At 36.1% G+C, this 144,179-nt stretch overlaps 5 protein-coding genes and 1 long non-coding RNA gene across 7 annotated transcripts in view; 2 read left to right on the forward strand and 4 right to left on the reverse strand.

Moving 5' to 3' along the window:
• Positions 1-7,173: 7,173 nt before the first annotated feature.
• LOC105380504 lies at positions 7,174-8,151 on the forward strand. The gene is made up of 3 exons (XR_960435.3): positions 7,174-7,340; positions 7,724-7,866; positions 8,032-8,151. It is a non-coding gene; the product is annotated as an uncharacterized LOC105380504 (long non-coding RNA).
• Positions 8,152-8,286: 135 nt separating this feature from the next.
• On the reverse strand, positions 8,287-9,666 carry LOC105380503 (NADH dehydrogenase [ubiquinone] iron-sulfur protein 8, mitochondrial). Its single transcript, XM_011550079.3, has 2 exons — positions 9,345-9,666; positions 8,287-8,833 (listed from the first exon to the last, which is right to left on the reverse strand). Exons 1-2 carry the CDS (start codon positions 9,601-9,603, stop codon positions 8,400-8,402), a joined length of 693 nt encoding a protein of 230 aa, XP_011548381.3. The 5' UTR covers positions 9,604-9,666; the 3' UTR covers positions 8,287-8,399.
• A 9,917-nt stretch (positions 9,667-19,583) lies between these two features.
• LOC105380543 (insulin-like growth factor-binding protein complex acid labile subunit) lies at positions 19,584-81,762 on the reverse strand. Its single transcript, XM_038121946.2, has 2 exons — positions 81,638-81,762; positions 19,584-25,370 (listed from the first exon to the last, which is right to left on the reverse strand). The coding sequence occupies exons 1-2, from the start codon at positions 81,676-81,678 to the stop codon at positions 23,660-23,662; spliced, it is 1,752 nt and encodes a 583-aa protein (XP_037977874.1). The 5' UTR covers positions 81,679-81,762; the 3' UTR covers positions 19,584-23,659.
• Positions 81,763-101,509: 19,747 nt separating this feature from the next.
• LOC105380502 lies at positions 101,510-113,818 on the reverse strand. Its single transcript, XM_011550077.3, has 2 exons — positions 113,664-113,818; positions 101,510-101,937 (listed from the first exon to the last, which is right to left on the reverse strand). The coding sequence occupies exons 1-2, from the start codon at positions 113,697-113,699 to the stop codon at positions 101,647-101,649; spliced, it is 327 nt and encodes a 108-aa protein (XP_011548379.3). The 5' UTR covers positions 113,700-113,818; the 3' UTR covers positions 101,510-101,646.
• Positions 113,819-128,295: 14,477 nt separating this feature from the next.
• LOC105380501 (triosephosphate isomerase) lies at positions 128,296-135,590 on the forward strand. 2 transcript variants are annotated; one of them, XM_011550075.3, is made up of 6 exons: positions 128,296-128,358; positions 128,942-129,056; positions 129,458-129,569; positions 129,888-129,997; positions 134,373-134,579; positions 134,938-135,590. In XM_011550075.3, exons 2-6 carry the CDS (start codon positions 128,946-128,948, stop codon positions 135,142-135,144), a joined length of 747 nt encoding a protein of 248 aa, XP_011548377.1. In that variant the 5' UTR covers positions 128,296-128,358; positions 128,942-128,945; the 3' UTR covers positions 135,145-135,590. The 2 variants fall into 2 exon arrangements, with proteins under 2 accessions (XP_011548377.1, XP_011548378.1); XM_011550076.3 differs by lacking the exon at positions 128,296-128,358 and adding an exon at positions 128,463-128,577.
• A 152-nt stretch (positions 135,591-135,742) lies between these two features.
• LOC105380500 (putative fatty acyl-CoA reductase CG5065) overlaps positions 135,743-144,179 on the reverse strand; it is a 17,457-nt gene continuing 9,020 nt past the window's right edge. The window contains exons 2-8 of the mRNA XM_011550074.3: positions 139,995-140,191; positions 139,556-139,864; positions 139,184-139,385; positions 138,389-138,587; positions 137,714-137,953; positions 137,238-137,495; positions 135,743-137,005 (exon numbers count right to left, since the gene is read on the reverse strand). Of these exons, the coding sequence (XP_011548376.2) occupies positions 136,849-137,005; positions 137,238-137,495; positions 137,714-137,953; positions 138,389-138,587; positions 139,184-139,385; positions 139,556-139,864; positions 139,995-140,191 (1,562 nt within the window). The 3' untranslated portion in view covers positions 135,743-136,848. The remainder of the gene's footprint in view (positions 137,006-137,237; positions 137,496-137,713; positions 137,954-138,388; positions 138,588-139,183; positions 139,386-139,555; positions 139,865-139,994; positions 140,192-144,179) is intronic.

Below are 144,179 nucleotides of genomic sequence, written 5' to 3' on the forward strand. Positions count from 1 at the left end.
AACAATTAGCTAGAATCCATTTCCGTTTTCAGGACTTTATAGTTTTACTGTATGTAAGTATTCTAAACAACTTTGCTAAAAACTTGTAAAACATGTTACTTATAAGAATTTTACGTTTTAGTTATATCCTATTTAGGTAGCTATTAGAAGAGCGGAGTCACCCTGTAGAGGCATTGCATGTCCCAACAACTTTTCTAGGGTAACCTTTGTTACACCAATAAAGATTTTTAATATGAAAAGAAAAAACGGTTTGATTATACCAAAATTAATACGTTTATTCCTTATACGCCAGGCAGGCCCAACTGTTAAGGGTGATTCTTCGAAATTCCATTCTTCGTCTGATTTATATGGCCATTTTTTAATTTCATTTTTAGCTCTATAACATATGTTTATATGAAAATGGATATAGCAAATAACATATAATTGGAAAAGGCACTCGTTTTTATCAAGTAGTTTTTGAGTTATTGACGTTACAATTTTTTGTGGCCATATGAATCAGAAACAGAAAAAAGAACACCAAGGAAAACCATCTTTTTTTTTAACATACAACATTTCTGGTAATCTTCTTGGACTGTCATCAATAGAAGAACTATAGAAGGTTACGCAAAATAAAATTCAAACTAAAAATATTGAATTTTGTACCAGTGACATGCAAAAAACTGGTCTAGGGCGACAATTTTCAGAAAATTTATAAAAGTGTCAATATCTCAAAAACTATCGACATTTTACTGAGGTCATATAGCAATATTCTGGTCACTCCTAAGGTGTTCTATCAGCCTTCCAAAGCATGACGTAAACTTTTGGAACATCCTGTATAGGATGAGGTTTTTTACCGTATGAATCATATACATATGAATCAGGATTTTGCATAAAACCTTAGGTAGTTCGTAATTCATACACACTACAGTGCTGAATATTTTTTTCATAAATCTGTAACCCAAGAGTATTACATGAAACTCATATTGAAGAATCATACTCAGAAAATATATTTTTTACAGGAGACATATTAATCAGAAGGGTACCTGAACCAAGACCATATGAATCAGATTATGACCTTCTTTTCACCTGGATGTAGGCCTTCTAGGAGCACCTCCATCTACTGGCTGGTGCGTTGGAAAGCTGGCTTCCAGCGAGCGGACAACCAGGCTCCCATTGCCACTACAAGACCAAGTATGGTCATCAACATGTTACGACATATGAATCAGTACTACATGCCGGACACTCCTTAATTATTTATTCATAAAAAAACTTACGTATTTATAAGTACTAAATATTTTTTTTGTGAAAGGAAAACTCATTGACCTTTGATAAAAATTTAATTTATGTTAATAAATTAAAAGGGAAATGTGATACTAAACATTTTGTTTCTCAAGCTGGCAAACGGACGCCCTATATGAATCAGAATAACACACTTCAAATAATTTTTTTCAGTACTGAAACAACATTTACTGAAAAAATGAGATTGGTTACAAATAGAGATAGAGCTAGATTGTATTGAAAAAAAATTACATGGTATTATCTTAATTGGTTACAGAGATATCCTCAACGCCGTCGAAAATACGGTCCCCGAAGAATCACCCTTAACCGGACAGTACAGTAATAAACTACTAACCAATACTCCACGGTGGCAAACCCCATACATCATAGATAATCTATAGCTGGGTGACAAGTTTTGTGGCAAGAAGAAGAAGATACAAAATTTAAAATAATAATCCAGCGTTCCGCATGTGGTTGAATATAGCAAACCTACCTTCTTATATTTTAAAATTATCTCGCAGCGTTGATAGTCACGAAAATATTCCGTCTCATGCGAAATACTGAATCCCCGAAGCACTTTATTTCAAGATTTCGCTTGAGGCGCCGTGTCATGGTCATTGCAGATGCAGAAAGTTGTGTGTGTGTGTGTGTGTGATGTTTTTCTTTCAACTGAGTATCCTCAAGAGGGGGCAGTCAGCGGTTCTTGTTGGCAAACAACTCAGTTTTTATCCACCTAGCTAGTATGAACTGAATGCTTGGTTAAGTAAGCAAGAATAGAAGCCTTGATGAATGCATCTGTAGTAGAGATGAATGTCAAGCTAGGTATTCAGAAAAAAGTATTAGTAAGTAAACGCAAATTGAACTCCAGTAGCATGGATCAGACTAGGTAGGCAATAATTAGGTACGTAAGTATTTATTAGTTGAAATAGAACAGTTTTTGTAGCAGTTTCGTTACTGAGTGCTACAAAATGGAAGTAATAGTTCCGGCGAAGGATGAAGTTTGAACCTCCGCTGCAACTGGAAATGCGATTACATTGGAAAACTTTTCACACCATGGACATTTTAATTTTATTTTACTGTTGAAAAGTTTAATTAATTGTGCCCAATATGCTTTTTTTTTTTTAAACAAAAAGAGGTGTTAGGAAGTAGGTTTATTATTTTGTAAACCTACATTTATTGGACGCCAATTTTTTTTTTCATATTGTTACCATTTATTTAATCACATGAAAATTCTTCTTATAAATAATGTTTCATTATTATGTTTAAAGATAATTAGCAAAATAATCATTTATTTATTATTATCACGCAGGTAAGTAAGTATACAAACAAAAGTTTTAATGTAGAAGCACAATATAATTATACCTATTTAAAGCACCACCTAAGCCTCACCACCCGCCCTTTGGACCACAATATCCTTTCTGCGGCACCCTGTAGATCACGATAGATATCGCACCCTGTATATCACGATAGATATCGAGTTAAAAGTTATAACGAGTTTTGTGTTAGTTTGATTCTATAACTGGTACGATGAGTAAGTTGTACTTAGTTATGAAGATAAGTATTGATATTTGCAATTGATATTCCTGTAAATTGAAAAGGTTCATATAAAATCTTTTTGTAAAAAAATGCCCAAGTACACGTATGTCTTTAAAATATATGTAAATACCTGCCAACCTCTTAATTCACCTGGGATGGTTTATGCGGGTAAGCGCCCACTTCTCACGACAGAGATGTGGTTTCAAATCCCGACCCTAGCATGTAGCAATTGCCAGCCAGTGCCATTAAATTCTTTAGAATTTAAGTACAATATTTATTGCTCTGGTGAAGGAAAACATCGTGAGTAACCTACACATCTAGATCTACCAAATCTAGATGTGTGATCCCACCAATCCGCAGCGGATCGGCGTGTAGAACACAGTTAATAGAATAGAAGGAGAACCGTAGCACTAAACGGGTACCTATTAGTTTAAAGAGGAGTCCACACTGTGATTTGATTACATTGACAATTGGAGAATTACCTCAAGCGTAATATTGAGTTATCAAACTGAAACCATCTCTTGTTCTCCATTATGCTAACCCATGCACCGATTCCCCATTATACTTGCAAACGTGACGTTTTGCCCTCAAGCCAAGGAATACTTTACTTCCACTCAAATTATTATCTAATAACACCGCAGCAGATTCCCTTGGTAGGTTTTTAATCGACAGATTAGGAATTCGAACGAATTTTAAACGATGTATGATCCATGGTTAATGGTAAATAGATCATTAAATAATTAGGTAAGCATAGCATACAGCCCATCCCACGATGATGGAAGAAATACTACTTAGGTATTTTACAGAAAAGAATACAAACCACATTCAGAAAAAAAAGTATGATCACGGCGGCGTAACTGAAAATATAGTCATTAGAGGTATATACAATTATTTCAAATGAAACAAAGCAAAGATTTAAATACCATTTTAAAAACTGCAGTAAATTATATTTTTTTAACTAGACAGCAAGATTCCGTTTTTTTTAAAGCATTTTTACATTAAGTACATAGTTAAAAATGTTTTATAAAACATGTCTGTTCATTTCGTTACTATCCTCTTATAGACTCCTCACAAATAATCAGTTTAACCTACATAATATCCTGAAACTTTCATGATCGCGGTAATCTTGAAGATGGTTTTCTGGTATTGAAAATAGACGCAGGTCTTTGAATAAACATGAGCTTTTCATGAGATACGGAATCCAACGCACGTTATCTTCGTACTATACTACTCAAAGTTTGCATTCGTAAAAGGAGGTAAACGAATGGAAAGGTAAGTGGGGCTAGCGAGGTTGTAGGTATACAGAGTGTTGCAAAATTGGTATACTAAGCCGAAACCTACATGTGCAGCATGGTATATCTAAGCCTGAAACTGAAATCAGAATTTGGAAAACGCGAAAAAAAATTTCCATATTAAAAAGTCACGTGACCAACAAAGTTTCTATGGAAAATGAATATAACCATGCTGCACATGTAGGTTTCGGCTTGGTATACCAATTTTGCAACACCCTGTATAAAGGCAGTTTTACAGTTGGCGCCGAAAACTGACTCGTGCTATTGAGTCCTAGGATTTATTTTCAAACTATTCCATGTATTCCTGCACACACCATTACCTACATACGTCCTAATACGGGTACGGTAATGTTGGTATAAGTGTCTTATCTTCTATCTATAAATTTTAAACTCTATAAGTATTATTGAATGGTGTGTAATGTAATAATATTGAATGGTGGGTATTGAAGAATAATTACAGAGTGATCAAATTTAACGCTTAAACTTTACTAAAAAATAACAGACCCTACTTATGAATCTACCTTATTTGCTCAAAATAAACAAACATTTTCAATTTAAATGCATTGTCAGACGCAAAGTGGCATAATGTATATTAGAAATGAAACTAAAACAGTCGGTAGGTAATTCGTATTTACATTTCCGTTCGTTTTTCACCATCAATTATCAAAGGCTAGTTATTAAATAATAAATAAATGAAGGGAACTAATTTATGTGTACTAAATATTTATTTAGTGTACTAAAAAAAATCGTTTCCATAAATACATCAGAACAAACCTCAATAAAATGAAAACAATAATAGAATACCTACTCAAAAATGATAATTTATGTTTATAATAATGTATGTAGGAAAAGCTTATCATTAGAAGTGTTTTCATTTGACCTCTAGGCAAGTAAGTAAGTACTTTAAGTTTAAGGCGCTCTTCATGTTTTATAGGACCAAGCTTCTTTTAGTGCTTTCAATGAGACACTAACTATATAACTAATGAGTTAACGACCGCATAATTATAATTATGTAGGCTACATTTAACGATAGCATAATTATAATTATGTAGGCTACAGTTCACACATCACAGTCACGCTTGACATGAGGTGGACTTTGGTTTATCCGATTGATACAACCACACACTGCGTTCACTTTGCCAGCCGGAATTCACAAAGACCGGCTGACTAGCTGCCTCATACCTTCCTTTGTGAGTTTAACCGCATGACTTCTCTTCGGATTAACATAAAACATACACACCTAGCCTGGGTAGATATTCCGTCAGTAATTTGGAATACTGCACAGGTCACCTATTCTGCAATTCGTCTCCAGCTTTCATGGGCCCTTATTTTCCTTTAGGTCAAATTATTGATGGGATAAACTAGATCCAGGTTGATGCGATCCGAAAACCGTACACTCGATTGACTAAGCTAAAAAATCATCAGTTAAAATCTACATCTAAGAATACAGCAGATATAACTGAAAAGTTTCAAGGGAACAAAATACATTCGTGACACTCAATGTATGTATGAATTGGAGTAGTGCAATCTTCCGTCCTACACTGTATGTACCTAATGATAGGTAGTATAGGTCGGACAGAACCATGAATGCGGCCGACTCGTACCTGGCCAGGTTTTTTTTGTTTGATATATTATTATGTGTATGTGTGAGTGTGAGTGTGTGTGTGCGTTTTTCTTTCTTTCTTTACCTGTGCCTATATCTAAGGCCTATAACTGCCCTTTTTGCCAAAAAGAAATAAAGAAAAGAAATAATAAACGCATCGGAAACGCCAAATGTCACAGAGGCAGAGAAAAGAAACAGTAAAATATCTCGTAATTGACCGAACTGACCTTAGGATTTTTATTTTATGTAACATAAAAGAAGTAAGTACTTAGGTAACTTTTTGTCTGGCTTGGCTTACCTCTTACCCATGTCACGTCAATCATGTCTCTTTGGTCATTCGGTGCTAAAGTAATTTATTTTAAGTCAAGTACAGCTTGACTTTCCTCAATCACAATAAATGGATAATGGTAAAAAATACAAAATCTTAGAAGATGTACCTATTATACCGTGGAAAGGTAAAACGAAAATCCAATAAGTAAACTCGTTTGTGAATCACCACCAACTAACCCCTTCGGGAGTCATGATACTAATGAAAGTATAGTGCGACACAGGTAAAGGTTTCATCGGCTTTGCTTAATGTACTGTAGGGTTATTGTGAAATTATTTTGACAGCAAAATTCGAATTCGAAACAATTTACTTACTTACTTTATTCAGGATTAAGCGTCATCGTAAATTAATAAATCTTAATAAAATAAAGAGTCAGAGATCAACTTATTAATAAATATAATTAATAACTAACAAAATAATAAATGACTATAACTTGTACTATTTGTCACAATTAGCGCCAGGTGGAAGCATGTCGCCAGTATTTAATTTGGCCTTTGAATCGTGGTGCTGAGTTGAAGCGAAGGTAATTTGGATTTAATTCTGTTAATCGGGGTCATTAGCCGGGCCCATGAGCATCACGGCTCGACGTGAATGTAACTCTTAACGACCTTTTAAAGGCTCATTCAGAGAACGAATGTCCCTCCCACTCCCTTGTTCAACGGGGTTCAGGTGGGTCATAACATCATACTGTACCTAGTGAGTGTTTTGGGTTTCCTTAATACCTAATTAATTATTTTAAAAAACTTATGTACTTACCTGTCTTTGTCTTTAGTTGATTTTTTGGGCATTTGCTTGAGGTCGTTATCGACTACCTACCTATATGTATTTTTAGATTTTGAGGGTTTTCGACTTATTAGGGGTACACAGTACTGCTTGTTTTGTACTTACATTAAACTCAGTAACTACAGACTTACCGTATTTACGTATAGTGAGCCTTTGGGAACGTCTCAGACGTAAATATCACTCAGCTTAAGCCGGCCAGGCATCAAACTTGGGGTTTTCAGTGCACATTGCGCCATGTCAAGTGGAGCCACGCGGTTCACCAAGTGGAAACCAAAATGCAGTCATAAAAGTTAGATCTGAACAAGCTTGATTCATTGCTCTGTGAATGTGATTTAGTTTTGAATATTTTGAATGTTTCCTAAACTTGTTATTGGCAAAATGCCAATCCAATCTGTCATTGCTGCAAATGCAAAACCGTATAAAAATGTTGAACATTTTGATGCGTTTTTACTCATTTTACTAATATTTATTAGTATATATAAAAGACAGTGAACAAAGTTACTATTCGTTAATTTGACTGTGTCTTTTCCAAGCTTATGTGGTAGTATTTTTGTTCTTTTATATGTCCTCTACCGTAGAGGTTCTACGGCGTCGCTGTGGTGACGCAAAGTACCGCAACGCAGCAGTGAGGCCTCGCTCAGCCTCTTCTAAAGCTGCGTACAGACCGGTCCCAACGAACTCCAACGACCGGATTTTGTTGACCTTCGTTGCTGCAATCTGCCCTGTATTATGTATGATAAATATCTATCATTGGGCTTTCGTTGGCCGGTCTGTACGCAGCTTAACACAACGCGAATCTCAAGCGACGCAACCCATGGACGTAGGCAATCATGGACACCCCATTGGGTTGCATCCTGCATCGCAGTCGCTTCGCTTGAGATTCGCGTCAGGCACACCATTTTATTTTCCATAATTATATTTCAGCTTGTTTATCAAATGTATTTTGGTACTGGGACCGCTGTTCATCGTCTCAATATTGATGGGCATATACCTGCACGACTACTACTGTCCACATACATCAAGGTCTAACAGCGCCCTACCAGCAGAATTCACATATGAGCCAAGGAGTAAGTGGTTTCCTAGGTTTTATTATCATACCTGTCCTAACTTAAATCATACACATTACACATGCGATGAAGGAAGAACCAGACAGATTTTAGTATCGCGAAAGCGAGTTCTAATTAAGTTTTCCGTAATAATTTTAAACAATACTTATCTTTGATTATTTTCAGAGGGCTAAGGATTTCTTTTTTGTGGCTGCCACGACCACAATACGATTTTAGTTTAGATATTTATTTTTAGTATTAAGTATCTGTTTCATACATGATTAAATAAAATATTTTATCTGATTATATCGTATTTTAATGGACCCGTAACCGAATGGTATTAATAAGTAAGTATGCTTTTAGAGTTTTTTATGTGTTGTTCTTTTGTGTAAAAAAAATAGTATCATACTTATTCACATCCATAAAATAAAACGCCATTCCTCCAAAAGACATGATATACTAATAACAATATTATTCCGAATAAGACAATATTAAACTGAGCAAACAGCGCGCGCTACGCCCTGTTGCTCTCTATTGACTGAGCCAACATTTGCTCACCGGTAGAGATGGTTGTCGCGAATATTGCTAGCGATCTCCGGCTCCCAGCGATCGCCATTCGAGAGTAGCTTCTCTTTATTGTAGAGGAGTTCCTCGTGAGTTTCGACTGCGTATTCGAAGTTGGGTCCTTCGACGATGGCGTCGACGGGGCACGCGTCCTGGCAGTTGCCGCAGAAGATGCACTTGGTCATGTCGATGTCGTAGCGCACTGCTCTCCGGGAGCCGTCTTCTCGTTCCTCAGCCTCGATGGTGATGGCCTGCGCGGGGCAGATGGCCTCGCACAGCTTGCAGGCGATGCAACGCTCTTCACCGGAGGGGTAGCGCCGCAGCGCGTGCTCGCCCTTAAAGCGTGGCGATAGGGGCCCCTTCTCGAACGGGTAGTTTATAGTCGCTGGCTCCTTGAATATGTGCGCCATAGTCACGCCGAAGCCTGAGGAAGAAGGGTTTTGGTAATCTTTGAATTATTTCTAAAGCCAATTACTGTAACATTTTTAGAGATTAGTCACAGCTTGTGAGTTGGTCTGATGATGATGATGCCTTGATGTCGCATAAAAACATAAGTATTACCTATTATTATGTATTTGATTTTGCAATGGCTTATACCGCCCGCAGGCTATCCACCGCGCCGCAGGTGCATTACACACGAACTCGATCACATCTCCACACAGAAACAGATTGGATCGGAATCCGTCCGTTTCCGACGTACGTACGGTGCCATAGCCAACATCAGATATACACTTCCAACTTATAACTACCTTCTTCTTCTTATCATGACGGTGACCAATACAAGTGCTGGACGAGGTGAAAGGATTGGCCAGTTAGGATAGCATCAGTCGTTGCCTACATACTACGTACCTACATCACTCGAGAAAGCTCCTTTCGTGCACCTCACACAACAGAACGGTGTAAAAACAGGTTTGAAATAAATCCGTATTGTTTACCTCTAAATATTTCAGTCCAGAACCAAACGTTGGCCATGCGATCGAAGAACGCTCTTGCCGTTGTTGACGGTACTTTGTCGTTGATGTAGTAGAAGTGTACATCGTGGATGGTCCGAGGACAGTCAGCATGAGGAGGTTTCGGAGGTTTAGCTTCATTTACCGGAACAGGAGTAGCCAATTTACTCATACGCATGGAGTTACTGGAACCGTAGGATTTGATTAAGATATTGTAGGTGGGAGCGATATTGCGCATAAACATAATCAGCTGTTTATTTTTTAGTTATTAATGTTATTAACCGATTATAAAGTGATCAAACTTCAATATTAGCTGAGAATATTAGTGTTTTTTCTCTGTGTTCAATAAAATCTACAGATAATCTTTTATACAGTCAACATTAAGACATTATTATGAGGTTGGCTTAGCAAACGTCTCAGAAAAATAACGTAGGCTTCTGGAACTAGATTATATCGACGATTTTTTTTACAAGTATGAGACTGTAGGCCACTTTATTCTAAGATGATAAGAACGCAAAATGTAGCAAAGTATAGCAAAGTGGCTTCGAGAAGGTTTAATTTAATTTAGAGCATAAATTAAGCTATCTATAAATAGAGCAATTAGGAGAGTATTGAGTCCCTAAAGGAAATAAGCCTTTTAAGAAGCTAGTTATTATATAAATAAATTAATAATTAAGCTAAATGATAGGCTTCAGGTATATACGCCTATAAAGAACTTTAGAAAAAAAAATAATTATACTCAAAGAATTGATGTGAAAAAACATCGAAAATCATTAAAATATTTCTGAAAAGCATTGAAAGCTATTAACTATTAACAAAATATTACTTTCACAATAGAATTCTACATGAGTTTTTGTAACTTGTGCAGGGTTGACATCCTCAAATATCGTGTCGTGGTATATCTAAATATCGTATCGTGTCGTGTTATAATGTTATACTTACGTTTATTATTAACAGGTACCTAAAAGCATATCAATTTTGATAATTCCAATAGAGTGGTCGCAGGTTGTACCGCAATTCGAGGCAACACCGCCTGCTCGTGCTTTTTACTGAAAGACTTTCTACTTACCAGAACGTGTGTTACAACTTTAATGCATTCACTGTAATCCTTTACCGGCAGCTATCACTTTACATTTACACCATTGACAAAAAGAATAAAGAGAGGACATGCCATATCAACGAAAAAAATGCGCTTACCTAAACTTTGGTGTCAATTAAAATGGCGGCTTTTTTCTTGAAAAATGTAAACAAACAAATTGTTTGACAGCTGAAGTACCTTGTGTTTGGATGTCAAGTCAATCTTGGTCAATCAACATGGCGACCGATCGCATGGGATCGTTGTAATTTTAGGCAAAGACAAAACTACTGTTGTCCTTTTTTACGTACGATAACACCAATAAGTTAAAAAGAGACGACGATATATTTTTAAGTACCGATTTTTATGCCAAGTCCTCTTTATTCTTTTGTCAATGCTTTACACCTTCACGAGCTATGAAAAAGTTCCACTGACATAAAAAAAAACACACACACACGCACTCACGCCTTGTACTAATGTACTCCCTTGCGGGGTAGGCTGGAGGTGCATTGCTGCACCCACTTTTCGCCAGAGTGTTATGTTAGTCCCAATGTAATAGGGGGCGGGCCTATTGCCATTTTACGGGCACATCCAAGACCCGAGAACAAATATCTGTGTTTAAACAAATATCTGCCCCAGCCGGGAATCGAACCCGGGACCATCGGCTCAGTAGTCAGGTCACTAACCACTACGCCATTCGGTCGTCACTAACCACTACGCCATTCGGTCGTCAATGCTTTACACCTTCACGAGCTATGAAAAAGTTCCACTGACATATGCAACGACACTTGCAGGTGGCATGGCTGGTTTTTCATTGCTCGTGACTGTATTATTATAATCATAATTAAAAAGGTAAGGAGTAAAGAAAACAAGCACTTTGCCAATGTGAATTAAAAGTATTTATTTATTGATTTGAGTACAGTCATACAAGACATACAGTAGGTTACAAGTTACAAGTCTACGATTACAAAGAACATCGTTACAGATAGTAAATTCGGAATGTTTTGTCTGAAATGCACTAGGTACTAATGTCACACAGTGGTCTACAAAACATAATTTTAGTACATTTACCCATTTAGACATATAATCCTACCAAAAAATATGGAACATTATTATTTATACAGCACGAGATTCTTTTGTTTCGTAGAATTAATACATTTAGTTTCAGTTTGAACATGAAAAAAGTGATCACTTTATTGAATTAGAAATGCAATCTAAACACCTTATTTACCAATGTGATTTACTGAATTTAATTGATGGGTGCTTGATTATTATTATATAAGTGACCTCAGTTTTTAACATTTAAGACAAATTGGTATGCGCAAGAACTTATAAAATATAAGTACTTAGTAGATTACTAGGTTTTGCCGTAACTTTCCTATTAGGGACATTTAGGGGTACATCATCATTTGAAACCTATCTACGTATTAAAAACATGGAGTTTAAAAGTTTATGGTTCTTGCTCAAATTAATGGAAAACATTTAAGTAAAGTTCAAACATGCCATGTCCCTTCTAAAGGAATGGTTTAAGAATGTTATTTTTAAGATAAATCTTTTTTATCGCATCTCCACGATATGTAGGATGTATCACAACACTATTAAATAGGTACTTATTCATATCATAGAATTTATAGAGTAGGTAATAAGTTTAGATATAGACGCCAAAATTTCCACTTTACACCAATTTATATTTTGAATTTATAAAACTTCTCGTCAGTAATAAACTATTCCTATTGTTCCCTCCATCTTTGTAGGAATAGAATAGTTCGATTACTAAAGGAGTTTTAATTTAAAAATATATTTTCTTGGACATGCAATAAAGAGGAGCAAAAAACAATTACAGGTTTCATGAAAACGTGACCAACGTGAATCACGTATGCTCGAGACTAGAGGGTTACTCTATACTGACGAAAAACGAACGAACGAGAGCTGTCGTGCAATGCGCTTGAAACATCGTTTTTCGCACATAGAAGAGTGACCCTCCTGAAAGTGAGTTCAAGCACACTCATGAGAGGAAATTACCTCGATTGTTTCGTTACGCTAAGCTGCTCGATATACTAGATGTATATAATATACTTATGTAGCTATATACTAAAATACCTACCTATTACTTATGTACGAATCTTACGTTATACATAATGCATACAAAGTGAGTGCCTTTGGCAATTCTATAGGGGTTGTATTTGTTTCACGACTTTTCAAAGCTTACGGATTTTACTATGAAATGGAGTTACAAATAATGTATCCTTACCTTGTTATCTGTGATTGGAAATTGATACTTAAGAATGTACACAATACAAGTACGAATATACCTATTAGATTAATATTAAATACACATTTCACACTGTTTATACTAACTTACAACTAGTTACATATTTAAGTAAGTAAGTAGGTACTTATAATTAATGAATAAATAAATTAGCGACATATTTACACGATTTATCATTTCTTTGAATATATTTTACTTTCGTGGCATCTCCTTAATCTAAAATTCTCATATATACTATTAAGCTAGGTACTTATAATTATCAATAAAAAATTAGAATACATCATAAATTAAATTATCTGCAAAGTCATCAAACGGATAAATATCTTATTTTTCTTTGATTTTCTAATGGTGTGCACTGTACTCCTCAAATATCGTAAGTTACACAGGAACTTAGTCAAAAAGTTGTTCATGAAAAAAAAAATCAACTCTCCATAATAATAAGTTAACATTTTGACCAAAAATGTTTCTACAGAGTAGCACAAGTTGTAGCCGCGAATTAACATGATTTTGTCTTATTACAATAACTTAATATCCTTTTTTAACATCTAGTTTCTATTGTTAATCAAATTCATTAAATTCAAAATGATTAGATCAACAGCATAATATTGCTAGTATAAATTCTATGTGCAGTTCGGCCGGAGCACTAAATTAAATTTAAATGATGTACGGTGCCCAGGGGTCACCCTACAAAACATATTAAAGCCATGCATCAAGTAAAACAACAAAATATAGGTCAAACAATTTAGTAGGTAATTAAAACGCTGTCATTGTATTTTTTATGGCGAAGATATTATTAAAAAGGATTCTTTAATGTATGGTTAAAATTATGACTATCTACCATTGAATAAGGATTTAATACGCTGACACAGGCTGTTAAACTAGATAGATAGGTAGGTAATTACATATTTTTATTGCTGCGTTATTTGGCTTAATGTTTAATATATAAAACTTTAAATGTTCAAAGAATCCCACACAAAATACATAATTATAATCTATACGAGTGCTAAGTACTGTTAAAATTTCATTTGATTTCGTAAGTTATCGTAAAACGCTTCACGGCGAAGTTGAATGTTTTTATTAAACCAACTTTGACTTGAAACTCGTCGATAGTTCATTCTGGTTCAATGGCCGAGTTCTGAACTAAATAAGAAAGTTTTGTGTAACAAATAAGGCTTATTAAATTTTGATTCTTCTGCTATACTTAAAATAACGATTGCAAAAGTGCGACTTAATATGACAATTTTTTAATCGTCAAATCTAGGGCGTAGGACTCCCTCGGCCTATGTCCAGCAGTGAATGATGAATAATTATTGGCTGATGATGAAATATAGGGCCACTGCAGTGCTTTTTGACTAGTTCTGTTTTTGATGGGATAAAAGTTGACTGGTGAATAATTCGCTGTTAGTTACTGTCACATCTGAGCTGAATTTTGTTGTGTTGGTAAGTGACAGCAACATGTTTAAGTATCTAATCTAAAGGAGTCTACACACCAAACCCGCCGACCCGCCGACACAGCCCGGCGGCTTGGTGTCGGCGACCCAAACCCGCCAACCCGCCAACATGTGTCATGGGGCTGTGTCGGTGAGTGAGTCGGCGGCAAGAAATCAGTACAACTTTTTTAGTTAGTGATTGCAGTGTGTACGAACGTGGAGTGTCGGCGGGCAACTGAGCGTGCGCGTACGCAAGTCGCCGACATGATTCTTGAAACTAAGTCGCCGGCACCAAGCCGCCGGGCTGTGTCGGCGGGTCGGCGGGTTTGGTGTGTAGACTCCTTAACATAATCCTTAATTACCTCTTACCTCTAACATTTTTTTTATCTGACTCTAGAAAAATCACTCCTTAATTAAATACATAATTCATAAATTATAAATGTTAATAATACATCATTATAAATATGTTTTGGGTAATTATAGTACTTCTCTAATTCTTTGGTTAATAAAGCGCAAAGCATGATCATGGTCATAAATATACGAATTATTTACCTATGTACCTTAGTATATGAACATTATGATTATGTTCAGCTAACATCTAATTAAATGAGGCATGGCGGTGATTGCATTGGCGTAAACTGGTAATTAAATACAATATAATTAGGTATTTATTAAATTAAATTAGGTATTAATATGTAGGTATTTAAATATCGGAATTTTGGAATGTACAACAAGTGTGAAACAAAATATTTATTTATGAACAAAAAACCTTCGGAATAGCAGCAGTTTCTTATACCTAATTCTGGGTTACTACAACTACCTTGTAACTACAGATTGAAAGGAAAAGCTTCCTCAATGGTGAATTGAATCATTCTGTAGGTACTTCAATAATTATCTCTTTGTAGTACTACGAGTAAATCTATTGCTTAATTATGTGTTTGGTAGCTATTGGTGTTATAAATGTGATTGGTGTTAATTCTTACAGTTGAATAATGAAAATTTATGAACTGAAAATTAACCAGAAATTACAGATTTGCATATTTAGTATAATATTGTGTAGATATTATTTTATAAAATAATCAATTATTCTAGGTAACTTAATTTGGTATTATTCTTAACTTACAATCCTCTACATACAAGATTGACATCAATTATAATAGGTATAATTCTTGTATTTTATGATTATAACATTTTAGGTATCTCTTTTTGTACAAATGATTAGGTCTGTAATAATTTAATTAATTAAAATATTTTAATGAACTAACACACATATAAAATAATTATAACTATTTAAATCTAATTTGTACTCTGTATCGTTTATCCTACAACATCGCTGAACTGTAAAAAGCGCTACGAAAAATATATAACTTAAATAACACACCGATTTTACGTACAAAACAATAAATTTATAAAAAAAATATTTGTTAGTAATATAAAATATACATACATAGACATACTTACATATTTAGGCAATACAAATTATAATGTGTGCGTTTTCAAGTTAGGTATTGTGGGAAGTGTCAGAAAACCTCTCTGTGTATTCTAGTTCTGAGTCTGGAACTAAATGCACTAATGGATGGAGGTATACATATGTACCTACTCAAAACTTCATTAGGTAGTCTTCAATTTTATTATTATTCGATTTTGTGTTGTGTGAGTTGCTACTGAGCACATATTTTTTTAAGAAAAATAATTTCTAAATTTGGTAAAAACAGGATTAAGGGTTTACATTATAATTTAAATTAACATCATAATTCAAGTGTACCTACATGACAAAATAAACTTTAAACGAAACTCACAACAAAGGTCAGTGCTCAGCACAATACAGTCCACCGGATTAGGTGTCGTATATATATAATTACCTATATAAGTACATATAATTTTCGGTTTGATGTTGATTGCCGTAAAAAATTACAGCAATTTTATTGATAACCAGTGTATACTTTGTACTCATATGTCAGTGTAGTATTTTTCGAATAAATATAAGTTTAAAAGTCGTGAAGTCTGAATCCACAGACAAACCAGTAAAAAGTGGTGGGTCATTATTTAATTGTATTGTGTTTTTTATTATAAATAAATACATTGAAACTGAATCTGAACTGAATAACGTTATAATAACAAATACGATAAGTACGTTATATAATTGCCACTCAATGCGAAATTAATAGAATTTATAAGCATTTCTACTCACTACTTGTTTTGGTGTCGTCCCTTACAGTGTAGTTTGGTTGTATCTACAAATATTCATTAAAATTATTTTGAAATACATTACTTATACCTATTTATTGATTTAACAATAATCTTGTATGCTAGTTAAGTTTAATAAATCTAAGTGGTTGTCTTGTTCTAGGTCCTAATTATATGTGTAATGAATAAATAATGTTAATAATGAATACCTACGTACTATAATTTTCATTTCAAAACTATTATTATGTATTATGTAGGTACCTATAAATATGCTAGGTTAATGTTAAGTGTGATGTGAAGATAAACTACACAGAATTAACGAGGGGTTTTTGATAGGATCTGTAACATTATTTAGATTAACATAAGTCTAGCCACAGACTCGCGGATAAAAATGTAATTATGGAAATATTTCTTTTTATTAAAGTATAAAATTCACACAATTGCGGCACGGAATATTGTTAGCATTATTAAAAATATAAATTATAAAAAACATAATATAAAAACATCGCAGATAGTGAATAACCTCAACCAATTAGTACCAAATCAATAAAATATTAAGGAATATGAAAAGTGGCCTGCAAACAAATCTGACCCCCCTTAGAATGACATTGCCTCTGAGAGAGGGTCAGGTGTATTTGCTGCCCACCGTACATAATGATATTATATTATTTTATTTTCACCTAAGTACATAATAATAATGTACATTTACTTACAGAAATATGAATGTGGTTACTATCTATATATGTGTTTAATAATCTATTAATAGTTTTAGCATGATTACATTATTATGTATGATTACATATTAGTATGTTTATATGTAATATGTATGATTACATTATTAGGTACTATACATACATAAGTATTATGTTGATATATTTGATAATAGACACAAATAATACACGTATTAAGCACAATGGTATGTAGGTGTACATAGTGAAAGGTGTCAGTCTTTGTTTCTTTCTCAATTCACACTAACACAGGCTGTTTAAACTGTTGGATGTACATAGAGGTGCTTTGCACCAAATATTCGTGGCCGATTCACACATATATATTAATAATAAGTTTATATTATATAAGGTTTTTCTAATTATTTTTTTTTGTTTTTTGTTTGTTTTGTTTTACCTATTTGTTATCTTCCTTTCTTTTTTTGTTTTTGTGTATTTTCTTGTGTATTTTTGGTGAGTGGTGCTGGACACCGAATAAAGAATTTTTATCTATCTTATCTTATCTATATCAGTGATGACACCGTACCGACACAGGTATCAGTGATAATTTTACTTTCGTACATTCTTTATGAATGTATCCACACCTGTCAGTGACGACACGGTGCTCTCAGTGTCAGTGCCGGCACGGGCAATCACGGACGGGTTCGTTGTCAACGCAATTTTTTGCCGGATCACTGACGCCGACAAAATGTCAGACGAGCTATTGATAGAATTTGTTCGTAAATTTCTTGGATTAGAAATAACTTTAAAAAACAATTTATTATTTTAAAAAAACTTGACGATGTATATGTTTTACTGAAGCTCGGTAAATTAAGGACTTACTAAATTAGTGACTTGAATAACTAACGCAATATGGTTCTGTGCCGGTACTGGATCAGAACTGTAGCTTCACTACTATGTATGAATCGGCATTTAAACGAAATTAAAACAATTGATGTCATGCCCAGTCAGTATTCTGTCAAGCACGACAGCTAAATATTTAATTTCGTTTAAATTTTTGGTGCAAGTCGCCCTAAATAAATTATTATTGATAAAAAAAACTGAGTTATAAATAAAACATGTGAAAATAAAATTTAAGTTTGTCTCGTTCAATCTAAGATTAGCCGTGATGAGATACTTATAATGTTTGGTGCCAATAATTCATACTAAGTATTGCAGCACAAAATATTTTGTAACTAAATAATTAACATCGCACACTGTAAAACATAATTCAATTACCTAAACCAAAACCAAATGAAAAAATAATCAAGTAGGTTTTATGTGATATTTAGAGTAAGATTCGTTCATACGACACACATCGCCCGTCCCCTTACGGAAGTAACACATAACATTAACCACTCCACTGGTTAATGTTAGGTTTATACTCCTATTTATCTTTAGCTCTAACACATACTCGTAAACTTCGATGGTAAAGAAAAATTTAATGCTGATGAACATAGGAGTGATCTGCTACGAAATTGCAATAAATATAGGTATTATTATCCAATTCTATAAATATACACATACTTTTACGATTTTAATTTGAATATAAGTTTGAAATAATATAAGTTTGAATTAAGTGGGATAATTACCCAACCTTAATCCTAACTTCATTGTGTATTGTGTACTCTATTGATGTTTATCATGTAATTTTATTTATTTTATATATTATTTTAGCTATAACGGGTCATAGTCATATCGTAAACTCATTCATCTCATAATAGTTTTAAACATTATAATCATAATAATATAAGCCATAAGCTGAACTGTAGCTCTAATTAGCATATTACAGATACATTCGGATTAATTATTACTTGTACTAAGATGTTATGTTAATTTCTATGTACATCTAAGTAGATAGATTTAATATTTGGTACGAAATAATATATACGCGGAGATAACCATTCATTTACACTGTTAATATTCGTAGGTGCAAGTTTGGTGTTGTAGGTAAATTGATAGTTCCTCAAGTCGGCTGTGAGTACACTTTTATGCTTTGTAAGGCACCCCCTAGACGATCAATTATATTGCGCAATATTGAAAATTGTGCAATATAATTCGTTGTCTAGGGTTAATATTGAAGATAGCGCAAACGTCATTTGGATTCAAAACACAATTCAATCTTATTGCACAATAAATATATTGCACAATATTATTGTAGGTCTTGGGTCCGCCTTAAACAAACAACTGTCGATCTTTTCAAAGAATTATTAGGCGGTTTGTCAGTTTGACAAGGTACAAAAGTGTAATCGCAGATAAATTCAGGAGCTATCAAGTTGTCTGAACCGCACTGTAAGAAGCTTACTTACCCGTCACACTGAAGCAACTTTCACTTCTGTATCAACTCTGAAATTACGGAATAAATATAACTTTAATACATTTTTATCCACCCTGTATATCATTAACACTGTTTCTACTACAGGTATGTGTGATATTCAAATGGTATTCAAATGCTCGTATTAATATTAATTAAATAATACCTATACTTTAATAAATAGGTTAAACTAGTGAGATTATAAATATAATATGTTCTTCATTACAACACATAAATAATTTTGTATATATAACTATTACTTACTTACTTAGTTATTACATAATAATATATGTGGGTAATCCATAAGGTAAGTATTTATTAATTGAAAATATAGTACCTATAGTAGTATGATGATAAATATGATAATGACTATACATATAGTTGGTTTATGTCATATAACATTATATCGGTTATGTTTTATTACTCATATTAATAATTAAACCCCAAGTATGTACTTACTATTTACAAGTATAGTAATGTGTACTTGTATAATTGTGCCATGTACAAATAAAATATTAATTATTATGTTTGTTTACTCATAAAAAGTGTATTAAATAGATTTCATACTTATATTTTAAATATTGTGAGGGGTTAGATGTAATGTTAAATTATCATAATTACTGCGAAATCTATTTTATGAATCAAAGTTTCTACAATACCTACAACATTTTACGGGAACGATTTTACAGGTGTCACAAAAGCGTTTTTTTTTCACGAATTCTCAAAAGTTGTAGATCTTAAGTTGTTCTGAATGAGCCCTTGAGTGAGCACCTTTCGGCTTAGTATACGACTTTTGTAACACCCTGTAAGTATAGTTTTATGTCAGTGTCTAACTAAAAACCTTGTTATACCTCAATGCTTGCCTAGTTCTTCTGCAGTTTTTATGGATTCAAATATGTGATTTTAACACAATGGTACTTATAATAAAATATATATTCGACATTATAATATTATGCAATATTAATGTTATATGTATCTAATTTACAGGGAATATGATTTATCAAAGGGAAATTATTTTATATATTATGTTGTACATTATTTTATAATTCTGCACTGTACGATATCTAAGTTCCCTGAATCGTTGGGTAAAATTATATGAAATAAACAAGAACTTACAACATACTACTTTTTTGCAAGTTGGTAGTAGTTAGTACAATACGATAAACTAATAAATACCGAAAGTAAAATTGTAGTTTTTCTATGTGTAAAGTAATATTTACAATAGTTAGGTATAGGTACTTATTTATTTTTTATACAGTGTAAGTTTACGTGTGTTACGTACACAAATGTAAGTCAATAATAGATACTTGTTATACTTAAAAATAAATACACAGAGGCATTATGGTGAAAGCTACTTCCTTATTTTAAACCTATACACTATATCACAACTTAAATAATACATAGATATCGATAATATTCTACAAAGTCAGTGATTTCTTCCAATCAACCTACAAGGTAAGGATAAAGCGGTGCTGTTAATTATACAACATATAAAATATACTTGAAATACGATTAGTGAAAGTGTATTTACTCTCTAATAAGTTATACATAAATATAATGTCTCACTTACTTGTCTTCAACACAACATAATATCTATCCACGTAGGTATAGTTATACACACAGTAACACACAAGGAATCAAATAAAAAGAAAGCCTTCACAAAATGATACATTATTAACTGTACTTATCTGTTCTTATTTAACTGGACAATATACTATACTATACTGATGCCCGTTTTACAAAGTATGTATATCTGTCATCTAAGTAGACCAGGGAAAATCCATCCAAGTACCTACGTCTATCAGATTTTACTTTCAAATTATGACTCGTAAACTTATGTGGTGTACTAAACTTTATAGGTATATAGTTGATAAGTAGTATTTAATGTATCTAAGACAGTTTATTAACTAATATAAATTGAATTACACTGTGTAATATTTAGGTAACATGCAGTTGTTTTACCATTATTATTATGATACAAATACATAGTAAGTGTAGTATTTACTTGATCGAGCAGCTTGACGTACCTAATCGCTATATTGCATGTCCGCACAATACTATAACATATTTTTTTATTATTTTCGATTAGTTAGCTTTTGGCCCTTTGCACATCCAGATAAGCTCACATTATATTTATATTAGTTAAATCTACTGTGTTCTCTTACCAATGATATTCGTATGAACATTGATAATATTATTATTAAATGTGTTTAGACATATTATTGTAAATACTTAAGCACTAGGTTTTGGGTTTTGGCACAATGCCTCCCTAATTATGAACATTCAAAATGTTGTATGTACTTAATTATAGTGTAGGTATATACTTAGTCTACTTTTATTTTATGTGTTTATGCAAAAGAATCCCATGAACATGTATTTCTTAATTGTATTTGATTATTATCATAAAATGATAATTGTAAGTATAATCATAATCAGTATACATAATTATATACTTGTGCAGTTTATGATTAGAACCAGAATTACGGTGAAACTACTTAGTTCCATGTTTAGTACTATGTTATAAAATAAACACACAATTAGCCACTAACTTATTAATAAATAAAGTATAATGTACCTTTATATAAATCACAGCGTTATGGCTGCAAGAATATTATAAATTAATTAGGTATACAATAACTTAATAATATATTAGATTTAATGTACGTACCCATGCTAAAATATACGTACTTTACTCTAAGTGCAATAAAATAAGGTATTAAAAGCTATCAATATAAATAAATACCTTAATGTATACAAAAGTTATCCTAATCATGCTGATTAGGTATTACATTTTACATAACGCTAATGTCTTTTTAAATAAAACATTCTTATATCTTATTATTATTATTATTTAGATCATTGAAAATACATCAGGTAAGTAACTACTCGTAATTTTTTTCATATATTCATATCGTTTTTCGGTCGTAAGCTAAATATTGATATAGGTATTTAATAAAATTGTGGCTCAAATATTGTTTTCTGCATAATTAGGTGTATTACTAATGTTATTTTTTTTACTGATAATGAATGCAGAGAAGATAAGTTACGAAGTGCAAGTTTTTATAACGCTGGAATATCAATAGTGGCGATTGGCGACCATAGTAGTACCTAATGTTACGCTGACTTTGCTCATTACACATTAGCTGATTTTCACTGCTCGAATTGTTTAGAAAAGGCTACCCTAGGCTGTGCGTTTCATGGTCACGCGGCGCGGCCACTTATCACGGCAACACCTCATGCAAACAATAGAACTCGTTTTCATCGCATAAAGCTTTTTCTTACCCGCATCTAAATCACGCCTAGTTACGAGTTTCGGACAAGAGCTTTTTGTTAGCTTCTCATTTTATTACCGCCAGACTTTCATTTAAACTTTAACTTTTCCGGATGATAACACCTATCTTTTGTCTGTAGTCCGTAATGCCGAACACGAAGTGTTGAATCCGCAGATTGTTATTAGCTTATTTGATTGAAGACGAGAGAGCTCGGGTGTAGTCAATCATTCGAAGGCATCATTTTTCTTTCCGATTTGACAAGATGGGCGCAAACCGGAAATTACACAAAAAATAAAAGTTAATTCGAATTATATGGAAGTCCATTTTGATTAGCTTTGAGTCTTTCAGCTTGTGTGAACATTTTGGAGCCCGAAATTATAAAGTAGATAAATGTTGGCGCAACTGCGAAGTTTTCACAAAGTAAAAGAGAGTCATCAACTCATCACGTTTTGCCTCAGTGCCTAAATCATGTTACAATTTTTAACTTTACTCGTAGGTAATTACTTACATCTTACATTACATATATGTACCCATATATAATTATGACAGTTATACATATAAAGTAACCATACAAAAATACTTTTTTTTAAACTGAAAATAGAAAAGATTATAGTTTTTTTTTTACTTAAGTTTTACATCATCATTAGCATAGTACTCATTATATCTACCAACTTATAGTTACGTCAAGTACCTACCTACAATTTTGAAGCATTCATGGGAATAATATTGTGATTTTGATAAAATAAAAAAGTGGTTTTACTTTTACTTGTGTAGGTAGTTCAGATAAATCCGCCACGTGATAAATTTTCCAACACTTAACTATTTGAGCCCGTATCAAAGTAACTTTCTGTCTACAGAGCTATTCTATTTCTATAATTTAGAGCATCTAAACAATCACATTGAATTTGGACAGTGCCTTTCGTTTATAAAAAATATCACATGTCGGTGGTGATGACGATGGAGCCCCGCAGCGGCGAGGGCGGCGGCGGGCGGCGCGCGCGGTGCGGGGGGCAGCGCGGCGGCGGCGGCGGCGGCGGCAGCGCGCGGCGCTAGCTGGCCTTGCCCACCAGCGTGTAGGGCGCGTGGATGGTGGCCACGCTGCCCAGCTCGGCGCGCGCCAGCAGCTCCTCGGGGTGGTCGTGCGCGTGCGCGCGCCGCTTCTCCTCGTTGGTGTAGTAGTGCACGGCGCGGCGGCGCGTCACGCACAGCGCCACGCTGGCCGCCGCCAGCACGCCCACCGCCACCAGCATGAGCCCCGCCACCAGGCTGAGCTGCGCCTCGCGCGTGCTCGGGCACGCCTCCAGCCGCTCCAGCGTCATGTCGGCGAAGCGCGCGCCGCGCAGCCGCAGCGGCAGGTAGCACTTCAGCGGCCGGATGCTGTCGTTCAGCACGCTCGTCGACATGTACACCAGCATCGGCCCCGCGAAGCACTGATCGCAGCGCCACTGGTTCTTCACCAGGTTGATCTGAGCTATCGCCTCGAGCCTCTCCAGCGCTCTCTCGTCCAATGTTTGCAACTGGTTATGTGATATGTCCAGGCGTTGTAGGAAACGTGTTTTCGATAGTAATTTAAATGGAAATGCTTTTAGCTTATTCCAAGATAAATCTAAAGCTACTAAGTGCTCGCTGTAAGAAAAGAAATGGGGCGGCAGTTCCTCTATTGAGAGATTAGCGAGGCCGACGCCGTGGATTCCCGGTAAGATTTGTAGGACGATCGCTATTTCGTTAAGAGGTAAATTATTGCCGCTGAAATTGATCGTTTTCAGGGATTCGATGACGGGGGCGAAGGTTTGTAGATGGAAGCGATCGATCTTGTTGTAGCTGATGTCGAGGTGGGTGAGCGCGGTGAGGTTGGCGAGCGCGGCGGGCGCCAGCAGTGCCAGGCGGTTGCGCGCGAGCGACAGCACGCGCAGCTCGCGCTGGCGCCCGAACATGTGGTCCACGACCACCGGCAGGTCGTTGCCGTCCAGTCGCAGCCGCCGCAGCCGCGTCAGGCTGATGAACTGATCCGACAGCAGGTATTGAAACTGATTGTCCCCCAAGTCGAGCTCCTCCAAATGAGATACGAAGTGGAAAATTTGAGGATTAACACCTTTCAGTAGGCACCGTCTGCATTTGAATATTCTCAAATGCTGGATATCTTTGAAAACTTCCGGGTTCAAATCTCTCAGAGGGTTGTCACTCAGGTCTAAAAAAGAGAGGTTGGCCAGCATTCTGAACAGTCTCGGCATGAGGGTGGACACCTCGTTGTTGGAGAGAGTGAGCGTCTTGAGCGCGGGCAGGTGGTGGAAGGTCTCGCTCGGCATCAGCTCGATGTGGTTGTGGTCGAGGTGCAGCACGGTGAGGTTGATGAGGCCGCGGAAGTTGTCGGCGACGACGCCGGTCAGATTGTTGCGCGCTAGGTTGAGAAAGCGCAGGTTTTGTAGTCCCCAGAAGGAGTACTGTCCGATGGAGGGAACGTTGGAGTTGACGATGTGCAGCTCGCGGAGGTTGGAGAAGGGGACCGGCTGAGTGAAGATGGGCCCGATGGTGAGGAAGTTGGGGCGCTTGGGGGGCGCGGAGATGATGAGGACCTGTGCGCTGCGGTCGAGCTGGTCGATGGGCACGGCCCGCAGGCCGCCGGCCGCGCACTCCACGCGCAGAGCGGCGGCGCCCTCCGTGTCCACGATGCCGCTGCACGCGCACTCCGCCGGGCACGACGCACGCGCGCCCGACACCAGCGCACAGGTGATTCCCAACAGCAGCCACCCGATCCTCAATCTGAAACAAATGAACTCACATTAGCGCTGGTGCACGGAGATGAAATTGTATGTTGGACTGTTATACTGTTATGTAGACGTAAATTTTACAATACTTAAAATAAGTTTTATTCGTGATTTTTGTATTAAAATTTATCCTCATAAATATTCAGGAACATAATTAAATCATGACAAATTGAATGAAGACAGAATCCAACCGAGTCAACTGTTTGAAATGTCCATAGAGGCGGCTCGAGAGATCGTGATGGATGTCGTAATAGACGTGTAAATCAGGGGAGCTACTAACGAGATTAGGCCCAAGTAAAATATGCGGCACGCTTTGTCTGCGCTCAGCCGCCCTAAACCCGCTTTCAAAAAAAAACACAGATAACAAAGAGCTTTTTCGAACGAGTGCGCGAGATGTCGCGTCGGTACAAGCTATGGAACTGACGTGCGTAGGTCCGTGCAAAAATGTGCTCAAAACCTAATGAGGTAAGATTTATTCGTAAGCGTCACCCGTGGGATAAAGGCTTCACGCGTAGGTACCTAAGTGCGATGGTGGGCATTCAGCGTTTATGAAGAGTGAGGTGAAGTGTAGGGGCAGCGCTGGATCGCTAAGAATTTGTGAGTATGACGGTCTACCAGAGAAAATATGTATACCCGGTTCTAATTTTCAATCAAACATAAATATTTAAAAAAAAAAAAATTCATAGATTAATGCGAGCTAAGTCGTGTTTAATCGCTGAAGTATAAAATATTTTTTCCATATTTTATACGTGTTTAAAAATATTTTATAAACACTGTTAAACTAAGCTTAAGCAACAAGCACTTAGCAGTTCTAAAATCTCAATTCAAACTCACTTAACTTTTGCGAAACAGACAGGGCGGAATTAATTAATGTGAAACTTCATAAAATACCGGTAACTCTTTACTAAGTGCAAATGTGGAATTACCTGGTAATGCTAGAACTAAGTAGTTAGTAATACATAATTATGGATAGGTACCTATTTGTATATTCATAAAAAGTATGGTTTCATTAATAGCCTCATATCATAAAGCACATAAATTGTATTTAGTTCCACCTTGTGTGATCCATATTAACTAGGATGTGCACTTTATAAAGATTCATACTTACTGTTTATAAGCGTATTTTATATGATAAACGTTTCCTTGTAATTCATTCAGTATGCACTGCAACGCCAGGTACGGCGTTGTACATGTATTGACGTAAATTGCATTTAATTGTACACGAGATTGCAAATTTCCACTACAATTAAATTGCAATTAATTAATCAAATGAAGTGTTGTGTTAACGCCCGCTGACGTCGCCTCTGTGCCGTGCCAATACTCTGCTGAAGTCTACTCACATCCTAACTATATTATATTATTATAATATTATAAATGCGATAGTAACTGTGTCTGTCTGTCTGTTACTCTTTCACGCAAAAACTACTGAACGGATTGTAACGAAATTTGGTATACATATGGTCTAGACCCTGAGAAATAACATAGGCTACTTTTCATCCCGGAATTCCCACGGGAAAACTTTTTAAGGCGAAGCGAAGCGCGCGGGCACAGCTAGTTTTGTTATAAAACGTGTCGGAACCACGCAAAAAGTGTTGGAAAGAATACATGGGAGGTACGAGAGTTTTTTTTTGTTTCTTCTGTCTATTCAGGATGGATGCGCAAATCCACTCACTGCACATCCGGCTTGTCGATTTTTCCGAAACATAGCACAATCCTCTTTTGCTTACCATTTTAGTATAAAATGTTTTCAACATGGGAAACTACGTGTTCAAGAAAAATTTAGAAGAAGAGTGTTATTGTGACTTTCCCAACCAACACTTACCCAGAGGCAATTTACACTTAAGACTTGAGAGTACAGTACGTAACTAGCAATACACGTAAGTACGTAGGACTATCCAAAAGTTGACGGCCTAACCTATGTACAATGAGCTATGACATATACATATTTAAATCTATCTAGTTATATGTTTCATTAGATAAATTGTTGATTGTCTAAAAGCTTCATTGCGATACTGCACAATATACATTTTCTGTGATTATTTGTTCGAAGCATTTTGGCGCCTTTTTTAATAATGGAGAAAATGGAACACCGTGCGGTCATTAGGCCGACCGCGCACTAGGCTCTTCGCGCGCTTTTCTTTCATTTTCTTGGGCGGAATTAGAACTTTTGGATCCACCTACCTACTTTTTTTAATAGCCTATATTTTATCACTGTCATCTCTGCATCGTAACCTTTTATACCAACGGTACTTATTTGTCAGTCTCCGCTCCGGTTTCTGATATCACAGTTAGGGTTTAATTGTAATCATTGTCGACTCCGCTTTTTTCTTCCACACCCTTCAATCCTTATGCAGCCTAAGCCCAGTTATTATCAAATTTGATCTTAGGTAGATAAAGTTAATAAATTCACTGTCGCAGATGCTATTCAGTAATAAACTTTTTGCTATTCGACTCGCGTTACATAAAGATATTCCCAGACCTTTTTAATATCTGCACGATGTCTCGAACCATAGCTTATTTAAAACTATGGCTTGAATTTATTGAATGTTTTAGCTTTTCTACTGACAACCTTAAACGGTTATGGTTCCTACACACGACCGACAATCGCTGACCGATTTTTTGTATGAAGTAAATAGAATGTATAAATTGTACTGATTGCATTTATTAGGGCAATGCACAATTTCTACGAATAATATGTAAATCAGAAGAAACGAAAAATAGCCCTTATATTTAAAGTAGCTATGTTATTGAAAACTAGTGTACTATACTTTGTACAATATAGTATGAGACATTTGATTGACAAATGCAGCAAACTAAACAAATGACAATTAAAATGTATGGCTTTGACAGCTTGTTACCTGATAGACTCATGTCCTATGTCATAAATATACAAAGCTTGCCTAGCATAGTTACCATTGCCACTTCATCCGTTTGCTCGTTTGAAAAGCATTTGAAGGGAGCATTGTGTGTGTATGTAAAATTCCATGCTAATCGCATTGTGTGGGCCGCGGCGCTTGTTAGCTTCATCGTTAGTCAACAGTGTAGAGTGCTTCACTGAATCAATATGTTTTTTCATGGGTTTTCAGTTACGACCTGTAGTCAGATCAACGTATCGGGGTATTTAATGTAGCCTCCTCCCGGTCAATAAAAAGTTTAAGCAGGTACTCATTATAGCACATAACATTCCAAAGTTTATACATTTCGTCCCTTTGCAGTGTTCGCATAACAAGTACTTAGGCATTAGGTAGGTATAGGTTCTAGCAACATTTTTACATTTTGCACTACATCAGCATCGGCTTTATATCATGCGTAAATCTAGCTTTAACAAATTAAAACCGTTAATAGACATTCTCATAATGCCAGGGCCATGCTAACACAGCTAATTATTTTGCTGTCCCATGGGGCAGATGGCTCAATGTTATTAATATTAAATGCTGATGTAATAGGTAAATCTTCAAAAGGCTTTGTTTATTTGACTGTATAATTGTATACAGTTTGTTGCAAATGTGGTATACTACACCGGAAGGTAGTCAATCTGAACAACTTTTCTTCTGCGACTTTCGGAAATTGGCGAAAAACTTGTTTCCTTCTCAATAGAAACTTTAATAGTGACGTGACTTTTTATCATGCAGAAGCAAATTAGTAACTTTTACAATACCCTGTTTATTAAATAATGCGCTGAAGTTACTACTGCTACGCGGGTTCTGAGTGTGTCTTAAATATAGTAGAGGACCATAGACCATTAGAAGAAAACTTTAATAAGTAAATCAGATCTGTTACATCCCTACATTGTTTGTAGAAATGCCAAAGAAATGCTGACATCGCTGATCAGCATCCCCGGGCCTGGAGGGTATATTCAGAAGGACCAGTCAGTTGGTAGTAATCATCAGCTCGGGTCGGTCGGTTCAATTTCAATTCCATTACTATTTTCCAAATTGTGTGAATAATTACCAATTCAATAAAAATTCTATTTTAGATTAATAAAATATATTTTTTTTAAAAGCTAATTCAAGAATCCCGTCAATCCCGTATCATAGATCGCTTAAAGGTGTGTGCCGGACGGGGAAGTTTGGTTGTTTACATTTTCTCGATAAAATCCGCTAAATCAAGCATGATATCGGAGCCATATCTCTGCCATAACGCTGTCTATAGAACGTGGTCTGTGATTTGGATATGTGGTCTATTTCAATCTAACCCTAATAATATTATATACCTCTAAACACGCACACAGTCTGAATTTATGTAATTGACATGTTTTCAATTAAATATTAATGAGCCAGCACGATAATCCCAAGTTTCCACCACGATATACAATACCTACAAATATTGCAAGTTAAATTCAATTGTCTAATTAGCTGATCATTAGCCGATAATTCAAAGTCATAATATCATTAGTGATGACTCTGATGACCTATAGAATAGGTAAATTTTCATGCTTACTCAATCAATACCTGTCTGATTTCAAGTCAGTCTCTCGGAACGGATTTGACAAGGCTACATGATAATGTCAGATAGCCCAGTGCAGGGAAATTTATGTGCTGCCAGCTATGACCCGCTGGCTAGCTCGTAAGCTGAGTCTAGGTCATGTACATTCATATAATGATTGCACTTTTTACTCGTTAGTAGACAGAGTGTAGTTTTTAATTATTATGCCATCTTGAAAACATGAGATATCTGAGTCCGAGCGTGACTGTTTGTTACTCTAGAGAGCGTCATGCTAAGAATAACTTGAGTATGGAATAGATATGGAATATGGAACAACACTGGCTGAATTTTACTTAAGTGCTTCATAAGTAGATAGATTTCCTCAAGGGGGAAACTGGACCTATAACCAACAATATCGCACTCTAAAAAAATATTACAACACTTATTCCACCCATTCCCAATTTCCAGCTACTTAAAGACAATTCACGAGGTACGAGGTGCATTCCATACAAAAATTCTACCTAATATGACGTTCTCAGGTGTGATCAACTGAGAATGACAAGTCAAGCAGAACATAGTAAGTATGTAGGTAGGTATGAAACAGCATTGTGATTGGTTGAATTATCGTTCAGCATTATATGCAAAGATGCTTAGGTAAAACAATTCAAATTAGAAACTGGGCCGTATAATGTTTATCCTTACTTAAAGATTATGTAAATTGTGTAAGTGTTTAAATGATTACGCCATCGCCATTATATCATATGAAACTGTGGAAATTCAGTAAGAAAATACTACCTATAAGCCATTTGAAACCGAAAAAGCAAATTGATTTTCATTTTCATTATTGGCAATTTATTTATCGCTGTTCTTTATTTGAACGTACAAAGATGGCTGTCGGGTTTTATTTAATTAGTAGCGACATGTAAAATGATCCGAGATTCGTGAAAACTCAAGTGCCATTTATTTTATTTTTTATTTATTACCCGTCATGGCGACTACATTGGAAATGCACTGTTGTTCTTCCAATCAATTAAATAAATACAGAATTCAATCATATTTCCGTGTAGATGGACAACGTTGTATGAAATCTCTCAATAACGTGTATATATCTAGACGCAGTAGTATCTAGACCAGGCGAACGTGCCTCTGAGCTAAAAATGAGGCTCAATGGATAGACGGGTGCAATTTTCTATAATGCACAGTGTTTCTAGCAACTGGTACAGTTTTAAAAATAAAAATAACATGTTTGGGTAATATTAGTCCTCAAACAAGACTTACGATTAGGAAGGTAAAGATAGGAATACTAGGATGGGAAGAGATGGGATGGAAAGGAAGTGCAAAGTAGGAGAAGGGGTGGATATGGAAAAAAGAGAGAGGTTAGGGGATGGTCTGAAAGAGTTTATCGTAGAAGGGTAAGGCAATGGAAGGGTTGGAGTGGTTGGGGATATGAAGTAACGGGACCAATTCGGATAATTTTGGTATTAAGTTATTAGTTATTATTTTATTATAATCTAGGTGGGCACCTCGCTTTATGTGTGAAAAGCGTAATTGAGGCCAATTCATAAAAAACAAAGTAAAAATTTATGAAAGGCACAAGCCCCGGTCGTGAATTAAACATGATTCAATATTGAATGCCCAGCGCACATAACCGTACGTAAAGCTTAAAAATTTTCATCGTCAATATTCACGTGTGATTTGAAGCATTTTGGAAATAATTTCCCAATTCACGCTTTTTTATTTTAAGCCTTTTACTGCAGGTTTCACCACACTCGGTTGCTGTTGACGGGACTCTGACGCGGAATATCAAAATTGTTCAATATTAATTGAATATTTTTACTTTAATTAAATTTAACGCATGTGGAACTTTAAGCCAGGGTGAAGTTTTAGCAAAGACGTATTTTTGGATGTAAAGTGTGCCTTGCCACACTACGAGTACACTTCTAATCTCGCACGTTCGATCCCTTGAAGCCGCCCCACATCACTCCCCACGGGTCTGGGTGCACGGGCCAGACGTGGCCTACCCAGTTTAATTTCAGCATCAAGGTGTCATTGAAAAGACCGCTTCACATTCTTATTAATCATAAATTAACACATCATACATTAAACTGGGCCGGCCCCGTCTGGCAAATGCACTCAGACCCCTGGTCTAATATAGCTACCGAGTGGTTGCGAGGCGACACGGGCGCGGGACGCAGGCAAACCGAGATGGCATGGCGGGACGAACTTGTTATGTTCTCGGAGGATTGGTCTGTCAATGCACATGATAATAATATGTGCTATACATGTTAGTTGTATAAGCTGTGGGTGTAGCAGTTTAAATAAATAAATAATAAGTGCAAGGATGACAAAAGAGTTACATAAAGATACATAATAAAAGGATACTTACAGAAATAATAATATCAACTTATAAAGAGAAGTACAAAGATTTAACCCGCGCAGCCTCTTCTGTCCGTTTCGCGGATAAATTAATGGGCTTCGTAGCGGCGGACGTCCATGAAAAATGCACCGCGCCCATTACCGGCCTTACGACCGGAGTAGCAGCCGCTAACAAATGTAATTTGTCTAACCTTCCACTCGTGTCATAATAACAAGCACAAATAGTCACTCAATGAGACCGCAATTCTCGTTCTGCATTGCAGCATTAACAATTAACTCCTCAGGTCGTACTTTTAAAACAAATACGAAAAATTAAAATGCAATGCCTTTGAAGCGCTGCATTTCAAATAATTCCTGTGGCAAGCGTCTGGAAAGCGGGAAATATTTTGCAAACAGTTCTGAATCGCTTACAAATAAAATGAAGCATGAAATTTAATTTCTTGTTGACATTTTAATCTAACGGTGAGTTATAATTTGTATTTCTTATTTTCAAGGAAAAATATTTGGGTACAATGGACAGTGTTATTACAGATTTGATCAACAAATCAAACCCAATTTCTTTCTCATTCATAAAATAAGAAGTGTTTCCGCCCGAGTGTTGCCGGAGTTCACAATCCAAATAAGCTAGGTAGGTACTTAAGTTAAGTACGTAAAGCTATGAACAGAAGAATAAATTATCGTGATGACTTACACAATAATTGTGCCTATTGGCACTATAATTATAATTGCTACTTACATATTATTATATTTTTTTCGACTGTTCGATTCTGACGGTTATTCTAACGAATAAAATATTGCGTTTAAAGAAGCAAGTAGAGTGCATGCGCTGGATTCTACTCTATCATTATTCCATAACGATACATGCTTTCTTGTCGCAAATGAGCGAGTTATTTCGAATATATCATATTCGATATTCAAGTTTCGAATTCAAAGATAATATGAAGTTCTGACGCTGTGATATTCTTGGAGCGGAGTCTGCGAGACACTGAGCGCTTCAACCGACAACTTTCAGAATTAAAAGGACAGTGCAAAACAACCAAGTTGTCCAATAGTTCTTGTTTTGTTCATGAATGCCTCTCGGGTCAGCGGAAATCAATAACTATCGGTCATAACTTGAACTACGAATTCTAGGAAAACAATGTTGTATGTAAAATACAAGAATTATGTTACAAGATGTTGTAGCCAAAATAAAAAGGATGATTCAACCGAAACATTGCATGTAAAAATGTAAGCCAAGTATGGTCCGTAAAAAGGACGGATGCAGATGCAGTACATCAGTGGAAAATTCGTAGTCTTACGAGTACATTGCATGCGAAAATGTAAGCAGAGTCTTGCCCGAAAGAACGGTGATGTCGTCCATGTAAGTTCAGTTAAAAAGTTGCCAATAGTCAAGTTCTCGTGTTACTCCTCCAAAACTGGTACCTGGTCCACCTCATCACACATGCATCGGTATCGTACGTATCAGACCAAACGAATTGTCATAAATGGTGGTGTTATGGTGAAACGGCGTTGGTGATGCCGATAAAGAGAATGCACTTGTACAAACATTCATAATTTTATCTTATGAAGGAATAAAGATTGTGTTCTTGTTGTTGGATTAAACATTTTTTTCCTAGAATTAGAAAGGAAAACCTACGTGCGATAAATCCTTTTTAAATTCAGAGGAACTGTCGAGAAAAGCTGCTAATAAGATTATAAATAATACTATCTAAATGCAACACGTACTACCAGCATACTTAGTAGATAGTCGTGTAACTGGAGCGGCTGCCAGGGGTCATATTGCGAAGTAAAAACAAAGTATCTAACATTTACGAAGTGAATAGTATCAAATTCATTACAATTTGAATCCAAAAACCGTTGTCAAAACAAGTTCGGGATAGAGTACCAGCTGGCTTCATTCTACAAACCTCTGTATTGCCTCTCGCTAAAGATTTTGTGACATCTTAGCTGAGTAAACTGATTTCCGACGACACTGTTCGAGTGGTTGTTCGATCGCGGGAGTCTCGCCACATATTTACTAGTCATTGTTCCGGGGAGGATGCCCTCAATGGGATGCCTTTACAATGAACCGAAAAGGATGATACAATAAGTAAGAAGAGTCACATGAAATTATGTATAATAAGTACTCAATTATTCCTGTGGATTTTAATTATATTGATTGTTCTTTTGTATATGAGTATAAAATTAATACCGTGCTTAAAATAATATATAACGGCAATATATACTTTTGTATCGATATTAAGACGCAATAAGAGGATGTCTCTGTGGCAGAAAATATGTTCATGCGTTAGTTGTTATTATGTACTTATGTTTCTATCTTTCATATCATAACTACCCTAAGCAAAAAAGTAGCGTTCCCAAACTACTTTGTATCGAAAAGAAGGCAATAATAGTGATCCTACATAGTTTAAATGTTTTGCCGAGCCAGCAAACAAAAACTGCTGCCCCGCTGAAGCAGGGAGCTGCCCTGAGGTACTTTGTAAAACCCTAATCCGTACCCGTTTGTTTTTATCCTATTGGCAAACTCCCGCAGCTGCCTGCCGCAATACATTGTGCGTGATTTTATAAACGTGAGCACTAAAAATCGCTGACGGGCGGGCCATGCTATTTTGATCGCGATACAACTTTTTCGCTTGGAACAAAATATTTATTGTTAATTGGGAATATGGCACCCAGAGCCTGTAGGTTTTTGTGCTGAGTGTTGTTTTTTACGCTTTTTCTGGAGAATTTGTGCGGTTAATAAATTAGACGAAGCGAAAGTCTAAGGGGACAAGCTAAGTATTATTATTTTATAAATGCGTGACATCTAAACCATCTTAAATTACGGAAATTACGTGACTTGTATCACTTGTATGTCGCTTAATTTACGGTGGTTTTGAATTTGGTGGCGATATAACCCACAGTACGACGTACACATACGGACTGCCGAATAATTTCGTCTGAGTACATTCCCTATTCACATGTACTCTTATTGATCATTTACCGATGGCCGAAACGCTTTGAGTGCTTAGTGTCGGCTACGACAGGTAAGTAACTACAAAATATAGGCGCTCTAGTACCTACCAGTTGATATTTTTTTCGTTAGTTTACAAAAGTAGTAGAAGAAAGTTATACAGAATGACGTCACCCTCTTTCGGCTTACTAAGTACCTATACCTACCCATTTGCAACACCATGTATTCCCAATTTGTATAGATAGGCACTTTAGTCGACGACATGAAGCATTATTTCAGTGTTTTTAACTAAATCCATTACTTACATAAATCTATATCTGCTTTTATTCATCTTGCAAATCCACGACTATCGGATTTAAGTTATATGGTACTAGCTGTTCCCGCGAGCTTCGCTTCGCCTTAAAAAGTTTTCCCGTGGGAATTCCGGGATAAAAAGTAGCCTATGTTCTTTCTCAGGGTCTATACCATATGTATACCAAATTTCATTCAAATCCCTTCAGTAGTTTTGGCGTGAAAGAGTAACAGACAGACAGACACAGTTACTTTCGCATTTATAATATTAGTTAGGATGTATTATTATGTAATATAGCTGTTCCCGCGCGCTTCGCTTCGCCTTAAAAAGTTTTCCCGTGGGAATTCCGGGATAAAAAGTAGCCTATGTTCTTTCCCAGGGTCTAGACCGTATGTATACCAAATTTCATTCAAATCCGTTCAGTAGTTTTGGCTTGAAAGAGTAACAGACAGACAGACAGACAGACACAGTTACTTTCGCATTTATAATATTAGTTAGGATAGTATATAGGTACTTCTATGTAAGTATATTTGTAAAATTATAGTTAGTGTGTAGTATATTATATAAATCTACATTTCCTTTTAACATGTACACTACACCCAATCTCATGTCTTATTCCCTCCATCCAAAGGTTGTCTGGCAGAGATCACTTTTAGTGATAAGACCGCCTTTTGTACCCTAATTAAGTTGTAATTTGTTATTCATATGATTCTTTGTTGGTGTGCAAATAAAGCGTATTCTATCTATCTATCTATCTATCTAAGCCGAACGTCAGTGACTGTTCATTTTATATTAGCGGTCTTATTCATAAAAAAACCTTAAAGTAGGTTTACTGAGCTCAATAGCTACGGAACACTTTAAGCCTATTTGAGGTTTTCATAAAAATCTCTTTTCATAATCGTTCCGTAAACCTTCAATAACTATAGTGATGCTAATAGATTTCACAGACCAAACATTTTGACATTTACCCTATTAAGTTGCCGGTCTGACGAAACCATAAACAAAAATAGCGAAAACTTTCATTCATTTATCAATCTCTATTATCTATGTTAGCCACGGCGAGGCACTTAAAAAAGTTTACGTTGGCTTAAAGGCGCAGTGGCCAAGCCAAAACCCACAAAAAAAAAATATATTTTTTTACGTTACCATGGCAACTTATTTTCAGCAAATATTAACTCACAACAAATGTCAAATTGTCAATAAAGCAGAACAGCTGTTGACCGGCCGCCATGTTTTTGTACAATAGGAGGTTTACGGAAGGTGTATAGTAGGGTCCAGCCAACTTTAGCATATCAAGGTATTACGAATCAGTTGGAGAGTTCTTTAGCGCTATTGATCGTTTATGAATAAAGTTTTTTTGACATTTGCTTATAGCAGGCCTATAGGTCTCCCGTAACTTTTTATGAATAAGACCGTAGGTATTTAGCAGGCTGCAGGAGTCAACAGGGTATAGTGCCACAAACTTATCTGTTCCGGTGAGAGCGAACTAAATTGGTCCATACCTCATTACTTACTAATGAATTTCATATTGACATGACATAGATTATATGGACCAATTTAGTTCGCTCTCACCGGAACAGATAAGTTTGTGGCACTATACCTTTGGATTAATCCAGTGACACTTGGATGACGTCCATTTTGAGAATACGTCTATGACCACAACCCTGCCTGTTTCACCCATAAAATTACTAAATAAATAATTTATTTACTGCCATGGTTTTACCACTGCTCAAGTTAAGCACAACTAAAATATGACTGATAGACGGTCATATTAATACCTTAGAGCTTCAAATTAAGCAGAACTTGAGTATGGTTTACAGCTTTGCAATTGGTAAATTGTCATTGAGTACGACATAATAAATATAATCATGCTTAGGTATTCACTTTCCAATTAAAAAACTAAGCCTTTGTGATTAGTACGTAGTTTTTTTTATGTGTACAGCGTTTGTACGTTTTTATGTATGACGCCAACAACTGTAGGTTGTACTTGAATATTCTGAAATAACCTGTTATTGATTCAGTCTCTAAAGTTGGGAAAACCGGTCACGGAATGTTATGTTCCTAGTTCCTACCACCCTAATGTAGACAGCACTAGTGTTATTTTAAGACACAATACAAATGAAAAAATCGATATTTAGAACCGTTTGAGAAATTTAAAGAGACTATAAATGATATGTATCTACATAATTATTCCATTTATTAATTAAAGTGTTTATATTTTTGAAACATTTTGAGTCTAAAGTTTTTTATTAAAAAATCATGTAGGTATACCTAACTGAGTTTTAAATCATGAAATTTATAGTTAATTTATAAAAATAATAAATTTAAGCTAATCTGAAAATTCTGATTTTATCTTTATCAATAAAATGGGCCAAGTGCGAGTAGACTCACATAAAATATAATGGGTTTTATACCTGCAATTTTTAATGAATAATTAAAGTTATACCTATGGGCACCTACTTCATTGCTTGTTCTTGTTACGTGCGAACGTTTATTATAACCCTGTATTCCGGCACCCTTTATTGAAGGATGAGGCATAGCTATAGGGTTCCTCTGGGCACGGAACCCTAATAAAAATGACTAGGTTTATGAAAGCATAATCCAGCATGAAATTCAGGTCAACTAAGTCATAAACCTACTGCGCCAATATCTATCGTGAATCTATGCCGATTGCAGTGGATCGTATGCATTGGTGTTTAGATAGAGCAATACCGCTCTCGAGGTGGCACGGTAGGTAAACAAGAGTACGAACCTGTAGATAACATGGTTGTTTATAAAATGGTGAGTTAATGCTGCCTTTTCAGACCCCTTAGCATGAATTTTCATCGTGAACGTAAAGTAAAATTACTCGTGAATTTTATAGGAAAATTTTAGTTCTGCTGACGACCGCCAGGGGAGCTGTTTATATTTTCATACAAAATTACTCGATGAATTTTACTTCACGTTCACGATGAAAATTCATTCTAAGGGTTTAGTACTAAAAGGTGATTCTCCTAGCATAAACGCAGTACAAAGGAAAATAAAACTACAATATTTATATTGGTAAATTCACACTATAAGATAGTTACAAAAACGATTAATGAATTGACGTTCATTTGTTTAATTCGTTGGTGGTATAATGGTATTACACGTAAAATAGATAACGTAGAATTCCCCCATACGTATAAACCGACAAAAGCCTTTTTAACTTTTTTTTATATCTGTTTGTTGTTACAAATGTGCATTCTTAACAATATCCATGATCCCAGGTCCCACCGATAAAACATTAATAGAAATAATACGACTGCTGTAATGTTGAATAGAATATTAAGTAGGGCCTACTCTATCACAGCAATGGAACATGGTCAAAAACAGTGATAGATAAGTTTGGTGTTCATTTATCCCTGTAGAAAGGTCCCTTGGCACTTTATCAGAAATATTATTACTTTAATTTACTTATACTTGTTTGTCTGGTCAAAAGAGGAAGGTACCTACTTGTACTAAACTTCAGTGTGTGTCCATGTTATATTTCCATTTTGTTTTATTTAAATTTAGGTAGCTTTTACCTTTATCAAATTTGAAAACATAAGCTGATTTTGAGTTAATTCAGAACACGACCTAAATACGAATGTTGGTGCTTTGATTTCATTAACTGAAGTAATAGAGCGGGTTCTATACGTATAATAGTAATAATTAATTGAATGTTGATATGACCATTCTATCAATATTCACTTAATAAGTAGGAATTGGTAAACATGGAAAAGTTTTACCCAACTTAGCGAGGCTACAGCACTGGGCCCCAAGTCTGCTAAGGAATGGCGGCACAGTTGAGTGTCGGCAGCATGGGTTTCGCACCGTAGGTATTAATTATCTGCGTTTTAGGAAATATTTATTGCATCTTTTTTAAATAACTAATGTTAATAAACAGTAATAAGTGTTAAGTGTTTCATATTGCACTACTGGGACTCACTAACCAAGAGAAAACGGATACCTAAAGTCGGGGAACTATTCAGACGACACAGCATTGGGCCGCCATTCCTTAGCAGACTTGAGGCCCTGTTCATGTGATAACTAGATTCTGGCTTCTCTAGGGATTGGGGATTTTATTTTGTTTTCGCCCCGTCCTTTACTGTCCGGACAGTAAACATAAAGTGAGAAAATAATCTTTTGTTATTGTTATTATATTTTGTAGTTTCATGAACCTATATCTTCTGTAAGTCTTTCATTCACCCAAAGATTGCCTGAAAGATATCGCTTTTAGCAATAATACTGTGCTAACTTTTACTTTGTAATGTAAGTAATTTAAATTGTGTACTTTTCAATAAAGTTGTATTGTATTGTATCCATATACCAACTGTATAAGCTATGCAACTATATACAGTATGTAATACATATATATTTTACTTGTTATTAGTGTCACCACAACGTTTGGTCATGGATAACTATACTGAAAGGTCCCACTACGTCGAAATGACACCATCCAAATTACGTAATCAAAAGAATGCCATGCATACAGCCTTCTCCCATTGTTATTTCCAAATTAAAACGCAATTTGTTCAGAAACTTTATTGTTTTACGACCTGAATTCTTTTTATTTGCTTTAATTTTTACTGCACCTAGAAGTGCAGTTGTTACCAATTTTAATGACGGTTCCTCGAAGTATTTCGAACACTAGATATAGATATTAGATATTCAAAGGTAAGTAGGTATAAATAAGATGTTTTCTGTGCTACCACAAAAAAAATTAAACACTGTTTAACAAGTGTTCAAAACGATATTTGACAGATTTCGTTGGCGTTTGACAGCGCTAAACATCTGTTAAATACAGTCTAAGTTCTTGTGGTAACACCCTTTATGTTTATAAATATACTCTTATGTAATTATATATGTATATTCTATAACTCAGAGGTACTTAGTACGTACACATACTTATTGCATTATGTATAAATTATTATTACCTACATTTAAATTTTCCTGCCAAATAACTGGTGGGAAAGGGAGCAATGTGAAAGGAAATGGGGAAATCGAAGAGAAATTGGGCAAGGAAAGGGAATTGGGAATACACCTTTAAGGCAAAGCGAAGTTCGGAGCAACAGAAAGGCAGACAGGCTATTATTTTATTATTATTCATCATCATCCATCACTGAGAAGCCTATCAGACTTATTCTACTCACTATAAAAAAATATCAAATACTTATTATACAGTCATAATATATGTAAATAGGTACGAATATCTATTACTTACTGTATGGTTTAATTTAATTACGCACTGAAGTCCTATGATAACGAAGGCATTATTATCAATACCTTTACCTATTATTTTCACGAAACACCAGTCCTCACTGAAAATTTACGGCCAGAAATAGGAAGTAAGCTAAAATCACCCTACCGCTATTTGGCTGTTCAACCCTTGATACTTCGGTCTTTATTTCGAGCAATCGATTATGGACTGTAAAAGACTGTAAGTGCCAAATGTGCGGAAGGTTGCTTTTCGTTTGAACGCTACATATCATTAGGGTCGCCCTTCCCTTGATTTACATAAAATCATATTATCATAATTACAGTTTTTGTTAGAATTTAAGCGCTGAGGAAGGTTACCGCTTTTTTCGGTAATATTTATTCACTCTTTTGTCTTTTAGCTGCTGAAAATTAAGTTAAATGCTTTAAAAGTTTGAAAGAGATTGATACTTTCTGATTTGGTAAGAGTTAAAAAATGCCTAGAATATTTTATTTTTTCTTATTGAGTTGAGTTCCTCTAAAGTGTTTTTTACTGTAACTTAGTACCTAATATATTGCGGTTATTGTTATTCAAAAAAGAGAATCATAATTAAGTACAATATATGTATAAAATATTGACCCATAGCCTGAGTGATAAAGATAGATTATTAAATTTATCTTTATCACTCAGGCTAGGGCAATATACACACTATGTGAATAAAATTGTGTGGTGGTGGTGGATGGTGGTTTCCTGGTGGAAATAATCCTTATCTCCACACCGTGAAACATAATAAATTATACACTCACAGACAATAAAAAAGTTCAATTGAGAAAATCACCAAAAAACTGAAGAAGCTAACGTAATGACGCCTTCTGCAATTCTTACATTTTCCGGCGCATCAGAATATTACCAACTAAAAACATACCCAAATATTTTGAAAAAAAAGCATATTCAATGTTAAAAAAAAATTGGGGCCATTTGGTGTCTGCATTTTATAAGTGGAACTGTTTCTTTGCACGTGAGTGTATCAACATAATACTTAAATAACATAAATATACAAAATTAAATGTCTTATCGCTATAATTATGCGATCTCTTCTAGACAACTTTTGAATGCAAGAAGAGACATTGGATATACTATACCTAACTATACTTTCAGTAATAATATCAATGATTTATTAGTCAATGACTCCATAGTATGGATTTTGATTAAAATTCATACTTTGCTACTAAAGGCAAGACAAGATAAAGCGAAATGGCGATTTTTTTCGGCAAATATTCGAAAGTAACTGGAACGACTCCAGAATGTTGATTTTAATTAATGTTAATTAGGTATGTTATTATTATATAACACCCTGTGTATTATATTACTTACGTCACGATATCGACATCAAGTTTAGAATTATATTTCTCGACCACAACAGCAACCGCACAGCAAGAAAGAAACTCGATCACAAGTCAAGTTTACTAGTATTAAATATAAATACTATTTATTGTTAAATCATAGGTATTAAAGTAATAAGTAGTAGGTATGTACCTACTAAAGGTCCAAAACTTTGTGCCAATTAAACTTTTTCCAAAAATAAGCCCATCCAATGAGTGACCGACGCGACCGTGTCATGTATTGCTTAACTTCAATAATCGGTTCAATTCAGTGAATCTAGCTGCACTACAGGATCTTCAATAACGTGTTAAATTAAAAAAAAACTGGCAGCTTACAGCTTAACTAACTGTGTAAAAAAGGTCATAGAAATATAAGCGCCAATTTCTCCATAGTGGGTTATCTAACCGACAGGGATTAAATTAAACGTCATCTCCATATAAAATTCATGACAGATGTGTCAAAAGTCAACCACTACTCCCTGGTTATGCTCTAACCAAGTATGGAGAAATTGGCACTAATAATTGCAATAACAGTCACTTCTATTATGATCCATGTCTATGACATAAATAATGGAATTACGAATCTCTCGCATAGATAATGCGGGCCTTAGCATACCTACTCCTATATTGCATCGGATCAAGTCGTTTGAACTCCATATTATATCCAATAAAGACACTTGAATAGTTCAATAACACACCGTCTTCTAAATAGCATGCCGGCTTCCTTCTAATACGGGATCGAAGGGCTTACGATGCGTTATGCAGTGGATATGACTGTGACTCGTATGACGTGGGGAAAAAGTACGGAATTGCAATAAAACATTGACAGAGCGCTTCAGGTGAGAGGTTTTCAAGTGTTTCGATGCGCGGCCGCTCGGTGAATGAAAGTACCAGCTAAACAAAATTCTCATTCTAAACATGTTCCCCGTCCGTAGGTTTTGTATAAATAGTACTGTAGAAAATTATTCAAAACAAGAAAAATAGAATAGAAATGGGATTGGATGTATCGAACATCCTAACTAATACCTATTATAAATGCGAAAGTAACTGTGTCTGTCTGTCTGTTTTTTACTCTTTTACGCCAAAACTACTGAACGGATTTGAATGAAATTTGGTATACATATGGTCTAGACCCTCGGAAAGAACATAGGCTACTTTTATCCCGGAATTCCCACGGGAAAACTTTTAAAGGGGAAGCAAAACGCGGGGGAACAGTTATACTTTATATTAAAATCATAAAAATAGAAGACCGAATGGCGTAGTGGTTAGTGAACCTGACTACTGAGCCGAAGGTCCCGGGTTCGATTCCCGGCTGGGGCAGATATTTGTTTAAACACAGATATTTGTTCTCGGATCTTGGATGTGCCCGTTAAATGGCAATAGGCCCGCCCCCTATTACATTGGGACTAACATAACACTCTGGCGAAAAGTGGGTGCAGCAATGCACCTCTGCCTACCCCGCAAGAGAGTACATTAGTACAAGGCGTGAGTGTGTGTTTTGTTTTTATAATCATATTCTGCATTGTTTTTTCGTTAGCGTTTTTGTTATTATTTATTTTAATTTAATAAGCAATAGTTATAAATAATTTATACCTAACTACAATTAATATTTTTTGTGTAACATTATTAATCATAACGCTATATCAGATAATATAAATAGTTATTGAATACCTGCTATTAATAGATATTTTATGTTTCAAACTTAATAGATACGGTAAAATCTATCCATTATGCCATTTTATTTATGCATAATGCATAATCATCAAAGCAGCTTACAGATTAACTACACAAACACAAAACTAACCTGATAATGTTTAAAGGCGAATTTGCGATTACTAATCATAAAATATACAAAGTACATAAAATGTATTCATTAGGTACATAGAGTATTAACGTACAGTCTAAATTAAATTAAAATTAATACATATTGCTCGTACAGTTTACTTTGTACAGTTTTTTTTTAAGTTAATGTAATTTATATGCAGCAGACAAGCTACGCAGCTTTTTGTATCAACCGCCCACTTCAACTATGTTTCACATAGGTAATTTATACGACGTTCTCTTACATAATGTTCAAAATTTTAAATTTAAACATTGCACAAAATTTTAAGTTAGCTAGAGGAGCATAAAAGAAAATTATGTGATCGTTCTACATTGCACGTAAGATATTATGTTGCAAAAGTGGCCTATAGCAGACTTTTGTTTAGTGTTTTTTTTAATAAAACTGTATTGCATATTTGCACACAAAAACAGTATACAGTTTAAAATAAAACATAAGAACAACTATGTACAACAGATAAGTACTTACCCGATAGCTGAATAAGGAAGGCCGATAGACCTGAGTCCAGCAGTGGCCGGATATGAGTATGATAGGTATGGAAAGACAATTTCACAAACGTTTAGACCAGATGCTTTCAAATTTAAGCAATACAAAGATTTATTCTTCAAAATGCCGAAGTTCTGTACAGCACGCAACGTACAAACAGCCACCGCCTTACTTGAAGCAAACATTTCTATAAACACTATTTTCAAATTTGACCCTTACGATAAACAAGTTAGGTTGTAAGTACAAATGTTATGCTCAGCGCGTGGCCGACAGTACACTGGGTATTGGAGAATTCAGGACAAACTAATTTAAGGTAATACGTAGTATACGTACCATGTTCTAGGTATGTCTCCAGGGTTATCTAGAAAACATATCGAACAGATTTAAAAAGGTTGACGTAAAAATAACGAAGCTAGTGAAGCTACAGTAAACACGCTACGATGTTATTGCTTGCTTTTTATTTTGCATCTCCATTTTAAACGGGAGCACTTTTGGAGTATTTTTATTTTTCCACTTCTGACATCTAGCCACTATACCTTGCGGATAAGGATTTCTGAAGCAGGGGTTGGTTTATTTCCTCCTTTGACTTTTATTCTAAAATATTTATAGGTCTCTTTCATTTTTTATTTGTAGCATAGAGTTTCGAGTGAATTGAACTTTAAAGTCATATTTGAAAAGCAATGAACAAGATAAAAGTCCCAGTTTCCCACTTGACAAAATTAACATTGTCATGTGAACGCAAGTCCCACTCAACGACATTCAGCCAAATCACGAGCTGCATTCCATATTCAAGTTGGTGGTGCTAAACTTGACGTATTTACGTGTGAAACTAACCAAAATTATATTATACTAATTACTGAATTAATCTAAACTCATAGTAGTCGACTTATTATTTTCGTATTCATTCATAACGATTCGAATGCATGCCATCGTTTTATTTATATTTGGCCTTTTAGAAAATGTGACTTGAAGACAAAGAGTGAAGAATTATACTAAGTAAATCACTCCGTAAAGTACTTTTAACAAAATTTGTGAAGCACAAATACGTAATAAATGAATTTGTATTAATGGTTACTTGACATCAAATAAAACATCAAAGTTGACTTGTTCTTGTAACTAAATTATAACAATCTGAAAGTCCCATTAAAAGTTACACTCAAAAAGCTTAATCTGTGAATGAGTCTGTGACTGCCGGAATTTTCAAACGAGTTTAATTTGACTTGCGTCGAAAATGTACAACATGTTTGATAACTTTGCACAATGTATGACATTTATTTCAAAGTACATTCTTTATGATTTACTTTCAAAGAAAATACGTAGCGAATTAACTTGGTTTGACGTAGAACTACAGGCATTTTTCTACAAGTTTTTTTGCTAATGTAAAAATACTTTTTTGTTTTAAAGTTTTTTTTTTGTATTTTGGGCAAACACCTTTTATATTACAATTAATTACTTAAGTATTTAAATAAATTTATTATCTTGTTATAGTTTTATAGCAAGTTACTTAAAAATGATTTATTTTGAACGATGAAATATCTAGTGTACCCAGACATTAATTAATTATAATACCTATGTCTAATTAATTTAATAATACTGAGAGACTTTCAGACAGTTCATAAAAAGAATTAAATTATAGAGCGTGCATAGTAGTGCAGTCATACGACAACTTTCTAGTGCAATAAAAAAATGCAGTGCTGTGAAGACTTTACAGCCATGATCCATGATCTTTTATTTTTAATGAGCTGTCAGAAAGTAATCCATTGAAAGAAGGTTCTTATCGTTCTTCATCCCACGATAGATTAAGGACATGAGCTCACTGAAGCAAATCTTTGTAGAAGTGTGGGCTTGAACAATTTACATTCACTGTCCGATATTACGTCGAACTTCGCTGCGAGATCTTTCAAAGATATTGTGTTAGGTTTTAATAAAACTTTTTTATCTTTTCACACTTGAGTGCTTGAGCGCTCCGATAGTTGCACTTTAATAAATGCACGCTGCTGTTTTGTTTGTTTTCTTTTTTCTTTGTAATAAATAAAAAAGGCACAGCGTCCTGGGCCGGGCTCTGCCCCCCTGACTCCCTGACCCTCAAGCTGAGGCAGGCAGCGGGGAGTGGAGGGGGGAAGCCAAGGACGAGGTCTTGTGAAGGCGATCTGTAGGACAGACTGGGCTGTGCATCATGATGTAAACGCACTCTACTTCATTTCATGGTAACATAATTAGGGAAGAAGTAAAATAAATAATCATTTAAATAACGATAAGCTAGAATGGTAGACAGGTAGTGTAGTACCAGAAAAAAAGCAACACTTGATGCAAATGTGAAAATTATTTAAAAAGTGTTGGTTGTAGACTCTTCTTCTGGTATGTTTGTGCGTAATTGTTGGTGTTTTTTTGTATGTCAATAGTAATTTTTTTAAAGTGCAGTACACTGCAAGCAACAGCGTCGCGTCGCCGTACCTGCCATTAGTTACGACAGCGGGCGTAATACATTTACCCATTAACGAAAAGTGCATAATAAGCCCTTTAGTGTACCTACAGAGTAGTTAATGAGTGTTAATTTTTTTTTAGACGTCTATTACCTACAGTATTGTGCAAATTAATGTGAACACGAGTGAAAATTAAAAAAAAATACATTTATTGGCTCTAAAATAAAAAAACTGATTTATATTAATACAATTTAAGTTATTTTAATAGAAAATGTGTCCTCCCTGGCTTTTATAACTTCTTCAACACGTTTTGGCATAGAATCGATATGATTTTAACAGTTTTCTGATATTTACTGGTCAAAAAAACTTGTATGGATTACAGCCTCAATCATTTTAGTTTTTCTTGTGCAATCCGTTTTACGAAGTCTAACTTTGACGATGGCCCACTTATTTTCAATGGGATTAAGTGCCGGTGAGTTCTCTGGCCATCCAAAAGCATGATATCTTGTTGTCCTTGAAATATTTAAGCATAATCTTGGACACGCGGAATGGAGGCGAATTTTGTTGAAAAACTTATTGACCGTTATCATCAGATTTTCTTAGTTCAACTTCTAATCTCCGTTCTTGCAAGTCACTGTATTTTAGCGAGTCCATCATCCCTTCGACGGGCACAAGTCATCAGGTACCTATATAAGAAAATCAACCCCAAACTAAGAAAAGTTGATGCTAACGGTCAATAAGTTTTTCAACAAAATTCTCCTCCATTCCGCGTGTCCAAGATTATGCTTAAATATTTCAAGGACAACAAGATATCATGCCTTTGGATGGCCAGACAACTCACCGGCACTTAATCCCATTGAAAATAAGTGGGCCATCGTCAAAGTTAGACTTCGTAAAACGGATTGCACAAGAAAAACTAAAATGATTGAGGCTGTAATCCATACAAGTTTTTTAGACCAGTAAATATCAGAAAACTGTTAAAATCATGTCGATTCTATGCCAAAACGTGTTGAAGAAGTTATAAAAGCCAGGGAGGACACATTTTCTATTAAAATAACTTAAATTGTATTAATATAAATCAGTTTTTTTATTTTAGAGCCAATAAATGTATTTTTTTCAAATTTTCACTCGTGTTCACATTAATTTGCACAATACTGTATATATTATTTGCAAACTCTTTTTGCTTCGCATATAAGGTAGATATGCTTATGGATGTAATCCTCGACAAGATTGAACTTGAAGCGTTGTATTCGCAAGACAACGCTTTTGATACAATACTTACACATTTTTATTATAAATAAGCTTTTACTGTCTTGTAATTAGACAATCAGGCTTTAATGGTCATAAATAGCGTGAGCATCGCCTTTTATAAAATGTTTCTGATATCTTCCTGTAAATGACAAAATTAATGATGTCCATTTGTCTGTGTTTATGTCACGAGGATGATCGTTACGTTTACGACGCAAGATGTAAATAAAAAAATCATTATAATTATGTAAAAACTCTCAAACTCACCTTTCAAACATAAAATAAAAATATCTTGTCATTAGCACTTAATGTTATTGGCTCATGTACGTTAATAAAATTGCCTTGAAACCTGCGGAAAATTTGTCAAATTCCTCCAGCATCATAAAAGTTAGTCAAAAGCTTTAAAACCACTCTGTCAGTCGGCAATTTAAGTAGTTCCACGTACCGACGCCGTGGACCGACCGGAGCGACGGAATTAAGCTACCTTCTAAATATCGGATACAATTTAGACGCCACCACCCCGGTAATTCCAATGTTGTTATTGTACCTAGGCACTTCGGTGCTGATGAAGATTATTATTTAGGTGAATTACTTCCGACCTTGGTCGTCTAAGGCTTTGCCACAAAGCCTTAGACGACCAAGGTCGGAAGTAATTCACCTAAATAATAACATAGGCAGATTTGTCCGATGATTTTTATTGTGAAATGTTGAAACAGACTCTATCATTTGCAGGCGAAGTATTTCGTATGTAACTACTACCTGTGTATTCAAACATTTTAGACTATTAAAATACTAAAATCACAGGCAGAGGAATGTTGCGATATTGTCACAATACAGTATGTAGAAAATTTTATATTAAATAAATTTTGGTGCTGCTATACTTCATACGGTGAATTTCTGATCGAATATAATAAAATTAATAATAATTTTGTTGGGCATATAAATAGACATTGTAGTTAATAACTAAATACTATCAGTTTGCAAGTAAAAATGTCGGATGTTAGTCGGAATGGCGCACGGGGTTTCGTACGCGAAGGAGGAGGCTTTTAACTACATCTTTTGTCATATTTTTTATGAATCGAAACAATATTTCCAGGTTCCGTAAGACGGGTCATGATAGATGGGATAAATAGTGTACAGTGTCGCAAAAAAAGTACTTACAAATATCTATCATTTGAATCATTTCTCCTATTTCCATGAGCGGGCAGTTAATTCCAACTTATCGAAACATTATGCAGTTGGAACTCCATTCACTTACTTCATTTTAAACTGTAAGCTATCAAAGTTTTACGGCAACTGAATTTTCACCGTTCGCGTTTTATTAAGCATGAAATAGCTTAAATAATGTATGAGATTTACATTATTTGCATTTCCTCTAGAGCGTAAAGTTATTCGAAAGCTACTTTTGAAGGAATAGTTTTCAGAGTTTTAACAAGTACCTACTTAATTTTAACTTAACTTGTCCAATGCAGAACATAATTGACTTATACACAGATTATAGATTCTTAGCAGTTTAATGTAGAGCAACCACACGTTAACGGAAGAACGGATATTAACACTTGGTGGAAATAAAACGAGTCCTTTATACTCCTTTCGGTTACAAATGGGACGGCGCGGGGCGACCACATTACCACGGGAGCTGAGAAGCACCGCTTTATCTGTTACAGGAAATCCCGCCTCCTGCTAAAGTGTTAAGGGGAGAACAAGGTAATAGAAAATATTTTAAGAGTATCTAATTCAATGGCACTTTAAACTGGCTGACAAATAATAGCTATAATCGTTTAACTTTATTTACGTTTTTATTCATGGTTTAGTTTCGATTAGCGACCCCTTCTGCAAGATGTTACATAAGGATGTCATAGTTACCTTATTTAATTCAGTTAAATTACTTTTACCTCCATAAATTTAGAAACTAAAAAAGGAGTAAGTAAAGGTTTATAACGAAGCGTCAGCAGAGGCGGCGCCTGGTGGCATCCGCCGTAAAGTAGAAGATCAAAAAACACGAGCCGCGACTTTGGCCTTTATCCTACAGCGTAAGTGGGAACTTCCTGGGAAGTGAAAATCGTGACGCAATTTAGCCATGTTCTCCCCTTAAATCGCTTTTATTAAGCTCCTGTAAAGTGAAGTGTAATCGCTTGAGAAAAAATGATTTATTTGAATATTTGCTGTCTTATCCACGCGAATTATGTTCGCTTTTTTGCTATTCGATTTGAAAGTCCTTATAGGTTCTTTAGGGATTGAGTTATAAGGTACCTACTAATTACATAATATATTATTACTTTAATCCATGAATGGGTAGGTCTGAGAAATCTGTCTCAAGCCGTATCGTCTTTTTGGAAACTTTATTTTATATTTGTGTGCGAAATTCTAACCTGGTCAGTGTGCAATATCAGGGAAAATCCCGTCGCCATATCTATATTATGACTAACCCAACACACTCAGCAAAGTTCATCGTGGCACGAAGTCTGACTGTAAAAATATAGCTGTTCCAATGGTTCCATAGTATAAAGTTAACCTATCCAACCAAACTAATAGGTATAAAATTTATCTTTAACATAATTATAAGGTGTAGCATATTCGGTTTAATAACAAAATTAAGTTTTTAATCAACGGCAGTGAGTTATAAACATTAAACAACGTATTATTAAGGTTACCTTGTTGATCAAAGATTACTTATAGTAAAATTCATTCCGGGAAGTTTGTTTTCAGCTTTTTAATCCGGAAAACAAGCTTTATTGAACGAAGACTTATTTCTCTTATTATAATTATGTTGTATCTGAAGTAAGTAAATAATCTACCGGTGATGGTGCCCTCAAATCCGCTTATCGTCAGTATGATTTTACTCGTGCAATAAGCTTGTTTGCAGCTTCAAATGAACTTAAATAAATACATAAGTTACAAGCACAAAGTTTATTAGATATTTATACCATAATATTTACGTTTCCTTCCTCCGTGTTTATTTTCCTAATCATGGCTTTATTCAAATCACAGCAGCCGCTGCTATCTTAATTCCAAAGGCGTAATTATTCCATATTGAAAGTAGCAGCTTTAGGTACCTACATTATTCAAATAGGTACCCGCGGTTGTTAAGAAAGAGCAAAACTACAATCTCAACTACCTGTTAACCATAAAGGGAATCCCAACGACACTATGTGCATCCATGTGGGTCAGTTGTACAATTTATTCTAATAACATTTCCATTTTAATTTTTTCCTCTTTATGTACGAAACTGGAAAATTCTAGGTTTTCAAAGAGGCTCCTTGAAGACTTGCCAAAAGATTTCTGAACATGTCTTTAATTACATTTTGTGCTGGAAACTTTCTTATCTACAGCACTGTTTATGCCAACAGCTCAGTGAGTAACGAGGTTTGCTAGAGTCTAGCGGCTAGACTGTAGTGTTTGTACCTAACTAGTCTGTCAATGCCCCAGAATCGTGTTTTCAATTTGAGAAAACTGTTTCTATCTAAAGTCGAAACAATATTGGCCAGTGTAATATAAAGTTTCCTAGCTACAAATTCAATTGCAACAGTCTCAGAGCTGAATAAGAATCCATGTAATAGAGTTAGTTAGCTAGATTTTTATCTTTTTATTTGCTAGTATGAAAGGATATTAAATATACGATTTAGATAATATTTTTTTAATAACATAGACGCAAGGAACAAAGGTACTACTGCTTAGACGAGATTTCACTTCGTAGGCAACGTTCATCCCAGTATCTCATTGGCCTGATTAAATTTTTACAGAGAAAAATAAAATAATGAAAAATATTAATTACTTCGTTGGAGAACAGTTCGGAACGCCTACAACAACTTCGCTTCCCCGTTTCATGATAATTGAGCTTATTCAAATTCCTTTCTTTTTTTCTTAGTACAGTTTGCAAAATTAAGCTCAACGGTAAGCGTAACGTTTTTTGTTTATTTTTAAATAATTGCATAACTAAATAAATATTTTGCCTACTTTATGTTTTTGTGCTTAGATCTTTACTGTCCTATATTTATCAGAGAGGAAATTCTGTCAATTTAAATTCAATGATACGCACTTACACAACAACTAAAAATACCGCATACCTACCGGCATCACCTCATGATCTAAGATATTGGTAGATTGCCTTGATTTCCAGATCTAATTTACCTGAAACAAAAACAATTAACATCATCAGTCGTTTTTATGAGGTATTTACTTGTCGATTAATGCACTGTGACTGTGCCAGCTTGCAGAACAGATACCCGTCACTGAAGGAGTGAAAACGGGATGGTTGTTGTCACAGCTTATGTTCCTGATGGTTTTGGATGGCATATAATGTGCATAGCTACAAGCAAAGGGAACAGATTACTTTCATGGTCTGAAAATAAAGATTTAGAAGATGTGGACTTCGCTGATGACCTTGCTCTCCACCACACAAGAACATCTCCAGAGGCCTCCGTAGAAATTCTTGCTAAAGTAATTTTCAATAAAAGAATTGATAATTTTTCTGACCTTACACGAAATGGAATAAGTAATAATAGTCATTTTAGAACTCTTTAAGTAATGAAAGGTTGATACCAAACCAATTACACAAATTTTACGAGATGAGATACCTTCTCATTGTAATGTTTAATTGTTTAAGTAACTAGCCTCTCCCGCTCGTTTCGCTTTGTCTTGAAAGCTTTTCCCTAAAAACCAAAATTTTATTAAAATTGGTTTAGCCGTTTTATTTTCAAGTAAAAAACTCGAGAAACTAACATCCAGCTATCTAGCTAGGTTCAAACTTTCACGTCTTTAATATGAGTAGGATTAATATAACATCTTCATTATCATTACCGGCATAGTAAATAAAATAAATAAGTTAAATCTCATAAAAAAATACGTCTTTTCCTTTTGATGTTGTCGTGGAGATCAAGCCATTACACCAGAGTCCACTTTGACTATAATCGGTTCTCTTGGAAAACTCGGATTACCACATGAGTTATGGGAATGGGTACATTAGGTATATGAAAACAAGAGTTGAAATAAAATAGAACAAACGGCACGAGTGGTCGCCGTGAGAATCCGTTGTCCTCACATGAGCACACACCTTTATTCATGAACTGAGCAGTGTAATCATAATATGAATATACCTTTTGTCTGAAGCTAATTAACCTTGTATGGAATATTTAACGATCATAATATTGAAAATCCGCGATACCAAATTGCCCACTGTGTAAATTTTATATGAGTGTTTCTTTTATTCAATCACTTATTAAATATTACCAACTGGAAACGAATCACTTAAGCATTAGCCGTTCTAGAAAGAGGTTTAACAAGAAAGATCCCCACTAATCAGCTCAAAGGAAGACTAAGGGGGGATTGCCAGCGGAATGTTTAATCAGTTCACAAAGAATACTGAAGAACGTAAGAAAAACATCAAACGACTACTTATAGGTACAAGGCCCCTCTTACTATTTGACTAAAAAACGTCCCGCAACCCTGCCAAAATAGGTCAAGAAGTACAGTATGACTCGGCTAAATTAGTACTCTCAGTGCCTAAAGTAGAAAAGTGTACGAGGCATAATCTAAAGCTCACAAAACGTCACTGTTTGTCAGTTATGAGGTAGAAACTAGCGCCACCGCTGCCCAAATAGTTCTATCGGAAGTTGCAGTGATCTAGTGCTAAATCTCTGTGAGCCTTCCAGAGGGCTCAGAGAACTAGCTAAGTGTAGTTACTGAGATTGTCCTAAACAAACAAGATCCCACGCTATTAATCAAACTGATCACATTTACACTATTATAAATCAGTTTCATACGACGGGAAATTAGTTGCGAATCCGCGTATGTTATAAAAATAGTTGTGACATAAACAAACTTAGTAGGAAAGTTTTAATATTTTTTTAAACAATGAAATTTGAATATTTTTTTATGAATTTATTTCTACTTATGTCAAATTTAATACTAGATAATTATGATGAACATTGTCTAAGTAGGTATGTTAGTATAACTTTAACGCACAACTACCCCTATGGTAGCTATTCTCTATCATTTTAAGATTATTACTCACTCAGAATGTACCTAATCCAGAAAAGAAGAGGATAATAATAATAATATAGGTCCCAATATTACCCGTAGCGACGGCCGAAAGGTCAGATTTAGATACCTTCTTAATGAGATTCCATCAGAAATATATTTTAGAAAAGACTTTTTTCATCTTTGTAATAATGTTTTGTAAGTGACTTTGATTTAGGTTTAGTTTGTTACTAAGTACAACAAGTAGAATCGTTTGAAATAATAATATGCTGGACATTAGGTAGCTAGATAGGAACAAGGTAAAACAACTAAGTGTTGTTCATAAAAAAAACTATCTTTTCCCTGGAATTTCCGGAGCAAAATCTTTTGCAAGGAATTTAAGTTTCCAAATGTTATCTGTGGCTAAAGTTATGTTGGCCCGCTCTGAAATTACTTTATAACACATATAAAATTTATACAGAAAACTTGAAAACAAGCTCTTAGTATTAATATCACAAAAGTCTAAGATTTGTTGCTTTCTTCATGCCATACGTACAACATATCAAAATGTAGGTAGGTACATAAATCTAGGTACCTACTGTAGGTAAAGCGTAACTTTGTAAGTAAATTTATTCCCAACAAATTGATAGTCTGAGTAAATTCTGTTCTACACTTCAGTCCCGCCTCTGATTTCAGGAGGCGCTTTCAGAAATTGGGTTTCAAATGGTTTTCAATAAGGAAAAATATCCAGAAAGACTCCGAGGTAAAGGATTCAATTTGATGCTACTTCCCTTTGCTAGATGCAGGGGGTGGGAAATAGTTTCTATTAAAATATTTTAACAAGTTTTGATTTTAATCACGAGGAAAAGTTTACAGAAGCTATAAGAAAAAATATATACTAGTTTACTGCGAATTTACTGCGAGTTAACTTATTTATTTAATCCTTTATTGCACTAAAATAATTTAATGTACAATTATTATTAATAATAATTTATTACTGTCTAAATAAAACGTCTTACGTATTTTCCCCATACACACTTTATTTAGACCCTCGTTTCACCTTTTCAGAGGACGTTTTTTTTAAAAACTGTTTTACGCTGAACCACAAAGCAAATAAATTTTGCTTTGTGCGCTGAACTTTACAAGGCAATGTCTATGTCAAGGAGCGTGTGTTTTTTCCAGACAGCTTCTGCAGATGGTTTTGATTTTAAAATTCGCTAACAGAACCCTAACGAAAATTGATGCGTAGTTGCACGGTTCTGCATAAAGGAACGGGTTTCGTGCATAATAAATACTCCCCTCGAATTCGACAAAGAAAGGCATTTATTGAAACATTGAGTCCAAATACACGGCATTGAGAACGATTTTGCCTTGCCACAATGATAGTGCGCCATAGCTGTCTATTCACGGTGACCCTCCGTTTATAATAGGCATTAGGGTCCAAAATAGGGTAGGGTCGCCGGGTGCGGGGTTCGTTTCTGATGCCTCTTCATCTGCGGCCCTTGTATTAACACAAAATGACCGACGCTTGTGTCTTCATGAACACCTGGACTTACAATGGACAACTGGCACAAGAAAGGCCGAGCACAATCCCTGTTTAGCCATGTCCGACCTAATTATGAGCATCTCTTTGTGCAACTCTTTTATTGAGCACACAAACGCTAGGCAGTCAACTGTAACTGGACGATACTAGATTGATACTGCATCTGTGTTCTTTGTTTATTTCACCATTGTCCTCTGGATAAAAGTTCTCTTTATGGTAGCTAGATGGTAGCATGATTTTTATCCCATTGATAAAGTTTATCCCAGCATCGTGTAATATAACATAATGCAAAGGGGACTAAAGTGAGCTATATATAGGGCTCACATATTACATCACTCATTTGTGGCTTAAAAATAAAATTAAATCAATACAGCAAAATAAAAAGTTTTGCCGCAAACCAACCAGCAATTAGGCGGCAAATTTACGCGACCAAACGAAGTTGTACGGCAGACGTCGACCGAGTTACATACATCGACTAACGATCGGCCACAGCTCGGTGATCTGGTTTGAAATGTGTCGATAGCTCGACCCACCAGGAGTTGAGCGCGACCAAATCACCGGCCTATTGTATTTAAACGAAACTGTTGTAAAGATCGAGCTAGGTGTATTATTAAATGATTAGTCTATGGTAAAGGTAATAATATAATAAAAGCACCGATGGACAGTACCCGTATTCATCAGAACGACCATACATACCCATAATGAATCTTCGATCATTTATAAATGAATATGTTTACGTTACGCCATATTCATGAGTGTTTTCTATAAAAATAATTGATTCGTGAAGTAAAACCAAATGGTGAGTGAATTAGGCACTTGAAATTTAAAAATACTGGCCGATTTCTAATTATACTAGCCGAGACTTCAATTTCAAGTGCTCATACCAAACCAAACTTTCATTCCCCCCAATTACGCCCGCCGTTTAGTCTGAGCGATACAATCGTAGATTTTATTGAGCTTCTGTGTAAATAAACACGAAACGTGGCGGAACCTCGGAAAGGAACTGCAGACTTATTAGGCCCGGGCTGTAATAAACTTACCGTCGGTCTGCGAATGTCCGAGCCCCCCGTAAACTTCGAACCCGGGCCAACGTGCCTCGAACTAAATGCAGACCACGCTATCACTGCTGAACTTTTAATAACAAGCTGCAGACTACGTGTCTACACCAGCGTTTCACGATTACTTTTCCCTACGGAACTATTTTAAGTTCGCCGTTTTTTTGCCGAACCCTAGCAGAGGTATTTCACCTATTGCCATACACTTCTACCAATGTGATTTCAGTATTAAAGAAATATCTCGGAACCCTTTAGGATGACCTTGAACCCCAGGGTTCCGATGAACAATAATAGGGGACACTGCTATAAATATATAAATATATTGTCAGTTTACAATAGGTTTATAACGATGAACCGGCTACAACATAATTATGTAGCAACTGGCATAATCCCCAATTTATATCGATTACTCTTCCGTTGTTCCATAATAAGCACGGCTCATTCGGAAAATTAATTAGGCTCATCGTGTGCTGTTATTATATTTTAATAAACAACCCTCAAATATATCTAATACTTCTCCGTGTATCAGATTTCCCATAAAATATTTATGCTCAAGACTGTACACAAAACATGAACTTACTTATTAATATGAAGTAGGTATTTTATATTCATCTTAATTTTAAGTAGCAACAAAAGAAAGATAGAAACTCGGCGGGGAAAAGAAAGATTGGTGCTTAAGCTTTAGCTTCTAAAGGAGCACGCGTGTCCAAAAAATTGTTTGATGTGAAACTTTCAGTAGTGAAATTTGTACTGCCCCCCAACTTACCTAGACTTGGGAACAGGAGAGACGTTATCTACTGTGCGTATAGGTATTGGGTATATTATACCTATATGCAATGATATTCTACTGCATGTAGAAAGCTGGCTACCGGTCGGTGGCAGTGCCGATCTGTCAGTATCATACATTGAGCCGAAACAGCGATGACATGCCGAAATGCGCTGTCGGCCAACGTTTTACGTGTAGGTATACTGTATATGTCGAAGGATAATTTTGATAAATTGTATATATATTCGCGAATCAGAGTTGGCCAGTAAGCGAAAATCAAGTCAATCAGTGTTAAGAATGTTCAATGTTATTAAAGCTACTTGTGTCTTAGTTAAAACACTCATTTTTTCAGTATTATTTAAATATGATGTAATTGTTGTCTAATTATCCGTGTTTTCGCAATATCCCCCTCTTTATTTTTCCCAAGTATTTTCGCGAAAATACTATTGATAAAATAATCCCACGACATGGACACACTCTATTTCGTAGGCCAATAGATGAAATAGATTCCCTAGGTACCTTCCTGAATTCAGCTGATGATGTTCATTATGTCGGTAATATGCACATGTTTGTCATGTAAGTCAAAAAATTGGTTCGTAAACGGCGGAGTAATCAGTAACCATACATTTATAAAAATATACCGACGAATGGAGAACCTCCTCCTTTTTCTAAGTCGGTTATAAACAAACCGGGGCACTGAGACGACATGGTGTTTAGTTGCGTACAGTGTACACGGGGGTTTACGACAGTATTTTGCGGTTGTGATCGCGGTATTATTCGTCAAAGGTCAAACGCTCAGCTTCATAATTAAAAAGTTATGATAAAAGACTAAAATAATAAGATCCAGTCACCTAATAATTAATTATTTATATGGTAAGAGTACATAATATTATCTTACTTATCTTTTGTACCTTGAACAATCTGAGATATAATTATGAAATCTACGGGAGCTTAAAAGGCAACGAACGAACTGGCTCAATCGATGGTGGGGGATCATGATACTTTTCATTTTGATTTCAAGCACCCATTTGAAATTTTACATGGTCTTTCGTAAGGAAAAATCTTATTTTTGATAAACCATTTAGGACGGAGTGAAATATAATCAACTTAATCAATACTCATAATCAATACTAATAATCAATATAATCAACTTAATCAATACATTATTGTTTAAACTTTCCAATTCAACGAACTTTTCTAGGAAACGACATAAAAACACAAAACAGAGAAATAAAAACAGAAACCAATTACAAATTCAGATTTATGCGTAACCAAACAAATGCCAAATCAAAATATAACAAACACGAATACATCGACAAAAGTAAAAGTTTATTTGCAGCGTATTGTGTGACAATGACAATATACGACCAATGACGGGGGAGGTAAATAAGTCTGAAACCAACTTGTTATTAAAGTCATGCGTATCGAATTTGCAAGTGTGAATAGCTCGGCTGCGTGATTGGGGAAACTTGTTCGCACAATTGTGTTTTGTCATTTGTCCTGTTGTGCCAAAGTTGCCCGTAGGATGCCGCATCGGCTAACAGAGTAGCACGAGTTGGAGTGTACACTACATCTGCAGAACCACATCCTGTATAATGCTCGGTTTACACGGGCTTTGTAGCTAACTGCTTAGTTCACGTCACTAATACTAAGGCAGCAATTCACCAAATGCTAAACGTATAATATAGTTGCCTATCAAACGCCTATCAAACGTCTGTCAAATTCAATATTAAATTCGTTTAATATTAGGAGTACACTTGCACTAAACATTTAAACGAAATCAAATCTATTGCTCTCTTTGTTTGACAGTATACTGAATGAGCATTACAGTAATAGATTTAATTTCGTTTAAATGTTTGGTGATATCCACCTAAATTCCAATTTAATTATAAACTGTGAGATTAGTGCTTAGTATTAGTGTTTGGTGAATAGTGAAAGTGATTATAAATCGATCCTATTTACTAAGTGACAAGTGATACCCAACCAGGATTTACTAAGCACTTGTCACTTGCTGACCATGTGAAAACCTCAACAAGTTAGTTAGTGACAAGTTGAGGATGTCACTAATGCCTTCTACCAACGAGTAAGAGTAAACGGTTATTTGTAAAATTGACATATTGGCACTACTTGTGTAACAAGTACTAAGCCCGTGTAAACCAGCCATTACACATATTAGTGACGGCGGAGCGCGTATTCAAACATTAAATGCCGGATAACGGTGCTATCAAAGGCATCATCAGCTATTTGCAGAGCTCTGAAAGTATAGGAACATTTTAAATTCAAATTCAGGTTGTGAATAAAACCGGCAAACCTTCTTTTATTTTATTTACAATATTTTATAGAGGTAAATTTATATTTAGATATATTCAATTTCTGAATGCATAGCATATTCGTCTACATATTAGGTATTTAGGAACATGATGAAGCACACAATATTAAAACTTTATTATTTTAGATCTCGAAAGCACCTTGACATTAAAATTTGGTTCAGATGAATAATCAATTCGTATTTTCAGCTGAAATCTGCATATTTCCACTGGAACTGTTAAATGCTAATATGGAAAGCGGGTCAAGTGTCATGCTAATGTGGAGGTAAAATCATAGATCTTAATGGTCAAGCCAGCAAGGTCAGTTTTTAGTCGGATAATCGAATGATAGATACCTATAAATTGAAATAAAAGTCATGTCAACAGAAATACAGTGTTGCATACAGTCGCTAATCCTTCTTATGTGTGCTTGTATTCTATCCTTGAGTGAAATGAGACACCGTATAACTTTCGACCATTCGCTTATATTCGTACTTTTTGCACTTTTACATTTTTTAACAACAATCGCAAAATCCAAGAATCAATCCATCTCCAGTCCATAGACCAAAATCCCCAAACGTCACTTGTTTTTTTTTAAAACCTCCGTTACATTTTGTAGTTAAAATTCAATTCTTATTCCAACAATGTTAATGAACCTAACAATCGTCCATCCTGACAACGTGTGCGACCCCGCGCACGACGCCGGTGCGTAACCTAACAATCGGCTGGGAACATTGGTCCATGGCACAGAGCTTACAATCATCAAACCAGAAATAAACTATGTTTTATAAACTACAATTTAGAAACAGTTAACATCAACAATATGTTTTATAATCATTAAGTTTAACAATAATATAGCTAAGTTTACTAATATTATATTTAAACAAAATGTAATCACAATGCTTTTTTAAAGTAAATTTAAACATAATTAAATGAATTAAAGTTTATAAAAATTGAATGTTCAAGAGTAACCCAACTTGGAAGAAACAATAAATGCATTGAACAATAACAAATGAATGGGAATGTTCTTCGGTTAACACAAATTATACAAAACAATCCAACTTAATAATATATACCCAACATTTATCATTAACTAAGGAGTATAGGAAACGAACTTTCTCAGTAACCTAACTTACAACCATATTCATAATTTACCGAAACCTTATCAGTAATATAGAGTATAGGAATCTAACTTTATCAGTAACCTATCTTACAAACATTTTCATAATGTATTAAACTTTATCACTAATATAAATAGTATATGAATCTAATTTTATCAGTAATCTAACTTACAAACATATTCATAATGTACCGAACTTTATCAGTAATATAATTATAAAGTATAGGAACCGAACTTTATCAGTAACCTTACTTACAAACATATTCATAATGTATTGAACTTTATCACTAATATATAGTATGTAAATCTAACCTTATCAGTAACCAACTTACAAACATATTCATCATGTACCAAACATAATCAGTAACATAGATTTTAGGAACCGAACTTTATCAGTAACCTAACTAACAAACATATACATAATGTACCGAACTTTATCAGTAGCCTAACTCACAAACATATTCCTTATGTATCGAACTTTATCAGTACTATAAAGTATAGGAACCGAACTTTATCAGTAACCCAACTCACAATCATCTTCCTAATGTACCGAACTTTATCAGTACTGAGTATAGGAACCGAACTTTATCAGTAACCCAACTCACAATCATCTTCCTAACGTACCGAACTTTATCAGTACTGAGTATAGGAACCGAACTTTATCAGTAACCCAACTCACAATCATCTTCCTAATGTACCGAACTTTATCAGTACTGAGTATAGGAACCGAACTTTATCAGTAACCCAACTCACAATCATCTGCCTAATGTACCGAACTTTATCAGTACTGAGTATAGGAACCGAACTTTATCAGTAACCCAACTCACAATCATCTTCCTAATGTACCGAACTTTATCAGTACTGAGTATAGGAACCGAACTTTATCAGTAACCCAACTCACAATCATCTGCCTAATGTACCGAACTTTATCAGTACTGAGTATAGGAACCGAACTTTATCAGTAACCCAACTCACAATCATCTTCCTAATGTACCGAACTTTATCAGTACTGAGTATAGGAACCGAACTTTATCAGTAACCCAACTCACAATCATCTTATTAATGTACCGAACTTTATCAGTACTGAGTATAGGAACCGAACTTTATCAGTAACCCAACTCGTAATCATCTTCCTAATGTACCGAACTTTATCAGTACTGAGTATAGGTACCGAACTTTATCAGTAACCCAACTCACAAATATATAATCTGAAATAAATGGATTATTATCATTATTATCATAAACATTGTACTGAACTTTATCAGTAACCAATCTGAAATAAATGGATTATTATTATTATCATCATAAACAATGTACTGAACTTTATCAGTAACCAAACTCATAAACATATTATACAATCTTTAGCAAGCAGTCTTTCAATAATAATGCCAAAATTGTTTTTTACAAAATTACAATGTTTTGGGTGCTGAAAATGCCAGGCAAAGGAGCTACTTCTCTTCCTAAGACTCTTGCAACCCTAAATAGATCTATGTACGGCGATAAGAGCTTCTAGTTCTGTCCCTCATCGTCAGAACAAGTCCTTGTGCATAAGTTGCTGTTTTTCTGCCTTTGTCGCCCTATTAGTTTTGTGTTAATTAGGGTTTTCTTTTTATTTGTATGTGATGTAGTTTTAGTTTAGAACTAGACATTTTCCGCCAGCACACCGAATGATGGGATAGGTTGTGTATTACTCATGCCGAAATCGAGTGTACTACGAGAAATTTGTCCAAGAAGGGACCTGTGTATAGGTTATTATTGTTACCTTCCATTTATTTCTGAAACTGAATAATTTAAATGATAATTTGATATGGAGAGCGAGATCTCCTGGCACAGGTATTTTTATGCTTAATAGGAGGTCTTTACCTTGTATTAGTTATAAGTGAAGAGTTTTTGAAATAAACAATTTTTTTTTTTTTAATTAAAATTTTCTTATACAAGTTCTGCTCATACGTTCGGAGCATACTCGACTACGCCTCACAAGTGTGGAATCCTAGGTACCATGAATGTATAAACTGGGTTAACAAATACAAAAGATTTTTAGAATACCTGCCCTCCAGGACCGGTATAGCTGTTCCCAGCTAATGATGACAGCTGCAAGCGTCATCACCTCCTCCATTATCCAACCGTAATATAGCTGACATCATATTTTCATTATTATTATTCACGGCTTAGTAGACAGCCCTACGTGGCCCCTTTTTTTAAATTAACTTTGTCATTCCGATCACACATATTTTTATTTTATTTTTAATAATACTTATTTTACGTGACTCTGACTATAAAGCCATGGTCATTCCTATCACTAGCACTAGCTGTTGCCTATGATCATCGCTTTGCCTTAAATTTTTTCCCGTGGACGACTCCCAAACTACCCACCCAACAACTTGTCATGGTGGTATTAAACTACTTACATGAGAATTGACAAATACTTCACTAAAAATGATTTACCAGACTTCATACGGCAAAGACTTGTATGGCAAATGGCAATGGCAAAATACTCATTTCAATTAATAATCTATGTGTTTCGCATGTAGCCAACTAACGCAATACCAAATAACTTTGCATTCACTAAGGTTGGCATGTGAATTTTCAAGCGTCTAACTTAAACGGTGCTATGCGATATCCCATAATATGACCGGTACAATTCTGATCAATAACTTTGCTCTAAATCGCGTCACGCGGAAATTTTATATTTATGCATTGAATAAAACATTTGACTCTGACCTTGACACCCCCTATTCCCCCTTAGGGGTTGAATATCCCAAAAACCCGTCTTAGTGAGCACCTAAGTTACAAAATGGACCCCATGCAGCACCAGACTCCCAGCACTTGTAGCTTCTAAGTTTTCGTAAAGACTCAGTGTGCACGTCACATTATAGATTATCATTTATTTCCAATAGGCTGATTAGTGATCATTTTGCTTCTCATAAAACTGGTTACTTTAGTTCTTTTTCTTTTTAAGTTTTTATTTTATAATGTCGTTCTCTCCTTTTGTATGTAGGTATTGTTCATAAATAGCGGTTGTTCATAACTCTTACGATTAGATTTAGTTTATTATAGGTATAGTTAAACCTCCCTGTACCATTTAACTAGTCTACCTAGAGTAACAGTAGAGTGGAAACTTGAGTAACATAATTTACTTTTGCATCGTTACCTATATTAAAATTTAGTTAAGTTTTCTCAGTATTATAAAATAAAATATTAGATATAGATTTGGTATATAACTCTGTAATGTAGAAAATATGTAACTTTTTATGTTATTATTTGTTTATAATTATAATTAAATTCTAAAAATGTAAAAGTCTAATTCGGAATTTGTTAATTAAATTTACTGGTTTTGAGTGAACTATGCACCATGTATTTATTAAGTTATAAGTTAAGTTGCAATTGTTTCAGAATGTACATTTACCTACCTATGGTAAAAATATTACATACATAATGTAACTATTATCATATGTTTAAAACAATTGTATTTTTATTTTTATTTTCTTCAAGAATTTGCACATTTATTGTTTTAAACTAATTTAATGTTTTATTTGGTTACTAGAGTACCTAACTGTTTAAGTTTAGCTAATTTCATTCCATTTTACAATATTTGGAGAAGTTACTGCTATGTATATTATAGCACAATATGAATATCTTAGGTAAATAGCTACTAGCTAGCTAATTACACTTTTCCACATGTGGTTGTAAGTGTAAGGGTCGCATTCTAGAACCCATATAAAAGATCTGTAGACTCTCAAGGGTAAATGTAGCATCAGAAATTCGCTAGTGCTGAGACTGGTTCTAGAATTCGATTCTTAGTTATTATTCATAAGCGTTTCATGACCCCAGATGTGACACACACTAACACTATACACTATTAGCTGTACTTTAATAAATTCAATCAGATAATAAAACTAGTTGAAAAAATATACTGATTTAAGTTAAATTGTTCACCAAAGCAACCGTAAGGTATCTATTTGCATCACAATATTTTCCCTACTGAATGTAAAAAACTTTGAATAGTTTTTTTTTATGTTGTGTTTGAAATGTGATTAGTTAAGGTCAAGGTCAGGGAAAACTATAGATCGCATCCAGTGTTATGCTTTGGGAGAAAAGCCTACGTCCAGCAGTAAAGAGCTATGCTGATGATGAGATTCAACATTAGTATTTTGTAAGTATTTGAGTTTCATCAATATCTAATAATAGAGGTAGGATAAGGGAATACTAAACATCTAATTAATTGTAACTTCATTCACAATTTGACCTATCTAGTAGTTTACATTTACCCCATTACCCTTTATTTTTTTAATTTCATCTGTAACTGTAGTTTTACTATTATTGGCTTTACTAAGTCAATCATCAGTTGTGAACCCAACCCTGTTGCATTAAGTGCACTCATAACTGGCTTAGGATACGGTGAAAAAAACCGGTGCCCCCTTACTTTACAGTCATAACGAGTCTCTAAAAGATAAGTTAAAACAGATCCAAAGTTGAGCTTTGAATAACATCACAATAGTTTTGATTGTTGGCATGTCCATCTTGTAACATATAAAAATATAAAGTATGTCATAATTACAAAAGAGCAGGGCCGCCTGTCCTGTAGGGCTGGAATCCCCACTGCTCCTCAAGAATTGCAACAACAGGTCTAGATGAAAACAGCGCAAAACCAAATCATCCAATCTGAGTGCCTGTTTACCAAGTCAGTGTATGATACAGTTAGCAGCACTCTCTTTCTCTGAACACCACATTGATTGAGGAGAGACAACCTCTCACAAAAACAAACCTCAATTGACCAATCAAGTCTTCTTTTCTGCCAAGCACCTCTTCCAAGATCTGGCCATAATTTGTTCATACGGAACACACTTAAAAGTTTTCCTTGCCACTCTGGTCTAGTCAAGAGAATAGAGTTAAGACCTTCATACCAAATCTTAGCCAGACCTTGAAGCTTTTGCAGTGCAAAGTGAATGGTAGTGTTGTAAAGCTATCCCTTAAACATTCAAAAATATCTCTTTATCGAGACAAGACCAACCTCTTTACCTCAAACCAGTCCTTTGCTATCTCCAGCTTTCCTCTGCTCCAGCTGTCCTCTGCTACGGCTGTCCTCTCTCCGCTCCGGCTGTCCTCTCTCTGCTCTGGCTGTCCTCTCTCCGCTCCGGCTGTCCTCTCTCCGCTCCGGCTGTCCTCTCTCCGCTCCGGCTGTCCTCTCTCCGCTCCGGCTGTCCTCTCTCCGCTCCGGCTGTCCTCTCTCCGCTCCGGCTGTCCTCTCTTCGCTCCGGCTGTCCTCTCTCCGCTCCAGCCTCCAGCTGCCTTCTGCTCCTCTGCAGCCTCCGTCTGCTCCGCTTTAGCCTCCTGCTACTTTCTGCTCCTCTGCAGCCTCCGTCTGCTCCGCTCCAGCCTCCAGCTGCCTTCTGCAGCCACCGTCTGCTCCGTTCCAGTCTCCAGCTGCCTTCTGCTCCGCAGCAGCCACCGTCTGCTCTGCTCCAGCCTCCAGCTGCCTTCTGCTCTTCTGCAGCCTCCGTTTGCTCCGCTCCAGCCTCCAGCTGCCTTCTGCAGCCACCGTCTGCTCTGCTCCAGCCTCCAGCTGCCTTCTGCTCCTCTGCAGCCTCCGTTTGCTCCGCTCCAGCCTCCAGCTGCCTTCTGCTCCTCTGCAGCCTCCGTCTGCTCCGCTCCAGCCTCCAGCTGCCTCCTGCTCCTCTGCAGCCTCCGTCTGCTCCGCTCCGGCTGCCTTCTGTTCAAGCACAGACCCTGGCCCGGGCCTCATCCTCCATGGCACCCTGGACTCGGTGATCTCGGCCTTGGGCACCTTGGGCCCTTCTTCTTCTTTTCAAACCATGGTCCTGGGACCATCTTGGTCCCCAATGTGGTGTCTCTGAAACTCGCACACAAAAAAAACATGGTTTGAATCGGCACCAGACATGTACCACCTCTTAGGCAGTATTAACTGCTCTGTGTATAAGTTTTGGGACCAAATATCAATATGTCCCTTGTTTCCAAAGGGATGCTTTATGGGTCGCGTAACTAACTATATTCATATAGACTAACAGTCATGTCTAGAAAACTGATTGTACTTGCATTCATAATTAAACACAATTTTTCCTCATTTTCTAACTATTTGAGGTTATGAAAACTTTGGCATTTAAGTTTAACTTCACTCGTGGGTAAAATATCCATTGTTAATTGAAGCTATTAAGTATACTATTGTATTCCACATAAAATCGTAGTATTCACAAGATTAATAAAGTCATTATTAAGATTCTTACTACAAAAATGCACGCGGAAACTTACCACTCCTGAAATGTTGCATACAGTCGCTAATCCTTCTTATGTGTGCTTGTATTCTATCCTTGAGTGAAATGAGACACCGTATAACTTTCGACCATTCGCTTATATTCGTACTTTTTGCACTTTTACATTTTTTAACAACAATCGCAAAATCCAAGAATCAATCCATCTCCAGTCCATAGACCAAAATCCCCAAACGTCACTTGTTTTTTTTTAAAACCTCCGTTACATTTTGTAGTTAAAATTCAATTCTTATTCCAACAATGTTAATGAACCTAACAACAGGTAGACGGACAACAAAGTGTTCCTATAAGAGTTTCGTTTTTACATCACTTACTTACTCAAAAAAATCTCCTCATTTGGAACCCCTGTAAAATATTTTAAATGCGATGATTATCTTGGTTGCTACGGCATTAGAGAGTATACATAATAATGCCCAATTTGTTTTCAATTAAGCATACCTTACCGGCCTTGTTTAAATCGCATAGGGTGGGGAAGCAAAATAATAAGCCGTTGTAGTAATGAAAAAATAATAAATTCGGCGATGATATTCAGAAATTGCTTTTCGGATATTATTCAATTTTATTATAATTGTTTTCGAGCGAATGGCGTCGTTGATTGGATAATTTTTGGTCTGATGATGGCAGTATTCCGATTTTTCCGAAACAGTTTACTTCGTTGACGTGCACAACTTGGGCCATAACAATATTGATTGAAATTACTATAAAAGGTAAGGGTGGGCCCAAGTGGCCATAATGATAGCCGACCTACGATAGTAGATGGCACCTGAAGAAGAAGAAGGGCATAGGTATATATAGTACATTTTCACCTGAACACCTAAAATAGAAATTCCTGAAGATAAGTATATACCCCTCATTTCTATAGGCTTATACTTATTGGAATACCTTCACATCTTGAGCTTCACTCTTATACATAAACTCAGTAGTATATGGCTTAAGGTATAACGAAATTACAGCATTCATATATAGATTGTCGGACGAACGCTAAAGATAATTGAAGTTTCGAACCTAAGAACTTTTAAGTAAGTACCTATTTTTACCCGACTGCCGAAGAAGGAGGGTAATATTTTTTTCGATTGTAGGTATGTTTGTATGTATGTATCTATGTATGTATGTATGTTTGTCTGTTCCTTTGTTCCCTCCTGTAGCCTAAACGGCTTGATAGATTTTGATGTATGAGGTATCAGGTTATAGGTTATGTTACGTTACATTAAAATGTGCATAGCGCCCTCTAAAGGAAATAAAGTGATGATCGAAAAAATAATATTTTTCCAACTATGCCGTGTGGGGTATCAAATGAAAGGGCTTGATTAGCACATTACAAAAATATGCATATTGTAGGTACTTAAGTATTTAAATCACAACACCAAAATTATTGAAATAAAAAATGATCATAAACTAAAACTACTGACATAAAATTTCATAAAATAAGAACAACTAAAAAGTAATAATAAAAAAATAGAATTATAAACAAATAAAAAACCCGACTGCACGTTACAAAGATGAAAACAAGCCCCAATGTTAATGGAAAGTATCGCAGGCGGGGACCAACCTGACCGCCACACAATGTATGTACCTATCTAAGTAACATTCAGCTAAATGCTGGTGAACCCTCTGCTGGTCTCCGCCTGCGATACTTTCCATTAACATTGGGGCTTGTTTTCATATTTTTAACGTGCAGTCGGGTTTTTTGTTTGTTTATAATTATATATTTTTTTAATATAAAACATACAAAAAATCTATGGTAAGTATTATAAATAAGTACACTACACAGTAATCGTATAAAAGTAGTGACAATACTTATTTTACTGTTGCAGTTTCTTTATTAAAAACTTAATTGAATTATTTTAAAAGGGAGACAGAGAAAAATTGCGGCTAAGACTTTTAGTTAGGTGTAATCGATGAACTTATACGTGGCCAGGGCTCTATACATTGATGCAATTGTCCACCTGATTGAGATGTGCGAGGTATGTTGACCGGCCCCAGTCGCCTTTGTAGAGTTCCTCATTTCAGGTTAAGCCGAACTCAGGCCTACGTCTAGGAAATTCAATCCGAGATGTCGAGTTATTTGCGAAATCAATCCAGAGGCATAAAATGACGAGATCTCGGTGATGTATTTAATAATACTCTCTCGGTATTGACGAGATTGATATCCTTTTTTGCGTTTTTACGGCTATTTCTACGGCTATTAAATACAGGAGATGATGTCTTTATTTTCGCTATGGATCGTTTTCAGTTACATGCTATAAATGAGACGTGCAATGACGTGCATGGCTGGGCGTCTGGCGTGACCAGCTTTGACCTCAGTAAAGTATATTACTTTGGGTAGTGGTCAAAAGTAGCGATATTTGATTGCCACATAAAGTAATCTGTTTACACATACTTCACGTGGAAAGTAATGAAAATTTTATAAATTAAAATTCCAAGAATTTCGATACACTATATGACTATACTTACAACATGTACCTAAGTATAGTGTATGGAAAAACTGTAAATATTGATATGAAATATGATTTGCCTACCTTACTCGCTAGCTTCACTTAAGTAAAATGGGGGAAATGGCGATAAAAATTAGGTTGCTTATTAAATGTATTTAAGTATCTATTATAACTGTGGTCCACCTACAAAATGGTAGGCCTGAGTCCAACTCTGATTTTTTAAGATAAAAAATAATAATTTAAAAAAATAAAAAACCGACTTCAAAAAACCACTAAAATGTAAGTAATAATTTAAGGTTTACACAAATTATATGTGACAGTACAAATATACCTAAGCAGGAACTGTTCTTTTTTGATGTTGGTGCAGTGACAAAGTAATCTGAAGAAATATGGCACCAACTTCAAAAAAGAACAGTTCCTGCTTAGGTATATTTGTACTGTCACATATAATTTGTGTAAACCTTAAAATTATTACTTACATTTTAGTGGTTTTTTGAAGTCGGTTTTTTATTTTTTTTAATTATTATTTTATTTTATAGTTTTTAGTTTATTTGCAAAAATTTTTAATCAAAAGTAAGATGCAAATGATACCAAAAAGTCCTACTAATCAATACGAATCATTCAAGCCTAAACACGAGGTAGTTGCTATATACCGTTGAGGAGTTCCCTTGACTGCCTTCCGTTTCCATCATCAGATCAGCTCAAGGTCACCATCATATTTTATTGTTATAAGAACTATATTTACGTTCTTAATTTCATTAGAATCGGTTAATATGTGTCCAAAATGGAAATTCATACCCTGTTTTTACCCCTTTACCCACCCTTAGGGGTGAGATAAAATTCTGAAAAAAAAATGGGACCACCTGGAAGCTCAACCCAATACAACAAAAAAATAATTTTCAAAATCGGTTCATAAACGGCGGAGTTATCGGTGAACATACATAAAAAAATATATAAAAAAAAAAATATCCCGACGAATTGAGAACCTCCTCCTTTTTTTGAAGTCGGTTAAAAAGTACCTAACTAGGAAATTATTTGTTTTCGCAATGTTTAGATGTTCAATCCTGCTTGCTATACTAGATATTCCTTATTTATATTCAATTAAGTATTATCTAAATACTAGTGTTCGTATTTGATTTTTAAATGAAACAGATATTTTTATATATTTAATTCAAGTGAGAAAACTAAAATTGTTTACCAATAAAGTCCGTAAACATGTTAATATTCGAAGCATCGCATGCTTATACCATCTTCGTTACGAATTCAACGTGAGGCCCTGCTTCCTTGTATTTTTAGTACCCTATTTAGTTTTATTAGAACCTTAGTTATACATAAGGGCGCTTTTCGACTGCTCATACGTACATTCGATCTAGTAAGCAAGCTTTTGGGATGGACCCTGGTTCGTAAGTGTCGTAAATGTTACATTTTATTCGTGTTTCGTCTTCCCTGAGACGGCCGTGATTGAGAGTACGGTGAGACAATGTTTCTTGGACATCGCCGTATAACACTTACACATATTACTCCCTGATCAATCGGGACAGCATGGTTTCGAATTACCTAATCTTGATAATATTGTACAAACGTACCTACACCATATAAGGAGGATACTATTTAGTTCTTTCAGTGAAGTAGACTTATTCTTCTAGTAAACTATCGTTTATTTTAAAAAATATTAAGAGGAGAGTATACCACTTGCTTGTCCATACAAAAAGAGAAAACGTTTTTGTATCTACTTCTAAATATTATCCAATCTCCATGTTTTTTTAGTATGAGACATAAGGAATTACTAGCTTTGTAGCTTTTCCTTTTTTCTAAATCTTTTATAGATTCAAAGTTATAGGCACAACAAATAAGGTAATTTTTGTTATCAACTTTGTTGATTCATCACGCCGTTTGTAGAAAAAATGTTTTTTTTTGCGATATCAAATGTTTTCCTGTATACCTATTTCGCTAAAATCGCGAAGTTATATCTACTCTCCTCTTAATTGAAGCAGTTATTCATTTTGGTATAAGTAAGTAATGCTTAGGTACTTTCATGAAATATACTACTCTGTAGTCTGTTTTCCTGTAAGTTAATCCTCCTCCTATTTAGGCGTTTTTCACACTATACTAAGAAATCTTCGCAAACCTCAAAAAAAATTACCTGTGATTCTTGTTTAATGGTAATTATATCTAGATAGCTAGGTAGTTTAGCAATTAATTCACTTAGTCGGTTTGGTAACAGCTCAAGTAATTGCCGATGTTGTTTCTGAACAATAGACGAAATGAATAGTGAATAGTGCTTAATTGGCTTGTTACGGTTTAACCTTAATTTGTGATCGTAAAAATAAATCCTACGTTTAGGACATGCATGAACTCCATAATGCCTAATTGTTTATTGGAATGAGCATCGTATTTGGCATACGGTGGGGGATAATCAATTTTGGCTTTTTATGTGGCTTTTGTCTATGGCAAAATCCTCTCATTGATTTCAAACGAATATTAAATATTTAAATGTTTTGGGACGGTCCCAAAAATTATGTAAGTATTTCGTTTTAATTAATACTGTGTCCACATAACTGTTTGTTGTTTATGAGCTTACTAATCTGCACGGCCGCCCAGGGGGTTTATCGAGGTCCACTAATTAAAAGTCCGTTTGAGAAGAAAGGGTTACTCTTTATGTGGGGTGGACTGGCAAAGTGTAACAGTTATTAATATTTCTTAAATCAAGTGGTCAAATAAACTTATTCGTGATTCTAGTGACAGTTCATTTTCGCACGCACAAATACTATTGTGAAATCTGTGTCAATTAATTACATTTAATTGGATACGACTCATACAATAAATCGATAGACAAAATCTATAGAATTTCATTACAGGATATCTCTGAAACCGCAAAACTCAAAACGTCTCCATAAATCCCAGACTCCCAGGAATCATCTTAGCTGAAATGAGGTGTACTAAAGTTAGGTACAATGAATAATTTATACTATGTTTTTTCCGATAGTATTTCATGTTTTTTTTTAATTACTTTTTTTCCACCGTGTGAGCTCGTTAAATTACTGATCTAAGACGGGAGATTTACATAAATACACCCGGTTTCAGAATAGAGTATTCAAGAAAATCTCAATAGAGATTTGCTCAATGGTTGAGTAGATACTTAGGTTTTCTACGTTTCACAAGTCGAACATAGTTTTTATCAAACCGTACTTAGCTAAGTATTTAATCAAGGTGCCTCTAAGCACGACTTTACGTTTCATTATATGTACAAAAAACCGGTTTTAATCGATAAAACTATTGTATAGGATTTTTGTTAAAAAATATTGACGAATTTAATTTCAAACACGTGAAATTATTAAAAGAATTATCTATTTATAATATATTAGGCCATAATGTTATAAATTCAGATATTTCTTTTAATTTCGAATCACCAGGATAGACAACGGAACGCATTTCAAAATCCAATCTGTGAAATTCGAAATGTCATTGTCATTTCATTGTCAATCAATCAAATCTATTGTCATTTCATAAATATTCATCTTCAAAACCAAAATTAACCAAATATAATCTTGTGTATTTTACCATAGTTATCCATTAAATTAAAGGATTCTAACCAAATATTAAAATGGAAATGAAGATAATAATTAGTTAGTTCAGTGACTGGACCCAGTGAGCAACCAAGTAGAGCACTGACTTGGTAGCCCCGTGTGAATGCTGGAATAAATAACGAAAACTGCCTTCCCTCAACTCGGATCTGTGTGAGACTCCAACATGCTCAAGCGTTGCGTAAAAACCCCTCTTCAACTCCGTGGTCAAGTCGCTTCTGCTGTTCGATTGTGACTAAGGGATCGATGAACCAACTACATATCGAGTAAGAAGTCGCAATGCGAATTGGAGATTGATCGGCCACACTATCAGAAGGGACGCACAACCGCAGACGCGGTCGCCTCGTGCACACATGGCGGCGTACAGTCGACGGCGAGCTGCGAGCGCAAGGCCTGAGCTGGAAAGGGGCCAGAGCGGTTGCTGAGGACCGGACGGCGTGACGCACTCTCGTGAAGACCCTCTGTACCACCAGGGTACCTTAGAACAACAACAACAACAACAACAAATCAAACCCGGAGCATTATTTTGATTTCTAAGTAATTACTGTGATTTTTGTTGTTTCCTGATAAAAAAATATTATTAATTAAAGAATATAAAAGTTTAAACAAATATTTTTATTTATAGCCATGAACTCTAATATAAGTCCTTACATTCATAAATATTTAATATGTCTCCACCAGTGCTGTTCTTACATGGTTCTTACAGCATATTCTTCTTGTTTTCAAAACTTTGCAGTTCTTGAGGCAAAGGCTGCACAGCATATGGTTCCTCTTCTATTTCATTGTCCAGAACCACAAGTATAATCGTCTAGTTCTAAAGCCATGTTGTGCAACATCTCATAATGACCTTGTAAACCTTCTGCAATTTGAGTTGCATTCCATAATGTAGATATGGGAATCTTCTCTTTAGCACCACAAAGCATCACTCAATGGTGTTTCTTGTTGGGTTCTGGGCTCTATTAAATGCTTCTTGTGACGGTATGGTTGCATTTATGAATGGTGTTATAAGATTAGATTAACGAAGTATCGTCACTGGACATTGTACAGCAAACAAAACTCTTGTATAATACTTCATATTTCACAATAATCACGAGTAAAAATATTTGATTAAGGTTTAAGTAGCCGAAATTGGTTACTTAAATTTGACAGACTCAACTTTGAGCAAGTACGGTTTGAGCGCTGTCAAACGCGTTGTGAAACGCATTTTTGTCGCTAAGCATGAAGTTAAGCATGCCATCTGTCAAATTTGAGATTTCTCAAGCTCTGTTGCTCAAACCAAACTCAATCATAAGAAATCTCAATTCAGAAACAGAAATTTAATAAGTATGAACTTAAGTAGGCTTTGAGAACGACTCAACCTCAAATACTCAGTTGCGAAACCGAGGGATAGTGCCTCAACCTGTTAACACTGTTCTATGACGGTTGATTTGCCGAAAGAATCTTCTAACAATAGCCGATCATTTAACGATTCATAAGTAACACTTATGTATACTTCTACGGGGTGTTGCAAAATTGGTAAGTATACTAAGCCGAGACCTACATGTGCAGCATGGTATATCTAAGCCCGAAACTGAAATCAGAATTTGGAAATTCGCGAATAAAAAAAACATTTTCTATAGTAAAAAATCACGTGACCAACAAAATTTCTATGAAAAATAAATATTTTTTTCGCGAATTTTGAAATTGTGATTTCAGTTTCGGGCTTAGATATACCATTCTGCACATGCTGGTGTCGGCTTAGTATAGTTATAGTTATAGTTATATAAAAGGGGAGGGCAACCAGTGCCCATTCGCCACTGCGACCTAAAAGATCTATTGTGACTCCCCTTGCCGAGTCAAATCTCACTATCCAGGCCCAGGTCTTTTATAAACCTGATGATCTTACCTGGAGGGAGAGACCTGACATCTATAGGGCTAATTTGTAGCGTCGGCTTAGTATACCCTTTTTGGCTGTATATAAAATCTTGGACGTAAAACACAAAGACTCAATATTATTAACTGGACATGTACCTACATGATGTTGACAATGTGGTATAGCAAGCCAAAAGAGGGTAACTAAGCTCGTCAGCCTGAAAAACTTTTATTCTACGAGTATTGAAAATACGCGAATAAAGATTGAGCCCTTACCAGCTACGAAGAACTAACAACAATCAGTGATCAAATCAGCACTGACGGCCTACATCAGACAGTTGATTGGTGAAATGGCACTCGCATCTGCTGCGTGACTAGTCTAGTCACCGCTAATTGGCAGACACATGTCCAGACACGCTGTGATTGGGTAAAAATTTGGTTCGCAGGTCTATCACGCGACTTGATGTGACACTAGGCTGCTAGGATTACTTAGAACATCGAAATACCCTTCTACTACCTCATTAGCAGTACTAAACTTTAGTGACAGTTTAAAGTTGGTGCTATTCCAGCACCCGGCTCCCACATTAGGCTAGTTATTTTTTACATTCCCTAGTCAAGTTTGTATTTACAAAAGCCAGTATTTTATTCGCCAGTTTCATTGATTAACTTCAATAAATTAAACTGCATCAGTGTGAATAGCCAGCTAACATAATGGCATAATGGTAACGGCACTTCAATTTGATATCAATAATAACCTTAATACAGATATCCAATTTTATTGTAATTATCTGGGTTTATAATGTGGTATGAACTGTACGTAAAAGGTATATGCTGCATTTTTGACTTCTCATAAGCTGGAAAACAATCATAATATATGTGTCTTTTTAATTGAATTGATATAAACATTAGTCTTTAAAATAAAAAGTTACAACCAATGAAATATTTGCTAGCAAAAATGAAATTAGGTATATTTACTAAAGTAATGAACACATTTATTTGATTAAAAATACTACTAAGTTTATTTTCACCTTTTATTACAAGTAAAAAAAAAATATAATATTACACTGCACTAATCACTCTTAAAAAATGCAATCAGTCTTTTCTCAGGGGTTTTGAAACCCCTGTTATTGGGAGATGGTTATACCTATTAAATTTTATATAAGTACTGCGATCAAAACAAACCAACTACGTACATAACTGTATACAAGCCATAAGCAGTTTTGCAATATAGTAAACAAAGGTTCCATGTGTTTTTTGTACAGGCAGTAATTTAAGCGAGGGGAGTTTGACAAAGGGGCCCACCCTTGAACTTGGCTCGATCGATATTAAGTGTTTAACAAGCTCCAAAATAAGGGATGAAACATGGATATGTAACGATACCGAACAAAATAACATGTCTAATGCAGTTGATATGACACGCGAAATATGAAATTTTGCTTTTTTATAAGTTAGCTGCGTCGCCGCTGCCGTTCCGGTGTAGCAATGCTTTGCAAAAACTGGGATAAACAATTTAACATACCTCTGCTTATAAACAATGAACAACATGCTTTAAAAGTTTTTTTTTTCCAACTGAAAAATGTAGCCAATTTGTTCTTTAGATGCTTGTTATTAAATTGGTACTTATTAAGTACTTAAGATCTTAATCTTAATCTAAACAAACTAACTTCTCTACTGGTAATCAGGGCATTTGCACTACCTATCAGTCTCTGCACGCAACAACAACATAGTTAACTGGTAGAGAATGCTTATAGCATTAAGTTGGCCTTTTTATAATTTTCGATTATGTACAGTAAAGTCTTATAGGTACATACACAATTATAATGCTTAAAAATCTTCGCACTTATAAAGTAATACTAGCTAAATATATGCGCGAGCTTTCACCACGGAAATACTTTTATAGGTGTCTTCCATCTTCCATCCCGTGTTTTTTTTTTAAATAATATATTTTAAAAAACCGGCTGGAGTAAATAGTAAGAATAAAAAGTTTAGAAACGTCACATTAATTAAACCAATAAAAAACATAGGAACTTTTTAAAATCTAATATCGTAGGAATTAAGTCATAATAGGCTTATAAAAATTTCTTATAAAATTATGAGGAAGATAAGTACATTTACTATAGAATTTGAAGTAATTTGATTTATTTATTCCACGGTAACATCAATCGTATTTTCTCTGTACCGAATACCTAAAGTTCATTGGTACCATAGTATGAATAATTCATTATGGGCTCTACGAGCTAGAAGTAAAATAAAATGTTTCATCTCAGTAGCTACCTATCAGTATTTACTTTTACAGATTTATTCAGAAATATCCGATTATGATACGGTGAACATCGCTTTCATAAGATTTATGAGAGAGCTATTCTTTGCTGAACTGTTGAAAGACTTTTACACAATAACCATCTTATAGGCAGTTAGATATTAACTACATGGTATTATGGACATAATCATTTCCTTTGAGAACTACATAACTAACTATTTTATTATTTTCTCCATATTACTATTCATGAGGGCCTTAAACCGTCATATAAGAAGTGATAGATTTCCCAAGAAACTGCATATAAAAGGAAAGAATTGGAAACAGTTTGTCATCTTCGTTTAAAATGAAACTTCAATTTCAAGAAGCCACTTTTCAGTAGGAAAATATACTGAGTAAAAGAATCTAGACCAGAGGGAATAAAGAACCGTTGAGATAGCGAAATCGCTTTAAATATGATTATTTATGGATGTAAAGGTAGAAAACTGACTTTAAATTCTCACATCAAAATTGAGGAATAGTTGGAGTAAAATATAACTTAAAAGTAAGTAATACGGCTGTTTCTTCAATATTACATAAATTTGTAACAAAGTGTGTCATAATAAGATTTCAAAAGTTCAGTCATCAGTAGTTTCTGACCGGACGATAGACAACGCACAGCATTTTTGGTATGAATAGTTTTTTGATCTGTTCTTTACACAACTACCTATTTGTCCAAACATCTTGACTTCAAATCCTGACTTCAAACTTTTGACCGAATGGTGTAGTGGTTAGTGACCCTCACTGCTATGCCGAAGGTCCCGGTCCCGGTTTCGATCACGATCACGATCCCCGTCCGTGGCAGATAATTTTTTAAAGACAGATATATTAAATTTCTACTCGGGTGTTAATTATGTATCTATCTGTGTAAATATATCAGCTGTCTGATTATTATTATTATCATCTACTACTAGGCATTGTACAAGTCTATCGATTATATAGAGAACGGGTTTGTACAATAAGCGAGTCGTTTTTTAAGAAAAAAAAAATTACTTCCATGTATTATTATGTTGATCGGTATTTTTGCTAAATTAATCAGGTGTTCTAATATCAATATTCCAACTTAAATATTATTAATAATTATTAGAAAGGCACTCGGCAATTCGGCACAACTCAAGTCAATCCGAGATTCCCTCGAAATGAAAATGGAAAACTTTATTTGCCAGCCCCGTTTGTATTGAATATACTTACTCTTATTCAAATTGAATTTGTTTCAATGAATCATCCGAAATTTATATTAATAATAAAATACTTAAGTTATTTTATGAATTGAGTTTGAACAGACTTGCAGTAATATCCATGCATTGAGACAATATAAACCCCTTTACAATTTTCATTTAGATGAAAGCGTGAAATTTGCGTTTTGAGCAACATAGATGGCTATTTTTTTAGGTTTACATAAAGGGTTGATTTTTCACATACATATTGGACCATAAATTTGAAAATGTAGGGTTCTTTCATTTCGATATATACAATGTGTTGTTTTTCGAATCCGACAAACTTTAAGGGGGGGTTCTACGAGTGATTTCATCGAGAAAACTCCCCCACATGTGGGGTCATATCTCAATATTCTAGAAATGGCGGCCATTTTAAAGGTTTAGATACTTACCCCCTTATTCATAGAAAAGTTACAATACGTTTTAACTAATAAACTGTTTTGTCCCTCTCCGACAAAGAACAATTTGTTCTTTGACAGAGAGGGACAAAACAGTTTATTAGTTAAAACGTATTGTAACTTTTCTATGAATAAGGGGGTTAGTTTTCATAAAAAATCATATCTCGAGATTTAAACGCCTTACGGACATGACATAAAATGATTTTATCCGCAAAAAGTCATAATGGAATTACTTCAAAATTTTTATTATTTTTCTACTAATATTTAAAAAAATGACTTTAAGTTTAAACATGTTTGTTATACATAATTATAATATGGAAGATACTTGCTGGTTTTGGTTCTGGGTAGAATAAGTAAGATATATTTTTTAAAATATTTTTTAAGTGCCCGAGAAATGTTTGGTTAAAAAACAAAGTCGAAATACATACTATACCTACCGTATCTCTCCGTACCTTACCTACTGAGACTAGATGAGTCGCCAACTCGCCACACTATACTAGGGGTGTGAAAGTAATAATTATCCTTTTTTGAGTTACGGAGACTTAAGAGGGCGACATTATCACATCCAGTTACTATAGAAAGGTTAATATACCAAACTCTCTGTTAAAATAAAATATTTGAAATAAACAAAAGGAAAACTTACCTACTTACCTTAAAAAAGGAACCCTTATGGGATCACTTTGTTGTCCGCCTGTCTGTCAAGTCATGCTGGTTCAGTGCTGTAGTCAAGACGCTCTGTCTCAGGAAAGATATACAATTTGTTGTTTTTCGAACCCGACAAACTTTAAGGGTGTATTCTACGAGTGATTTCATCGAGAAAACACCTCCATATGTGAGGTCAAATCTCAATATTCTAGAAATGGCGGCCATTTTAAAGTTTTATATACTAACCCCCTTATTCATAGAAAAGTTACAAAACGTTTTAACTAATAAACTGTTTTGTCCCTCTCCGACAAAGAACAATTTGTTCTTTGACAGAGAGGGACAAAACAGTTTATTAGTTAAAACGTATTGTAACTTTTCTATGAATAAGGGGGTTAGTTTTCATAAAAAATCATATCTCGAGATTTAAACGCCTTACGGACATGACATAAAATGATTTTATCCGCAAAAAGTCATCTCTATCCAATAAAAATATGCGCAACTTCTAAAAGTTACATAAAATAAGTTACAAGAACCTAATCTAGTTTTTTTGACAAAAAAAAACAGCAAAAATTTACATTTCCTTGAATAACTTCGAAAATAGCCCCCTTTGATACTATTTTTATGTATTTATTAAAAAGTATTTAAAATAAGCTAAACAATGATACCATAACCGTATCACTACGTCGAGGTAGTCAAAAATTATTGAAATTCAAAACACACCTAACGGAGCTATGTAAGTTGATTTCATTTACAATGGAACAACAACTCTTTCACTCAATGGATTGCTACCTGGGTTGCGGTGCTCCGTTAGGTGTGTTTTGAACTTTCAATATTTTTTTAATAATAAACAAACAAAAATACCATCAAAGGGGGGCTATTTTCAAAGATATTCAAGTAAATATAAATTTTTGCTGTTTTTTTTTGTCAAAAAAACTAGATTAGGCGCTTGTATCTTATTTAATGTAACTTTTTAGAAGTTGTGCATATTTTTATTGGATAGAGATGACTTTTTGCGGATAAAATCATTTTATTTTATATCCGTAAGGCGTTTAAATGTATATGTTTTTTTTTATGAAAACTAACCCCCTTATTCATAGAGAAGTTACAAGACGTTTTAACTAATAAACTGTTTTGTCCCTCTCTGTCAAAGAACAAATTGTTCCCTGTCGGAGAGGGACAAAACAGTTTATTAGTTAAAACGTTTTGTAACTTTTCTATGAATAAGGGGGTTAGTATATAAAACTTTAAAATGGCCGCCATTTCTAGAATATTGAGATTTGACCTCACATATGGAGGTGTTTTCTCGATGAAATCACTCGTAGAATACACCCTTAAAGTTTGTCGGGTTCGAAAAACAACAAATTGTATATCTTTCCTGAGACAGAGCGTCTTGACTACAGCACTGAACCAGCATGACTTGACAGACAGGCGGACAACAAAGTGATCCCATAAGGGTTCCTTTTTTAAGGTAAGTAGGTAAGTTTTCCTTTTGTTTATTTCAAATATTTTATTTTAACAGAGAGTTTGGTATATTAACCTTTCTATAGTAACTGGATGTGATAATGTCGCCCTCTTAAGTCTCCGTAACTCAAAAAAGGATAATTATTACTTTCACACCCCTAGTATAGTGTGGCGAGTTGGCGACTCATCTAGTCTCAGTAGGTAAGGTACGGAGAGATACGGTAGGTATAGTATGTATTTCGACTTTGTTTTTTAACCAAACATTTCTCGGGCACTTAAAAAATATTTTAAAAAATATATCTTACTTATTCTACCCAGAACCAAAACCAGCAAGTATCTTCCATATTATAATTATGTATAACAAACATGTTTAAACTTAAAGTCATTTTTTTAAATATTAGTAGAAAAATAATAAAAATTTTGAAGTAATTCCATTATAACCTTATGCATATGTAAACAAACTTTAACAAACATACTTACCTATGTTTTTAAACTGAAGATCTGAAAGTGTTATATTCATCAAAATAACCCAGCCTACGCTCAGCAGAAAATATACAAAACAATGACGCAGAAACTTACAGATTACACGCCGGCCACAACAACAACAACATTACAGACACCCTGTAGTTTGGATTATATAAAATTTGCAGATAACTCAGCGAAGCCAAAGAAAGGTCTGACGACACGATAATAACAAAACAATCGCAATAAATCCTACCTTGTTCTCTGCCTCCCGCGTGGCCAAGCGACGCGAACCATTTTCACTTTTCCGCGCAACTTTTTACGAACATTTCAAATGCTCGCGATTCTGAGATGGGACCCGAGCACGCCCGGAGCGAGCGGCTGACACGTTGTGAATGCGCAACGGAGTAAGGAGTCGCGGAGGGTGCCCTGCCCCCCTGCCCCCCGCCCCCCGCCTGCCCCTCGGCACCCTGCCTGCCGCGTCTCGGGGTAGGCCTACCTAGCCGGATCAACTCCACTTCCACATCATGAGACACGCATATTAAAATTCGGACATGCCATTGTCACGCCTCGTGCTTGCACACTCGCCGCCGCCCGCTAGGGTTAAATGAAAAAGTTACTGCCATTACCATTAGTTGCTGCAAATTAAAACTTAATCTATCTAACTTTCCATCTTAGCACTTTGATAATAGTAATTGTTAAAGTTAACGGTGATTTTGGTTACATACCTAGGTTATAGTGTAGTTGTTGAAACATAAACAATTACTCAGACTCGGGTCGTCCGGCCGACATATAGGTTCAAAATCTTATTCAATCTCTAACTGTCAATTTCAGTAGCTCTATCTACCCATAATCGGTTGTTTATGTGTTGTATATAGCCCAGTTATCGAAAACTGGCCCGTTCTCACATTTAACATTGAAACTTTGCGCTCTTGTGTGGTGTTTGTGAATAATCGGACTTTTACTAGGGTTATTATAAAATGCACCGTGATATTTTTGTTATATCATCTGCTAGTGACGCGATACTCAACATAATAATATTGTTTTGTTTAGGAAAAGTACATGCACAAATAGCTACTTACAATAACGTGGATTCCTGGGCAAGGGATGAAATCAACCGTCACAACATTTGGATTTAGACACGCTGCTAAAAAGTGGTATCGAAAGCAGAGTCATCCCCTGACTCAGCTCGCCATTCTGATCTTGATCATCTGTAGTTTACCCTTTTTATAACTTTTTATAGGTATTGTATGTTATAAATATAAAACATTTTTGATGAATGCTTACCTGATATCTAATTACCGTCATGTAACTAATGCTTGGATTATTCTGATGCATCTAAAACGCCATCATGATCGCTATCAACTAGATCAACTCATCAATCAGTACCTACCTACCTATTCTCAACTAAGCTAACTGTAACTAACCCAACCAACCTCAATAATTTGATACTCAATAGCCGTGTGATGAGATGACACTCACACATAGGGTGATTTGGCACCTGAGTGCACGAGATCAAGAACGGATGCTTCGACGCTAAAACGGCCATCTATCGGCTACCACAAACTTAAAAAATATTATATTCTTTGATAAATAGATATATTTACTTACCAAATAAGTCCGGCGTCAATTTGCAAGGTTTTTAGGTACTTGTCCAGGTTCAACTTTTTCCGCACCTGCAGTATGAGACTACTGTGCGCTTAGAGTTATTTTGTCTATGTCTTTATCTTTTAGTAGCACTATTAACGATATTTGTTAACTTTTACATTGCGGTCATTGATCAGTTATTAAATTACTCTAATTAGCTACATAATTGGTTGCACAGCACCGTTGCAGTGCAACCAATGCTGCCGGTTTTGAGTTTGAATAGTTTGGACAGAACTTTATTCGGAATTGATTGTTAGATTGACAACGGTAAAAAATATTATAATACCAACGTATACATATGTAAGGTACATAACATACATAATATTTATACATTTTGTATATACAGGAGGTGTAGTGTAAACAAACATAAAGTGATCCGAATGTCCGATGACGATAACTGATTGATCGATGGACGCCGCCGCCGGTGCGCTGGTCCAGGCTCTTTCACGTTTCAGCGATCGCTGAAACCGACGCGAGGTGTGGAAATCCCATTTACGATTTATCTATTTAACTCCTGTACGAAAAATAGGGTTCTTATAGGGTGAATTTGTGTCTGTTTGTCTGTGTGTAGGATCTATAGTTACGTAAATGCGTTTTTTTCTGTTTAAAACATAATTTGACTTGTACTTCAGTTTTTACTTCTATGCAAGACTCGCGCGAAAAACATAAATAAAAGTAATAAATTAATTATTTTCATTTCAGTCTTACTTATGTGATTGTGATTACTTACTTAAAATCGTATCCATCATCATTTTAAAGTCATTGAACAACCACACCTACACTGCTGCATAATTTCAACTAAGTAAACGCGTCCGCATATAACTATACGTATTCGTATAAGGTATATATTTAGGGAAATACAGCTACATGGAAATTGAAATAAATTAATTTTAATCCCAGTGGGGACAAATGCGAAGACTCTCGGGTAGCTTGATTTTTGCCTCTTCTTTAGTCGTACAAGCCGAAGTTTATGCATGTTACATGTACCTATATTGTAAACATATTGTAAGAGAAATGGAGCGGAGAGAAACGAAGATATAACCCACATAAAGAGGTAAACTAAGGTGACTCGCCAGCGAGCCACCCGCCTCCCGCTGAACATTAATTGGACTCAAGTGAAAGTTCCCGAGCTTTAGAACAATGTACTTAGGTTTAGACACGCATCTAGCATCTAAATGTGCAGGTGCCTGTTCTATGTTTTCTATGCCGTTAGACCATGACTGTGATGTAATTTAACTTTTTTTTAAATCTTTTTTTATTTAGGGACTTTGTTTTCTATAGAAAACATGTCAGTCCCATCACAATTCACACCCTAATATGTAATTTAACTATTTATCTAAATTGATTGACTGAAAATAATTGATTTGACTGAAAAACCCACAAAATATAAGGGGGAGGTCTGAGTCCTTACACCGCGGCTCTAACCGGTTTATCAGTTGAATGTAAATTCGCTAGACCCGGTAAACCGGGAGGATGCTAGCCTCACACTTTATTTCATCCGTATCGGTACAGCAAAGCCTGCTGGCTACCGCTGCTGGAGGGTTACTCTATACTGACGAAAAACGAACGAACGAAAGCTGTCGTGCAATCGGCACGTTTAATACAACGAGGTAGAGTCGTGACTCGTATAGCAACGCCCCGAAACTTAGTTTTTCGTCATATAGAGTGACCCCGCAGTCTGTGAAGCCGCTACGAGATAGCGAGCTCACTAACATAGCCTCAGTTTGTAGGAAGATTTTACATATCCACTTGGGTTTAATGAATGTGTTCCTTTAATGCATTGTACTCATTCAAAAAACGGCGATACGGCGCGTGATCTATTACGTACGTATAAAATAATGTACAGTGAAAAGCGGGTGACTCGTTTACTATCGTTAGACCCGTGAGAAATTATGTAGGTATGTATGTACGGTCGCCTGCGCCTAAAAGTATACAGGCGGAGTTTTTAAAATAGCGATCTCAAGCTCACATGCTGCTCAATCACATCCACATAAACACCACTGCTACACACATCACACACAACACGTCCCCGGATTTATAACAGATGTAGCTGGTCCCTTCATCATCAGGGATCGCTATTTTAAAAACTCCGCCTGTATACTTTTAGGCGCAGGCCACCGTACATAGTACCTAGTATGTTGATGTTGTATGTTTGAAAGCATCTCGAGTCCGCGTTGTTCTATGTTTGAAAATGACCATTTTACGATCATTATCTACTGTCATCAGGTATTTCATCTGAAAAAATGGTGTTGCATTTTGTTGTAGATAAAACAGTCAGATTTGGCGAAAAATGTAGATTGCTAAGGTGGAATTTTACCAAAGGCTAAACGTATTTAGTAGCCTGTCAAACGTTTGTCAGTTAGTACAAAATGTATTTAAAATTTGATTTAAATACAATTTTAAATTCGTTTAGCGTTTGGTAAAACTGACCCTAAAAGGTCGTAAGTACATTAAGTGCCAATTTCACCATTCTCTGTTAGAGCATAACCAGGGAGTAATGGTTAACTTTTGACACATCCGTCATGAATTTTATATGGAGATGACGTTTAATTTATAAATCAATCCCTGTCGGTTAGATAACTGAGAATGGTGAAATTGGCACTAATGCTCTTGCACTTGACTCTGGCTAAGGGGCGGTTAGAGGTAGTATATTTATTCTCATCCCTTTTTCCTACTACTTAAGTGTTTGTATTTGGTTTCAAGGTTATATTATATACTTAACTACAGTGTGGAAAAATATGTCATGGTTTGGAGCACACTACTTTAAAGCTAGTTAACGTAGTAGCCTTAGTGCCAATTTCTCCATTGTCAGTTATCTAACCGACAGGGATTGATTTATAAATTAAACGTCATCTCCATATAAAATTCATGACAGATGTGTCAAAAGTCAACCACTAATACCTGGTTAGGCTCTAACCGACATTGGAGAAATTGGCACTTAAGTAACTTAAGTTGGCTAATTTGAAATTGTTTTTTTTATTATTTAATAAAGGTGACACGCTTACTAACATGATTTTCCTGCCATAACTAATCGACAATTCGACACCATAACCTGGTTTCGTCCCGAACGGGAAAATCTGCCCGCAACGTACCTAAATGTATCAAAGCCAATGCAAATATATCAAGAGAGCGTCATGACAGCAACCCAAGATGACCAGATACCTCGACGCATGTACGTTTTGCAGCACAGTGACTAATTCCCCACCATAATGATGAACCACGTATAGTTCGCAAAATAAATAACAGTATCTGTATGTGAATCCCATTCCAGTGCTTTATTTTATGATTAGTAGATGGTTTTATAAGAATTATGTAGAGCACAAAGATACCTGACCTCTCAGTAGTAATGCACGCCGAGAGGGCCTCTGTGCAGGCAACTGTACCTACCAAAATTATTATTTGATTCATCTATCTTCCACCCATGACTCTATTTAGATCAAACTATTCTTGCTGTGGCATACATATCTCTAGTGCTGACTGTACCACGGAGAGATCGTCCGTCACAGCAGTGTCCTTACTGGATATGGATACAAAGATTAATGGCCAGTTTCAATAACTTACCTTACCGATAACCGATGCCGTGGCCATTCCTGCGACTCAGCGGTTCCGCAGCGACAGTGGATTCTTAGCTAACGATCAGTCATCCGGACTGAAAGGAGAAACCAGTGTGCAGAACAGCAGTGCATCGCAGATTCACCGTCTTGGACACGCTGAGTAAGCAGGAAAACTGTTTCAGTGAGTTATATAGAAATATTAAAGGTTTAACCTTTTTATATATTTTTTTCTGATTTTCACAAATCTTAAAGTTGTACAACTGTCGGCTGTACAGACAGACCGGAAGCCGTGTATTATGTACAATGCTTAATTCGGTATTTAAACGGTGGTGGTCTAATAGCAGCTAAAGTCACCACTTACCACGGCACTATCCCTTCAAAGTATCTTCAAAAAGCCCTAAATAATCCCAAGCAGTATATAAAAAACGTAGATAAAAATGTAATTTTTCACCAATATTTCGGTCATGACATGATACGGCGATAAAAGTAGGCTCTTACAGGAAAACTTTCTTATTGATGAGTTTAGCTCCCCACGCAGGGCGTAGCGTATGTTACGACTCCAGCTAGTATAGGAAACTACTGGCAACTTGTATAAGTTTTCATTGATGGGACAAACAAGTAAAGTTTCAGGCCAATGTGATAATGATAACCTATCGGGAAGTTACGGAGAGAAATGAGTTGGCTCAGTAGCAGCATGCTACAGGCTTGCCAAGAGTGAGAAGCGGAATAATAAAACCTTTAGCGATAACACGATGTAAATCATTAGTTTACTGAGACAATTTAAGGCGTGAGAAACCAGCAATGCAAGTGGTGATTAGATTCATATGTTTGTTTAGTGCAGAGTCATTTAAGCAAGTGTAGCAAACACCTTATAACACCGCCCATATCGATAATTGAACTGGTAATCCGATTGTTCCAGCTACATACCCTCACACTACGGCGTAGGCGGGCGGAGAGCTATTACCGACATGATTTCATCGCAGCGGTAATGGATTCATCGGCTGTGCCTAGGAATTATACAAATGGACGAGAGTAGCTGCCATAATAATTATTATTATGAGCAAAGTTACGCCAACATGTACCTATGTGAAATTTAAATTTTAAATAGGTGTGTTTGACTCTTGTTTAAGTAACACTATAATGTACATTCGACATCTCACTGTAATTATCCATTTAGGATGACAATTTTTTACCTACAGTTTGTTCTATAAAATACAATATAATATATACGATTATACGTATCTACTAAAATTTACACAAAATTATAAATGTTCGTTAGCTGGCTTCACCACCGCAGACATTTAGGTAAGTAATGATTTAATTTACGTTTGAAGGCAGCTTACAGAAAAAAATATACCTATTATACCTATAAATCAGTTTGACGTACAAAAAAATGTTATAGTTATTTTTTAGAATAGTGGATGTAACATAGGCGAAACAAAACTAATTATTGCCGGGTCGATTACTTTAGTTACCTTGAATCTGCACTTTACAGCGTTCTCTCTCGATACAATACCAATTATCGGGAACACTATAACAATATGTATTATTTAGATTTCATTATCTAGCTAATGTAGTATAATATAAATGTACCTACTTAAGTTAAATGCCTAAATTACTTTTTTGTAATAAAAATAATTATAGCTATATAAGTAGCTAAGTAAGTACTTGTTTGTCACTTTTTATGTACAAAGATTAATATTATTGGTCTGTGGAAGTGGAATCCACGGACAGGAGTAATGGTGGATGCCATGAAGAAGGTTTAGCTAAAATAAATTACAAACAATGGATGCAACAAAATTCAGCTAGCTAAATCTGTATAAAAATTTAATTGGATTAAATTATAAAAATATGAACTAAAACAAAAGTCTATAAAGTTATGGGTTCCTCGAATTAATCTTCTAAAGTTGCCAGAACAAGTAGGTGAATTTCACAGGTTTCCAAACAAAATAATCAAAGCAAAACATTTAGGTAAACTTTTCGAAGGTTTTCTACTTTTTTCTTGAGAAATCGCATTTTCATGGGAACAAGTAAGTAGGTATTTATTTATTCAAAACCGGAAACTTTTTTTGTTTTTTTACAGATTGTCGATGTAAAAAGGCTCATTTGTTATCCGTTTGCCAATTTCGTGTACATGTAACATTAACGAGGCTAATCTCCTTGCTAGTTCTTCGGGTTTTTGCATTAGTTTGCGTTGCCGTCCTGGGGTTAATCTGGGGTTTAGCAGATAAGATTTATTAGGTCCGTTAGGCATCCTACTTCAGACGCTATCATCTTCGGATTAGTTGGAACAACTTTTGGATCACAGGATATTATGCTGGATATGCAGATTTCATATGATTCATATACGTACTGAACTTCTGATCAATCCAAGAAACTTATAAGAATTGGTAAAAAAAAATCATTTACATTTTCTTAATTAATTTGTTTCCGATGTAAGTATTAAAAATTATCGAGAATAATAAATATTGTACAGTCAGTAAAAAAAATATTAATGCCACTTCTTCCTCTTCTTCTTTCGTGTCAGTGAACATGCGAATTAAATTTGTCCGGACCAAAAAGAAGCAACTTTGATAGCATTCTGGTTGGCCTGGAGTAACTCTTCCCGAGTGCAGGTGGAAGGGTACAGGGGACAGGAGAGTATATGCTCCATAGTCTGGGGGGGCGGTACCACAGTCGCATAGGTTGGTACCAACGGTATAGCCCCACTTGCAGAGATTGTTCTTGCAGCAGCCTACCTCTGCTCGCAACCGATTTAGAGTCTTCCAAATGTGCCAGGGAAGACTGTTACCGCGAGCAAGTTTTTCCTCAAAAGGTAGGAATGGATCCTGGGACTGGCAGCTTTTCCAAATGCTATTCAGCGCAAACACGTTATACATACCTGACATACCTAACTTGTAGAGATTGATTTATTTAAAGTTTTGTTAAAATATAATAATATATAAATGACTCATTTACCCTCTATCATCCACCCTTAGGATAAAACTGTTTGCAAACACACATTACATCTTTAGCTGTCAGTACATATGATTACATGCCACCATCATTGATTAAGTATTCGAAGTTTAATTTCTGCACTGTGTCCGAAACAATAGCAGAAATCCACCAGGGCCTTACGGGTAGCCATTATAGCCACTCAAAGAGCACGTGATGTGGAAGTGTGCCCGACACTCGAGTCTCGACCCTGGTTGCACGTGAACACGGGCTATAATCGATAAATCGGAGATACCCATTCGTTTCTGGGGGGTCACACTATATGACGGAAAACTGAAAAAACGGAATTGTGTTTAATGCATCAAGAAGTAGGTAACGCTCCGAAACTTCGTTTTGGGTGTTGGAGTGACCCGCCCCTCTAGTAGGGGTTTCGCTATTTATGAAAACGAAAAAAGTTTACGTTTTCTCCTGTCATGTGCATACATTATCTGTCAAAAGTTTGATGATAGTTTCCATTCGAGGCGCCACTTAGTATGCGAGAAAACGTAAACTTATATAGTTTTCGTCAAACTATCAAACCTGTACATACTAGACCCCCCGGCCTTCCCGCCGTGCGAGCTGACGTAGAGTTAGAAACTTCATGAACTGATGCTGCTCAAATAGCTTTTGACATTTTGGCAATGCGGATATACGGTCACAATCACAGCTACTCACAATAGGCGCATTCAGAAAGATACAATGAACAAGATGAACTTCATAAACACAAAACACACAATTTCTTAGCTTATGTTTTTGCCTCCTTAAACTAAAGTACTTTACGTAGAAAGATTTAAGTACTAGTGTAAAACTCACTATACCTACATACATTATAAACACCTAACTTTACTACGCACCTAGGCTGTTTTTATCAGCATGTGGATTTCATCGCGCACGCGGGATGGCACGCCATTTTCCCGCGTCTCGCGTGCATATTCTACGCGTTACAATAAATATTTTAATGAACGCGTGCGGGGTCATCGGCCATCCCGCGTGCGTGATCAAATCCGCATGCTGTTAAAAACAGCCCTAGTATTTTCCGAAATAAAAGCGATATTTCAGCAGCGGCGGCCGTACTTTCCCAGGCGAAGATTCCTTCTAATTAGACTAAGTGTTAATTTCTGTTTCGATTCGATGAATGGAATCACGCTGCTTTATGTTTTCAGGGTTCCAAAACTAAAGTTTGTAAATGAACCTTATTTCTGTAATAGGCATCCGCTTTCTCTTCGGTATTCAGAGGGTTATTGCTTGCTTCAGAGTCATACAAGTTAAAATTTACAATGAATCACAAAATTCTAGATGTAGAAATTTGTGTCACTTCATCAATTTTTATCCGAAACAAAATTTAATATAACATTTGTGTGTCTTTCAGAAATTATTTAGACAAAGAAATATTTTTAAGGACCTAGCCCATCTATGTATAATAACTATCTACTATACATACATAGATAGGCTACTGTCTTTACTCCGGAAATCGCATTAAAAAACCAAATAATCAATTTAAATTATTCGAATTCTATCCTAATAACATACCTTTTATGCCAGAAATTTCATGAGACTACGGAGACAACCTACCTAACAAAAAAACTACTACGTATACCTATACAATACAATTTCAATGATATAGGAATCACAAAGTTAAGCAACAACTGACACGGTCAGCCATTGGATGGGTGACCAATTTCAAGTGGTGCTTTTCTGGACGCTTCCATGCTTCGGACGGCACGTTAAGCCGTGGGTCCCGGTTGCTGCTTCGGCAGCAGTCGTTAAGCCTAGTCAGAGAGTCTAGAGGCCTTCGGGCGGCTTGAAAACATCTGACAGTCGGGTTGCCCACTTACCCGACAACTCTCTCACCACAAGCTTGCTTGTGTTGGGGTCCACCAACCCGCACTTGGCCAGCGTGGTGGACTAGGCCTAAACCCTTCCTTCATTGGAAGGAGACCCGTGCCCCACCAGTGGGGACGTAATGGGTTGTGATGAAGAATCACTACGGACTACGGAACCCTTTATATTCGTGTCTGACTCGCAATTGTTTGTATTTTTTCTTATTACTTAGTGTAAGTACGTAACGTACCTGCTCAGGTAAGTGTGATGAAGAATAGAATATTATTTTATTGAAATGAAAAGCAAACAAAATATACAAGATAAAAACAATAACAAATCCTCCAGCTGAGGTTTATTGTATAAGAAGATTGTGTTGTTATTTTATAATACTCATAACTCATAAGTCATATCCACCAGACTATGTATGCAGGTAGTGACTATTTACTTAGTAATCTGCCCTATAATAATATTACAAGTTTATAAGCCATACACATCTGCCAAAAATAAGTCCCCTTAAATCATTTGAGATTCTCCAATAACTTTAATTTATAGTCATAAATAGATACGGTCTCCAATTGCGAAATGAAGATCAGAACAGAACACAAAATTAAACCACTACTGAAGCTTTCATTTAATTTATGGTTTCATTTTCGTCCAATTAGTATAATATTCTTGAAAATATCTAAGCAATCTTCGGGAATACCTACATAATTTATATTTTCCGATTCACGAAGATAAATAACCAATATATTATTATACTTTCTTATTCATACGGCATACCTAATTAATAATTATAAAACATATACATTATAGCTACTGTACATAACATTGAACGTCCGTTAATATGTATTAAAATGTATGTATCAGATCATAGCGTTCATCATCTTCTTAGAAAAAAAATGCTCTGAAACTTATATTTATCAATGTAGTGGGTAAGTACATATATATAATAGTAAGTATAGTTAGAATCTTTTTACAGCAATAATTTTATTGAATTTGGTGATATAGAAGACGCTATACATAAATATGTACATTAAATTGTATACGTAAGTAAATTTATATAAACTCGTTTATTTGTCTAGGAAGAGCCAAATTGAAGTGTCTAAGCGGCCAGCAAATCGCAATCTGTAGGATTTCCGAGTGTCATGTCCAGTTGGGAACTAGGTCACCAACACGGGCCCGCCTACCGCCGCCGCATCATACCCTAAAACTAGTATACACGCCGGAATTTATATATTACTTCCTTCCCATGCCGTTATATTATGAAGAGCGTATAATAAGATTTTTATCATTATTTAGATTTAAGGTAAGCGTCCACCTTTTGCCATCGTACACAGCAGACCTAGTGCATTAAATATTTTTTCTATTGAAATTCAAACACTTCATCGGCATTACTAACACGCCGTTTCTCCATAAATTTATGAAAATTCGTATGGAAAATGCTTATAGGTGGACTAAATTTTAATAATGATAAAAATCTTACTGCCTCTTCGTATAAAAGCATGAGAAGGAAAAGGAAGTAATATTAAAAGTACTAACATTTAAACGAAATTAAACATATTGCTAGGACTAGGCTAGATTGTGATCTGAGTTTGGAAATTCGATCATTGCAGCCCAGTACAGTATTGTGTATACAGTAAGGTCAAAACATACGATTCTGTAACAGCCTTGTTGGTCTGCAGGCATAGGTGTGAGATAGTCCCACATACATATTATTCAGTATTAGGGCCTGCTTCACAATGTCTGCTTAGTGGCTACCTGTCGGATAAAATACATGCTGTCACTGTCAAAAAAATAATAACAAAGAGTGGCAGCATGTATTTTATCGGTTTATCGCACAGGTTGCCACTAACCAGACAGTAATACAGGGCCGTAGCATTTTTATAAAATTTAAAAGTTTGGTATAGACTTTTTTTACGTCTAAAATACGAGTACCTACATAGTAAACATAATACTCTTAGATAATTCCATTTCTTTGTGTTTGGCCGATCGCCCATTACGCGGACACATGATTGGCGGGTGTGCTTACAGCCTTACACGTCTATTCCTATCTTCAATGTAATCGAAGCAAATTTATTGTTCTTAGCAAGTTTTATTAAAATCTGTTCGCATTTCACAGGTTTTGTAGGGGTTCTATTCTATTCTATTCTGAGAGGGGGCGGTGTTCCCTCTCAAGTGGAAACTTTCTACATATTATTATCCACTTGATTTCAGCTCAGCCAGCCTAGCTCCCTAGTAAACTATAGTAGCAAGCCTGGGTATTGCAATAGCTGAGATAGGCGCTCTGTTGGTCCAAGACAGGGGTTGCAGGGGTTCAAACTCCGGTAAGCGGCAAAATTGTCATAATACATTGGGAAACAACTGGAGACTGTGACAAAATTGTAGACTTTTTGGCTATTTTCGTGACAATTTTGTCGCTATAATAGCTGACACATTTCGACATAATTGTCACCTTTGCAGTTGCCTTATTTGTCAAGGGGACATAGGTAATTGTCGAGTTGTCAGCTTTATTAAACATGGCCCAGAACTTACGTACCTATCCACTGTGTACTTAGAACCTACACATAATGTAGAACACACCCCTTCCGTGTTTAGGAACCATAAATGCCTGTCGATTCGGTTTTCCCTGCAATTGCTTTGAAGCCGGACTGCCATACCATGTGTGCTGATTCATCAGTTATGATGTTTACTTTCACTGCTATTGAGTTTTATGGTTAAAAACATTATCCTCCTCCTTCGGCAGTCGGGTAAAAACTACAGGTGCATGACCACCACCGCCAATAAGCAATCATGGATTCAAGCAGCATATCGCTTATCTGACAAATCTGATGTATAGTGCCACAAACTTATCTGTTCCGGTGAGAGCGAACTAAATTGGTCCATACCTCATTACTTACTAAATGAATTTCATATTGACATAGATTATATGGACCAATTTAGTTCGCTCTCACCGGAACAGATAAGTTTGTGGCACTATAGGTAACTTGTATGAATCTGACAGAAGATGTTTGACATATATGCAGTTCTACTTGAATAGATTGCTAATGTTTTGTCGGTGATGGTACGGTAGCAGCAGATTTTTTGTACAAACAAAACTAATATATTTATTTATTAATTTATTCCTATCATAGCACTTATAAGTAAATTAATGATAAATAATCTTTGTACACAATAAAGTGTTAAATAAATAAAGAATCATGTAAATCGGTTGAGTAGTTTTAAAGTCACGATCAAGTCAATTACACATCTTGATAAATATTCACAAGTGAACAGTTCAAAACTATAAAAAAATGCTTATATAAATGTGCATGTAACACAGACTTTACTTTTATAGCGCAATACTTTACTACCAACTATGTACTTTACTTAATTATAACGATAAAATTTCAACCTGTTTACAAATGAATTCAATATTATTCTGCGGATGAATTCCAACACGTACTACCTTTATGATTATGTCATGTTTACAGTACTTATTGGTAGAGTTAAAATTATTAAGTATGTAAAGGGCCCCATCGCGAAATAAAAGAAAAAGAACATAATTATATTTACAAAGCAACTTATGTCAAATTCAAATTTGAATCCGAAAATCATTCTGAAAATAAGTTTGCGATAATGAACCAGATTCCTACAGTCGGACACCACTTTCACCACGCAAGAATAGGTGCCGTAAAAAAGCCAAAATGTTACTTTACAGCGACCCAACTGCACACATACTACACATCAGAATAGGTAATGGTTTGTGAAAATCTTTCCGAGGAAAATTGGCGTTGGCGATGCAAGCTTAAAAAACGATCGCTTCTACTATCCGCTACTACAGATTTCAAATATGCTTATGCACCATTCAACTTTGTATAAGGTTGTGTTTCATTCAAAAGATTTTAGAAAAATCTATATCTGCACCTTAACACTCGTATATTACAAGACGTATCATTACCGCTGTTATTAGTAGTAGTATTGAGTTAATCTTTTCTTAAATCACTAAACCTTATTGCGTATATTTTATAAGTATTGTTGAAAACCCAGATGACGACCGCTATCATTGTATGGTCTAGTGAAAAAGCTCTTCAAGTTATCTGATTAGTCGCAGATAAGTGTGGAAAATTGCCAAGATTGAGCATCATTTATCAAAGACAAGAATACTCGCCCCCGTTGGGCCTGGTTTTGTGTCGGCAAATAGAAAAGATCGGGCTTTGTCCCGTGACGTCTTAAAATTCTTTACTTGGAACACTCTTATGCTCGTGATGCGGCGGCTATGCCCTGGAAACGTGGACGTTTTGTAAATTTTCTATTTGACGACAACATTAAACCTCTTCGTAAAGAGATAACACTCTGGATTTCGGATTACAAAGTTAGTGTGTTTGTGATGTGGTCTATCAAAGAATATTAGATTGACTGTTTCCCACCACAATGACTGTTTTACACACATAGACATTATAGGTGATAATATTAGTGGTTAAATTTTGGTGTCACCGACATACTTTCGAAAGTGTTAAATGTATCTAATAGGTGCAGTTGGAACGAACAGCCGGAAAAGTTTATGTGATAAATACCCACTTTTGCGGATGCATTCACAAGGCATTCCGCGGTGCTTACAATCTATCTCCGCTTGTGCACTAGTTCTAGTTCGTAAGTCGCTGACTGTTACGAGCAAGATAAAAATGTGATGTATCGGGTTGAAACTACATACAAGGAATTTTCAGCTATTTCGTTACAACTACGGAAGTCCATGTTCTTTGTGTCTTGCAAGTGAAAATTCAGATAAATAAGACTTCATACGACTGAAGAAGATAAGATTCTTTATAAAAAAATACAGATAAGTACGTGGCACTTTAAATTTTTTATGGCTAGGAAATGTTTTTTCGTACTTCAAACAGTACCAAGAATAGTTAAGGCTCGGCATTTTATATTTTCTATCTAACACCATACAATCTCCATAGATAGGTATAATACATTATGAATGTGAAACGTAGCCGTCCTAGGCCATTTACTTTCTTTAGATAGTAACCCAATATATTCCAAGTATACGTACCTACGTACTACGTAGCTAAGAGTATCCTTTTGGCATGTCCTAGAGGTATGATTTCCCTGCGGTAAAATGCTCACAAAACGTGACATATTACGAGAAAGTTCCTCTGCCTTTAAGATTTTTTATTAAAAACACGAGATTTTGATTTATTTTTATAGAATCGCTACTTTTTTCTTAATAATATGGCTTGGAAATAGTTAAAAATATGGTAAGCAAAATCTATCTAGGGCATCTTATAGGCAACTGTTGGTAATTAGCGACCCTATAAACTAAATTGCCAGTGACAAGGCTTAGGCAATCTCTAATCGGGTTATTGGTTGGCAAGATTGAACACAGACGAGGACCATGATCTCCTTGTTCTTGCCTTCGTCACCGCCAGGGCGGAAATGCTTGACTTGACTTTTCCCAGCAGCATTTTCACAATTAAACATATAATTTAAATGGTGTGGAATACTTCTGTGAACTTCTGTGCATTTGCCCTCATGTGATATGCCGATCCAGACAACGCGTCAATATTACATGTATCTGGGGGTCACTCTCTAAATCGACGAACGAACGAACAAAAAAACGACACGCAACGAGATAAAGCCGTTGGTTAGCGCTACAGTTTGGTATTTCCGAAGCTTCGGAGCGCTTCGCGAACGCTGTTCTATCTCGTTGTTTTAAGCGTGTCGATTGCGTGACAATGGGGGCTAACGCGTGTGAATTTGCCGCTAGGGGCGCTGGTGTTGACTCAGGTCAAGTGACATTTTACTTTTCATATAATTTGTTTGGCGGGCTTCGTGATAAATTATATTTTCGTTCATTTCCCTGTTGAAAAGTGATCTCTTTTTGCCAAATTATCGCAAATATGGATTATTTGTCGTTGAAAGCTGAATAATTAAGGAAAAGGGGCGCAAAAATAAGCAGTCTCAAAGAGCAGCTAATTCCGAGGTTAGTTTGTTTACTGTTTACAAACTTATTTTTTACGAAGTGTATGCTTGTTTGCTTAGGTAACAGCTATGTTTTTTCTTTTTACAGACACCAAGACTATGACCGTAACAGTAACTTGGTTGGAAACGTAGAGGACAGCATCATACAACAAAATGATTCAGTGTATACTTACTGTTGAGTGGCCTTCAGAAACTTTGTATAGTGTGAACACTAATAATTAAACTCCAGATCTAGATATTGTCACCAATGAGTACTTTGGAATTTATGTACAATGTATACCATCGCTCTTACGGTTAATTAAAACATCGTGATAAAACCTGCACATCTAGATTTTCGAACCCACCAACCTGCAGAGGACCAGCGTGGTAGGAAATGGTCCAAGCTTTGGAGTGGAGTTTAGACCTTAAGGCGATATGCACAAAGGCTCCATTCGAGTGAGCCAGGTGCAGGTACTGACACCCCCACAAATAATAGAATACTTAGTATACTATACTACCATTATTTAGTTTCAACTAACAACTCAACCAGCATTCATTGTGTGGATTACTAATGTGTTATATTTTTTGTATAGCAGTGTGTTTAAACGGAAAGGATAAATAAAAGTTAAATCAGTGTGTAATTCTTTTATTTTTATTGTATTTATTAAATGCCTAATCCTTATTTACATTATGTTCTTTCTGAAATTGGTTATAATGATTTTCACAAACACGAGATTGTCGGATAATAATTATTTCACAAGCCACTGTTTTAGAACAGTTTTATCACTTGTTAAAATAAGTCCTCCTTTTCTTTCCGAACATAACGGATCTACACTACATTGCGGCATAGTAACTCGATGTGATGATAGTTATTTTATAATTAATAAGCTTATAAGATTCAAAATTTTAAAACTTTATTTCGCGCCAATTTGATACAGTCTCCTTTGATAAGTTTGACAGCTATGGTACCTCTTGACCTCGGTCGACAGTGGCGCCAACTGGTGAGCAAAAAAACGGTAGTCCCCATTCGTCGATGTAGTGTAGAGTGACCCCTCGGATGCTACCTGTCTGCAGCATGACGGATGGAGCGCCCCGCCCGCCCTGTTGACATTGTCACTCATCCCGTCCGAGACATGGCCACGTAATAGCTTTGGATGTAATCACATACACACGTTTTATATTGTACGTACCATTGTAGGGGAAGTTAATGGAGTTTTCTAACGATATCCCGTGTACTACTCGTCGGGACAAGTCTTTAAAAAAATATCTTCCCCGGCCGGGTTCAAACCTGATACCTTCGGCATAACAGTGAGTGAGGGTCACTAACAACTACACCATTCGGTCGAGACTCTTAATGTTAAAGATAAAAATAATTAGCCAGCTGAATTTTACAGATTTACCTATAGGTATACTTATATACTTACCTTATTATCTACTCAATTATAGATACGATATTATAATTTTAACACACCTGCATTTTAATTTTAAATGAATAACATCATTAAGTGGTTTTAAAAAGCTAACCAACAGAAATACTGAGCCAACACAACACACTAATAAGACAAACAACGGAGCTTCATAATATATGGAAAAGCAAATGAAAACTCCGGCACACAACATGAATACCAATCCGCATTCGCCGCAGCGAGACCGCAGCGATCAAAACAAAACACGCGCACAATCAATCTAATCATGTTCCAAGTTGCGGTGCAATCGCCACGTATGGTAATGAAGCCGCCGCATTGTCTCACTGACGCCCGACGGTCGGACGCAGGAGCCCTGCGGTCCCGCTACTCGCCGCACGGCCCTTCCGGTCCCCTCCTTGCTCTGCATCACTAATGAACCCACGGGCCGGCAACACACACCCACCAACTACCAACAAAAATACAGATAAAATACTGCAGCGCATTATTAAAGCAGCTTAAACAAAGCTACCGGCTACTTCGACAAAATGAAAACGACAGGCGAGTTTGCAGACAATCACGAAAGAGCTTTTTCAACTTTCGACGGTGATTTTTAATGTGACATCCAACTACTTAAACTAGCGTATGTAGCGTCTTGTAGAGGTAAGGTAACCGACCATAAGTATGTCACTTCCATGGACAGTGCATTTTAGGGAGCTTCACGATCGATGTCCAAATACAGAAGCCGTGAGACAAAAAGCTAGACGGGCAGCCATGACAAAGTAATAAAGGCTCCCGTTTGACCACGGAACCGTAAAAATGAGAAGGACGTCGGTAATGTAGGCGAAAAAAGAACGCAAATGAGCTCGTAAATCTATTGCTGAATAAATATGTTAAGCTTTTTTCTCATTTTCATCCCGAATGTGATGGATTTTATGCTTCGTCCGTCATAAACAGGAAACGTAGGTATAAGGAGTATATAGATTTGTACCTATATTTATGTGTAACTTGGCATAACCTGGCTGCCGTACGGTAAGGACATAAATGAAACTCTTACGATGTCGTCATATGCAGAGGCCCTTAACTTTCGGTGAGCTGTGTAAAGTATAGCCATTTTTGTTGTGCCTATGCATAGAAGCAACTAGATAAAGATACAGCTTACAGCGATAAAGTTTATTCCTCATAAAAAAAATATAACTGAAATACTTGCCACAAAATGAAAACGGTATTTGACAGAAATTGAAGTTATTTGAAAGCGCTAAAGCGCTCGTTAGAGAATTACTTATGTTTCTTGCGCTAAACTAAGTCTTTAAAATCTGTTTTTGTGGAAAAATAATAAGTAGGTATATCGTTTACCTCTGAAATAATCTCGGTATAGTAATAAATAATATTTATAATTTAAAGATATACTTACCTAAGTAGATTTAGAAAAATATACGAACTCCAACGTATACATATTTGGTATCTCGCATCTCTAAACAATCTCGAAAAGGTTCGTAAAATATGTGAATTATAATACGGAATGAATTATTAAGCAGCATTCGAAAACCTTTTGTCACGGCGATACGGTCTGGCACGCATCGTACATACTAACCAGAGATTAACGGAATACTTTGCATAACAATACGGTACCTACATAGTATTGGATTACATTCAATATTAATGTTAAATAGTATATCGTCACTACACCGCGAAAAGCAATTAAGTGTTCGAGCTATAGCTCTAAATTTTGTTCAAAAGGACGTAACAGTAACGATACTACTTCAGTTTTCACTATAAAGTTATGTAAGTAAAGTACATCGTTTAATTCTAAGTAGGTAGGTATAGCCGCAACCGTAGCCGTGAATTGTGAATGTTTAATAGTATCTGGAAGATCTTAAATTAACACATTGTATTAAAAAAATACTAACAGCTGAACTATTTTGTTTAATAATACAAAATGGGCAAGAACTGAAATATGAAACCAAGCCATGAAAAACCTATTATCAGATGGAAGTGTTAAAAAGGCCACACCTCGCTTAAAAATGGTTTATTGGAAAACCACCCATGATGGCCTATCTAGATAAAATTAGACTAGCAAGCTAGGTAATGAATGGTTAGGCGCCTTTTCACATACCCTATCCTATAATTTTTTGTTCAAATTGTTCCTATTTTTAGGGTTCCGTTACTGAAGAAAGTAAAAACAGAAAAACCTTATAGGATCAATTTGTTGTCCGTCTGTCATATATCTTTGAGACGCTTAAATTTTATCATTTTAACACATGACTATTTCCACGTATCAAATCCCTCCCCCATTACAATAATGATTCCTAATACTTAGTTCAGCAACATGACTTAGAATAGTTGAATACCAATAAGTCCAGGAGTTGTGAGGTTGTGAGTTGTAATATTAGTTCACAATATTACCTAAACCCACTAAACTTTACAAAAGCATATAGTCATCCATAGGAGTAATTACTTTCCGAGTAATATGTAATCGATGAATCGTAGGAATTATTTGTAGTTTTCCAGGTTCTCCGCTGAAGTCTAGACCGATTTCAGGTGATTCGTCGTGTCTCGAGGGACCGCCGTCGTTACATGTATCCGGTGATTTCAAGCCTAGATGGACGGTCGTCTCCTAGGAAAACCTAACTTAACTATATTTTCTGCAAGTACTTTTACTTATTTTTAGCATAGAATAACGAGTACTAGTACTACTGTACTTGTTATTCTATGGTTTTAGTTAGGTGTATATAGCATTGGTTATATCCTAAGAAAAATACGGTCCTAAGTAATTAAAAAGCTCACTCATAATTTTAAATCAAATTATATTTGAATTTTAACATCAACTCCAACAGGCCTGAATTTAAGATCATCAAAATATCACAACCAAGAAATGTTATACATACATAGTATTCAGAACCATGTATATTCCATTGGGTTTTTTCTTAGACAGCGGCAGCGGGGGCGGCAGCGGGGGCGGGGGCGCACTGGGCCGACGGAGTAGCTGAGCACTCTCCCATGTTGCAATGAGGGTAGGCGGGGTCGGCACACGGCTTCTCGATGCCTCCGATCTTGGTGCAGACGACCTTGGTGGTGCAGTCCAGGCAGTCAGCGCCGATGACGGGGCAGGGCGCCCATTTGGGCATCCAGGGGGCGGCGGCCACCCACGGCGGGATCCACGGGTTGGTGCCGGTGGCCGGGCCAGCGCCTGCTGGTAAAGCGGCCGCTACTGCTACCTGATGAAATGAAGTTAGTGTTAGTTATTTGCAGCGACTATGTGGTTTGGGACGGTCCTACCGAAAAAACGAGATAACCGAGGCCTAATATTAATCATAATTATACAAAGCTCACTTTAAACTTCTTGGTTAAAAAATCATTCATTTTGAGACCTGCGTGAAGTTAGCAGCCTAAAGTTAGCAGCCTATGAATATGCGACCAAATTAAAATGGTCACTTCACTCATCCTGTTCTTATTCAATTAAAACGTATGCAAAGGCTTACGTTGTGTAAAGTAGTAGTACTATATGCTAATAAAAATGTAATACAAACCAATATTGTCAAAATTACCATAATTCTAACTTATTTAAATTAAAGTCAGCAGCCTAAATGGTCCATTTGTATGGAGACACCTGGAAGTTGTCCAGATGCCAGCATCTCACCTAGTTTATTTTGTGTGTTGTTTCATAAGAAAAGGCTGACAGATGTTTCATCAACATTGAAAGAGGATAACAGGGGTAACGGGACGAAAGAATGAAATAAAAAGTTAGCAGCCTAAATGGTGAATTTGTATGGGGGCACCTGGAAGTCGTCCAGATGCCAGCATCTCACCTAGTTAATTTTGTGTATATTCCCATAAACAAAGGCTGACAGGAGTTTCATCAACATTAAAAGAGGATAGCAGGGGTAACGGGACGAAAGAATGAAATATAAAGTTAGCAGCCTAAATGGTGACTTTGTATGGGGGCACCTGGAAGTCGTCCAGATGCCAGCATCTCACCTAATTTATTTTGTGTGTTGTTTCATAAGAAAAGGCCGACAGAAGTTTCATCAACATTGAAAGAGGAAAGCAGGGGTAGCCGGGCCACTTTATAACTGATTTTGGTGGAAAATCGTCATTTTGTATGGAGACACCTGGAAGTTGTCCAGATGCCAGCATCTCACTAAGTTTATTTTGTGTGTTGTTTCATAAGAAAAGGCTGACAGAAGTTTCAACAACATTGAAAGAGGAGAACAGGGGCAACGGAAAGAAAGAATGAAATATAAAGTTAGCAGCCTAAATGGTGACTTTGTATGGGGGCACCTGGAAGTCGTCCAGATGCCAGCATCTCACCCAGTTTATTTTGTGTGTTGTTTCATAAGAAAAGGCCGACAGAAGTTTCATCAACATTGAAAGAGGATAGCAGGGGTAGCCGGGCCACTTTATAACTGATTTTGGTGAAAAATCGTCATTTAGTATGGAGACACCTGGAAGTTGTCCAGATGCCAGCATCTCACCTAGTTTATTTTGTGTGTTGTTTCATAAGGAAAGGCCGCCGACAGAAGTTTCATCAACATTGAAAGAGGATAGCAGGGGTAGCCGGGCCACTTTATAACTGATTTTGGTGAAAAATCGTCATTTTGTATGGAGACACCTGGAAGTTGTCCAGATGCCAGCATCTAACCTAAATTATTTTGTGTGTTGTTTCATAAGAAAAGGCCGACAAAAGTTTCATCAACATTGAAAGAGGATAACAGGGGTAACGGGACGAAAGAATGAAATAAAAAGTTAGCAGCCTAAATGGTGAATTTGTATGGGGGCACCTGGAAGTCGTCCAGATGCCAGCATCTCACCTGGTTTATTTTGTGTATATTCCCATAAACAAAGGCTGACAGAAGTTTCATCAACATTTAAAGAGGATAGCAGGGGTAGACGGGCCATTTTATAACTGATTTTGGTGGAAAATCGTCATTTTGTATGGAGACACCTGGAAGTTGTCCAGATGCCAGCATCTCACCTAGTTAATTTTGTGTGTTGTTTCAATAGAAAAGGCTGACAGAAGTTTCATCAACATTGAAAGAGGATAACAGGGGTAACGGGACGAAAGAATGAAATAAAAAGTTAGCAGTCTAAATGGTGAATTTGTATGGGGGCACCTGGAAGTCGTCCAGATGCCAGCATCTCACCTAGTTAATTTTGTGTATATTCCCATTAACAAAGGCTGACAGAAGTTTCATCAACATTGAAAGAGGATAGCAGGGGTAGCCAGGCCACTTTATAACAGATTTTGGTGGAAATACGTCATTTTGTATGGAGACACCTGGAAGTTGTCCAGATGCCAGCATCTTATCTAGTTTATTTTGTGTGTTGTTGCATAAGAAAAGGCTGACAGAAGTTTCAACAACATTGAAAGAGGAAAACAGGGGCAACGGGAAGAAAGAATGAAATATAAAGTTAGCAGCCTAAATGGTGACTTTGTATGGGGGCACCTGGAAGTCGTCCAGATGCCAGCATCTCACCTAGTTTATTTTGTGTATATTCCCAAAAACAAAGGCTGACAGAAGTTTCATCAACATTGAAAGAGGATAGCTGGGGTAGCCGGGCCATTTTATAACTGATTTTGGTGGAAAATCGTCATTTTGTATGGGGGCACCTGGAAGTCGTCCAGATGCCAGCATCTCACCTAGTTTATTTTGTGTATATTCCCAAAAACAAAGGCTGACAGAAGTTTCATCAACATTGAAAGAGGATAGCTGGGGTAGCCGGGCCATTTTATAACTGATTTTGGTGGAAAATCGTCGTTTTGTATGGAGACACCTGGAAGTTGTCCAGATGCCAGCATCTCACCTAGTTTATTTTGTGTGTTGTTTCATAAGAAAAGGCCTACAGAAGTTTCATCAACATTGAAAGAGGATAGCAGGGGTAGCCGGGCCACTTTATAACTGATTTTGGTGGAAAATCGTCATTTTGTATGGAGACACCTGGAATTTGTCCAGATGCCAGCATCTCACCTAGTTTATTTTGTGTGTTGTTTCATAAGAAAAGGCCGACAGAAGTTTCATCAACATTGAAAGAGGATAACAGGGGTAACGGGACGAAAGAATGAAATAAAAAGTTAGCAGCCTAAATGGTGAATTTGTATGGGGGCACCTGGAAGTCGTCCAGATGCCAGCATCTCACCTGGTTTATTTTGTGTATATTCCCATTAACAAAGGCTGACAGAAGTTTCATCAACATTGAAAGAGGATAGCAGGGGTAGCCGGGCCATTTTATAACTGATTTTGGTGGAAAATCGTCATTTTGTATGTAGACACCTGGAAGTTGTCCAGATGCCATTATCTCACCTAGTTTATTTTGTGTGTTGTTTCATAAGAAAAGGCTGACAGAAGTTTCAACAACATTGAAAAAGGACAACAGGGGCAACGGAAAGAAAGAATGAAATATAAAGTTAGCAGCCTAAATGGTGAATTTGTATGGGGGCACCTGGAAGTCGTCCAGATGCCAGCATCTCACCTAGTTTATTTTTTGTGTTGTTTCTTAAGAAAAGGCCGACAGAAGTTTCATCAACATTGAAAGAGGATAGCAGGGGTAGCCGGGCCACTTTATAACTGATTTTGGTGGAAAATCGTCATTTTGTATGGAGACACCTGGAAGTTGTCCAGATGCCAGCATTTCACCTAGTTTATTTTGTGTGTTGTTTCAAAAGAAAAGGCTGACAGAAGTTTCATCAACATTGAAAGAGGATAACAGGGGTAACGGGACGAAAGAATGAAATAAAAAGTTAGCAGCCTAAATGGTGAATTTGTATGGGGGCACCTGGAAGTCGTCCAGATGCCAGCATCTCACCTGGTTTATTTTGTGTATATTCCCATAAACAAAGGCTGACAGAAGTTTCATCAACATTGAAAGAGGATAGCAGGGGTAGCCGGGCCACTTTATAACAGATTTTGGTGGAAATACGTCATTTTGTATGGAGACACCTGGAAGTTGTCCAGATGCCAGCATCTCATCTAGTTTATTTTGTGTGTTGTTGCATAAGAAAAGGCTGACAGAAGTTTCAACAACATTGAAAGAGGAGAACAGGGGCAACGGGAAGAAAGAATGAAATATAAAGTTAGCAGCCTAAATGGTGGCTTTGTATGGGGGCACCTGGAAGTCGTCCAGATGCCAGCATCTCACCTAGTTTATTTTGTGTATATTCCCAAAAACAAAGGCTGACAGAAGTTTCATCAACATTGAAAGAGGATAGCAGGGGTAGCTGGGCCATTTTATAACTGATTTTGGTGGAAAATCGTCATTTTGTATGGAGACACCTGGAAGTTGTCCAGATGCCAGCATCTCACCTAGTTAATTTTGTGTGTTGTTTCATAAGAAAAGGCTGACAGAAGTTTTATCAACATTGAAAGAGGATAGTAGGGGTAGCCGGGCCACTTTATAACTGATTTTGGTGGAAAATGGACATTTTGTATGGAGACACCTGGAAGTTGTCCAGATGCCAGCATCTCACCTAGTTTATTTTGTGTGTTGACTTATGAACAAAGGCTGACAGAAGTTTCATAAACATTGAAAAAGGAAAACAGGGGTAACGGGAAGAAAGAATGAAGTAAAAAGTTAGCAGCCTAAATGGTGATTTTGTATGGGGGCACCTGGAAGTCGTCCAGATGCCAGCATCTCACCTAGTTTATTTTGTGTATATTCCCATATACAAAGGCTGACATAAGTTTCATCAACATTGAAAGAGGATAGCAGGGGTAGCCGGGCCACTTTTTAACAGATTTTGGTGGAAAATCGTCATTTTGTATGGAGACACCTGGAAGTTGTCCAGATGCCAGCATCTCACCTAGTTTATTTTGTGTGTTGACTTATAAACAAAGGCTGCCAGAAATTTCATCAACATTAAAAGAGGATAACAGGGGTAACGGGAAGAAAGAATGAAATAAAAAGTTAGCAGCCAAAATGGTTATTTTGTATGGGTGCACCTGGAAGTCGTCCAGATGCCAGCATCTCACCTATTTTATTTTATATATATACCCATAAACAAAGGTTGACAGAAGTTTCATCAACATTGAAAGAGGATAGCAGGGGTAGCCGGGCCACTTTATAACTGATTTTGGTGGAAAATCGTCATTTTGTACCTACCCCGGCTACCCCTGCTATCCTCTTTCAATGTTGATGAAACTTCTGTCAGCCTTTGTTTATGGGAATATACACAAAATAAACTAGGTGAGATGCTGGCATCTGGACGACTTCCAGGTGCCCCCATACAAATTCACTATTTAGGCTGCTAACTTTTTATTTCATTCTTTCGTCCCGTTACCCCTGTTATCCTCTTTCAATGTTGATGAAACTTCTGTCGGCCTTTTCTTATGAAACAACACACAAAATTAACTAGGTGAGATGTTGGCATCTGGTCAACTTCCAGGTGTCTCCATACAAAATGACGATTTTCCACAAAAATCAGTTATAAAATGGCCCGGCTACCCCGGCTATCCTCTTTCAATGTTGATGAAACTTCTGTCAGCCTTTGTTTATGGGAATATACACAAAATAAACTAGGTGAGATGCTGGCATCTGGACGACTTCCAGGTGCCCCCATACAAAGTCACCATTTAGGCTGCTAACTTTTTATTTCATTCTTTCGTCCCGTTACCCCTGTTATCCTCTTTCAATATTAATGAAACTTCATTCAGCTACTACTTATAAGTCAAAACATAAAATAAACTAGGTGAGATGCTGGCATCTGGACAACTTCCAGGTGTCTCCATACAAAATGACGATTTTCAACCAAAATCAGTTATAAAGTGGCCCGGCTACCCCTGCTATCCTCTTTCAATGTTGATGAAACTTCTGTCAGCCTTTGTTTATGGGAATATACACAAAATAAACTAGGTGAGATGCTGGCATCTGGACGACTTCCAGGTGCCCCCATACAAATTCACCATTTAGGCTGCTAACTTTTTATTTCATTCTTTCGTCCCGTTACCCCTGTTATCTTCTTTCAATGTTGATGAAACTTCTGTCGGCCTTTTCTTATGAAACAACACACAAAATAAACTAGGTGAGACGCTGGCATCTGGACAACTTCCAGGTGTCTCCATACAAAATGACGATTTTCCACCAAAATCAGTTATAAAATGGCCCGGCTACCCCTGCTATTAGGGCGTGCAAAACCGGAAGGTTTTCAAAACCGGTTTTGAATTTTCGGTTTTGAATTTTCGGTTTTCAGCCTCAAAACCGGTTAACCGGTTTTTCACCGGTTTTGATGTTACTTATATATTTTTTGTCATACAGTACTAAATAAACAAGGGACCCATATTCTTAGATAGAGATATCTACAAAACATACGAATAAAACATTTTTTATGATATACTTATCTGTTTTTAATCAACCATATGACAAATTAATAATTTAGTGAACAGGAAAAAAAGTTAAATAAGAATTATCATAGTACTTACTGTTATCACATCTACAAAAAGTGTGTGGCACCTTAATGGTGTTTTTATATCGTTCTGTTATCATCAATAATTGTATATTTTAAACATACAGGCAGATTTTGAAAAAAAAACATTTATCGTCTGATTCTTACGACCACTCTATAGTAGCAGTAAGATGATAAATGTTTTTTTGATGTATTACAGATTTGTTATCAACGCAACGAAAGAAAGCCTAACTCATTGATGGACACGACTGCATTTGATTTGAAGTCCTCAACACTTCATGAAAAAATTCCATAACGTCGAATGCAGTCCCCGCACTTGGCCTAATTATATTTTCAACAACGGTCAATGCAGTCCTGTTTTACCCAGAGTTTGTATGAAGACCACCTTGTTGTGCTTTATTGGGCAAGATTTCAACGTTATAATTATGTGCACCCAGAGTACCTTTTTTTTACACAGCAATAAGTTTTCATACAGCAAAAAGTGTGAACTCACACGTCGTTCAATTTCAATGTTGATGAAACTTCTGTCGGCCTTTTCTTATGAAACAACACACAAAATAAACTAGGTGAGATGTTGGCATCTGGTCAACTTCCAGGTGTCTCCATACAAAATGACGATTTTCCACAAAAATCAGTTATAAAATGGCCCGGCTACCCCGGCTATCCTCTTTCAATGTTGATGAAACTTCTGTCAGCCTTTGTTTATGGGAATATACACAAAATAAACTAGGTGAGATGCTGGCATCTGGACGACTTCCAGGTGCCCCCATACAAAGTCACCATTTAGGCTGCTAACTTTTTATTTCATTCTTTCGTCCCGTTACCCCTGTTATCCTCTTTCAATATTAATGAAACTTCATTCAGCTACTACTTATAAGTCAAAACATAAAATAAACTAGGTGAGATGCTGGCATCTGGACAACTTCCAGGTGTCTCCATACAAAATGACGATTTTCAACCAAAATCAGTTATAAAGTGGCCCGGCTACCCCTGCTATCCTCTTTCAATGTTGATGAAACTTCTGTCAGCCTTTGTTTATGGGAATATACACAAAATAAACTAGGTGAGATGCTGGCATCTGGACGACTTCCAGGTGCCCCCATACAAATTCACCATTTAGGCTGCTAACTTTTTATTTCATTCTTTCGTCCCGTTACCCCTGTTATCTTCTTTCAATGTTGATGAAACTTCTGTCGGCCTTTTCTTATGAAACAACACACAAAATAAACTAGGTGAGACGCTGGCATCTGGACAACTTCCAGGTGTCTCCATACAAAATGACGATTTTCCACCAAAATCAGTTATAAAATGGCCCGGCTACCCCTGCTATTAGGGCGTGCAAAACCGGAAGGTTTTCAAAACCGGTTTTGAATTTTCGGTTTTGAATTTTCGGTTTTCAGCCTCAAAACCGGTTAACCGGTTTTTCACCGGTTTTGATGTTACTTATATATTTTTTGTCATACAGTACTAAATAAACAAGGGACCCATATTCTTAGATAGAGATATCTACAAAACATACGAATAAAACATTTTTTATGATATACTTATCTGTTTTTAATCAACCATATGACAAATTAATAATTTAGTGAACAGGAAAAAAAGTTAAATAAGAATTATCATAGTACTTACTGTTATCACATCTACAAAAAGTGTGTGGCACCTTAATGGTGTTTTTATATCGTTCTGTTATCATCAATAATTGTATATTTTAAACATACAGGCAGATTTTGAAAAAAAAACATTTATCGTCTGATTCTTACGACCACTCTATAGTAGCAGTAAGATGATAAATGTTTTTTTGATGTATTACAGATTTGTTATCAACGCAACGAAAGAAAGCCTAACTCATTGATGGACACGACTGCATTTGATTTGAAGTCCTCAACACTTCATGAAAAAATTCCATAACGTCGAATGCAGTCCCCGTACTTGGCCTAATTATATTTTCAACAACGGTCAATGCAGTCCTGTTTTACCCAGAGTTTGTATGAAGACCACCTTGTTGTGCTTTATTGGGCAAGATTTCAACGTTATAATTATGTGCACCCAGAGTACCTTTTTTTTACACAGCAATAAGTTTTCATACAGCAAAAAGTGTGAACTCACACGTCGTGTTTGCTTTACTGCGCCTAGGCAGAGTGCCGGCATGTGCACCAGAAAATCGTCACTCAATTTCCATACAATATTTTAGTGCTTTTTTATGAGTTTCACCATTAATCTAGTGTCCATCAGTGTGCCAACCGATATACAAATTCTTTTATTTTTAGAGTTTATGGGTTCAGCTTCTAATGTATGTAAAAAAGTATATAAAAATACGATCAAAACCGGTGAAAACCCGGTTTTCGGTTTCCGGTTTTGAACTCTCAAAACCGGTTATGAAAAACCGTGAAATATTGTCCGGTTAACCGGTTTTCGGAAAAACCGGTTAACCGGTTTTGCACGCCCTACCTGCTATCCTCTTTCAATGTTGATGAAACTTCTGTCAGCCTTTGTTTTTGGGAATTTTACACAAAATAAACTAGGTGAGAGGCTGGCATCTGGACGACTTCCAGGTGCCCCCATACAAAGTCACCATTTAGGCTGCTAACTTTATATTTCATTCTTTCTTCCCATTGCCCCTGTTCTCCTCTTTCAATGTTGTTGAAACTTCTGTCAGCCTTTTCTTATGCAACAACACACAAAATAAACTAGATGAGATGCTGGCATCTGGACAACTTCCAGGTGTCTCCATACAAAATGACGTATTTCCACCAAAATCTGTTATAAAGTGGCCCGGCTACCCCTGCTATCCTCTTTCAATGTTGATGAAACTTCTGTCAGCCTTTGTTTATGGGAATATACACAAAATAAACCAGGTGAGATGCTGGCATCTGGACGACTTCCAGGTGCCCCCATACAAATTCACCATTTAGGCTGCTAACTTTTTATTTCATTCTTTCGTCCCGTTACCCCTGTTATCTTCTTTCAATGTTGATGAAACTTCTGTCAGCCTTTTCTTATAAAACAACACACAAAATAAACTAGGTGAGATGCTGGCATCTGGACAACTTCCAGGTGTCTCCATACAAAATGACGATTTTCCACCAAAATCAGTTATAAAATGGCCCGGCTACCCCTGCTATCCTCTTTCAATGTTGATGAAACTTCTGTCAGCCTTTGTGTTTGGGAATATACACAAAATAAACTAGGTAAGATGCTGGCATCTGGACGACTTCCAGGTGCCCCCATACAAAGTCACCATTTAGGCTGCTAACTTTATATTTCATTCTTTCTTCCCGTTACCCCTGTTATCCTCTTTCAATGTTGATGAAACTTCTGTCAGCCTTTTCTTATGAAACAACACACAAAATAAACTAGGTGAGATGCTGGCATCTGGACAACTTCCAGGTGTCTCCATACAAAATGACGATTTTCCACCAAAATCAGTTATAAAATGGCCCGGCTACCCCTGCTATCCTCTTTCAATGTTGATGAAACTTCTGTCAGCCTTTGTTTATAGGAATATACACAAAATAAACTAGGTGAGATGCTGGCATCAGGACGACTTCCAGGTGCCCCCATACAAAGTCACCATTTAGGCTGCTAACTTTATATTTCATTCTTTCTTCCGTTACCCCTGTTATCCTCTTTCAATGTTGTTGAAACTTCTGTCAGCCTTTTTTTATGCAACAACACACAAAATAAACTAGGTGAGATGCTGGCATCAGGACAACTTCCAGGTGTCTCCATACAAAATGACGTATTTCCACCAAAATCAATTATAAACTGGCCCGGCTACCCCTGCTATCCTCTTTTAATGTTGATGAAACTTCTGTCAGCCTTTGTATATGGGAATATAGACAAAATAAACTAGGTGAGATGCTGGCATCTGGACGTCTTCCAGGTGCCCCCATACAAATTCACCATTTAGGCTGCTAACTTTTTATTTCATTCTTTCGTCCCGTTACCCCTGTTATCCTCTTTCAATGTTGATGAAACTTCTGTCGGCCTTTTCTTATAAAATAACACACAAAATAAACTAGGTGAGATGCTGGCATCTGGACAACTTCCAGGTGTCTTCATACTAAATGACGATTTTTCACCTTTATCAGTTATAAAGTGGCCCGGCTACCCCTGCTATCCTCTTTCAATGTTGATGAAACTTCTGTCGGCCTTTTCTTATGAAACAACACACAAAATAAACTAGGTGAGATGCTGGCATCTGGACGACTTCCAGGTGCCCCCATACAAAGTCACCATTTAGGCTGCTAACTTTATATTTCATTCTTTCGTCCCGTTACCCCTGTTATCCTCTTTCAATGTTGATGAAACTTCTGTCAGCCTTTTCTTATAAAACAACACACAAAATAAACTAGGTGAGATGCTGGCATCTGGACAACTTCCAGGTGTCTCCATACAAAATGACGATTTTCCACCAAAATCAGTTATAAAATGGCCCGGCTACCCCTGCTATCCTCTTTCAATGTTGATGAAACTTCTGTCAGCCTTTGTTTTTGGGAATATACACAAAATAAACTAGGTAAGATGCTGGCATCTGGACGACTTCCAGGTGCCCCCATACAAAGTCACCATTTAGGCTGCTAACTTTATATTTCATTCTTTCTTCCCGTTGCCCCTGTTCTCCTCTTTCAATGTTGTTGAAACTTCTGTCAGCCTTTTCTTATGCAACAACACACAAAATAAACTAGATGAGATGCTGGCATCTGGACAACTTCCAGGTGTCTCCATACAAAATGACGTATTTCCACCAAAATCTGTTATAAAGTGGCCCGGCTACCCCTGCTATCCTCTTTCAATGTTGATGAAACTTCTGTCAGCCTTTGTTTATGGGAATATACACAAAATAATCTAGGTGAGATGCTGGCATCTGGACGACTTCCAGGTGCCCTCATACAAATTCACCATTTAGGCTGGTAACTTTTTATTTCATTCTTTCGTCCCGTTACCCCTGTTATCCTCTTTCAATGTTGATGAAACTTCTGTCAGCCTTTTCTTATGAAACAACACACAAAATAAACTAGGTGAGATGCTGGCATCTGGACAACTTCCAGGTGTCTCCATACAAAATGACGATTTTCCACCAAAATCAGTTATAAAATGGCCCGGCTACCCCTGCTATCCTCTTTCAATGTTGATGAAACTTCTGTCAGCCTTTTCTTATGAAACAACACACAAAATAAACTAGGTGAGATGCTGGCATCTGGACAACTTCCAGGTGTCTCCATACAAATGGACCATTTAGGCTGCTGACTTTAATTTAAATAAGTTAGAATTATGGTAATTTTGACAATATTGGTTTGTATTACATTTTTATTAGCATATAGTACTACTACTATACACAACGTAAGCCTTTGCATACGTTTTAATTGAATAAGAACAGGATGAGTGAAGTGACCATTTTAATTTGGTCGCATATTCATAGGCTGCTAACTTTAGGCTGCTAACTTCACGCAGGTCATTTTGAGTGGGTACGAGTTAGATCAGTGAGTATCTTACATGAGTATAAAATAATACAAGTTAAATAGTACAAAAATAGTAGAGACTTACCACAACGCAGAGTGCTAGAAAAACCTTAGACACCATATTTGAAATTAATTTTCGGATTTTGTCGTTCGTTAAGTAATTGAATTACTTGAGAAGATTCGAATCTGTAACAGTCTGGGCGCTTCCACCTCCTTTTATATGAAGAGAAATTGTTTATTCTAATGATGTACAAATAAGCTCTTGATAAGATAATAAACAGGTTTTCCCGAATCATGTTTTTGGTATCATGATTCTGTTGGCACAACATCTGATAACGAGATGGTAATTTGTGTGTTTATTGTTTTGGGTATTTTTCACTACTATTGTCTCTTTGATAAGGCGATAGTTAGATGCATCATATCCGCAGGGGGCATTGAGATGACACATTCATATACCTACCCATTGTGTATACGATTTTCTTTAGTATAAGTACTTACATTTATTTTTAGTGCAGTTAAACGGCTCAACAGCCTTTGAAATTTTGAGTGTTTTTTAGGACTTGTTATTTAGGTTAGATTAGATTAAATCTGCATGCTGTTAAAACACCCTAAGGAAGGACCTGCTATACCTACATATTAAGTAGTAAGATATATCTAGATAGGTAAACAAACGTTTTGTTTGCAGTAACCCGCTGGCTTTAAACTGAACAAGTTGATTAAAACAAATGTCTCCTACAGATTCTTCGTCCTCCATTTACAAACCTACTGAAGTATTATGAAATTTCACGACCGCGTTTTCAGGAAATATTTAAATTGTCAGTCTCTGTTGTTGATTCCGTCAGACTTTAATTAATTATTGTTGTTAAGTATATTTAAGTTTGACTCAATGCTAACTTTTGAGATTTGTGACTATGTTTACGGTGGCGGTGGCTAGCTCAAAGCTACTCCATCTGAGCATTTACTATGAAAGTAAGAAGAAAGATGCATGACTGTACTTTTGTTTTTTAAGTATTAAAATAGGTTCACGTCGAGTTTACATGCCAATCTATCCGAGTCTGTGATGTTCTATGATAAATCATTTATGTACCTAGAAGGGTATACCTAAATACTTTAATATTATGCAGTGTAGTGAACATATAAATCATACATAGTAGCTTACCTACCTACTCGTTTGTACCCACGATTCGTTGAAAATGTTACCTAGACACAGTTACCTACTCCACAACAAATCTGGACGCTGGCTGTGGTTACCTTGAAAGTTATTGAAGCCAACGTTATATCATAATTAACAGAGCTTTGCAGAACTTCCCTTTAGATGCAAGCAAGCAAGTTAGTGCCTAGTTAGACAGGTTCCCATCGAAGATGCCGCCTACTCTGCAGTAAGTATACACCTCAGGGTAAGTATACACCTACTTTAAAACTTCTCAGAACTCTACTCCAACCGATTTGGACAGCATCTGATTGGAACTGAATAATCTGAGTAGTCCAATGTATTTATCCGTCCGCCACTCAACTGGCTTAAGCTTTGATACCGGATGATTTGTTACGGTTAATCTTAGGTGTGGAGATGAAGTTTAGATAACCGGTTAAAGCTTAGTTTGAGAAGCTTTAGTTAATGTTCACGCCTAAAATGATAAGTTAAATAGCAGAAGTACGTAGGTAACCAATACAAAATAAAGATGGCATAGTGGTTAGTGGCCCTGACTGCTATGCCGAAGGTCTCGGGTTCGATTCCCGGCTGGGGCAAATATTTGTTTAAAGACAGATATTTGTACTCGGGTCTTGGTTGTTGATTATGACTGCCTCTGTGGTCTAGTGGTAGAAGCTTCGCTTCATGACCCAGAGGTCCCGGGTTCGATTCCCGGGTGGGACCATCAATTTGTGTCTCTAAATTGTGGTTCTAAGTTTGGTTAGGACATAGAAGGCTGATCACCTGATGTCCGAAACAGTGAAACGATCCATGCTGTCGGATGGGCATGTAAAGCAGTCGGTCCTGCGCCTAGCTCTCTCCAGTCGTGTCGGTCAATCCGTCCCATTGGGTTATGAGAGTGATGGAACAGAGAGTGCTCCTGTGTACTGCGCACACACTTGGGCACTATAATCTACTCCTGCGTGGATGGCTGATCTCAATTGAGATTGGCCGCCGTAGTCGAAATTCGGCTAGGAGGACATTATTTTTATTATGTTCATACCTATTTATATTTAGTACCTATCTATCTATCTATGTATTTGTGTCCGACATCCATAACACAGGTTCTGCCTAGCTTGGAGTCGGATGGCCGTGTGTGAGATGTCCCCACATATTTATTTATTCATATGTACATATTTTAACGATATTGACTATATACATAATATAAAGTTTTTGCGCAAACCGTCTTTGTTCTATGTACCCCTTGTTGCAAGTAATTATAGGCAAAAATCCTTTTTTCTGGCGTGTACCACAGGTAGTTAATGATATTATTATGTTGTGTGATTATAACGAAATTGACATTTTTTAAATAAGTTTTCTATAACTAATTTGTTAAATTACCGTTACGTACGTAAAATATGTTAATAATGTTTTGCCTAAAGGTGGAAACTTGTTAGACCTAAGTTATCTTTAGTTTCTTTTTTTTGATTATTATATTTAGTTAAGTTTTCCTAAAAAAATAAAATAAAATAAAAATACCTACCTACCCTTCCTTGACCCCATCACCCTAGTTAGATTTAAGTTTAGTATATGTATGTTTGTCAGTAGACTGTATACAGGGTGCCCAAAAGTCAACGATATGCCTTGGAGGGCTGATAGACCAGCTCATGAGTGGCCAGAATATCATAATTTCATAATATGACCTTAGTAAAAAATTGACAATTTTCGAAATATTGACACTTTTATAAATTTGCTGAAAATCGACACCTTGGATCAGTATTTTGCGTGCCGCCGCCGCCGGTACAAAAATCCATATTGTTAGTATTTGTTTGGTGTTGCATCACTCTGTATAGCCCTGCTATTGATCGCAGTCAAAAAAAATATCGACTAATGCTGAATGTTAAAAAAAAAACACGGTTTTAAAAATCATAAAAGGTAATCGTATTTTTTTACAAACAACTTTGACTCTACATACTGTAAAAAATATATACCACGCAAACATGGCACCTTATTTAAAAAATATAATTATAAACAAACAAAAAACTCGACTGCACGCTAAAAAGATGAAAACAAGCCCCAATGTTAATGGAAAGTATCGCAGACGGGGCCCAGCAGAGGGTTCACCATTTAGCTGAATGTTACTTAGATAGGTACTAGGATACATTGTGTGGCGGTCAAGTTGGTCCCCGCCTGCGATACCTTCCATTAACATTGGGGCTTGTTTTCATCTTTTTAGCGTGCAGTCGGGTTTTTTGTTTGTTTATAATTATATTTTTTTATTTATAACTTTTTAGTTGTTTTTATTTTATGAAATTTTATGTCACTAGTTTTAGTTTATATGAACATTTTTTATTTCTATAATTTTGGTGCTATGATTTAAATACTTACCTATAATATGCATATTTTTGTAATGTGCTAATCAAGCCTTTTCATTTGATACCCCACACGGCATAGTTGGAAAAATATTATTTTTTCGATCATCAGTTTATGTCCTCTAGAAGGCGCTATGTACATTTCAATGTAACGTCACATAGCCTATAACCATCGCGCAATCAATACGCTTCTAACGATACCTCATACATCAAAATCTATCAATACGTTTAGGCTACAGGAGGGAACAAAGAAACAGACAAACATACATACATACAAACATACAATCGAAAAACATTACCCTCCTCCTTCTGCAGTCGGGTAAAAAGATTTCTCATTTAATGCCGTTTCCAAAATGGTATGAACCGTTGCTATTGTTTTAATTAACAAAAAAGTAATTGCTATTTTAGTACAAAACGACCTCGATGTATAAAATTGTTTGAAGGAAATTTATCCGACTGAATTTATTAAGGGTTGTTGGAATGAGTTAAAGTAAAATAGGTGGTGTGGCTGGGAGTGGGAGAAAAGACAACGTGTTAATAAAAAACGCATTTTGAGTATCTTTCTCGAAAAAAGTGGACTATAGCAACTCCACATTCCCCATAAATGTAGTGCATGGTAACGTACATTCCTGAGTAGTGCAAATGTGTTATATTGTACAAGTAAAACGCTTACACATGTACATTGTACACCCACAGTATCCAAAAAAAAGTCAGATCACTTTGTCATTAACATTACCTCAAATTACTTATTATTTATTTAAAAGATGTTATAACAAAACCAAACTCTCAATATTATGATTATGACTATTATTTTTTGCTGATTATGTACTTAATATAATAATGCGATGTAATAATTTTGAAAAATAAAAATAAAAGTCAATAAATGTTTGTTTATTTAAATTAGGTGTAAAAAACTCAAAATATGTTTTATAAGAGTTTGGTAAGTTTTTTTCTTAGCTGTTTTTGCGTCATCTATTTTGCCACGGCTTACCCTACCACGCACTTTAACTCATTCCAACATGACCTACCCTTAATGAATTCAGTCAGATAAATTTCCTTCAAACAATTTTACATCGAGGTCGTTTTGTACTAAAATAGAAATAACTTTTTTGTTAATTAAAACAATAGCAACGGTTCATACCATTTTGGAAACTGCATTAAATGAGCAATCTTCTTAAATAAGGTGCCATGTTTGCGTGGTATATATTTTTTAAAGTATGTAGAGTCAAAGTGGTTTATTATAAAATACGATTACCTTTTATGACTTTCAAAACCGTGTTTTTTTTAAACATTCAGCATTTCTCGATATTTTTTTGACTGCGATCAATAGCAGGACTATACAGGGTGATGCAACACCAAACAAATACTAACAATATGGATTGTTGTACCGGCGGCACGCAAAAAACTGATCCAAGGTGTCGATTTTCAGCAAATTTATAAAAGTGTCTATATCTCGAAAATTGTAAATTTTTTACTAAGGTCATATTATGATATTCTGGCCACTCATGAGCTGGTCTATCAGCTCTCCAAGGCATATCGTTGACTTTTGGGACATCCTGTATATTTATGAGCTTATTTAGGTACTTAATTATTATACCTGGTGAAATCCATGAAATGAAAATGAACTACATACACTTTACATAGGCGCATGAAATACAGAAACACAGATAGTATTCGCGCAACCGGAAATTAAATTTCGTAGCTCATTCGAAATTATGTCCATGTTCATGCTTCAGTACGTCGGAGTTTCGCACATCCGCACTAATTTGCTGGCACCTTTATTAGCGGAAGTATGGCATTGTGGCCGGCACAGGACGACTCTGGACGGTTGCTCTATACTGATGAAAAACGAACGAGCAGGAGCTGTGAAGGTAAAGTAGAGCTCCGAAACTTCGTTTATGGTCATAGAGTGACCCCCTGAAGTTGCGAACCGTTCCATTCACATTGTATGTTCAATGGTGGAATCTGCAAAAACATACAGAAGAGAGATTAGAAATAGGAGGACAAAGACAATAATGTGCCTTGCTAATTATTATGTACCTAGTTAATCCTAGTTTGATAGTCCATTAGGTTTGTATCTATTAAAAATAATTTAATATTTTTAGACTTGAATAAGAGGTAAAATGTGTGTAAATCTTCTTTTAACTTGAGCAAAGATATTATTAATGTCTGTTTCTTTCTTGGCAAATGTTTTTCGCGGTTTTTATTATTTAAACATTGTATATTTCTAGACCTTTTATGACTTTATCTCAATTATGAATTTTCCTTTGTCTTCTTTCCGACTAGGAACCTACAACATACAAGTTTGGCAACAGCAATACCAATGAAAGTAAGTAAGATTTACGTATAAAAACTAGATAAATTGCTCATTTCACTTGCCCACTCCGGAATACTAATCTATAATGCGCTTGTGAAGTTGGTGATGTCCTGAAGTTTGTGCAAACAGCTCCGTATCACAAATTAAGCGGAGGTCGTCGGATGTTATCTTGCGGGCAGCTTAGGGTTCTCAACTAAATGAATTGACCTTAATAAAGTTAGTAAAGTAGAGCGTAACTCGCATAAGCAGATATGAATTGTAGGCGTGCTCGCGTTATTATGTTGTGTGTGCGCGGGTGATTGTCTCGCGATTTTTGGCAGCCCTGAGTCCTGTGGGTGCCAACCGAGGTGCAGAGTGCAGAGCCAGTTTGCTCAGTGAATATAAATCACAGATAAGCCCCCCCCCCCCCCCCCCCTCTACCCTTCCAAACACTACTCGCTCTCAGGACGATAACCGTGACGTGAACGCTGGTATGTCGCACGTAGAACAACCAGCTTCGTCATCCTTATTACTATAACGCCTAAAGCCGATTTTCACCCGCGCGCCGAGGACAAACGCTAAAGTTGCGCTTACACCCCTAAAATACGCTTTATTTAAACTTTGTTAAACACAAAAAGTGGAGCTTGGTACGGGGTACCTGGCTGAAATAATGTTTTTCATTTCTTGTCGTACTTTCAGTGCTTTTCTGAATAACTATACAGTATAAATGTTTGTTTCCGCGAAAAGTTCCTCTGAAAGTTAATAGAATAAACAAAGCTTGCAGTCACTCGTCTGTATCAGCTAACAGGATTCTCAACGAAACTGCAGTTTATAAAATAAAATCCCTACTTAGGTGTAAATATTTTATCTCTTTGTTCGGATACCTATGTGAGTAGGTAAGTACCTAACTATTATACAATGTGTTGTTTTTCGAACCCGACAAACTTTAAGGGTGCATTCTACGAGTGATTTCATCGAGAAAACTCCCCCACATGTGGGGTCAAATCTCAATATTCTAGAAATGCCGGCCATTTTAAAGTTTCAGATACTTAGTTTTCATAAAAAATCATATCTCGAGAATTAAACGCCTTACGGACATGAAATAAAATGATTTCATCCGCAAAAAGTCATTTCTATCCAATAAAAATAGGCACAACTGCTAAAAAGTTACATAAAATAAGTTACAAGCACCTAATCTAGTTTTTTTGACAAAAAAAACCAGCAAAAATTTACATTTACTTGAATAACTTTGAAAATAGCCCCCTTTTGATGGTATTTTTATGTATTATTTTAAAAGTATTTGAGTTAAACTAAACAATGATATCAAAACCGTATCTGTACGTCGAGGCAGTCAAGAATTATTGAAAGATCAAACACACCTAACGGAGCTCATGTAAGATGATTTCATAGAATACACCCTTAAAGTTACCAGCGGGACCAGTTAGAAACAAATGACAACATTTTATACAATTTAAGACTGATTTTTCAATAATAGTCAGATAAAAGTTATCTGAGGAATAATTCTGATGCTGTCGCGACTGAATGTATTATGACAGCTACAGCTTTTATTCCTCAGATAACACTTACGCTGAGTTGCAGAAAGGGACTTTAAGCTAATGTCGACATTAAATGTATAGCTGCCTTGCTTTGACAGTATACGGACAGAAAGAGATAGACATAGATTTAATGCCGACATTAGCTTAATGTTCCTTCCTGCAACTCAGCGTTATATGAATAAAAAATGGAGTAAAGTATTCCTATTTGATAGATAGATTGATATATAGACATTTTTTTATTGCACATGAACAGAAATAACAAAAGGATATGCACCACATAGACGGTACAGTTGTGGCCTTATTACTAAGAGTAATTTCTTCCAGACTGCCTGCTTTTTAGAGCAAAAAAATATAAGTACAAGAAAAGGGAAAAGTGCAAAATGTAAGTACATACGTGTAGGTCAAAATTTCTAGTACACAGTAGGTATATTATGTATACCGTAGAGTACATGGTATGTACACGGAACGTAAGCCAAACTTCCATTTCACGCAATATTTCAATAACGATCCGATTCTCCTGGGATTAGTGTGCAAACGGCCAAAGGCAGGAATATTGTATACACATATTGTCTGAAGTCTGAGCCCTAGTTCAAAGGAACACCTGTCTACAGACTTACAACACAATATATGGGATTTCCATATACAGGGTGTTGCAAAAAAGGGTATACTAAGCCGAAACCTACGTGTGTGTGCAGCATGTTATATCTAAGCCCGGAAACGAAGTCAAAACTCGCGAAAAAAAAACATTCTTAGTAAAGTCACGTGACCACCAATTAAGTTTCTATGGAAATTGGAAGATAGTTTTTTTTCGCAAATTTTGACATTCTGATTTCATTTCCGGACTTAGATATAACGTGCTGCACACGTAGGTTTCGATTTATAGTACCTTTTTGCAACACCCTGTTTAGGAGCCACAATGCATAGTTGACTAGTTGTTACGAGGAAGATATAATGTCACCAACCTTTGTCTTCTACGGTCTCCAACTCTCCACTCTTTTCTCAATGTTTTGCACCCTGTTTTCAGGGTTGTTTCTGGCCCCATTGCTATAAAGAGTCACCGCGGTGCGTTGTTTCCCATATAAAAATTTTGACTTGATCCTGAAAAATATATAAAAAATTTACCGTAGCACCGTACCAATGGGGCCTTGCCTTAAGTTGTTATGAAAAGTACGCTGGCTCCCGTTCACCTCATTATAATATTAGGTATAAAATAAATGTAAGTACTTATTATAAAGGTTATTGGCATAAGTAGCTAAGTATTTATTAAAAATGTAATTTTCATAATAGATTATAGAACATAAGGACTTAGATTGCTATAATACATACCTAATTACCTATACGGTGAAATGCAAGCTCAACGCTCAACTGAAGCCATTTGAAAAAGAATCAAAAAAGAGTTTGAAAGCGTTTTTTTTACCAATACCGCCACGTTTCACTCCCTCCTTATGCTACCTAATTATTATTTTTAGAATCTACCCTCCCAATACCCAGTAGGTACCTAGACTCTAGAAGTTAACGCTAAAAACTATGTACTTACCGTTTCTGGCGGAAACGACCTACTCCACATTCTACGTAAACTCCCAATGATTCTTGTGTGGGCTCAAAATATACTTGTACCTACCATAGAACTCTAAAACAAAATTCTAATAGTTAAATGCATAGACTACTATAATAGTTAATTATATTAAACGTTAAATGACCCACCATTTTCAAAAACAGGCGCAACCGTTGATATTCCGATATCCAGATAAAAGTAATCTGGGAAATAATCATTCTGCGTCGCATCTGAATTTTTGTATAAGACAGTGATAGCAACAAATTTTATTCGTCAGATAACATTGCATCTCACAGTGAGAATAGAGTAGTCCATGTAGTGAGATTCTCACTACTTATGGACTACTCTATAACGTAACGGCACCAGTAATGGACACCTTAAGGTAATCCTTAAGGATTTTTTACAAATGATTTGGCTGTTACTCGCTCAATTTTTGAGTTGGAATATTGAAAGTTGGTTTGAATCGTAGGAATATCTTACTGTTTAAGATGAATGTACACTAGCTCGATTTAAACTATTGGTTTTTCAGTAAATTGTATATTTGTAAAAAATACCTAAAACCACAGTGATGGACACCCAAACTCCAGTTATGGACACCCAATGTTGGACAGTGATTTTTTATTGAATAAAAGCATAAAATAATATTTTATGCTTATATTATTATAATTGTAACGATTATGAGTAATTATAACCGTAATTATGGGTAATCATAACTGTTTACACAAACAGGCTTGGTCGCCAGTTACACTATAGGATCCATCAAATACGGCTAATACAACTTTCTGAAAATAAAAACAGTTTTACAGAAACACAAAAAATTCTAATTCATAACATTATAAATCCTGTCCTCCTGCATTTTATTCTTCTTTTTAGTATCATTATGTTCCCCCAGTGGGGCAGAAGGTAAACACAACAGTTTTCTATCCAAGACTGTGGACAGCAGCCTTTGCATCGGACCACGTCATTCAAACTTCCCGCATCTCCGTCCGATCGAGCGCCGCCAGGTCTATTTAGGGCGGCTTTTCTTACGCTTGCCCTACGGATACGGGAGAACCTGTCTCAGGGTTTGGTTTTAGTCTCTACGCAGGCTATGGCTTTTCCAACTTCGTTTGAGGCGTTTTATCTGTGAACCAACAGGATCTTCATGGCAGCTTTTCCTTAGATCTTTGTTGGAAGGTTCCGCCGGAGACAGCGGTTAATGAAGACCTGCAGCTTCTGTGTACCTATGTGTCTTTGTGGTCTCGCAAGCGTATAACCGACTTTAGTACCGACTTTAGTAACGTTGGTGTTAAATATCTTTCACTCTAATGGAGAGGTGTTTTGACCGCCTCATGGATCGCAGACACGCAAATGCACGTTTGACCGTATCAATACGGGCGCCCACATCTAGGTCAATGCCACCTTCGCCTGCAACAACTAGGTAGCGTTAGTCGATGACGATCTCACTTCCCTTTTATCTAGCAAAATTTTGCTCTTAATCTATTCTCCTCCTAAAGCCTCTTCATTTCAAATCCTCTCTATTCATGGTATTATCAACTTTTCTGGTCTATTCGTCACATTATCACTGTTTATTTCTCTATTTCTATTCTCTGTGGGGCTGTAAGTACCTGCACCTGGCTCTCTCGAATGGAATCTTTGTGCATATCCCCTAGGTCTAAACTGCCTTCCTAAGTTTGGACCATTTCCCACCATGTTGGTCCACTGCGGGTTGATGGGTTCACATAGGTATCTAGATGTGCTAAACTACAACTGCTTATCATAAGTATTACTAATTTCAATTAAACTCCGCTCCTGTGAGCGTGCGTTGCTACAACCGCAACAGTCGCGTGAAGGCTTGGATTTTCATGTGCATCTTTGATCAATACTTGTTCTGGAACACTTGAAATAGATGTAGGTAGGGGGAACATGTTTGTGTCTCCGTAACGCATGGCTGCAGTGGCCATCTTCCATAATAGCATATCCCATTTGCTTGGGCGTATAAGTCTTTCTTGAACAAAATAAAAATTCCAGTTATGGACACCCAATTATGGACATATGTCCATAACTGGATTTACTGAAAATTTACAAACCAGTAATGAACACCCCCCTCTGAAATCATTTCCATAAACGTAAGCTCTCCTATTATTTTGAAAATATGTGCGTAATTCAGTATAGTTTCCACAAAATCACAGCATTTTAATATAACATAAAATAAAACGAAATCATCAACAAAAATCTACACCTAACCTCTTCCAAGATTTCCTTATTTCCTTAACAAATCTCGGTTGAATTGGTGAACCTCCGCCAAATGAACTTTTTTGCCTCACAATTTTTAATCTAAATGGATGACATAAGTCACTTGTCTATATAACAAAGGAGTGATGTATAGGCTTTGAAACCAAGGTGTTGTAATTTTCGTAAAACTATGCATACTCTTATTTTAGACACTATAAGTTTGTAGTTTGTAGTGTCCATTACTGGTTCCATGTCCATTACTGGTGCCGTTACGTTACTAACCCCCTTATTCATATATAGAAGTTACAGAACGTTTTAACTAATAAACTGTTTTGTCCCTCTACGACAAAGTACAATTTTTTCTTTGACAGAGAGGGACAAAACAGTTTATTAGTTAAAACGTATTGTAACTTTTCTATGAATAAGGGGGTAAGTCTATGTCAACTCTATGTAATCTTATCATTTTATGGACTCAACACACTGCTAACGCCATCTATGAGTTAGTTCTTCTGTCAACACAGACTGTAAAATATTGCAAGTAAATAACGACAGGTTCCCGCCAAAATGTATGATGAGTACGAACCCGTTTTGTGGCATAGTTTGTTTTGTGGAATGCACAATAATAACCATAGACAACCATTTCTCCGATAACTCAGAATAATGACAGTCGCACGTTTCAATCTTCGATCGGCTGAGGTTGAGGACGTTATTATTCTTCCCATTATATCTCAATCAATCTTGGGTCATGCTGCACATGTAGGTTACGGCTTAGTATACCCTTTTTGCAACACCCTGTATATTATACTAATGTGTACCCTATGACTACTTAACAGTATATCCTGCAGGGCGATCACAAAAAACAGAGCTAACGTATAGAATCGAATGCAAGTGCGACAACTGCCAATTTTATAGGTAAAAAGTGTTCGAAAGTGCTGTCAAGTTGACACTAGTCGCACTCGCATTCGATTCTATATTTTTCGTGATCGCCCTGCAGGTATAGACTTTATTATTAAAAACAGGCATAGTAAGGCCAATACACAAGAAAGGACAACTAACAGACTACGAAAAATACAGACCAATCACCTTATTACCTACAATAGATAAAATCATAGAAAAATTTATCAGTAATCAAATTCACAAATTCTTTCATAAAAACAGAATAATAACTGCAAAACAATTCGGATTTCAAGCAAATAAAAGTACATCATCTCTGTTATCCAAATTCACTGATCTAGTTAATGCACATCTTGATAATAAACGACACGTCTTAGTAGTATTTATTGATTACAGTAAGGCGTTTGACACACTCAAGCATGAAACTCTTATTGAAAAATTAGGTAACTCTGGTATACGTGGTCCCATGTTGAGTTGGTGTAAAGACTACCTTTCAAACCGCTCCTACCAAGTTAAAATAGGAAACAGCTACAGTGACAATATCCCCGTAACAGTAGGAACTGCTCAAGGTTCGGTTCTTGGACCTCTTCACTACTTAACATATGTAAACGATGCCCCCAATGTCATAAAAGAGTGTGATGTATTTCAATATGCAGACGATACTTGTATAATATCAGCACACAAAGATCTGGAAGCGGCCCTAAACGTACTACAATCTGATTTTACTAACATTTGTAAGTGGTCCCATGATGCAGGTTTAGTATTAAATGCCGATAAAACAGTACTGCTACACATTCAATCGAGCCATAACGTAGTACAGGGTTCTGGAACAGGTATTAAACTAATAGCCCATAACCACAACTGCTTACATCAAAATCTAAACGGCTGCAACTGCCCATTCATCAAGCAAGAAAAGAAACAGACTTACCTGGGCTTGGTTATTGATGAGAGGTTAAACTGGAGTGCTCACATTGATCACGTCTGCGAAAAACTCCGATGCATCATGGGAAGACTAGGTGTAATTAAGAGCAAGATACCGTACACAATTAGATTAAATATTTATAAATCGCTCGCAGAATCACTAATCTTCTATGGCTTAACTAGCTACGGAAGAACCTTTAATACTTATCTTGACAGAATTTACGCATTACAACTACGCATACTTAAAATGCTGGTACCCCCAAAAATAAAAGAACAATTCAAAGATGATACTGAAGGTTTATTTCAACATTGTAAAGTTTTACCAGTTCATAGAAATGTACACTATGCCCTGCTTAAAGAGAACTTCTTCAACTTGGATCTCCAACAAACAGTGTCCCATCCCATCTCAACTAGAAAAATAACAAATAAAAAACTTATTTTACCACCAATTACGAACTTCTACGGGAAACGCACAACAAAATATTTAATACCAAAATTAATTAATCAAATTCCAACTGATATAAGAAATGGCATTAACAACATGAACTTAAAAGAAACTTTAAAAAAACTTTTTTCTCATCAATAAAACATTAAACATACATATCATACAAGATTAAACATTGTTTTACATGCTAAAAATGTATCATCCTGTATCTTGGTTAACTTGTTGAGTTACTTTTATCATATCTCTTTGTGAGCCTTTATTGTATAATAAAAGATAGATAGCAACTGTACGCATACCAATGCTTTGCTCACCTCGCAATGACCAGAGAAATAAAGATTTTGCATGTACCCACGTAATAGTAATAAGCTTTTTATGTCTAGTAACTTTTGTTCGCAAGATAAAATTGAAATTAATTGTACCTACCTATTGATTGTAGCACTATATTTATGTATATATTTCAGTCGAGGAACCATAGTGCGCATATAAACCCTAACAGGTTTCTGACGCACTATTCATTTGTAACCTAAATGTATTTAATGTATTCTTAAATAAATAAATAAATAAATAAATATTACGAGGCATGGGAGAACGATGATATAGGTGCTGAAAGTCTTGCTTTGTACCTACTGTAATTACTAGATGTATCCCTCAAGCTAATGATTTTTTTAAGTGGTTTAGATTTTTTTAAATATTTTCCCTCATTTAAAACCTCTTTATCACTGGATAAAAATAGGTTTGGTTAGTGGCTGCAAATGCAAAGCAGGTCAGATTTTGCCATTCTATTTTACTTCTATTTTTATTTACCAGGATGCAAGGACTTTGTATATATACTATATAGCAGGACTGAGTACTCGGAACCCAAAAGCGAGTCGAGCAGGAGGTGTAGTAAAGAGGCCGTTTGTCCCTTTCTAATAAGGGTTTTTGTAATTAAAATTTTTTCAGTACTCAGTCCTGCTATATATACAAAGTCCTTGCCAGGATGTAGTTCATAGCATAGAATAAAGAGACTACTTGTGAGACTTGTTTGTACTTGTTATTCTATGGTTCATAGACTAATATTGTGTGTGTAGTGATCTATACTCTAATAGTGATGTAGTTTTTACTTTTCAAATGATAGCATTACATTTTTCAGGATTACAACACTCAAGGTCAATAAGGTCATTCTTAAATTTGTTCTCATTGCACCCAATTAAATTGTGACTTGTTAAGAGAAATTTCAACCAATGAAGTCACGATATTTTTTATAAACAACCAATCACAGAGCAACTTGATAAAAATAAATTATTTGCAAATTTCTATCAGACTTCAAAAAATTATTTCAGTATCCTTTGGTCGTTGCTAGAGGTTACTTTTGAGCTGCTGCTTATCTAAAACCGTGAATTTTTTATAGAAAACCAGGTAAGTTAAGCTTTATTTGAGTTTTTATTAGAACGGGGCATCTAATTTCTTATCTGTAAGTTTCTGTCTTAAATTTTCTACGCCAATTGTATTAATGTACAGTGTACTTGGTAGTTCTTGACCTATCTCACGTATAAGCGAGCTGAGCAATTTATTGATTTTTCAAAGTTCCCTTTGAAATTCTTGAAGCCGTTATCATACTGTTCATTAATCTATTATGTAAGTAGCTATCAGTTGCAATGCAATGATACCAGCATACCTTAATAATGTGAGGTGGAGCCGAATTTAAATTCTTACCCTCTTTTTTTATAGCCTATTTGGTTTCCCGCTGCTGTGCAAAGGCCTCCCCTTTTTCCTTCCACACCCTTCGATCCTGTGCACCCTCAGCCCAGTTACTATCAAATTTGTCCAGGTCGTCCTGCCATCTCCGTCTCGGCCTGCCTCTCCGCCGGCGCCCGTCCCTATCTTGGCCTACCGGCCCGGGTGTAATGTATTCTCTCCCAATGGGTTCTTACCCTCACAAAATTTTTTTGATAGTAAACTGTTTCAAGAATAATGTGTAACTTAGTCTTGTCTTTTTCAGAAACATGGGTCGCAAATTTGTTGTTGGAGGTAATTGGAAGATGAATGGAGACAAGAACACAATCCATGAAATCATCACAACTCTGTCGAATGGACCTCTGGACCCCAATGTTGAAGTAAGCTTCAATTTATTTACAATAACTGACATTGCTATGACCTCCAGCTATCGACAAGTCACCCTCAAAAACTATTGAAGGAGACCCTAGTTGAGAATGCAGATGATTTATGTTTGCGATGATGAAATAATCAGAGTAATCAACCAATAATATCTATTATACTACATACAATAATGTATATTGTACTCGCATTTCCCGCAATCTTTTCTTCCATTTGTAGTTTCTGAGATTTCGTGATGAGACGTGACCATTTGCTTTTATAAATATAGATTGTTGGCCTATTTAGACATAGAACACACATTGGACTACCTGCAAATATATAACTAAGATATTTTTCCTGTGCCTATACCTATAAATGAGCATTGTAACATAGATAACTAATTGCAATGAAATTCATGCAGGTTGTCATTGGTATACCGGCCATCTACCTAGCTTATGTGCAGAGCATTGTTCCGGACAACCTTAAGGTTGCCGCGCAAAACTGCTGGAAGGTGGAAAAGGGAGCTTTCACTGGTATGTATCTATATTCTCACTAAAAGATACTATTTTTTTGTAATTATGGTTTTTGGCGTATGACAAGCCAGTCAGATGATCAATGATTGGATGAATGGTGTTGTGTTTAGAGACCCTATGACTGATAATGCTGAAGGACTCTGCTTTGATCCCCAACCATATCTCTAATCTAAATGGTCTACATCTGCGTACAATGGAGATTTTTTATTTATTGGTCCATGTGCTGAACATCCTTTATAAAAAGAGCAGTTCATGCGTTCAGGAATTATTTTAATTTAAGTTTAAAAAAAAATTCATGACATTGTTGTAATTTTTCAGGTGAGATCTCCCCAGCAATGATAAAAGATGTTGGCTCTGAGTGGGTCATCCTCGGTCACTCGGAGAGGCGAACCATCTTCAAAGAAACTGATGAATTGGTGGCAGAAAAGGTAAACTTTTATGACTTTACTCTGTTCTGTGCAGTGCAGCATATTTTTAAAACAGGTTGATCGCATTTGCATATATGAGGAAAGTGAGGCTGAAGTGCTTGTTTAAAGAAACCTATGACCAGCAGGGGATGAATAATTACGCTGTGGATTAGTGATGTAACGAATATTCGCATTCGCATTCGCATTCGCGAATATTCGCATTTTTTTGGATATTCGCATTCGCATTCGCATTCGCAAAATTTTGTGCGAATGTTTGCGAATATCAGTACTTATTAAAAAACTATTTGAAAATAATGGTAGATAGGTTAACAAAATCTAAATCCATTCGTCTATAACCTTTTAATTACAAGTTACCCTGTTAATCACATTTCCAGTCTTACTTTATCATTTGGTATTATTTATTTACTTTGGGAAATGAAACTTTACATATTATAGTTAATAGTTTCATAAGACCTAAACATAATAAAAAAGCGTATTTTGACAGTATACAGGGTTATTTGCAAGTAGACCTGATCCTTTCAGGAGGTGATAGAGGAGGCCTTTTTCAGTCGATTGAACCCTATATTGCATTATCCAAAACTTAACCATTTCCAAAATAGTTAATATTTAGTTAAGTTTTTTTTATTTTTTTGTCAAATTGTTATGCTTAGCACCGAAAATAAAAAAAAAACTAGCCATATTTCAATATTTTTTAAGTTTTTTTGCATAAAAAAGTGTAAAATAATCAAATGTGCATTAATTGACTTTAATTAGACATAATATAAGTCAATTAATCAAAAGAGTTAAACATTTTTTTAAAATATTCACAACGTAAAAAAAAGTTTAATTTAAAAAGAATATCATATGACAATTTTTTACGCACTTCAGCTTTAAAACATTATCAGCTTATAAGCTTTCAAATAAGATATTTCAATATCAAATCGATTTAGGTATCACCAACATATGGCCAAAACAACCAGCACAGGCGGACAAAATTCAATAGGAAAACTAACAATATTAGCCCAATTTAAAGGTAAAAAGTGTGATTGTTTTCAGTCCTGTTGACTTTAGTATGGAAACCTCTATTGAGTTTTCTTCTATTTTTCTGGTTGTTTTGGCCATATCTTAGTGATACCTAAATCGTTTTGATATTGAAATATCTTATTTGAAAGCTTATAAGTTGACAATGTTTTTAAGCTGAAGTGCACAAAAAATTGTCATATGACATTCTTTTTTAATTTAACTTATTTGTTTTTACGTTTTGAATATTTTTTTAATGTTTGACTATTTTGAGGTATCTATTGTGTCTAATTTAAGTCAATTAATGCACATTTGATTTTTTTAATTAGTTAATTTTAGGTTTCACTTATTTATGCAAAACAACTAAAAAAGTTATTGAAATAGTTTTTTTTTATTTTCAGTTTTAAGCTTAAATTTTTTGAAAAACATAAAAAAACTTACATATTCAATATGTTAGAAATGGTTAAGTTTCGGACAATGCATTATAGGATTCAATCGACTGAAAATGTCTTCCTCTATCACCTCTTGGAAGGATCAGGTCTACTTTACCAATAACCCTGAAGTGTCAGAGCAAGACAGCCATAGATTTAAATATTTTAAATGTTTCGTGTAAGTCGTCCTCAGAAACCGCACACAGTCGCAATGTGTCGTAACAGTTACGGGGCTAACTAAAGTGTACTTTAAAAAAAAACTGCGACAATTATTGGCTAGTCTGATTCGGAATGCGTCTAGAACGGAATGTACCTCGTCCAGTACTAGATAGTCACCAAACCATGCAAATGGCCCCAAATTTTAACACAAACTGAATATTCGCATTCGCATTCGCGAATGTCGATATCATATATTCGCATTCGCATTCGCATTCGCGAATGTCCAAAAACACACATTCGTTACATCACTACTGTGGATGATGATATCATAATAAATATGATGAGTCACATAATCCATGTGACTCTAGCCCAGTTTCTCATTTCAGCATTGCCATTTCTCCATACATTTATAAAAATCTGTTTTGTGTGAAACATATGATGCTGATAGGTGCACGCTAAGTTTAAATTAGCGTCCAATCAAAGCATCATAAAGTATGCACTTTTACGGTTGAAAAGGCTTGGTAGCTTCTTGGTAGCCTTATGATCGGATCGCTGGTAGTAGAAGCAATGTTTATTGATATATTACAAGGGGTCATTGACATAGAAGAGAACTTAATATGCGATGTAGTTTGCGGGATAGTGACATCTATGTATAATACGACAAAGCTATTTGATAACTGAACAACGGTTTTAAATATTATAAAGACATATATAAATAATACATACATGCATATATATGTCGCAGGCATCTGGTTTAATCTCCTGTTTGATTGAACCGCTAGCCCGTTCATTGGATGACGCTACTCAGTTGAATGACTAAAGAACAACTCGTCAAGTGGTTGACTGTAACGTCCAACGTCTTGACTGAACGTTATTCAGCCGGGTTCCGCTCATCTCGCATAATCTTTATTGACCAAAACTCATTTCGCATAACTCGTATGGTCTAAACTTTTTTGGCCGAACCATCACTTTGCCAAGACTTATGTGGCATAAGGCTCGTTTCGTCTAAAACTCTTTAGGCACAATCTAACTACTCCTAAGTTTCGTTTGCTCAAATTTATGTTCGTCTATACCTATGTATAATCTTGTTTCTCCTAATGTTATCTTAATAAATAATATATATTAAGTATGTAGTAAATGTACAAATTGTGGTATTTTTCTCCTACATCCCGAAAATCACGATATTGTATGATCAAAAAATCGAAAGTTAAAGACCAATATAATTATTACAAACCCCATGAGATCGAAACCTAAAAATAGGTGCGACGACGAGCAAAGCGAGGAGGAGCGTGTTAGGTGCACATGTTCATCAAAACCAAAGCGGAGCGCAGCGAAGCGGAGCGGAGCGTTTTCCAAACAGCGGAAACAATACAAGGCACCAGTTTGCGCTATGTAGGGAGACGCTCCGTCAAAGTTAAAGCCAAACGAATATTATTACTTTGTATAAACCTATGCCATAGCATTATTAGGCTATTCAAGATTTGGCAATACCATTATTAGGCTAAACAATGTTATTCGAAATAACTTTTTACTAAATGAGATTTATGCCATACGATTTTCGGCGTAACGAGACTTTGACCAAACGTTACTATGCAATACGAGATTAGGCAAATAAATCTTATGCCAAAAAAGGTAGAACCTATTCAGCCAAGTCGTTAAATGGGATATAGTATAGCAACTTTGTAATGTCTGGTTAGGATGAACATGACCAGACAAGAGTCAACAAAAAGACTATGTTACAAAGCTCTCATCTCACAAATTAACTATACAATAACAATAAACGTATCTTCATATTGTTGTTCATAATTATCCAGTTTCAGCACATTTTTTTCTTTGAAACTATCCGCCGGCGGTGTAATAATAGGTAAATCCATGTTGTCACACTATTCCAACATAAATAACGCACATAAAACTAATTTATTTGCAAAATATAACAATACAAGTGCTTTTTGTGTCAGCTGTTCGCTGTTAGACGCCATATTTGTTTTATTCACCACCTGACTGATTTTAAGTCTGCTAACTAGTTGGACGTTTTGTGACGCTTGTACAATCAACGTTCGGCCTAGTCATACAACTGAATAGCGTCATCCAATGAACGGGCTAGTGGTTCAATCAAAAAGAAGATTAAACCAGATGCCTGCGACATATATATGTCGCAGGCATCTGGTTCGACGTCTTGACTGAACGTCATTTAGCGAAGTCGTTGAATGGGATATAGTATAGCAACTTTGTAATGTCTGGTTAGGGTGAACATGACCAGACAAGAGTCAACAAAAAGACTATGTTACAAAGCTCTTATCTCACAAATTAACTAAACAATAACAATAAACGTACCTTCATATTGTGGTTCATACTATCCAGTTTCGCCACAATTTTTTCTTTGAAACTATCCGCCCGCGGCGTAATAATAGGTAAATCCATGTTGTCACACTATTTTAACACAAATAACGCACTTTAAAGCTAATTTATTTGCAAAAAACTAACAATATAGGTGTTTTTTGTCTCAGCTGTTAGCTGTTAGACGCCATATTTGTTTTATTCACCACCTGACTGATTTTAAGTCAGCTAACTAGTTGGACGTTTTGTGACGCTTGTACAATCAACGTTCGGTCTAGTCATACAATTGGATAGTGCCATCCAATGAACGGGCTAGTGGTTCAATCAAACAGGAGATTAAACCAGATGCCTGCGACATATCTGGGGGCACGGCAGTGCACCTACCAAGTCTATACATATTACAAGACTACAAGTGTACTTTAACCTTACTCAATTGCTCTCTTTTCCAGGTTGCTCATGCTCTGGCCACCGGGCTAAAGGTGATTGCCTGCATCGGGGAGACTCTCGAGGAGAGAGAAGCGGGTAAAACCGAGGAGGTGGTGTTCAGACAGACGCTGCCGCTGATCGCTGCCATCGGCGACAACTGGGACCGAGTGGTGCTGGCCTACGAGCCCGTCTGGGCCATCGGCACTGGCAAGACCGCGTCTCCTGCTCAGGTAATGCTTACAGTATTTGGTCTGTTCATATGAACTATTTGTAAAAGATATCATCAAGATTAGATTACTTACACAGTTATAAATCCGCATCTGATATGCTTGACAGTTTATAAAATAATAAATTTAAGTACAAATCAGCTGTTATGGTTTTGAGTTGGCTATACTCATGAATAAACACGTGTAACTATTATTGTGGTTCGCGTTTATTAAAAAAAAACAAAAAACGTTTCCGCAATTATGTTTGTATACAATTATTTAAAATAAGTCAAAAGGACAACTTCTTTCACTAACCCAAAAAAGGCCAAACATAAGATTTCAACAAGAGTGTCCTACAACCGCTGCGCTGCCCCCTTCACAGGCGCAAGAAGTGCACGCCGCGCTCCGCAACTGGCTCGTGTCCAACGCGTCGCCCGCAGTGGCCGAGGCGGTCCGCATCCAGTACGGCGGCTCGGTGACCGCGGCCAACGCCAAGGAGCTGGCGGCCTGTCCCGACATCGACGGATTCCTCGTCGGAGGCGCCAGCCTCAAACCAGAGTTCGTTGACATCGTCAACGCCACCATGTAAACTCTCCGGCCAAAGCTCGCCAGTTCACTATGTTGAGGCATTCGTGGAAACGCTTAGCGTTTGGCTTTTGTCGTTTTCTCTTCTGTGACTTCTGTTTGACATAGTGTTATTGGTGGGTATGAGTTGCTTAAGATAATCCGTGTGCAATGTATCCAGCACAATCTTAATGTGTAGGTTGAACGATTGTTCTATGTGTCTATATTAAATGTTGTCTAAATGTATATAGGATCAAATTTTTATTTTGTTGATTTATAAATCAAGAGATTCTCGTGTAAAAATTTAACAGGTTTGCAACCTTTAAATCCATATTTATTAAACTTAAAGCGGCGATCAGACTAGTTTACTACTAGACTAGTTAAAACTTTATGGTGTCATCAAATCAGCCATGCAGTTTTTGTTATGATTGAAGATGAAAAAATATTATAAATAAATTTTAATCATAATTCTTTTTTTATTTTATTTTAGCAAGCCCTTTTAGATTGTAAAGGTGACTATGGATATTTTTGGTTAACTCTTTATAAATAATCCATAGGAAACGATGTCCCTTATAAATGTAATATGAATAGTATGAATAAAAATATTTAAAAGAAACACACAATTCTAAACATGTTAAAAAAATATATTTGATATAAAAATATTACAAACTTCATATTACAACTAAATTATTTAAAGTATGCTATGACGACAAAACACATTATTTACCAAAATACTTTTCCTTTAGGCCATATATATAATTAAATTCTACCTTAAATAACCTAATTATTGCAAGCCTATGTACCAATATTAATATGAATGTAAGTAAAGCCCTAAACCACCGATGTAATCTATGCTGTAAGCAATTCAATATTTTGTTTTACATATTAATGAAAAGAGTATTACAATCTTATATTTTTCATGTAGTCATAGGTAGGGATAGATTTTATGCACTCGCGAGCTATAAAAAAAATCCACTCACAAAATGCCTACTTATATACCCAATTTTGTAAAGCCTTTAATATAAACCCATTATTTGAGTTTGTTATAGAACAACGCGGACTCGGGTAAGTATGTTTGATTATTTTATATTTTATTATTTTTTGATGTTATGAGTAATTAATTGGGGGCTATGTCATCAGAACTTTTTCATTGCTCGTGAGTGTATCAGGTATATCTTCAAAAAGTACTTATATTATTGACCGCAGACAGGCTCCGAGTTACGCAGGTGGTTTCATAAGGCATACAATATTTTTCATTCTCATAGTAGGTATGTATTTACAATAATTATGATGGTCAGAGGTCGAGTGATAATGTTATGACATTACTCATAGGCAAAAATATGTGTCTACAATTTCAACATTATTTTGGTAAGTTTGTATGAAATTTATAATGTTTTGTTAATTTGTGAACACAAATTACCTTTAATACAATAAGGCGCCAGTAAAATTCGCGTCCATTCGGCAGAGACGGGTCCTACAATGAACAAAAAATCTCTTTTCCTTAACTATTTGAACGAGTTATTTGTAAATCTAGTTTGATAACATTATACACACTAAAATGACTAACTAAAACCCTTTGTACTTCCAATGTTTCTCATAACATCACTCGAGCATTATGCTTGGTGAGGCAGAAAAAACAGATGACCTTACTTAATGACGATGATGACTATTCGTTGTGACGTAAACAAGGCAAGAAGTTGTCGTGATAATTTGTGGCAAGAATGTTGTTTTATTCGTCAAACACTGTTGAACCGACGAGCGGCAGATGTTTCACCACCGGGCCGCCCAAAGACAGGACAGACTTGACGGGTTCGAACCAGGAGGCCATAAGAGAGACCACAAACAGCCAGAAGAATATCTTGACCACCCAGTCCAACACGTACAGGCTGAAAAGAGAAAAAAACCCGTTAACATAGTGATAATGGTAAAATAAAACACCATCGAAAGTGCTAAAAAATCGAAGCAGTTGCCACATAACTGTGAGTGTCGCTAATTTTGACCTTACGTTGTTACGGCACAATTGATTCGACAAATGAATGACTAGCTTAAGAGCGTACAGACAGATCTTGACAACTTAAGTAGGTACCTACTTAGGTGCAAAGTGCACAAATTACTTACAAGCTGTGATAGGTCCGGTTGACCTTCACGTTCCTTGGGTCTTCCTTCAAGCAGTAGACGCGGCCGCCCTCCACACACGAGTGCATGTACTTGTCCACATCGACTCCAGTCATGTTGGTACGGAAGATCTTCTGCTCCTCTTTCACGAGACTCGGCTCGATGCTGTCATAGTTGGGGCTCGGGAACGACCACTGGCGCATCGTGAAGAACTGCAGGACTTCAAGACCTTGACTAATGCGGTCTTGTATCCTCACCATGCTGGAAATATGAAAGGAAATAGGATCGTCACGATTTTTATTAAAGTGATATTGGAGTGATATTTGGTGTTTCATGGGCTGCAATCGTGTCGATTATCCGTCCCATTAGGTTATGATAATGATGGACAGAATAGTGCTCTTACGTAACATCGTAGAACAACTCGACAGACCATTCAAATTCAATTCATGTCACAGAACAAGTAAGACACGGATACTCACAATCGCTTCTGTCCCAAAATCAGCATCAGAAAGTCGATGAAATAAGCCGGCAACAGGTGGTAGAAGATTCGCTTGAGCTCATGCACGGTGTGGTTGGTGGTGATATCCCCGTTGGGGTACCACAGGGGCCATTGCAGCGGGTACTCTCGCCCATACTTCTTGGCCACGTTGAGCACGTCGTACCACGTCGTCGGCACTTGGTGGCCCACGTTCAAGTTGTACACCGGGATCAACTCGGTCCTGGAATTAAGATATAATAATATGATAGGGTTAAAACATGTGTACCTAAGTGTACGTGGTAAAAAATAAGGTCATTTAACTTAAATAATAGATTCCTGCTTTTTAAATAAAGTAAATAAAAATCCCTAGTTTCCTACATTTGCCAAAAAAAATCCACTCTGTATAGGTATTGCCACTACAGACAAGTTCTCAGAAAAATATACAGTAGAATCAGTTTAATAGGTACAAGATCACAGGTCAATGAGTTCAATACTGAGAGTACTGTTATGGGGGGAAGTGTATATCGCAAATAAGGTGATTACCGCTACGGTTACATTACGAATAAGATATATTTTAGATACTTATGAAGGATTGTGTAAAAAATCAACGTTTGTGTAAAAAAAATGTTTCAGTAGGTTAATATGAAGGTTTGTAATTCATGTAAGCAAGTCTTACTTCTCCTGTTTAGCGCCCTCGATAGCTCCAATACAAATGACTCCGTTGATGGCGGCATCGACGGGGATGACCTGCGCGTTGAAGGTTCCGTCGCAGAGCATGGTCCGGATGACGCCCTTGCCCGCGCCCAGCATCACGCCCACCGGCCCGTTGAGGCTGTCCACCCACCCCGCCACCGGCTCCTCGAACGCTGGGCACACTGTAAGCAGAATCACGGAAAAGTTAGAAAGAAAGAGAGATTGTACCCATTGACAACAACAACAAAAAATATAGGAAACTAGCTGATTCGGCGCGCTTCGCTTCGCCTTAAAATATCCCGTGGGAATTCCGGGATAAAAAGTAGCCTATGTTCTTTCCCAGGATCTAGACCGTATATCAAATTTCATTCAAATCCGTTCAGTAGTTTTGGCGTGAAAGAGTAACAGACAGACAGACACAGTTACTTTCGCATTTATAATATTAGTTAGGATTAGGATGATACAAAACACACCGAGTCCGCGTTGTTCTATGGGTACCTACAAAACAACAATACAATTCAAAATAAAACAAAAACAAAGGTTGCAGTCCAGAGCATCAAAAAGGCACCAGCTCAAATGTTGTGTGAAGTTAGTTGATGTCAATGTTATTGTGTTTACAGATTCGGAACTAAACGTGGGAATTTATGGTAAGAATTATTTTTGTACACCTTTCTACGTATCGTGTTAATTACACGGTCACTGCCGTCAAGGCTATCAGTTACCAAGGTAAACAAATGCATCAATTAGAATATTGGCAATATAAAGATTGCATAATCACCGATACTGGGACGCGCGATGACCGCGCGCACGCCGTCCCGAGTGTACGCCTCTTGCACGAGATTCTCCGCCAATCTCTTGGAGTAGGTGTAGCAGTTCGGATGTGGACCCAATAGCGAAGGCGTTAGCTGCAAAAGTTGCTTGTCGTCCAGCCACTCGACCAGACGCATCACGTCAGCGGGCTTCGCCGGAGGGGCATACAGCTGGAACACGCAAACATAGTATACATTGTACCTGTTACACAGTCGCACCTTTAAAGTCGCAAACTCGCAACCGGTCAGGCATCTTATCTATTATATACGGTAAAGCTACAAACGACGGTGGGAAGACATTACTTTATGGCCGTAAAATCAAACGACGGTTTGCATCGTACCTTTTCTCCTAAAACTTCGTAATCGGGGTAGCAGAAGGCGGTGGAGAGGTGCACAAAGACTGCGAGATTCTTCATCTTCTGCGCGACGGTGAGCGCCCGCAGCGTGCCCGCCGTGTTCATGTCCACGTTGGCCTTCAGCGGAGCCTCCAGCTTGAGCGTGGCCGCGAAGTGGAAGATCACCGTGACCTCCTTGGACAGCTCCGCGATGTCGTACTCGGACAGCCCGAGGTTCACAAACAGCACGTCCCCTTGCAGAGCTTTAATTTTTTTGAAAGCGCTCGGCCGCTCGTTTCTTATTCTGTCGAATACCTGGAAATTAGTAAATACGCATAACGTTACGGCACACGATACACACCAAACAGATTGTTATTAACATATTAAGTAGGTACGATTGTGAAGTGAAAGGATCCTCAGGTCAGGTCGATCCTAGTTGACTAACCGGTAATCGTTGCAAGTCCTCCAGCCGTTGGGCCACTGACTTGCCCCTCTTGGGCCGCATGAGGACGTAGATGTTCCCGATGTCGGGCACGGAGTACAGCAGCTTCTCGATGAGCACCTTGCCCATGAAGCCCGTGCCGCCCGTCACCAGCACGCTGCGGCCCTTGTAGAACTCGCACACAGACACATTCGACATTTCTGTAACAAATATACGTATGTTTAGGTCTTGATACAGTAGGAAGAATATAATGTTTGAACTTACTACACCCAAGTAGGAGGCACTAATATAATATCTATAATTACACCATCACCGAGCCCTAACTACTGCTAACAATAAAAAAATGTCTAGGTAGATAGGTAGGTACAACCACAAGGTACAACTCTTTAATAAAGCCATGTTATTTTATGATCAATGTAATGGCGTGTACGAGAGGACAGAAGTATCGATAATATCACCGTGGCTACGACTACCGTGAACAATGTTACGGGTGAAATAAAATTTGTCGTGCCTTTCCACATGTTTTTGATAACGACTATATGATTGGCGAGGGGCTGATGGCTTCCAAAGATCATAATCTTGAGCTTTATTGTTACAACCATAGGGCCCAATTTTGATAGAAGATAATTTTGGATTGGAAAGCTCTTGTTTTTGCTGAGAAAATAATATGTGTATCCGTATATACTATCTTGCCTTAGGTACCTATTACAAAAGTGAATGGTATAGTTAGTCATTTCGCTAGGGTTGGTCCAGTATTGAAAGATGTTCAGCCAGATAAAATTCCATCCTGTGGGTAAATCTACTACTACTACTACTCAGATATAAATGATTATCTACACCTGAATATTTATCTGATAAATGGCTGCCATTTGGTCAGTAGTTCTGTATCCTACGTCGCTCGCTAAAGCGACATAATGCCTAGGCCGTGTTTGAAAAACAACCATTTATAAAACCGCAAGCCACAATAGTTTAAAATAAAAATGTAAGTACCTATAGGTACCTACTATAAGATTATTTTATACTTAACGAGAATTATTCGTATGTCATACATAAGTACATTTTATAAGTAATTTTTGACTGATTATTATAAGTAGGTACTTACTTGCATAAGTACCAATATTTAATTCATTTCTATAATTGATATACCTATATAATTGCGCAGGTACAGACAAGACAAGTAAATTGGTTCACATATTTAATATATCTCTGGGTACTTTCGAACCAATTTTTACTAAAAACATCAATATTAATTTATGATATAGTAATATCTATAAGTAAAAAAGGTTGTATTTATTTATTCAAGGTTATAATATAAATTAACATTTAACTAATGAAGCCTAACCTAATTGTAAATAAAATTATGATATAGATAGATCCACAATCATCATACATACGTAATACGTAAATATTGTACCTACCTACGAAACGAACCCGTCATAGTGCAATAACATTGAAATTGGTAGTTAGTGTCTGGGTCAAAGCCATTATCTACACCGACTCAGACCAGTGTATTTATAGCGCACTAGCGCACTTTTGATATAAAAGCGATTAGATATTTTTAGATCGAACTTGTAAAGTTTAACCCCCTTATTCATAGAGAAGTTACAGAACGTTTTAACTAATCAACTGTTTTGTCCCTCTCTGTCAAAGAACTAAAGACAGATAATACGAAAAAAAAAGAAAAAAGACGACCCGAAAACTGAATAAACACAATAGAATTATTCCGCGTTCTTGGGGAGTATGTATGGCTTCTGAACTTGTATTCTGCATTTGTCTAGTCCAAGAATATCAAAACAGATTTAAAATTGGCGGCCATTTGCACAAATGAGAGCAACTTCCAATAGGGTGATTACTTTTGGCCCACCTTGTACGAGTATATCCGATAAGTGTATCCGAAACTTTTCCTATCTTTCTTTCTTTATCATCTAATCAATTTACCTATACATCAATTATAGTCGAGAGCAAGGACTACGTAAGTAGTACACTATCTCGCTTAACCATCTCAATTTCGTCCACTTTAAACTTAAATACAACCACTTCTTTAAGTTTGAGATACTTAAGTGTTTATACACGCGTTCAACTTAAAAGGGACATCACTGACTGAATAAGTTGCTTTTGATACAAAAGCTTATAGTATTGTTATAAAGACTCTTATTGAGCGACAAGTATAAAAAAGACCAGCTACCTATTTCGAACGCAATCGTATAATGCAAGTCATCAAAATGAAGTAAGATAATTTTCTCACATTGCAGCTAATATACTTAATACCAGTAATAACAATAATGCTACCGACTTCCAAGATACGCACCTAGCTGAACTAGGTAGATAAATGAGGTAAGTACTAATTTTTTTATTTTAGAGCCCGTTTCGTCTTGCTCACAACTATGTAGGAACCTAAAAAGAAACACGAATGTTACTTATAAAAAAACGTAAATTTTTTCATTGATGTCGTATAAAAATAATAGATAAGTGCTTGAACTTTAGTATCGACATTAATAACAAATTAATAATTTATAGCAGCTAATCTACTCTCCGCTCATCCTGCCAACATGGAATTGGTATTTCGTAAAGCATTATATGAATAAAATAACTATTAAGTTGTGAAAGTCTTACAATCAAGTCGAAGGTGTTTTCGGCAAGCCATGTTTATTTTTAGATAAGTACTTCCACCGTTAAGTAATTTGTATCAGACAAAAAAGTATGGTGCAAGGATCTCACATCCTATCCTACTAATATTAGAAAGGCGAGTTTCTGAGTATGTGTGTGTATATGTGTATGTTTGTTACTTTGAAGAAGGTATGGAGTTATAGCTGACACCCTGGATTAACACATAGGCTACTTTTTATAGCGGAATACCCACGGGAAAACTTTAACTCGAAGCGAAGCTTGCGGGAACAGCTAGTAAACCTTTGTTTTTAGTTTCGAAGTTAATCTATTCATATCGGTACAAGTCTAACGTCCTACATCTACAACTCTTTTAAGGAATTTTATTGGGACATAATAGGAATGAGACCGGAACATAAAACTTTTAAAGGCCCTTCATTCCATTGGCTAATGGTGAGTACCAAAATATAATTTAGGCGGGCAGTGAAAGTATAAAATATACGTCACGATATCTTGTTTGGTTCTTTTAAAACGGAAACGTCCACGGTTAATGGGCTTCGCCATGAATTAGGCATTTTTATGTTTTGAAACTAATATCTTTATTGAATTTTTGTACCAGTCAGTCTTACCAGTAAGATAAGGATTAGTTATGATATGTTTATTGTCTACTATCAATTATCAAAGCCAGACTTCAACTTGGTTAATTAGTTTAGAATTAGCACGGAGAAGAGAGATAAACAGTTCATTAGCTAAAACATTCTGTAACTTTTCTAGGAATAAGGGCGTTAGTAGTTTTGTAAACGTTATTTACCATTGACAATATTTTATTTGATATTAAGTAGCTATATTGTTAGTTAAAATTTTGTTCCTTCCACCTTCAGAATGGACATTCCTGAGGTTTGTGAACGTTCCATATTGCTGCGTATTCTAGATGCTTCCACCATATAGTACACCTACTCGGTAACCAGTGACCTCAAGTCATGATATCAGGCCAATGACCTTGTAGCTTTCGGTTGCACCATTTTTATTTTTGGACAGTCTTGTAACGGCCGAGCGAACTGGTTGGGTAACAAATAAAGTGTTATAAGGAGAGCAAGTAGATAGTTAAGGTTTTTAAAGAAAAAATGAGATCTAATGAATTTCACACCGTAAATATAAATAATACTGAAATATTTTGATTTTTGATCTTGATTAATAAAACCATTGTTGTACTTAAATAAAGTTAAGTAAGTAGGTAAGTATTGTTTACTTTTTTCTTCGATGAAGTTCTCATCCTAAATTTTATTAAACTAGACACAATCTTTTCATTTCGATAAAACCTAAGTTTTTTGTAAATAAAACAATTAATTATTTATTTACTTTATTATTTTAAGGCTAATTTCATTATAGTTTTTTCTTATTTCCTTCCGATAAAACGAATTTTCTCTTTCTTTATTCTAATAACTGGAGGTGTAATCGACCCGAAGATACATTTGCATTAATTTTAAAAGCAGAAACGCAACAAAATTATCGTGAAGAAACCGTATTTCGTAATATTAATTTACCCACCGAGTTGTGGAAAAAAACCGTAGTTTCGGCAGAGAA

Source organism: Plutella xylostella, chromosome Z (genome assembly GCF_932276165.1).
Source record: "Plutella xylostella chromosome Z, ilPluXylo3.1, whole genome shotgun sequence".
NCBI lineage: Eukaryota > Metazoa > Arthropoda > Insecta > Lepidoptera > Plutellidae > Plutella > Plutella xylostella.

Excerpts from the sequence above, each read along its gene's own strand:
- LOC105380503 (XM_011550079.3), bottom strand. The coding sequence starts at position 9,603 with ATGTTTATGCGCAATATCGCTCCCACCTACAATATCTTAATCAAATCC. Across the intron at positions 8,834-9,344 it reads CTGGACTGAAATATTTAGAG|GCTTCGGCGTGACTATGGCG; the intron begins GTAAACAATACG and ends CTTCTTCCTCAG.
- LOC105380543 (XM_038121946.2), bottom strand. The coding sequence starts at position 81,678 with ATGGTTCGCGTCGCTTGGCCACGCGGGAGGCAGAGAACAAG. Across the intron at positions 25,371-81,637 it reads CGCGGGAGGCAGAGAACAAG|ATTGAGGATCGGGTGGCTGC; the intron begins GTAGGATTTATT and ends CATTTGTTTCAG.
- LOC105380502 (XM_011550077.3), bottom strand. The coding sequence starts at position 113,699 with ATGGTGTCTAAGGTTTTTCTAGCACTCTGCGTTGTG. Across the intron at positions 101,938-113,663 it reads TTCTAGCACTCTGCGTTGTG|GTAGCAGTAGCGGCCGCTTT; the intron begins GTAAGTCTCTAC and ends TCATTTCATCAG.
- LOC105380501 (XM_011550075.3), top strand. The coding sequence starts at position 128,946 with ATGGGTCGCAAATTTGTTGTTGGAGGTAATTGGAAGATGAATGGAGAC. Across the intron at positions 129,570-129,887 it reads GGAAAAGGGAGCTTTCACTG|GTGAGATCTCCCCAGCAATG; the intron begins GTATGTATCTAT and ends GTAATTTTTCAG. Across the intron at positions 134,580-134,937 it reads AGACCGCGTCTCCTGCTCAG|GCGCAAGAAGTGCACGCCGC; the intron begins GTAATGCTTACA and ends CCCCCTTCACAG.